General features: G+C 46.6%; 3 protein-coding genes across 3 annotated transcripts; 1 reads left to right on the forward strand and 2 right to left on the reverse strand.

Moving 5' to 3' along the window:
- The first annotated feature begins 35,595 nt into the window (after positions 1 to 35,595).
- Positions 35,596 to 37,812, forward strand: LOC120843178. Its single transcript, XM_040214432.1, has one exon. It carries the CDS (start codon positions 35,769 to 35,771, stop codon positions 37,530 to 37,532), a length of 1,764 nt encoding a protein of 587 aa, XP_040070366.1. The 5' UTR covers positions 35,596 to 35,768; the 3' UTR covers positions 37,533 to 37,812.
- Positions 37,813 to 44,313: 6,501 nt separating this feature from the next.
- LOC8042328 lies at positions 44,314 to 85,949 on the reverse strand. The gene is made up of 9 exons (XM_042290143.1): positions 85,876 to 85,949; positions 81,478 to 81,959; positions 63,982 to 64,399; positions 57,023 to 57,436; positions 55,609 to 56,247; positions 51,864 to 51,996; positions 51,058 to 51,237; positions 47,632 to 48,002; positions 44,314 to 44,566 (listed from the first exon to the last, which is right to left on the reverse strand). The coding sequence occupies exons 2-9, from the start codon at positions 81,785 to 81,787 to the stop codon at positions 44,521 to 44,523; spliced, it is 2,511 nt and encodes an 836-aa protein (XP_042146077.1). The 5' UTR covers positions 81,788 to 81,959; positions 85,876 to 85,949; the 3' UTR covers positions 44,314 to 44,520.
- A 49,070-nt stretch (positions 85,950 to 135,019) lies between these two features.
- On the reverse strand, positions 135,020 to 135,708 carry LOC121836051. The gene is made up of 2 exons (XM_042290691.1): positions 135,404 to 135,708; positions 135,020 to 135,274 (listed from the first exon to the last, which is right to left on the reverse strand). The coding sequence occupies exons 1-2, from the start codon at positions 135,629 to 135,631 to the stop codon at positions 135,095 to 135,097; spliced, it is 408 nt and encodes a 135-aa protein (XP_042146625.1). The 5' UTR covers positions 135,632 to 135,708; the 3' UTR covers positions 135,020 to 135,094.
- Between the last annotated feature and the right edge of the window lie 8,471 nt (positions 135,709 to 144,179).

The following is a 144,179-nucleotide window of genomic DNA, read 5'->3' on the forward strand; positions in this document are numbered from 1 at the left end:
ATTAGCAGTTACCTAATATCCAACCATAAACATTAAAAAAAAATTTGAGTAGTGCTCTTAAAAAAAAGTTACTTAGAAGTCCGTATTCACAAGTGCGAGCGCATCTTTTTGTCCCAATACGGGGGAATGCAGATCGTTAGAGAAGTCCTCTGAGGCCTTTTGCTTTCGGCTCCAAAATTTTACAGATGCCACCCTAGTCAGGCGGCGTGTATAGAATACTTTATCTTGAACATCACGCGGCTACCGCCTCTATCTTCGTCGGGGTCCTGGAGCCTCTAAGGATTATGCCTTTGGATGCGACCGACACGCAAACCCTGATTGTCGGGAGAACAGGCGTTTCGAGGTTAGAGTTTACGTCGCAAGCCCCCCTCTGTCTCTCCAAGCTCCCCTCCTCGTCCTTCTAACACAACCGTGCCACTAATCCGCGGGCACTAAAAGAGACGCCGCTGCTGCGTGGCACTCAGATTACGCGCGAGGCGGAGAGCGATTGTTTAAGTATGGATCGACGGGAAGATTGGGGACCCAAAGGAAGCCGAATCTTCGCACGTCGTCTAACTGATAATAGCCTTCTCGGTCCCTTTCTGGCTCTTGAATTCCTAAGCCACGGCGGAAAGCTGGTACTCATTCTAACTCCGTGCTGTCTGAGCTGGATGAACTTAAAACTGCTCCTGCTTTCAGAAAGCCAGAAGTGTTCGTTACTGCCATGGCTAATACATTATTCAGTTCAGACCGGAAAGTGTGCGCCGACAATTCAAGGAGACACAAGAGAAGAGTGTTTTACGGACGCCATTTTCGTCAAGTCTCGGAGCTAAACCTAAGTTTTCTTAAGCAAGTTCTACCGGCTGAGGACGCCCAGCGCGTAAGCCCTGGAGATGTTCTGTGCAATAACTGCTACACAATGTTCTTGGGTCAGATTGAAGAACATAAGCAAGGACAGGAAATGTCATCAAGCTCATCGTCATCATCCCTGAAACCAGCGGACAGATCATTCGTTGACGAGGAAGCCCTGGTCCAAGGAGTGTCTGAAGCACTTGATGCTGCCGAAGTAAGTGTGACACCACTTAAACTCCCTTCTAGCGTGACCCCACGAAGTCGTACCGGCTATGTTAAGCGAAAAAAATCCGAGATAACCGCGGACTTCAAAAGGAAAATTGGTCGTAAACTAAGTGACGTGTACGGAGAACCTACGGGCACAGACAAAGATCCATGCTCCTCGTGCTCCGACTGGGTCAGCAATTTACGAGCAGCCTACGTCAAGAGCGCGTCGCAGCTAGAACGCTACCGCCTCTTAACTCTCTTTCCATCTAACCTCAAAAAGAAAGATATCCTGAAAGCGATTCCTGAAGTGACGAAGCATGCTTTGGACCAATCAAGAAAGCTGAAAAAAAAATGGGGGTCTGGGCGTCACCTGACCCATACCAAGGACATGCTCTCAACGAAAACGATGTCGCTCTTGCGTTGACTTCCTACACATCAGATGCAAAAGACTGCTCAAGACAAAGCCCGAACAAGAAGGATGTCGTGAGGCTTTTTATTGATGGTCAGGAAGTCTTCGTCACGAAGCGATTTATGACGAGATCTATTAGGGAAACCTACAAAGAGTTCAAGGCGGCCAACCCCGAGTCAAAAATGGGCCTTACAAAATTTTATTCTCTTCGGCCCAAGTGGGTTAAGAAACACCCTGTACATGAAGAGTGTGTGTGTGTGTGCTGCGCCAACTTCATACTCTGTCTGACATCTCTGTCAAATGCGGCGGGGAAGACCTTTGAAGACGTCCAGAAAATTTTTCTTTGTGAAAATTCTTCCCAAAACTGCTTCTTGCTGAGGTGTGAAGCCTGTTCGAACCGGAAGGACATATCCCTCGAGATGCTAGGGATGAGCGCTGAAGATGAACTGGAGTTGGCACTGTGGGAATCTGGTGGCGAGTTGGTGAAAAAACATTTGGAGGCCACTGCTTTTCTTAACGAACTCAACAAGTGGACGAAGAAATACATACCCCACTATTATATTCGGCGCGCACAACAGAGAGCAATATGGCTTGAAAAAGCAAATGTGAAGCCACGTGTCGTAGTCCTCCACTTTGATTTCGCCGAAAACTGGAGTATTGTGCTCCAACGTGCAGTGCAGGGATACCACTGGAAAACCAAGATGGTGACAATCTTCACCTGCGTTGCGACGACCACGAAGGGAACACTAAGTTTCGGCGTCGTGAGTGACGATACCTGTCATGATTCTGCACACGCGCTCTTTGCGCTTACAATGATTGAAGACAGGCTCGAGGAACTCGTGCCCGTTTTTTTTGGAGCTGATCTATGTTTCGGACGGCGCTCCAAGCCATTTCAAAAACCGGCACCAATTACACGAATTTCAGAAGTTTGTCGTCAGCAGGTGGATATACTCGGCGTCAGGGCATGGCAAAAGCGCGTGCGATGGAGTGGGTGGTGTGCTGAAGCATCATGCGTCACTGCATAACCTGAAAACAACTGAGCTGAGCTCCATAACTAACGCGCGTACGTTCGTTGAAGCTTTCGGCCAGAAAATCAAGGGGATAACGCTTCTCTTCATCGACCAAGAGGAGCTGTCCCGTTATCGGGAGCTTAAAAGGAAGGAGTGGGAGAAGGTAACCCCATCGAAAGGCATCCAATCTTCTCATGTGTGGAGCAAAGCAATGGGGGAAGGGGGAGGTGATGTGGTCCTAGAAAGGGTTTACCAAACCCCAGAATAGACAGAGCTAAATGGTGGGACCGTGAAAAGGCCGGACCGTTTCAACAGTGCGTTCATCCTTGTCCCCCTGTGAGTGCGCGCTGTGTGATCAAACGACGCGCCATAGACTTTGACACTGAACTGACTGCAATTTGGACAAAGCGAAAACTGGCTCAGAATCGCATCAACCTATTGTCTCGAAATGTGCTACGTCGAAAGATGACTATCCCTATCCCAGGTGTTTATCACTGTTTTTGTGTGAGCAGCGCCGTGTATAGTATTGAAAAGGTACTGCGTCGTCTATCCGTAAACCAGACAGAATTTGGCGGTGTTCAATTCGTTTTAAAGTTTATATTTGTATTAACTTTGAGTGTATTTTATGTTAATTAGGAGTATATGAGACATTTGGTCAACACATTTTGATATATTTTATGCAATGAACATGTTTAGGCTACAACATGAAATATTACTTCCCTTCTCTGGTTACGTGTCGCATCTTGAGTTTAAAATTCCGAACTTTATATGTAATTGTCATATTTTCTTATGTCAAACAGATATGCAGTGCATATACATATGTGCGATTTAGTATCTGACGCTTAGGTAGTACGGTCTATTTTGTGCACATACGGGCTCTTTCGTAAAATAACGAGCATTTCGTGGCGTGTAAGGACGAGCATTTCGTGGCGTGTAAGTCTTCAAATGCGTTAGTCATGTGTTTAGGTTTCATTTCTATTTGCAGTGATTCATGCCAGGTTACTTAGACGTTTCCCTCGTGACTTAAGTTTGTCCGTGAGTTTAGATGTTACGTACTTCTCCGTCAATACATAAGGCGAAGCTCACACACCTTTCAAATCACCCCAGTGCCAATTAAATAAATGTTGTAAGGATAAATATTGTTACTTCACTTGCTTTTACGCTCAGATATTGTGGTAAGTACTAACATTAAATAGAAAACTTTACATTGGCCAAAATTCTGCTCAGCAAAGCGCCTGCGCGAAGTCCCGTTCAAAACGCTCATAGCACGAGATTCGAGTCTTAATAGCGGCCATACAAACAATATATTACAATTTCTGTTGGTAGTTCCTGATAGACTACTATATTAACTAACTGTGAATAAAAAATGAAAAAAATAAAAAGTGGGGTTTTTTAGAAAATCGACTCCAAACTTGCTAGTTTTTCGAAATATTCGTTTTTCAGGCACATGTAGCGCAATATATACTTGTGGCAAAATAGTGAAATTATACTCAAAATAAAGAGTATAATTGGCGCTTCACGGTGATGTAAAAATCATAAAAATATGTTGATTAGGTCACACAGCACAGCTTGCTGAACTTCGTCAAATATCGTCACAGAGAGGCGGTTTGACAAATAAAAAAAAATCATTAAGAATGTTATGACCTGGACGCTTAATTAGCATGAAAAAGCCTATGTCTAGAATGTTCCCAAAAAGTTATATTGATGTAGCGTAAAAAGTAGGGAAAAGGGATGGAGTGAAATATGGCACCTCCGATAGGCTGGAAAAACATCAATTTCCACCTTGACCGCTTCAACGGTCCATAACTTGAGAACAAAAAATCCGACGAAATAACCGTTTGCGTCTTCTTTTATTATAGGAATTGCCCCAAAACATATATTTTTTTCGTCAAAATTAAAAATTCGACCCTAAATCCGTGCCTGAGTTGAGATGAAATCACCCATATATATATAGCGGGAATAGTGGCGGGAGGCCGAAGGCGTGGGTATATAACAGAAGAAAAACCCTTAGTGAAAACAGCAACAACGGACGATTTATTCTTCGACGTTCCGGCCGGAGTCCGGCCTTCGTCTTCCTGACGAAGACCGGAGTCGAAGAATAAATCGTCCGTTGTTACTGTTTTCACTAAGGGTTTTTCTTCTCAGTTATATATATATATATATATATATATATATATATATATATATATATATATATATATATATATATATGGGTGGTTTCATCTCAAATCGTGCAGGCAAAAAGGGTCGAATTTTTAATTTCGATGAAAAAAATATATATTATGGCGCCGTTTCTAAAACCGCAGTCGACACAAACCGCAAGTTTGTCGGATTTTTTGTTCTCGACTTATGAATTTTTAAAGAGGCCGCGGCGAAAAGCAGTGTTTTTCACACCCGTCGTGGGTCGGATGTTTCGCTTGATCTCCCGCCATGGATTTTTAGTCCACATTATATTATCTTTTTTGAAGCACTCTGTGGACACATTTAAAAGGCTCCAATACCATGAAATAATTTTAGGCCTTTTGCTTTTTTTCTGTAAAAATGTCAAAAACGCCTCCTCGGTCAATTGTTGACGAAATTTGACAATTAATTACTTGCGATCTACTTGGGTTGCACCGATATTTTTTATGTCCACGGAGAGCCCAAAACACGCTCTTTATATTTATTATAAAATGCCTTGGCTGTATAAAATATCCTTTGCGGTACGTTTACGTTAATATTATGCAAAAACCAAAAAGTACCATTTTTGAAATTGATTTTCTCAAGAAACCCATTTTTTATTTTTTTATATTTTGTTCAAATGTAGATATGATAGTTGTCTACACGAAAATCAAGCCTAGAAAATGTATATTTTGTTTGCATGTTTTATATGTAGGCCTCAATATCGGAAAAAGACGTATTTGTTTTGCAAGACCTAAGTCAGACGTAGCGACCCATGCGTCTTTGTGAATTGTGAAAAAGTTTTCTTGAATTTTTTTCTGCATTTTGTAATCAATTATAAACGGATTTTGTGGTATTGAATATTTATGTATGTTTTGATAAGAGCGGGAACCATGAGATACATATCTAACCAAATCAGCAGGCCTAGTAGACTTTCAATAACCAAAAGGCACAGACGTTGTAATGTTTCGATTTATAAACCTTTCAAAGTAAACGAGCACGACTAGTTATTAGCTGTCATATTACTAAGACAAAGAAAGTCACCGCATCGCTGATATATTATATACAAATCTTTACGAAACCAAACACTGGGGCTTGTTCACCGCACATCGCACAGGTCACCAGGGAATGTCCTTTCACTTCCGTAATACACAAAAGTGGTGACACAGAAACGGTCCGAAACACACAGAGAGTGTGTCATGGAGAGGGGTAGGAAATAAAAATAAATAAATAGGAATTAAATTGCCCAACTCCGATCTTAACGAAAATTGCGTAAAAAAAAAAGTATTTAGGTTCGAGCGGTGGCAAGGCGATAGGTCCACGCCTGGTGGAGAGTCAGACAAAGAAGTCGACGGCACGTAAAGGTAAAACAAAAAAAAATCAATAATTTAATAAAGACGGGAAAACTCAGCCGCACATGGCAAGAACAAAAACCAACTCCCCCGGGCATTCCCTAAACGAGACGCAACCAAATGCGTGCGAACACGCTCTCTATATCACCGCCAGGCCGCAACGCCATGACGAAGTAAACCCAACAACTGAACAGTGCTAATAAACAGTTAGTAAGAAAACATTGAAAAAAAAAAACGTTCAGAAAATATTGCACCCGAGAAACAAAGTTCAGCGGGGCGAAGAAACACACACGAGTCGGTCCCACGACATTGAAGTCTGGCAGGATGACGGCGTTCAGATGATGCTCGAATCTGTTTCTCCCTCTATAACGCACATCCACGACGGCTGTGCGGAACAGTGGCTGTACGAAAGAAAGTGAAGAATAGATTCGAGCAGGCGATGTGCGAGAAGGTGACCGAGACTATGCTTCAAGCTTCATATCGGGAGAGGAGCTTTCGAGGTAGTTTCTGCAGTTACTCAAACTTTCTCTTTCCACTTCCCTTTTTCAAAAGAACACGTCAGCCGGAGCTAACGTTTCATCTCGGGAGAAGCCCACTCTTCACAAACGGTTATAGTTGACAAGGAGGCTGACTTCGACCCAACTAGACTCCGGGCACAATACAAACACAAATATATTTACCAACACGCTCGTTTTAATGTCAGTCTCCGGGCTTTGCTGTTTCCAAAGGAGATAACCCTTTATAAGGACAGAACGAGCGGGCTGGTGGGGATAATTAAACTTAAACACTCCCTTCTCGTTTTCTTCCTCAAGTTTAATAGATAACCCTTCGGTGCTATCGGATCTCCCCGGAGAGAGAGAGAGAGCACGGCCGTTTCAAGGTAAGGATAGGGCGCTCGAAGCTAGGGCAAACAGGCGGTATCGTTTCACGCATGCACGGATGGCTGGTTTCAAATTTCCCCACATCCCTAACGAAACCGGCCCATCTTCGTGTGTGCGTCTGCGGGATTTCTGTCCCGCGCCGCCGGTTTTAGCGCGCACGCGGCGTTGTTTTGGCTGGCAGAACAGTTGTTAACCGTCGACATTGTAAGGCCGTGGTGTCCTCATCCTTTCAGGCAACGATTCCTTTGCTTTCCCTTGTGCAATACTCTGACAGAATCCTCCTGGGTGGCTCTCACTGTTCGCCGCGTCAAGGACACAATCGTACCATTTCACTTCTCGTGACACAGGGTCAGGGGCGGATCCAGACCTCCATTTTGGGGGGGGCGGTTCCTCGGCGTAAAACGGGGGGGGGGGGGGGGGGGGGGGGGGAAGGGGAGTGCTTATATTTTTTGTGGAGTCATCGTTTTTACTAAACTCTGATAACATAATATAGATCTTGAGAGCTTTTGTATCGGTTTACCTGTAGGGGATGAACTCTTTGAACTTTCTGTGGCTATGCACACCAAGGCACACGCTCCCGTACTTTTGACTGCATAGCCTCAGAAAGCTGGGCATCTGGCCAACGCAATGTCTCTGCTCGTGCGGAAAATCACGTGCAATTGCAAGCTTACCAAAGCTATATTCACGTGCACGCCATACGTGCCTGCTCGTATGGGGCACCAGTCAGGACGCTACACTGTAGCGTCCTCACTGTAAATTTGACCGTAAAATTTACGGTCAAATACCAGGCAGCTGATGCTGCCAAACTTGGACAGTAAAAATAACGGTGCACTGTAAATCTGGTTTACGATAAATTTAAACGGGGACCGTAGAAATCTACAATCGGCCTTCAGATTTGCGGTAAAAAAAAATTTACAGCGCGCCGTTATTTTTACGGTGCAATTTAAACGACGAGAAAGGTGGTAGTATTCAGGTTCATAACATCATTGTATAGTGATGTTATGAACTCAATGATGTTATGAACCTCGACTGAACCAAGCACGTTTTGAAGGCTTTCAGCAAGTTGGCCGAACATGCATTGTTTGTACAAGAAATGCCGACGTTGAAATTCATAAATGGTTTTTTGAACTGTTGATACCGGCATAAGAAGCGTTCCGTTGAACTTCAGGTACAAAAAACAAATCAAGGTCGTATTTTACGGCCTTCCTTTTTTCTCCTGCAGACAGAGACATTAACACGTCGTAGTTATCATTAGGGGATTGCATCACGTTAACAGCACCGTCTTCATTAGAATCCGCACTAGTCGACCGAGTCGAAGAGTCCTCAACCTGAAGCGGGCCTGCAGGCGATGCGCCGTCGCCCAAGAAACCCGTCACTCGTAAATGCGCCCAGTTCAAATGTGCCGTGATCGAACTATGATTTCACACCTTCTGACAGTTGGAGCACGAACACGAAAACAAAATGCTGTCGGTGATGTGGCCTTTTAGATGTTTTAGCAAAGCCTCCCTTGTGTGGCACTCCTCTAGGCATGGTGGCAAAGTGCACTGAAAGCTTTCCAAACTCCTCGAAACAAACCAAACTTCCCTTAGGCGTACCAATGCCTATGTCTTCTCAATATATGACACCTGAGAGCATCATACGTAACAAACTGGCGACAGCATCCTTCGTCCACACACTGAAGAATTCGAGAGCTGAAAACGTGCTCATCGAATTGCACAACCATCAGGCGTGCTTGAACAGAAACTACAAATTCTGCAAGTAAACATCTTTTAGAGTGTTGTATTTATGCCACCATTACACTATCCTTGCCAATCAAGCAGCAGATTGATAGTGAAATACCTGCCTCGAGTATCCAGTTGCCTTCCGCTCCAAATTTTCAGGTGCACAAAAATCCGGGAATGCCACAAACGAACGAGGACAAAATGGCGCGGAGACGGGTGGGAAGGCGGGAAAATGAACTGAACGTCAGCTTTTTCCACTTCTTTCCGCGTTGTCCCAACCAACGTTCCTTTCTTTTGTTTATGCTTCTAGCTAGTCGCATTGTTGCTCTACTGTTTGCTCTTAGTTCTCTTTTTTTTCCTTTTTCAGTTAAGGCAGTTACGCTCTGCGTTTTCGCGGCTGGCGCGGACAAAGAAAGGAGGTGAAGGGGCGAGAGGAGACTCTCTGGGTTCCCGCAGCTTCCGAAAGGTCAAGCGTGGAGCGCGTCTTTTCTTTCTGTTTTCTTGCTCCATGAAGTTTCGCGTTTCCCTCTCGGTTTTTTTTGCTCGTTTTCAGATAATTCCTCTTCACGGCGTACTTGTAGTTTTTATTAGCGTATAGCGCCGTAAATTTGACGGTTACTTTTTACAGTGTATGCTTTCGAAGCTAAGCGCTTGTGAGCCCGAGCATGCTGGGCGCCGATAAAAGCTGCGCACAATGCCTGGTTACTACTACTGATATGTCAAAAAACACCTCGACCGCACGAACACTCGTGTGGGGGATGCTCCAAAACTAATAGATTGCGTTTGTCCAAAGCGAAGTAGGGTAAGATGGGCCAAATGAGACGCGGGGCAAAATGCGACAGTTGGAGTGAAGGCATCCAACGAAAGTTTTTGTTTAGTGCCAGCTATCACCTAGACACAAGTCTCAAGCTTCACTGAGACGTGCCTTAGCCTGTTCACTTTGCGTGAGCCATAAATGACTGCCTTTGGCAAGTCCTTTCCGGAGAAAAAGAAATGCCGATTTGAGATTGCCGAGTTCACCGCCCGTCAAAGAGGTGCATAATTCCGCGCGAGATTTCGCTTCGAGAAGTACGCCCCGGTTGGCACAGACTTTCTACCAAGGTATAATTTAATTTCATTCCAAAGTTTTATTTGCTTCATGCAGACCAAATTTGAGTGTTCAGCGTGCTTTTTTTTACGGAAATAATTATTCGCGTAACGGGATACGCGCGAGACAAAACGCGACAATGTGGCATTGTATGACGCGTGTGTCAATAATGTACCAGTTTCCTGGTTGTTCCTGAGTCATATTTTCCTCTCGGTGTCTAGGAGGATCAAAACGTACAAAAGAAAGACAACAGGGGCTTCATGGCGCATAAGTAACACTACGAATGCTCTTGAAAGTGAAGCAACAGCGTCACTCCCTTCGCGTTGCCGCCACACTTTTTGGCGTACCAAGGGATGTGCTTCAAAAGCGAGCAAAAAGACAAAAAATATAGAAAAACAATGGCTCCACAAAAAAAAAAAAAAAATGGCGAGGCGTTTGGGGGGGGCGATCGCCCCCACCGCCCCCCCCTTGGATCCGCCACTGCACAGGGTGCGCTGCTCGCTTTACTGTCACGGGCCGTCCCATCTAACACAACGAGCGCGAAAGGTCGTGGTCATCTGCTGGCTCCGAAAGGGCGGGACGTTCATGCAGGCCAATGAGGGCCCCGAATCAATAAGACGTCTGCCGACTCCTACACGTTAAAAATATACGACACCTGCTGGTCTGTTAAGAAGTGTTGCTTTCTCTTTTTGGAACTCCTCCGATGTAGCTTGCCGCCTATAATAAAATTGAAATAATCAATAAATATATCAGGGTGCAAATACTGTATTTCATTTTTATGTGGGAACGTTGAAAAAAAGAAAAAAAACTATTTCCAAGCTTGTGAAGACGCGCAATTCGCAAGTGCATTTCGAGCCGTAAAAACACGTTTTTGTACGACATTGATGCTTAAATGTAGAACATACAAACAAAATATACACTTTCTAGGCTTGATTTTCGTGTATAAAACTTTCATATCTACATCTGAACAAAAAATAAAAAAATAAAAAATTGGTTTTTTGAGAAAATCAATTTCAAATATGGTACTTTTTGGTTTTTTCATAATATTAACGTAAACGTACCACAAAGGATATTTTATACAGCCAAGACATTTTATAATAAATATAAAGAGCGTGTTTTGGGCACTCCGTGGACATAAAAAATATCGGTGCAACCCAAGTAGATCGTGAGTAATTAATTGTCAAAGTTTGTCAACAATTGACCGAGGAGGTGTTTTTGACATTTTTACAGAAAAAAAGAAAAAGGCCTAAAATTATTTCATGGTATTGGAGCCTTTTAAATGTATCCACAGAGTGTTTAAAAAAGATAATATAATGCGGACTGAAAATCCATGGTGGGAGATCAAGCGAAACATCCGACCCACGACGGGTGTGAAAAACACTGCTTTTCGCCGCGGCCTCTTTAAAAATTCATAAGTCGAGAACAAAAAATCCGACGAACTTGCGGTTTGTGTCGACTGCGGTTTTAGAAACGGCGCCATAACATATATTTTTTTCATCGAAATTAAAATTTCGACCCTTGTTGCCTGCACGATTTGAGATGAAATCACCCATATATAATATATATATATATTATATATGGGTGATTTCATCTCAACTCAGGCACGGATTTAGGATAGAATTTTTAATTTTGACGAAAAAAAATATATGCTTTCGGGCAATTCCTATAATAAGCGTAGATGCAAACGAAAATTTCGTCGGATTTTTTGTTTTCAAGTTATGGACCGTTAAAGCGGCCAAGGTGGAAACAGACGTTTTTCCAGCTTATCGGAGGTACTCCATCCTTTTTCCCTACTTTTTACGCTACATCAATATAACTTTTGGGAACACTCTAGACATAGGCTTTTTCATGCTAATTAAGCGTCTAGGTCATAACATTCTTAATGATTTTTTTTTTATTTGTCAAACCGCCTTTCTGCGACGATATTTGACGAAGTTCAGCAAACTGTGCTGTGTGACCTAATCAACCTATTTTTATGATCTTGAGATCACCGTAAAGCTCCAATTAAGCTCTCTCTTTTGAGTATAATTTTAATATTTTGATAAGTATATAACGCGCTACATATTTTTCTGAAAAAACCCACTTTTTATTTCTTTCAACTTTTATTCACAGTTATATAATATAGTACTCTGTCAGAAACTACCAACAGAAATTGTAATATATTGTTTGCATGGGCGCTATTAAGACTCGAATCTCGTGCTATGAGCGTTTTGAACGGGACTTCGCACAGGCGCTCTGTTGAGCAGAATTTTGGCCTATGTAAGGTTTTCTATTTATCGTTAGCAGTTACCTTAATATTCATCTATAAACATTAATCAAATTTGGAGTAGTGTACTTCAAAAATTTACTTCGAAGTCCGTATCCACAAGTGCGGACACCAGCGCTTACTTCCTCCTAATACGGGGGAATGCAGATCGTTAAAGAATTCCTCTAAGGCCTTTTGCTTTCGGCTTTGAGTTTGAAATACCGAACTTGACATGTAATTGTCATATTTTCTTATGTCAAAGAGATATGCAGTGCATAAACATATGTAATACTTAGTATCTGACGCTTAGGAAGTACGGTTTATTTTGTGCGCGTACGGACTCTTCCGTAAAATAACAAGCATTTAGTAGCGTGGCTTCAAACTTGTTGGTCATGTGTTTAGATTTCATTTCTATTTTCAGTAATGCCGGGTTACTTAGGCTTTTTTCTCTTGACTTAAGTTTGTCCGGGAGTCTAGATGTTAGTATCTTCTCCGTCAATACCTAGAGCGAAGCTCACACACCTTGCAAATCACGTCAGTGCCAAGTAAATAAATATTGTTGCTTCACTAGCTTTTACGCTCACATATTGAGGTAAGTACTAACATTATGAAAACCTTACATAGGCGAAAATTCTGCTCAGCTGAGCGTGTATGCGAAGTCCCATTCAGAACTCTCACAACACGAGATTCGAGTCCTAATAGCGGCCATACAAACAATATATTACAATTCCTGTAGGTAGGTCCTCACAGATTACTATATATACTAACTGAAATAAAAAATGATATAAATAAAAGGTGGGATTTGTTTTTTAGAATATCGACTTCAAACTTGCAAGTCTTTCTTTAGGAAAACTTGCAAGTTTCAAGTAGATTTTCTAAAAAAAAACTTTTATTTCTTTCATTTTTTATTGGCAATTAGGTAATATAGTAGTCTGCCAGGACCTACCAACAGAAATTGTAATATATTGTTTGTATAAATTTAGCGAAGAAACTGAATTGGCCTGTAGGTCTGTGACGTCCAATAATTCAACACTGCGCATTTAGGTGCTCCGCTAAATTTAGCGGTAAACCTGACGTCCCCTCAACACCAATTCAGCTTCCCCGCTAAATTTAGCGGATAATTGAACTGGCGTTGAGGTCACGTAACGTTATATTTCAAGCTAAATCTGGCAGAGAGAATTTGTTCATATGTGACGTGACAGGAAGTCATGTGACGTCATTTTCCCCGCTAAATTTAACGGGGAAACTGAATTGGGGTCAGATTACGTGTCATCAATTTCCAAGCTAAACTTAGCGGGGAAACTCTGGGAGGAGGGGAGGGTATGGAGGAGGGGAGAGGAGGAGGAGTAGAGAAGGAGAGAGTTCTCCCTACACTCGCCTCCTCCTCCTCCTTATATAAATAATAATTAAATAAATAATTAATTTATATATTAATATATATACGTATAATTTATATTATGTGCACAGGAGTACAAGGTCTATATATGAACATATAGATATTTCTTCCTCAAATTCATTAGCACGGTATATCGCAAAATAAAATACCTCAAGAGCTGCGATCTAATTCCGTATTACAGAGACTTGTCAACGTCCTTCAAATTTTGTAATCGGTATAGTTTTTTTTTATTATATATGATTTTTAGCAATGTTTACTTCGTTAGTAGGAGTAGCTCTGCTCTAGGCCCCGCCCGGTGCTACCAAGACTAACCACCAATGAGAAACAAAACTCGGTTCTCATTGTTTTGAGGGTTGATTGACCTGTGAAAGGTTGGTAGAAAAAATGGTCTTTGCGTGCCGTAATAGTCTTTTGTACGACAATCTATTTTTTTTTTCATGTTTGAGAAACAAATAGTCTGGGAGCATCATATTTTCAAAAATATCCCGAGATTACGTTTCCGCTTTGGTTTCAAACGATAAGAAACAGTGAGGTAGCACCAAAGCAGCTGTTGGCGCCAAATCAGTTCTCCGTATTGTCCGATTGCGTCTCTTGGTTTTGGTGATCGTTGATGGCGTGTCCTTCCACAGTGTCATGTCGCCTCCAAAAGCTTCCTACCTCCGTGATTACAAAAATGCCTGCGGCGTCTCTTCAACTGTTCTAGTTTGCAGCAGACAACTGTCGCAAGTACGCACATTCGGGAGCGCTGTTGGCACTTTGCAGGTGCCGGTTCGTAGCGGGCAGTTTCGGGACTGGCCTAATCCTAGTGTTCCACTTTAACTATGTTGGCTGATCTGGCTTGATTTGTTCCTTTGCACGAAATGATTCCGAATAGCGATATTGCTTTCCTTAAACTGTACACTGTACATAGTCAAATTAGCTTCGCCCCAGACCACTACTTCGCTTAAATTGGCAGTTATTGGCTGCACTGTCATTGCACAATTAGTAACAATACGAGTCTGTAGCAATATAAGTTCCTCCGCAACACTGTGGTGCACTAAGTAATGTTGTAATTCAAGAAAACGACGATGATAAAGACAAACAAAAAGTTATAGACGTTTACATTTCACTGTAATGCCGAATTAGAGCACAGCTCTTGAGGAGGAGGAGGGGAGGGTACGGAGAGGAGGGTTTGCCCCTCCTCTATCCTCCTCCTCTTCCCCTCCTCTCTTCCTCCTCCTCCTCCCCTCCCTCTGTCCCTCCTCCCTCGTGACATCACTCATGATCCTAGTGACCCTCATGACGCCTCTCGTGAAGGCCTCGTGAAGGCCACTGTGAAGGAAGGCCACCTTTGTCGTGACCAGCACGAGTGACCTCCGCGACGTCACTTGCGACCTTTGTGGCGTTACTCGTGGCCTTCGTAACATCCCTCGTGACTCTAGTGACCCTCGTGACGTCAGTATGGGAAACGTCCCATAATGCAACGCGCGCTTCCGCCGACGGCGACAGCGACGGTGTCGCCGCTCAAGCCGGAAACGGGCGCCTAAGAGCTGTGCTCTAAAATGCCTGAATGTGCCAGGCTTTACAAGCCCAAACCACATGGCTCTGAGCAGAAGTTGGTGATGCCTCTTATCATAACAGCACCCTCAAATAAAATGTCAGTGGACATTAGTTTTCTCTAAAGAAAAGTGAAAACAGTCACTTCATTGGGTGAGAAGCGAAAAGTATACACCAGAGCTGGTTCGGAAACATCAAAATCTAAACCCCGAGTCAAGAGAGGGTTTAAATTATGATCATGATGTTATTATGTGAATTATGTTTGGAACTGGTAACATACTTGAGAGTGTCTTGAAGGTTGATCTGATAAGAAATTCCTCATGTTAAATTTGCTTGCTACTCGGGCGCAGCTGAATTTTAATGAAGAAGAGGCTCATAAAAAGGTTGTACAACAATGTCGATGTTTTTCACTTTCCTCGGGTTTACTGATAATAGTGGGACCCAAGTTAACTCTTATTCAACGCCACTGACGAAGAAGCTTTTTGGTTGAGATAAGATTGATTGAACTGCGTAGGTTTATTATAGCATAGCAATACAGGTATGTGTGAGTCGTGCCGTGTCTGGTCGCGATCCCGTGGAGAGAGGGTCCGCGCGCGGAAACGGCGGGCAGAGCTCAGGGTCACCCGGCGGCGGTGGCGATGATTATGATCTCCCGACACCTCCCCCACTTTGGAAGAACAACACTCACACTTCCCCAAAGCGGTCAGAAGGACGACTCATACGTCCACTCCTTGTGACGGTAGGTGCAACGACCGGTTGCAGGTGTCCTCTTGTGCGCCGTGTAGTGCCGGGCGTCGTCTGCACCACATAGGAACGGGGTTGAGGCGCTGGCCCTAAAATGTAGCCCTGAGACGCTGCTCCCGTCAGAGTTCAGACCGCAGTTCCAGGTGGAAGGGTGTCGAGCTCACATATTCTGCGGAGCTCGTCATAGTGTTGGCGCATCTTCTCCTTGTATAAGGCATTTGTGGAGTTAAAGTCAGTGGTGTTCCAGCGAGGTTAGAGAGATTCTGGTTTACTGGCACGTTTGTGCACAGTCTACGTCCCATGAATAGCTCCGCTGGCGCGTAAACTTCGATTCCCAGCGTCGCACGCTGGGCCAGCAAAGCCCAGTGGATGTCTGTCGATTTCCCAAGGAGTTGCTTAGCCGTTTGGACTGTCCTCTCGGCCTCCCCGTTGCTTTGTGGGTAGTACGGGCTTGAAACTAATTAGGTCACTCCCCATTCCTTCAGAAACACTGCGAATTCGCGTGAGGCGAATCGCGGTTCGTTCTCTGTTCGGAGACTTTTCGGCGCTCCATTACGTGCCAACATTGAGTCCAGGACGGCGGTGATGTTCCTGGTCGTCGTCCGCCTCAGAGGTCCCATCTCGAAGAACCTTGAATAGCAATCGACAACAATCTAGTAGTTACTGCTTTCGTGGACGAGAAGGTCCATGCCGGCAACTTTCCATGGGTAGTTTGGCAGTGGAGTCGCCAAAAACAGAGGTTTTTATGCTTTATTGATCATTTTCCTGCAGCGCCATTAGGGACTATCGCAGGGGGCGAGTAAAGTTAAAAAAGAAACATTTCTGAATTCGCGGCACACACAATCGCACTGGGCAAGGCATTCCACTCCTTAATTGTTTTAACAAAAAAAAAATAATTTTTGCCCAATTCCGTCCTGATGCGGTATTCTCTAATCGTATGAATGTGGACCTTTCTTTTTGAGATATACTTTGGTGGTAATAAGTAAAATGAACTATTAATACCAATTATATTGTTATAGATATTTTATAAAAACTTCAAGCGCAAATTTCTTTGTCTTAATGCCAATGTAGATCATCCCAGTTCTTTGATCATGTTAGTTACACTCTCAAACGGTCGTACCGCACACAAACGAAACGGGCGGCACAACTCTGAATTCTTTCTAAAGGAACAATGTGGTTTTGTGAGAAGGATCCCAAACGGTGCGGGCGTACTCTAGCACTGGGCGTACATAAGACAGATAGACGAGCTCCTTGATAGCTTTAGTTGATTTTCTTAAATTTTGTTTTAAAAATCCAGGTGCTTCCGGCCCTCATAACAACGTGGTTAATGTGTGCGTTCCAGGTGCAGTCAGCTGACAGAGTGACGCCAAGATATTTAACTGTTTGATTTCTTGCTGCGGTTTCATTATTCAGTCGGGAACATGTTTCAACTATTGTTTTGGTTTTGCGGCTAAAACTAACATGGGCACATTTTTTTAACTTTTAACTCCATCTTCCACTTTTTAAACCATTGCTCTATTCGAGTTAGATCACCCTTCAGCCGCGAGGAACTCCCCTCGTCTGTTATGCATGTATGAACAACACAATCAACTGCAAATAATCGTACCTGTGGAATATTAACAAATATTAGAAACAACAATGAACCCAAAACAGACCCTTGCGGTACACCGTATGTTACCATAACAGTATTTGAAGTTTTACAATTTAAAACAACACGCTGAAGACGTGATGGCAAATATGCTTTTATCCAATTTAGAATAGTGTCAAAATTCAAGCGTTCTAATTTGTATAATTATAGTTTGTGTGACACCGTATCGAAAGCTTTTTTAGAATCTAAAAACACACAATCAATCTGTTCTCTTCCGTCAAACCCGTCATCAAATCATGAGAAAGCTTAGTTAGTTGTGTAGTACATGAGTACGCTTTTCGAAGCCCATGTTGCGAGTCAAAGAAAAAATTAGGAGAGTTTAAATGCGTGATTATGCGAAAATATAAAACATGTTCCAGTAATTTGCAACATATAGATAGATATCAGTGAAATCGGTCTGTAATTCGCAATTTCTTTTTTGGGTCCTTTTTTGTGCACAGGCACCACATGCGCCACTTTCCAGTCGTCTGGCAATAAACCATCATTCAACGATTCGTCATAAATTACAAAAAGGTATGTAGCGATCGCATCTGCACAACGTTCTAAGATTCACGGAGAGATCCCCTCTGGGCCTGCTGCCTTAGCTTCATCCACATGTCTTAGAAGTTCCAACAGGCCTCCTATAGCAAGTTCGAGTGGTGGCATTACACTGAACGTGCCCTGTCATCTATCGTAGTCGATGTTCTCAGGAGGCAAAAAAAAACTGACTGAAAATATTCATTCAAGGCTTTGGCTTTTCGCCATTCATCGGTAATTACTTCGTTATTGACCATCACGTCTCCTATCCCAATCTGATCATTACCACAGCGCCTCATGTACTTCCAGAACTGTTTGTTGTGTGCTTTCATCCCGTCCTCCAGCCGTTGCAGATAATTTTCTTTGGCTTCCTTCATCTTTATTTTATACAATGACGTAAGTTATTTTAGCTTATCTAGATTTCGCACCGGGCTCTTTTTTTTTACCGTGCATGCACACGCATGCGCCTCTTTATCAGCCGAAGTAGGCTACCGGTAATCCATGGTTTTTCTCTCTCTTTTAACTTCGACGAGCCTATGCTTGGAACGTATTTTTCAGTTAAACTGACAATTCTCTGTTTAAAAACTACCCATATGTCATGAACACTCATCTCCTCAGCAAGGCATTCGAAAGAAAGAAAATTTTTCGGAAATTCAGAACTGATCCTTTCATATTCACCTTTTTCGTGTGACAGCACCTTTTTACCCACACTCACTTTTTTGCGCGAAACCCGAAAGTCAAGAGTTGAGACAACAGCAGTGTGGTCACTGATACCGGGTATGACATCAGTTTCTTTAACAGCGGTAGCATAGTTGCAGAGAAACAAGTCAAGTATGTTTTGATTCCGTGGAGGTACAAGAACATGCTGTTTAAGTGCTAAGCTGTCTACCATGCATTTGAGATCAAGATTCGACTGATACATGGTTCCACATGCACAAAGTTTCTCGCCCCATACCATATCCGGTAGATTAAAATCACCTCCAAGCACTACGCAGTCATTCGAAACACGTTCTTGAATAAAAATGAAATTTCGGTTTTAACTGGGTGACTCCAACAGTCCTGCTATCAAGAAAGGGTGTTATCATACCCTCAATGTCTGACACAGATGCGTTAGGATCTAACCTAGATGCAAAATGCGCCTTCATCCGCGGTTGGTGGGGCACCAACCGCGGATGAAGCCAGTACCTTCTCAGACTTTGCAGTCTCCACTGATGTCGGAGAACGTCGTTCCCACACTTGTATGAACCCTTCGGCATTTGGCTCTGCAGCTGCCGGACGAGCATCTCAACGAAATGCGGGAACTTACAAAGTAACGGCGGGCACAACACCATCCGCCGAGCTTATGTTATGCCGGTTATGCTCCAGAGCCGCACCCGCGCCCAGGGTTGAGCGCATAACCTCTACCGTACTCGAGGTAGCCCTTGCAACCGAAGATGCTGATGAACGCTGGCCGCCGCGTAGGACGCTTCAGGCCTTGCAGCCAGAGGCAGCCGCTTAAACACATGATTGTGCAACAAAGTTATTTCTGTGCGTAAAATCTTGTTTTCGTCCTCGACAGTAAGGACGTCCAATTTCGCAGACATGTTGTGCTGCAGGTGAACGAAGCCTGCTAGTGTCGACGGAGCCGACCTTAAAACATCGCTCTCTTCAGTGTCACAAGGATTCGAAACCTTCGTCTGGTTATGCCTGTCATCATCGGTGTCCTGCTTGTCATCCGACGAAGTTCGGCGACGCCTGGTACACCCGATGCATTGGTAAGCACTCTTACCGCTTTTCATAAGCAGATCGTATTCTTCTTGGCCAACGGCAATACATTTGCAATGATATCGTCGATTGCATGAACCTGAACAAGCCAAGAAGTGCTGTTTTCCAGAAAAAACAAACGGAGCACTCACCGCACACGTCTCGAACGATGGGTTTAAGTACTACACAACCTATTTCTGGGAATGGGCCCGTATGACAAGGAATGTCGCAAAATCGTCGTGGCGTATACATTTCTTTGCAGTAGCGTAACAATGCTACAGTCACACCACTATCGATGCCATAAGCTGCGTGAAATACACGAGTGACGCCACCGCCGTGCTGCCTCATCGGACCCCGCCTGCTTCCCTGCTCGCGTTAATAAATTCAGAATTGAGAAGGAGTCGGTTACAAGTAACGGATTACTTCTAATGGGTTATGTTTTCAAGTAATTTTGTTTCCACGTTACCTTTTTGCGGCAGAAATTTGTAATATATAACATAATTCAATACATAATTTACAATATATAATTGTATTTAATTGTATATATAATATAATATGTAATATAATTTGCTTACGAATTTTGGTAACGACCTTCTCTATTACTTGTTACATTTTGAAAATATTAACATAATATAGAAACTGGAGCAATATGAGCAGGCAATGCAGCAGAATAAAAATCGCACACTCAACCGAATAGAAAACATCGTGAAGAAGAGAATGACTGAATAGAAAATACGATTTTTCGTGTAACCGGTCACTAAAATCACTAGAAGAACGTGCAAGCTGGCATAGGCAAATACGCGAAAAACAAAGATCAAGACAACGTCGAGCAGGCGTTGTCTTGTTTATCTTTAACGAAGATTGACGCTGCTACTGAGCATGCGCAGCTCTCCCTTAGTCTGCTAAATTCCAGGGATCGTTTCGGCCTAAGTTACCGTGATTGCGTGTGTGGTTGCAGCTTTCGCTGCCCTGTCACCTTCCAGGTGAACGGAGTGCCAACTCCTGGTAGGTCAACAGACCTACCAGCGAAGAAACCATGTTGTGAAACGCTAATTTCACGAATAAAAAATGCGACAAATTCTCGAATACGACAATTTCAAAATATTCGCCAACGCACAGAGCAAAGATGCCGGCCTGTAATTCTTTACATGATCAGCCTTGCCACCACTGTGAAAAGGCACTATGACAAAAATTTTCAAAACCTCAGGAAAAATAAAGTTTGAGAAAGACAGGTTAGAAATCTGTGTTAATAACGGCGTACGAATTGAGGAGCAACCTTTAAAAGTAAAGTTTAGAATGCCATCAAATTCATTCATAGCTTGGGGTTTAATCTTCTGATTGTAGTTTCAAACACAGTGCTTTGAAAAGATGTTATCGAAAGGTTCTTATAAAAACAGGTACTGTCATAAGCCGTAAGCAATATGACTAAATCGTAGTGCCTGTTTTGAACGCCTTCCAGTTAATCGGTAAATAATTGGAAAATTAAATCCCATAGAAGGTCCACATATTACAGTAAAGAACGAATCAAAGACATGTAAGTCACGAACTTAGATTCAGAAGTACGATGACGCATTTTCCTGCGTAAAGATCATAGCTCACGGGACGCAAAAACTATTATGTTTTCAATATGAACTGACAAGCTTAAATTGGACGCAATTCTAACCCAAATAGAAGAATACTAAGTGGTTATTTCTGAAGTTACAAAGTTGCTAGAATACAAAAGTAGTCATATCTTCAGTGTTACTGATGGTTTCACATATTTCTTGACATTTAAACTAAGTCGCTATTCTTGACACGAGGCAACTACTATATGAAGGCTATTACCTAAACATTTGTCATCGGTACAGCATCGGTCAAACATGATACACTTAAAAACAAAACATGATTGTCAGCGAATGAATCAGATTGTACTGAGCGCTTCTCAACTTGTAGGTCAATAATAGACACAAAAAAAATGCAAAGGAACGAGTACTGAGCTCTGGGGTACTCCTAAAAGAACCGGCAATACTATATAGTTCGGCTTACCAACAGTAACATACTGCTTTGACGATTTGTAAGGTAAGAATCAATTCATCGTGAAAGACAATCATGTTTTAGTAAAGTATCTAATTATAATACATTTGTATATCAGATACCTCATACATCTAAATGTATTATGCAGTAGATAGAACAAACGTGTTGATATGTAAGATACAAAAACTGATGACTAATTTTGTATTTTTTTAATAAACCTTTAAATACTGTAGGGGTGTTTGCACGAACACAGCTGCAATTTTGAGCAATGACCTTTGCAGTGTCTTGGTTGCAAGAGCACGTGCTACTTGTTTGCTAGGCTAAAAAATTATTGTTACGCAAAAGGAGCAAACTTCATTGTCAAGAAAAGAAAAGAGTGAAAGGCGAGGCGAGCGCCCACAAGAAACACGAAGTCGGTTGTTTATGCTGCATGAGTTCATCTCAGGCATAAGACGTCACGAATATATGAATTGTCCTTATGACAATGAGCAAACAGGTGGGTTCCACGCAGATTATTCTGCACGGCAAAACTGCTTAAACTGCAACAAAGATTAGCTAAAAATTTTCAAAAACCTCCCATGCTTTATGCTATGTAAAACTGCAAAGCACAAAACTTCGAAAGCATTACGGAACCTGCCGATTGATATATTTTTGTCATTCTTACGTCGTTTTATGGTATTCTTAGCTATAAAAATGTATATAATAGTATCTTGCAGATCTCGTTCTTTGTGTTGTATTTTTGTTTGTTTCTTAATCTGAGTTCAATAAAATGTACTACCTAGTGTATGTGTAAATCTTCTGTGTAAAATAGTTTCAACGGCACATGTAATCTGCAACATCTGTGGGTCTGCCTCCAGCCGAACCAGGTATAAGAACCTTTGAAGCTTTAGCCGTCTCAATAATGTACCTTGTACAAACATCAATTTAACAAACAAAACTATTTCCTTGAAAAAGCGAATGCGTGCATGCAAGCTGGTTAGGAAACGTAATCTAAACCCCGAAACACGGAGGAAATAAATGTAAGTTGTGGTGATTACATATCCAAACTTAAGCTGAAACCCGAGCTGAAAAGCTGTTATCTTCGAGTTCTGCAAAAACCTGTAATAAGAACACCGAAGTATTTATATGCGCCGAGAAACTGATAAAGAGAAAGAGACGAGAGCGCACGGGGGTTGTCAGAATGCGCATGTGCGTACGCGCAACCCTCTTTACGAGACTTTTGGTAGCCCGAGACGGGCAAATGCTATGGGACTACTGCAATAGAGCAGTTGTACAACACCGCCGTCACATGGTCCCCTTTCCGGTGCTTAGAACACTGCCACAGCGAGTTGCGGACCACTTTGAAAATGAACTCTGGACTATGGGCGAACAGGAGTTCCTCTGAAGGTGGCACTCCCGATTCATTATTTTGAATGCCAATAGACTGTTCTTAAAGAAGAAGAAAATAGATGTTGCTATAGAGAATTCACTGTACTTGAGCACAACATATTTTAAATAAAATAAGTGCAAAGAGTCTGTAGGTGTGGCCTGCGTGCTCCAACACCAAGGTGTGAATATGTAGATATGTAGTTAAAATTTTCATTCTAACAACTGCAATCAAAAAAAAGATCGTGCGCATTCTGAATGTCGCTGTGACGACAACGTCACGTGCGTGGCCCTTTCAGTTACGAAGACTGTCAGACTTCAACTCTAGCGTGCTGAAATGAGATATTTGAATACATCATTACCTAGAAATTGTTATTGGAGGATATCAGTTATGCTCATTACCTCCGCTACGAAAATATTTGTCGCTGGTGGTTGGTCACATGTACTGTCAATCAACGCGATCAAGGTCATTGAACAAATTTCGGCCAATAACGTGCCCTTATTTTTGCCCTATTCTTACCAATTAACGATCGAACTCTACATATACGGCTCTAGTGTCGCTCTACTCGCAGCCCCGGCTAAGGCACCTCTGTGGAGACGGCGTCAGGATTGACACGGACAATCCCGAGGTGCTAGACCCCTGAACACGACCAGACGCTGTCCATTTTCAGAGAAAGAACACAAGCGATCGGGGCATGGCGTTGAACGATGTACCGTCTGTGCTGCAGCCCGACATTTACGTAGAGAACGTCCGGAAATTCAATGGTACACTGGGTTGCCTAGCGCAATCGATATTCTTTGGCAGTCCTGAGACTATGAACGAAGATGCACATGTGTTGTCCATGGAATTTCTCAGGGTCGTTCACGGCATTAGAGACCGCTTTGCCCCTCTATGCTGGCCCGTAAAATACAGCGGAACACTCGGTGTTCCAGTGTTGTCTGCTGTGCGGTTATAGAACGGTGGTCGCAGGCATTAGCTTAAGGTTTACCGAAGAGTTGCTCGCTCTTTGAACTGTTATTGGCGTTTATGTTATTTGAGATCGTCGGGGCAGGCTTCCTTTTGTATTCCTCTAACTGCCAATGACAATGCTTTTCAAACATTGGTTCGACCTTCTCGCTGAGAACGTGGAGTTAAAATCACTCTGATGCGTAAGAGGGGGAGGAGGAGGAGGGGGGGGGGGGGCAGAGTAGAGTAGATATCATTGACATCCAGAATGGAGAGTGCGCTGATACAGTAAGCGTTACGTTTTGCCTGCTGGTTGTATCAGCAGCGGGTCAGGAACATTTCACTTTTTTTTATATAAAAAAGCGGTTTTTGACTTGGTCATGGTGGTGGTCTTCCCCCGGTTACCGGAATCGTACATGCGCAGTTTGGGTTATGTTGAGTTATACTGTTCATTTTCATTCGTTTCTCTTTTCCCTTCATACTGCTGCAGAACGATCTGGTCTATAGACTCATCAGTATGAGAGTTCGTGCGTATAAACTTATTTTATTTCAATAGATTATACAGTTCATAGAATTTACGCAAACGGTTCACGTTAATAAGAGGAAATTCACTTAAAATGCACGATCGCACATCTTACCTAGGGTCAAAGTGTTATTCATGAAGAATATACTAAATCTGCTTTTTCATAAAACAAACACGAATAGTTGGTAAAGCGAACCGTAAAGAACATGTCGATATCCCTCAACAATCATTTCACATCATCAAACTTCTTGTAACCCTTCGCAAACAAGTTGCACTGTACAAATTACAATATACGTAGTTTTTAGTGTTGCCAGTAGAGCGCTTCATGGTAAAAAAATTATTATGACCAAATTTTAAAATGTTACCTTTAGGGGTCGGCTATACCTGTCATACTGGGGCGAGGTTGAGACCCCTGCTCTATATTATCCGCCTTTAGAGCTGTCGTTGTAGCTCTTTTGTGGGGTGTTCTGCTTGCGAACTTCCAGTGCGTCATTTGCTCTTTACAGCATAGGAAGAGGCATTTCACCCCCACAGCAGGTCTTGTAGCAGGGAAAATGGTGGTTTGAAGCAGCCGCTAATGCTTTTATAGCAGATGCCAACATGGGTTGGCACGTCACTTGAAAGTAAAATGATGAATGCATTGCTAAATGAGTTCGCCTTTCATGATGAACCAATCTTTAATAATGACTGAGGGGTCCTCTTTCATATAGAAGCATAATACTCATTACCTTTTCTAATAAGAGTAAACAATAGTTCCAAATAGAGAGCACAACTCTTGGGTTAGAGATAAGGCTCATGACATTGCAGACTCTATTTATAATAGGTATTAAGAAAAAGACAAATGTTTCAGAAGCGAATCACAGCGCGCCACGTGAGTTGAGTTAAAGCTTTCTTTTTTTACGCTTTTATCTTAGTTTATTTAGCCTGTGAATGTCTAAAATTACAGCAAAAACAGGCATAGCCATATAAACGTCCATCAAAAAGTACCCCCGATTAAGTTCTATGAACCCATCAAACTCAAGATGCAAACTACTTTCATATTCTCTGAAAACAGCCAGCCACAAAATTTCACAAAAACCTGAGTTTCTTTGACGCTGCGCTAAATTCTGCCGCGATATCAACGTTTAAAAAATATGGTGGCCTTTCTTACGAGTGCTAAGTGCATGGGCACTGCATTGATTGAGGTATTTATGGACACCTAGGTCCACTTTTTTTTTTATTTATAATCAGTTCATTTTTATTTGTCAGGGGTCGGCCTACAAACAATACAGGAAGTCTACCAGAAATATTTGTTTTTCTTTATTGAACACAGGTACAACATAAAATGATATGATAATACAACACACGTGACCTATGTACTCGTGAGCGAACTAAAGTGCTTTCATTTCTTAGTTGCGTCTAAAAAGTGATCCCAGTCGGGTGCAGTCACTTCACTTCTGAAATACACGAACTGAACCTCGATGACATCACTGACGCTTTTCTGTAGAGATTTTATATTGGAGTCGGCGTATCGATGTTCCATCCGCGTTTTCCAAATGCTAAATAAACCAAGCACTATGAATAGGTCGTACGGGATTATGTCACACTTTTTAACTGGGAGATAGCGAATAGTTCCATGGGTCATTAGAAAGTCTTTTTTTTTTAATGTTCTCTGAAGGATGTCCAAGAAACAACACCGCATTTCAACAATATATGAACACGTGTTCTATTGTCTCAGAGTCTTATAGAATAAAAAATCAGCATCTAAAGGATGAAGATTCCTTTTTTCTTAGAAACGGCTTAACCGGCAGCCTGTCACTATTCAGCTTAAAGAAAAAACACTTAACAGCAGGTGGGACGCACATTCTCTTGACGCGACAAAGAACATTTTGTCCTCAGAATTGACTGTTTAAGGAACGATACAATGGTGCGGGAAAGAGGAGCTCGATCAGATCGCGGCCGAGCTTCTTCGTAACACTTCCAAGGTGATCCATTGAGAAACGGGCTGGTAAAAACAGTACAGCTTCTTCCACCTCCCTCAAGTTCCCCGAAAGGCATGAAGACTCGGTACGTTCACTTGTTACCAACATTGTCGTCAGGAAGTTCGCCTGTCTTGTCTGGATTACTGTGCGTAAAAATGGGTGATTCTGGTCGCGCACTAAGAAGAAGCGCGAAACGACTTTCCTAACAAAGAGACGCGAGAGGCCCCGGAATCCAGACTTGACCCTCCGGAAAAGGTTGTCTCTTCTCATCCTTTCCGACCCCGATTTCCAAGCAAAGGTGGCAAACACACCGTGGAATTTCTTAGTGCTTTAACGAGTACATGCCAGTGCTTGCGAAATATACCAGATTTTTGCTGCGAGGAAAATATTCCATACTGGGGCTCGCACGAATATTGAAATATTTTGACTTGCCCACGTATCTGCCTTAGTTTTAATACTTTAAGCTACTTCCGTCCAGTACGGCGTGCTACTCCTGTAATGTTTCAAGGGCACGCCCAGGCAGTTACAGGAAATGATTTGCCAGCTTATACTTGCAAAACACTGAGGTTTTAAAGTCCGTCTTCTTGCCACAGTCCACAACGTTTTCCCCAGTTTACTACTACTCCCGTGGTGTTACAGAACTCATTTGTGAGCACAACAGTTTTCATTACACTCTCCTCATCACTGCAAAACACGGCAACACCATCGGCATACGCCGACACTTTAACTTTGACCAAACTTAAAGTGTGTCCTTGTATGCTCTTGTTGGCTACAACTGCCAAAAATGCTCGTGGTACACAGAAAACAACAAAGGAGACAAGGGACAACCTTGTCTCATTGATGTCAGCACAATGATACTTTTAGGTACACGATTATTTAGCAAAAGCCTTGTGGTACACCCGTTGTATACCTAGCCACCCCTTGTAAAATAACTTCGCCCATATTCACGTGCGTCAAAATACTCTGCAGTACATCGTGGCAAACTCTGTCGAAGGCTTTTTCAAAATCTAGCTGTATCATTGCCACACGGGTACTCCCACAGTCCCTGCAATACTTCTCACGACATGAATCTTTGCACAGACCGGCCTTTTATACCGCACGTCTGGTGGTCGCCAATGAGAGAGCCTCTGATGCTTTGAAGCCTCCGCGTAAGCATCTTTGTACGAAATTTATAATCAATATTACACAGAGTAATGAGTCTGTAATTCGTGACGCTATGTCTCTTCATTACGTCATCTTACTTTGGTATCAGGATGGTAAGCGCTTCCGCAAAAGAGCGCGGCAGCTGCTTATTTGCATACGCCTCACGAGAAACATGCAAAAATAACGGGCTAATGACATTTTTAAACGTTTGATAGAACTCGACGCAGAGGCCACCAGGCCCCGGCGTTTTTTGTCGTGCTAGTGATTGTATTGCTTATTCTACCTCCCCGTGGGTGATTTTCACTTCCAACCAAGTTTTAACATCATCCTCGAGTTCTGGCAAGTGTAGTAGCAATTCGTTATGTTTAGGAAACCCCATGGGGGTCCGTTTTTCTTCAAAAAGTCTCTCAAAATACTCAATGAACACTTCTTTAATTACTTCTTTATGGCTGCTTGTTTTTTCTTTATATTATATTTCACTGATTACCTTAGAAAAAAACGTACTTATTTTCCTCAGCCAGAGCTCGCTGTGTGCTGCTCCCCGACAAACCCTTTTCAAAGCGTGCGCGTACTGCTACCCCTAATACTTTTCGAGATAGAGCTTGTCTAGGTCCGATTTAATATACAAAATATCTTCGCTGCCCGCACCCGGGTGTTCACATTCTACTCGTCAGAGTGCGTCCTTATCTCGCTGCAGGTGCCTTTCACGTGCTCGATTTCGGAAGGTGATGTTGCATGCCCTTTCAACCGCAGCCAATTTCACGTCTTCCTTAAAGACTTCCCAGGCTTCGCTGATTGCTGCTTCTCTGTCCGACAAGGCAGACAGCATCTCACTGACAGTGGCTACAAACGGTGCATCATTTAGGAGCGATTGGTTAAATTTTCAGAGTCGCAAATTACATCCCGGGGATGGTCTTCCTTTCTTTCCGATCTTGACGCTGAGGAAAAAATGGGTCGCACAAAATTGTCGTGTACGTTTCGCAGACCGTTGATCGAAACATAAATACGGTATAAAGGGGCATGTGGAGATTTTCGATAATAAGTTTGCTTAAGAATTTTCCTTTTTGCGCACAACGCACCGACGTCTTCGAGCCCACACGAATACACGATTTCTTTCAAACGTTCTAACTGTTGCCTCCACGCACTGGCCTCGCACTACTACCCGCTTCTTCACAAAACCAATTAGACTCACCCGTAGGAACAACTCTTATGTCGCACTCCTCATAATTTCGCAGAAGGTAAGAAAACAATTTTCTCTACCTTTCGCGTAATTTGGGGCGTGTATACACATCAAACACCTTTGAGCACACGACAAGGAATAAAACGTCCGAATTCGTCCACAACTTGCCGATTTTCGTATCTTTGACTTTTTAGTAAAAGAAAAAAGCCCCCTGAAAAACCATCGGCGTGACTCACAGCTACTTCGTACCGGCCAAGGTAAGGGTTCAGCGCTCTGGCGACACTAAGATCCTCCTTCATCTTCGTCTCTTGCACCGCTAGAAAATCTGTCTGCTCATCAGTGAAAAGACATTGCAGTTGGTACCACTTCTTTCTCGAGGCACACCCTCGAACATTTAAGGTGGCAAAACTAAGACCATTCCGATTGTGATGCAGGGAGCCCAGTCACGTTAAGATGGTTAGAGCGCTATACACAAAAGGCCCGTACGTCATCGAACCAACTAACAATGAAAACATAACCAGCTTACTTGTTATTCACGTAGCGATAGAACCAAGACGTTTCAGCCCGAGTTAGCTTCAATGCGGATCTTTCGTTTCTGGAACCCCCGGTGGACCTCGAGGGGTCTCGTGGTGTTTGCCCTGCTTGGCTGTCGCCACGTGGAACCTATGGAGCCTCCTCTCGTGAAACCCGCCCGTCTGACTGGGTTCCTGGGTTGGCGTTTCTTCCAGGGGTCGTTAAGCACTGCCGCGCAACGCCTCCATTTCTTGATTGTTGTTCTGAATTTTCTCCCCTCCCTTGTCCTCTGGGCGCGGTTTGCGGCGCGAGTAGTCGTGCCCTTGCACCGTTGCTTGAGGGGGCACATAGCGTGCAGGATCGCTGCCTACTGGCTGGACGTTGGCCCCGCCAGTGGAAGGCTGCGACACGGAGGGAGTTTGGCGAGACGTGCTTGCGGTGGTCCCGGCTTGTCCAGAAGGCTGCAAGCTGGCAGGGCTTTCCCCCGCCGCTTCTTTACCTTCCTCCTGGTCCACGAAGAACTCTCAGGCTTCGTTGACCGTTCCAGCATTAGCCACGTCTGCGTGAGTCTTCTTGCAACCTTCCTCCATGTGCCCGAATCGTCAACGGCTGTCACAGCGAGGCACGCGGCACCCTTTCGGACATGGCCGGTTCTTCGGCACCTGAGGCAGAGCGGGACCCTACTTGGGGCGAGAACCAGCGCCGTGCAGCCCTTTTTTTCGTTATTGGACGCAAAGTACAGCATACAAATACAATCTCAATATTCACAAAAACCGCCCAAACAACTTGTAGGCTAACTAACAGCCGAATTCCTAAACGGGCTTCGACTCGAATTCAAACTCGACTCGAATTCGAACTCGACTTGAAACTGCACCCGAGGCCAGTTTTGCGCTTCATAAACCGACCTCCGCTCTAAACGCTCCTCGGCTCGAGGAAATACTCGAGTCTTTCCCCGAGAAGGTAGCTCCAGCGACCCCCGACGAGCTCCTAGACTTGGGTTTGGACTGTCATGGCAGCGGGACAAGTCGTTCCTGGAATTCGTGCACTTGAAGCAGTGAAGCTCGACGCTCCCGCTCTGGTGCAAAGGGTGAAGCTCGACGCACGAGCATCAGTGCAAAGTGGTGAAGCTTAACGCACCTGCACCGATGCAAAGCAGTGAAGCTCGACGCTCCCGCTCCGATGCAAAGCAGTGAAGCTCGACGCTCCCGCTTTGGTGCGAAGGGTGAAGCTCGACACACGCGCATCGGTGCAAAGCGGTGAAGCTCAATTGACCTGCATCGATGCAGAACGGTGAAGCTCGACGCTCCCGCTCTGATGCAAAGCTGTGAAGCTCGACGCACGCGTATCAATGCAATGCGGTGAAGTTCGAAGCACCTGCACCATCGATGCAAAGCGGTCAAGCTCAACACTCCCGCTCCGATGCAAAGCGGTGACGCTCGACGCTCCCGATCTGGTGCAAAGCGGTGAAGCTAGATGCAAGCGCATCGATGCAAAGCGGTCAAGCTCAACTCACTCGCGTCGATGCAAAGTGGTGAAGCTCAACGCAATTGTACCGATACAAAGCGGTGAGGCTCGACGCTCCCATTTTGATGCAAAGCAGTGAAGCTCGACGCACACGGATCGATCCAAAGCGGTAAGGGTCGACTGCTGCGCATCGATGCAGAGCGCTAAAGCTCGACTCACACGCATCAGTGCAAAACGGTGAAGCTCAACGCACCTGCACCGTCGATGCAAAGCGATGGTCAACAGACCTGCACCGACGCAAAGTGGTGAAGCTCAACGCTGCCGCTCTGGTTCAAAGCGGTGACGCTAGACGCACGCACATCAATGCAAAGCGGTAAGGACCGACTCACGCTCGTCGATGCAAAGCGGTCAAGCTCAACGCACTTGTACCGATGGAAAGCTGTGAAGCTCGACGCTCCCGCTCCAATGCAAAGCGGTGAAGCTCAACGCACGTGCACCGATGCAAAGCGCTCAAGCTCGACGCACGCGCATCAATGCAAACCGGTAACGGTCGCAGCACACGCGCCGATACAAATCGGAGAAGCTCAACGCACCAGCTGTGATGCAAAGCGGTGAAGCTCGACGCACGCCCATCAATGCAAAGCGGTGAAGCTCGACGCACGCGCGTCGCGCGTCGATGCAAAGCGGTGAAGCTCAGTGCACCTGCAGCGATGCAAACTGGTGAATCTCGACACTCCCGCTACTATGCAAAGCGGTAAAGCTCGACGTACGCGCATTGATGCTAAGCGGTAAGGCTAGACTCACGCGGGTCGATGCAAAGCGATGAAGCTCGAAGCACACCTGCCGATACAAAGCGGTGAAGCTCAACACACCTGCACTGATGCAAAGCTGTGAAGCTCGATGCTCCTGCTCCGATGCAAAGCACTGAAGCTAGACGCACGCGCATCAATGCACAGCGGTAAGGCTCGACTCACGCACGTCGATGCAAAGCGGTGAAGCTCAATGCACTTGTGCCGATGCAAAGCTGTGAAGCTCGACGCTCCGGCTTCGATGCAAAGCTGTGAAGCTCGACGCTCCCACTCCAATGCAACGTAGTGAAGCTCAACGCACTTGCACCGATGCAAAGCGCTGAAGCTCGACGCAGGCTCATCAATGCAAATCGGTAAGGCTCGAAGCACACGCGCCGATACAAATCAGAGAAGCTCAACGCACCAGCTGCGATGCAAAGCGCTAAAGCTCGATGCACGCGCATCGATGCGAAGGGGTGAAGCTCGACGCACGCGCGTCGATGCAAAGCAGTGAAGATCAATGTACCTGCACCGTCGATGCAAAGCGGTGAAGCCCGACACTCCCGCTCCTATGCAAAGCGGTGAAGCTCGACGTATGCGCATTGATGCAAAGCGGTAAGGCTACACTTACGCGGGTCGATGCAAAGCGATGAAGCTCGAAGCACACCTGCCGATGCAAAGCACTGAAGCTAGACGCACGCGCATCAATGCACAGCGGTAAGGCTCGACTCACGCACGTCGATGCAAAGCGGTGAAGCTCAATGCACTTGTGCCGATGCAAAGCTGTGAAGCTCGACGCTCCGGCTTCGATGCAAAGCTGTGAAGCTCGACGCTCCCACTCCAATGCAACGTAGTGAAGCTCAACGCACTTGCACCGATGCAAAGCGCTGAAGCTCGACGCAGGCTCATCAATGCAAATCGGTAAGGCTCGAAGCACACGCGCCGATACAAATCGGAGAAGCTCAACGCACCAGTTGCGATGCAAAGCGCTAAAGCTCGATGCACGCGCATCGATGCGAAGGGGTGAAGCTCGACGCACGCGCGTCGATGCAAAGCAGTGAAGATCAATGCACCTGCACCGTCAATGCAAAGCGGTGAAGCCCGACACTCCCGCTCCTATGCAAAGCGGTGAAGCTCGACGTATGCGCATTGATGCAAAGCGGTAAGGCTACAGTTACGCGGGTCGATGCAAAGCGATGAAGCTCGAAGCACACCTGCCGATACAAAGCAGTGAAGCTCAACACACCTGCACCGATGCAAAGCTGTGAAGCTCGACGCTCCCGCTTCGATGCAAAGCGGTGAAGCTCGACACACACGCATCGATGCAAAGCGGTAAGGCTCGACTCACGCGCGTCGATGCAAAGGGGTGTAGCTCAACAGACTTGCACTGATGCAAATCTGTGAAGCTCGACGCTCCCGCTCCAATGCAAAGCAGTGAAACTCAACGCACTTGCACCGATGCAAAGCGCTGAAGCTCGACGCACGCGCATCAATGCAAACCGGTAAGGCTCGAAGCACACGCGCCGATACAAATCAGAGAAGCTCAACGCACCAGCTGCGATGCAAAGCGGTAAAGCTCGACGCACACGCATCGATGCGAAGCGGTGAAGCTCGACTCAAGCGCGTCGATGCAAAGCAGTGAAGCTCAATGCACCTGCACCGTCGATACAAAGCGGTGAAGCCCGACACTCCCACTCCTATGCAAAGCGGTGAAGCTCGACGTACGCGCATTGACGCAAAGCGGTAAGGCTACACTCACGCGGGTCGATGCAAAGCGATGAAGCTCGAAGCACACCTGCCGATACAAAGCGGTGAAGCTCAATACACCTGCACCGATGCAAAGCTGTGAAGCTCGATGCTCCTGCTCCGATGCAAAGCGGTGAAGCTCGACACACACGCATCGATGCAAAGCTGTCAGGCTCGACTCACGCGCGTCGATGCAAAGGGGTGCAGCTCAACAGACTTGCACTGATGCAAAGCTATGAAGCTCGAGGCTCCCGCTCCAATGCAAAGCAGTGAAGCTCAACGCACTTGCGCCGATGCAAAGCGCTGAAGCTCGGCGCACGCGCATCAATGCAAACCGGTAAGGCTCGAAGGACACACGCCGATACAAATCGTAGCTTAACGCACCAGCTGCGATGCAAAGCGGTAAAGCTCGACGCACGCGCATCGATGCGGAGCGGTGAAGCTCGAAGCGACGCGCGTCGATGCAAAGCAGTGAAGCTCAATGCACCTGCACTGTCGATGCAAAGCGGTGAAGCCCGACACTCCCACTTTTATGCAAAGCGGTGAAGCTCGGCGTACGCGCATTCATGCAAAGCGGTAAGGCTGGACTCACGTGGGTCGATGCAAAGTGATGAAGCTCGAAGCACACCTGCCGATACAAAGCGGTGAAGCTCAACACACCTGCACCGATGCAAAGCTATGAAGCTCGATGCTCCTGCTCCGATGCAAAGTGGTGAAGCTAGACGCACGCGCATCAATGCAAAGCGGTAAGGCTCGACTCACGCGCGTCGATGCAAAGCGGTGAAGCTCAACGCACTTGTGCCGATGCAAAGCTGTGAAGCTCGACGCTCCCGCTTTGATGCAAAGCGGTGAAGCTCGACACACACGCAACGATGCAGAGCGGTAAGGCTCGACTCAAGCGCATCGATGCAAAGGGGTGAAGCTCAACAGACTTGCACTGATGCAAAGCTGTGAAGCTCAACGCACTTGCACCGATGCAAAGCGCTGAAGCTCGACGCACGCGCATCAATGCAAACCGGTAAGGCTCGAAGCACACACGCCAATAAAAATCGGAGAAGCTCAACGCACCAGCGGAGATGCAACGCCACCTGGGACACCCTTGACCTCTGTGCCCTCCGTGCTCGAGTGGGGCGTGACCGTGCTATCATCTGCGGGGACTTCAACGCCCACTCCGAAGCATGGGGGGACCGCAAAACGAATTCCCGAGGCAAGCGGCTACAGGAAACGCTAGAGAGAGTGGACCTCCTGAACATCACGGGGGGCTTCCCCACCTACATCGGCCCCGGTGCGGGGGGCAGCGTGATAGATCTGACCCTCGTCACACCGGGCCTGCGACTCTCTGCGCGCCCTCTCCCAGACAGCTGGGGCAGTGACCACCTCCCCATCGTGGTGGGCACCCCCAAGAAGGCCCCAATGAAGGTATGCAAAATCACCGACTGGGACCACTACCGGGCACTGATCGCCGAGGGGGCGGCGGCCGGATTGCCCTTCACCTCCCAGCTTATCGAGGACGCCGTGCGAGCAGCGACGAGGACCGTCCAGGTGCCCAGCACCCGCCCAGACCCCGACCTCCTGTGGCTCAAACTCCGCGCCCGCAGAAGGCAGGCCCAGCGCCGCTCATGGCGAACCAGCCACCCTGAAGACATCCTAGCGTACAAGCGCCTCGACGCGGACTTCAGGCGCCATGGGCGACGACTAGCCAGGAGACAGTGGCGTCTCCTGTGCGCCTCCTTCGGGGCCCCAGGAGGGGGAAAACGTGCGTGGAAAATGGTGCGGACGTTGGGCGGCCTCCCGGTCCCGCGCAGCCCCGTGCTCTGCTTGGCAGCACACCTACATCTGTCCCCGACCGAGATGGCGAATTTCCTGGCGGACTCGCTCTTCACGGCCCCCACCCCCCCTCCCCCGGGCACGCCACCTCCCATGTGGTGGATGTTTGAGGCCCCGACGGCCCCCGCCATGCGGGCCCCCGACGCGGACTTCAAACTGCACGAGCTGCGGCACGCGCTGCAGTCCGCCCCGCGCCGACGCACAGCACCAGGCCCCGATGGGATCACCGCCCAAGCCCTCCGGAACCTGGACGAGGGGACCCTGCCACAACTCCTGGCCTTCTTCAACAACATCTGGCGAACGGCCAGGCTCCCCAGCGAGTGGAGGGAGGCTGTGGCAGTCCCCATCCCCAAGCAAGGCAAGGACCCCAACAACCCAAGCTCATACAGGCCCATCTCTCTGACGTCATGCCTCGGAAAGACAATGGAGAGAATGGTCCTGCGCCGCCTCAACTACCACCTCGAGGCGGCAGGGGCCTTGCCTGAATGCTTCTCGGGGTTCCGGACCAAGCGCTGCACGGCGGACTCCATCGGGGACCTCGTCAGCTCGCTCGAAGAGGCCAAGGCGAGGGGACACTCCGCGGCACTGGTCCTACTCGACATACGCCAGGCCTTTGATGCGCTGCCGCACGCTCCGATCATCGACGCCCTGCGGAGGCTCGGGGTCACCGGGCGGCCGCTGGGATTCGTCCAGGCGTTCCTCGGCGGCCGCACGGTGACCGTCAAGGTGGGCAAGGACAAGAGCTCACCGCGGCACCTCACGCGCGGAGTCCCGCAGGGCAGCGTGATCAGCCCACTCCTCTTCTCGGCCGGGATGTCATCTGTCCCGGCGGCAGCCCGTACGGGGGGCACGGCGCGATACCCCGTCAACGTCGCTGTCTACGCGGACGACGTCGCGTTGTGGGTGACCGGACAGGGCGGCCGAGAAAGATGGAGGGCTGTGGCCGAGCTTCAAAGGGCGCTGGACAACGTCATCTATCATCTCAGGCAGCTCGGACTCACTGTGTCGGGCGGAAAAACTCGGGCGCTCATCTACGCCCCGCGTCCGGCCTCATTCCGACCGACACTGCTCATCGAGGGGCAACCGATCATCCACGAGCAGACGGTCACATACCTGGGCCTTGTCCTGGACAGGAGGCTGACGTGGGGGGCGGCGGTGGCGAGCGTAGTCCAAAGAATGCGGCGCCGCATGAACACCCTGCGGTCGCTCGCCGGCAGCACTTGGGGGGCATCCCAGAACATGATGCTCCAACTACATCAGGGACTGGTGCTGTCGGTGGCGCTCTACGCGCTGCCGCTGCTCAGCCTCAACACCTCACAGGCAGCAAACCTCGAGACAGTCCACCGGATCGCACTTAGGATCTGCCTCGGCATATCCAGGTCGGCGGCGTCCATCCCGACGTACACGGAAGCTGGAGCCAACACCGTCAGCAACCATCTCCAAAAGCGCGCACTTGGGCACCTCATCCGCATTTCCACCTGCGAGTCCGCGGCACCGCTGCTGGCACGCATCGCGGAGAGGCCCGAGTCGCGCTTGGGGCAGCTTCTGTGCGTTTTGGGGAACGTCGCAGGCCCTGCACCGGCGATCACTCCCCTCCCACCATTGCACTCCGACCCCCATCCACTGACTGTCCACCTCCGAGTCGACGGGATGGGCCCTCGACGGAGGACGGCCGACGTCGTGGCCAAACAGCTGACGGAGGACCACATCGAGCGGCACCACCCCGGCTGGGCAAGGGTGTACACCGACGGCTCCGTGCGGCCCAGCGACGGCTCGTCGACGGCGGCTGTCTTTGTGGAGAGGGCAGACCTGGGCGTGGGCGAACGGTTCGCCTTCCACGCCACCAGCACCACCACGGAGCTGGCGGCGATCCTTCTGGCGCTGCGCCTGATCCACTACAAGAGCCGACGCCCGGACAGCTGGCTGCTGCTCTCCGACTCCCAGGCGGCCCTGTCTCAGCTGTACGGGCTCGAGGGGGCATGCCCCCTCGCTCGGGAGATCGCTGGTGAGGCTCTGCTTCTCGGCGGCCTCGGCCACCGCTTGGCGTTCCAGTGGGTCCCGAGCCACTGCGGGATTCCTGGCAACGAGCGCGCGGACGCCCTGGCGGACCGGGTCCATGACGCCGCCGAGTTCCGGACGTCGGACGTGGGCCCCTTCGCCGACGCCAAGCTTCTTATCGCACGGGAGGCCGCCGCAAACCACCCGGACGAGCGGTACGCGGCCGGGGACCGACCGGCGAAGCCCCCTCGGGGCACGGGCCGTCCAGCCGCCGCAGTCGTCCACAGGATCCGGACGGGGTGCGCCCTGACGCCGGCACGGATGCATCTCCTGCGCAACGAGGCCGACCCGGAATGCCCGACCTGCGGAGAATGGTCGGATCTCGACCACCTCCTCCTGACCTGCCCGGCACACGCTGACGCCCGGGCGGCCTTGACAACATCCCTCGCCGCACTGGGGCTGCCCTGCAACACCACAGAACAAATACTGAGACCCAGGGGCGACCGGCGCGGCAAAGACCGCGCGCTCAGGGCCCTACTGACCTTTCTGGAAGAAACCGGGCTCCTGTGGTCCCTCTGAACTTCCTCCGGGCGCCCGCCGACTGCGGAGCGGGGCCCTGACGGCTGTGCTCAGTCGTGCCCTGGACGCTCGCTTTGGCGCGCACCTGCCGCGTGCTCGACGAACGCGCCCGGACTCCGGTGCGGGTGGACTAGAGTGGGACCTCCCACCACACGACGTGGTCGCCCCGGACGATTGCTTGATCGCCGGACACCGCGCCGTGCCAGCCTCCAGCGCTGGACCCCCAACTCCCCCCGCCCCCCCATCCCCGGCCACCCGGTATTCGATGCAACTAAATTAATCCCCCTCGCGCGTACTCCGACATGCCCGCCCCCCCCTCCCCTTCTACAAATCTATTTCTATCTCCCCCCTCCACCCCCAACCTTTCTCCCCACACCCCCCTCCCCCCGAGAGCCAGTGACCAAGCGCCCGGTGCGCAACCACTATTGGCCCTCTCCTCCCCCCCCCCCCACCATCTTTCACAACGCTTAGAAGAAGAAAGCGGTAAAGCTCGACTCACGCGCATCGATGCGAAGCGGTGAAGCTCGACGCAGCGCGTCGATGAAAAGCAGTGAAGCTCAATGCACTAGCACCGTCGATGCAAAGCGGTGAAGCCTGACACTTCTGCTCTGGTGCAAAACGGTGAAACTCGACGCAACCGCATCGATGCAAAGCGGTGCAGCTCGATTCAGGCGCGTCGATGGAAAGCGGTAAAGGTCAGTGCACCTGCAGCGATGCAAACTAGTGAAGCTCGACACTCCCGCTCCGATGCAAAGTGGTGAAGCTTGACGCTCCTGCTTCGATGCAAAGCGGTACAGCTCAACGCACGCGCATCGATGCAGAGTGGTAACGCTCGACTCATCTACGTCGGTGCAAAGGGGTGAAACTTTATGCACCTGCACCAATGCAAAGCGGTGAAGCTTGATGCTCCCACTCTGGTGCAAAGCAGTGAAGCTCAACGCACGCGCATCAATGCACAGCAGTAAGGCTCAACTCACGCGTGTCGATGCAAGGCGGTGAACCTCAACGCACCTGCACCGATGGAAAGCAGTGAAGCTCGACTCACGCGCATCGATGCGAAGCGGTGAAGCTCGACGCAGCGCGGCGATGCAAAGCAGTGAAGCTCAATGCACCTGCACCGTTGATGCAAAGCGGTGAAGCTAGACACTCCTGCTCTGGTGCAAAGGGGTGAAACTCGACGCAAGCGCATCGATGCAAAGCGGTGCAGCTCGATTCAGGCGCGTCGATGGAAAGCGGTAAAGGTCAGTGCACCTGCAGCGATGCAAACTGGTGAAGCTCGACACTTCCACTCCGATGGAAAGTGGTGAAACTTGACTCTCCTGCCTCGATGCAAAGCGGTACAGCTCAACGCACGCGCATCGATACAAAGCGGTAACGCTCAACTCATCTACGTCGGTGCAAAGCGGTGAAACTCTATGCACCTGCACCCATGCAAAGAGGTGAAGCTTGACGCTTCCAATCTGGTGCAAAGCAGTGAAGCTCAACGCACGCGCATCAATGCACAGCAGTACGGCTCAACTCACGCGCGCCGATGCAAGGCGGTGAAGCTCAACGCACCTGAACCAATGTAAAGCTGTGAAGCTCGAGGCTCATGTTCCGATGCAAAGCGGCGTAGCTCGACGCACGCACATCGATGCAAAGCGATAAGGCTCGAAGCACACGCGCCTATACAAATTGGAGAAGCTTAATGCACCTGCACCGATGCAAAGCAGTGAAGCTCGACGCTCCCACTCTGGTGCAAAGGGTGAAGCTCGACGCAAGTGCATCAGTGCAAAGTGGTGAAGCTCAACCCACCTGCACTGATGCAAAGCAGTGAAGCTCGACGCTCCCGCTGCGATGCAAATCGGTGAAGCTCGACGCTCCCGTTCTGGTGCAAAGCAGTGAAGGTTGATGCACGCACATCGATGCAAAGTGGTAAGGCTCGACTCACGTGCGTCGATGCAAAGTGGTGAAGCTCGGAGCACACCTGCCGATACAAAGCGGTGAAACTCAACACATCTGCACTGATGCAAACCTGTGAAGCTCGAGGCTCCTGCTCCGATGCAGAGCGGTGTAGCTCGATGCACGCACATCGATGCAAAGCGATAAGGCTCGAAGCACACGCGCCGATTCAAATCGGAGAAGCTGAACGCACCTGCACCGATGCAGAGCAGTGAAGCTCGACTCTCCCACTGTGGTGCAAAATGTGAAGCTCGACGCATGCACATCAATGCAAAGTGGTGAAGCTCAACGCACCTGCACTGATGCAAAGCAGCGAAGCTCGACGCTCCCGCTCCGATGCAAAGCGGTGAAGCTCGACGCTCCCGTTATGGTGCAAAGCGGTGAAGCTTGATGCACGCGCGTCGATGCAAAGTGGTAAGGCTCGACTCGCGCGCGTCGATGCAAAGCGGTGAAGCTTGAAGCACACATGCCGATACAAAGGGGTGAAGCTCAATTGACCTGCATCGATGCAAAGCGGTGAAGCTCGACGCTCCCGCTCTGATGCAAAGCCGTGAAGTTCGACGCACGCGTGTCAATGCAATGCGGCGAAGCTTGAAGCACACCCGCCGATACAAAGCGGTGAAGCTCAACACACCTGCACCGATACAAAGCTGTGAAGCTCGATGCTCCAGCTCCGATGCAAAGCGGTGAAGCTCGAGGCACGTGCATCGATGCAAAGCGGTAAGACTCGAAGCACATGCACCAATACGAATCGAAGCTCAACGCACCTGCACCGATGCAGAGCAGTGAAGCTCGACACTCCCACTCTGGTGCAGAGGGTGAAGCTCGACGAATGCACACCAGTGCAAAGTGGTGAAGCTCAACGCACCTGCACCGATGCAAAGCAGTGAAGCTCGACGCTCCCGCTCCGATGCAAAGCGGTGAAGCTCGACGCTCCCGTTCTGGTGCAAAGCGGTGAAGCTTAATGCACGCGCATCGATGCAAAGTGGTAAGGCTCGACTCGCGCGCGTCGATGCAAAGCGGTGAAGCTTGAAGCACACATGCCGATACAAAGCGGTGAAGCTCAATTGACCTGCATCGATGCAAAGCGGTGAAGCTCGAAGCCCCCGCTCTGATGCAAAGCCGTGAAGCTTGACGCACGCGTGTCAATGCAATGCGGCGAAGCTCGAAGCACACCTGCCGATACAAAGCGGTGAAGCTCAACACAACTGCACCGATACAAAGCTGTGAAGCTCGACATTCCCGCTCCGATGCAAAGCGGTGAAGCTCGAGGCACGCGCATCGATGCAAAGCGGTAAGGCTCGAAGCACATGCACCGATACAAATCATAGAAGCTCAACGCACCTGCACCGATACAAATCGTAGAAGCTCAACGCACCTGCACCGATACAAAGTGGTGAAGCTCGACGCTTCCGCTCTTGTGCAGAGCGGTGAAGCTCGACGCACGCGCATCGATGCAAAGCGGTAAGGGCCCGCACACCCTTGCAACCGAGTAAGACCGAGGTTGACCAGACCGGTTTTTAAGCCTCTTGCGATGTCTTAGGACCAGCCCCGCTGCAGCGCATCCGGTCCTAAGACGTCGCAAGATGCTTCAAACCAGTCTGGTCTCTCTCGGTCGAACTCGGTCGCATATATGTGAACGGCACTTTAGGCTCGGCTCACGCTCGTCCATGCAAACGGTGAAGTTCAACGCACCTGCACAGATGCAAAGCGGTGAAGCTCGACGCTCCCGCTCTGGTGCAAAGCGGCGAAGCTCGACACACGCGCATCGATGCAAAGCGGTAAGGCTTGGCTCACGCGCATCCATGCAAAGTAGTAAAGCTGGACGCTCCCGCTCCGTTGCAAAGCGGCGAAGCTCGACGCTTCCGCTCTATTGCAAAGTGGTGAAGCTTAACGCACGCGCATCGATGCAAAGTGGTAAGGCTGGACTCCCGCACGTCGATGCAAAGCGGTGAAGCTCGAAGCACACCCGACGATACAAAGCGGCTAAGCTAGGCGCACGCGCGGGCGTCAATGTAAAGTGGTAAGTGTGTCGATGCAAAGCAGTGGCGCTCGATTCATCCGCGCCTATACACGTTTGCAAGTCCGGTCTCAGGGCGCCGCCATCTTCCTCGGTGGGGTGCGCTCTCGGGAGCGGCCATAATCCGATTACGACGCCTTAGCAAGGCTTCGTAATCGGATTATGACTGGTCCAAGCGCACCCCAGACAGGCAAGATGGCAGCGCCCTGAAGCCGGACTTGCAAACGTGTATACACGTTTGCAAGTCCGATTTCACGACACCGCCATCTTGCTCAGTTGGGGTGTGCTTGGGTGCGGCCACAATCCGATTACGACGCCTTAACAAGGCTTCGTAATCAGATTATGACGCGTTCAGGCGCACCCCAACCGAGCAAAATAGAGCGCCCTGAAACCGGACTTGCGAACGTGTATACCTTTCCAAAAAACGCTCCTAAGTCACTGCCAGGTTGCCTTTGCGGATGCGGCTGGTGCAACCCTCGCGGGGAAACGGAACGAATGGTTCCGGAATAAATTTTCCCGGAACAAATGGTCTCGGAACTAATGGTCCCGTGTACAAACTAGAAAAAAAATGGTCCAGATAATATCGACAATGTGGCTTCTGCATTTTCGGAGAAACCCGATGAAATCCAATAACACTCTGAATTTCGAGGCTGCCGGTTGCACAAACTCAACCGCTTTTTTATTTTTCTGGAAAGCACAGAAATGTTTTGCGCTATGGAAACCTAATGTACCTATAAAAACATCGAGCTCTGCTCGTTATGTGTGCTACCACCACGCGTCATTACAAGATGGAAGTAATTCGTTTTATGGCTTCAACACTATACCCAGGGGGGGAGGCACTCACTTCATCGAATGACGTTTAAGCGGACGGCCGGGTTTCACCGAATGTCTTTAGCGAATAGTCGGCCGCCACGTGTACGGGTGGGCGTCGACTGTGACTGTCATTTGAGATCTCCCTCAAATAAATTATTTTCAGGTAATGCTGTTTCGTGTGGTACATACAATATATTCAAATGTTAACACTTGTTAAATTGTATGTCTGTGTCCTGTCCATCAGTGAACACATTATTCGTGAGGGTGAAAAATGCATGCTTTTCGGCTGTCTTCTTGTAAATTATTTTCGACAGCTAAGCGCTGTCGTTTCAAACAGCCAATCGGGCAACGCCATCCGTACTTATCGTAAAAGAAAAACTAACATTCCAGTCGCACTCTATCTCGCGCACGTACCCAACAAAATTAGTTTCTTGCTTTCTTGTTTTTTTTTCAATTGTGGTACAATGCTTCCTCAATGTCCTCAGGAAGATACATACGCCATGAAACAGAAAATACAGTGGGAAAAGACGAGAATTTAGCCGCCAGCAGTGTTTGAAATTGCGCCTATCGAAATCACAACCCTCTCGGTTAGGGTTAGCAGGGACGCCGGTGAGTCTAGCCTCAAACCCAGTGGCTGGGCTCAAAAATGGTTTGTTGCCCCTGGGGTAGTGTTTCTTAGAAAGGTGTATACGAAGCGGTGCAACTCAATGCACGCGGACCAGTCAGATGCGCTTTTGTTTTCACTCTTACGTGTATCAGCACTGCTTGTGGTGACAATTTACAAGGGCAGGCAGCTTCAAAGTTTTCAAGCCAGTATGTACTCAAAGGACCGTGGAACCATTGGGATTTATTTTATAAATTAGAATGACATTTTGGCACGTGTGGCAGACCATGTTTATGATGCAATCTGGAGCAAACAGCGCAGCACCTTTATCGCAATCATTCTATCCACCGAGACCTTCCAGAGGAATAAAATTTTGCAGTTAAGGTACCACTGGCGCTTCTTATGTGCGGTTCGGTACCTTCCCTTAGTATTATCTTTGGTAGATTATATTTGCCTCAAAATCAGGTGCCGTAACTCCACAGGCACTGTCCATTTTGCTGTTTCCTAGCATTTGACAACTTTCGGTTCAACATAACATTTTGCTGCACACCAGCGCCGTAGTCTTGCAAACAGGATGGCATGGTATGCATATTACATTGTTTACAGTAGAGTAAGTTGGAACAGTAATAGCCAATAATTTATAATACACTGAATAAGCAAACAAGTTTTCTAAATCCCTGAAACTCCAATAGAAAGGCTAGATCTAAGGGGCAGAAAAAGAGGGAAATGACCTCAATGAAAAGCAAAAGCTCCAGGCACCAACAGACTTCTTTAAGATTAGCCTCTGCGCATACGTACACCATTTCCCCTGCCATTGCTTCAGTCTGTCACCATTTTCGGAAGGCATGACCAACACACTACCTATCTCTGCATGTATCGAGTCAATTTTTATAATCCTTCTTTGAACATCGGCGGTATGGGGCACAAAAACTGATAAAAACCAATACAATGGAACGATAGTTTTTTTGAGGGGTGGAGACATATTTTGCTGCCCTTCATTTATAGTTCGAGAGATAATCCACCAGACAACGCTCATTACTCGAAAAAGGTTTATTGGCAACCCCACAACACTAATTTATGTTTGTGTGCTGGCAGTCAAGTAGCACTTGTATGAAAATAAATGAACCAAAGTATGAGGGATAATAAATGAGAGGAATAGAAGAGTGATGTGGGGAAAGAATGATCAGAAATTATCCAAAGTTTTATGAGGTGGGGGTACTTCTTCCATCACTTTTTTATTGCATGATGGCAGCTCAGCTCTGCTTTAGGCTTCCATGACAGATGGTTTGGGTACATTCTTTAACCTTGCAGATTTTCTTCACTCCATGCATGCTGCACAGTGCATGGAGCATGCCAGTAAACTTGCGTCACTCCAAAATGACAAACAAGAAAATGCAGACGAAAAAGGGGCAAGAAAAACTATATTTTCATATACACTCTGGGTACAAAAGGAACACAAAAGGCACAATGTGATCAATTATGAAAATATACAACTTTACACAAGTCAAGTCTGAGACATTGTGAAGTGTTACACACGCACATGTTTGACAGGGACTAGATTTTGAGACTCCTATGTTGCTTTTCTGTGATGCCTTGGTTGCTTCTTGCATTTAGGTCATGCTATCCAGGTTACAGCAGGACTTGGAAACTTGACCACTGCAACAAAACACAAAAAAGGAATTCACTTAAAATTCCTGTCAAGAGTTCGCACATGATGGTAAGAACCCCTGTTACAAAACAGAAAAAAATTAAACTTGTTGCGCACAGGTAAGTGCCATTCATAGATGGTGTCAAATCAAAGAAAATCGGGGAATTCTCAGTCAAGTGAGCATCTTATCTGAAGACCCACTGCACGACACCTGGATGACGGAATGTGAACAACATCACTTGACCAATTTGTTGCACCACTGCCACCAGGCTCGCGCCCAGGAAAACAAAATGTGGTCATGCGCTGCAGTTAAGACTGCAATCGTGCACATAAGTGCCTTCATTGGAAGATTCATCTGTGTTTTTACGCAAACTTCTGTAACTGGCCACCTCCTTAAAAGGATAGTGCAACAATTTTAATGTTAAAAGAAATGGCAGTCATATTTTTTATATCCAAGCACAAGTGACCAAAAATGCGTCACCTTGCCCCGATAAACTGCTATTTCACTGCATAATAGCAAACAAAAAAATTAATTATTTGCCGATCTGTAGCAGTTACAAGAACTATGGTGACAGCGTCTCTGGAGGATATGCCTAAGTCAACAAACAAAACCCTGTCCCCTTCCGCTACTACACTCGCTGTCAGCCTCACGGCAAACCGTCCTTTGTGCCGATCGCTCGCCACGACCTTTCACAATGCTAATCATTTAGAAATCGACAATCACCAAGGAAGCGGCTGGGGTCTTTGAAGGGGCCTCAGCCACTTCAGTAACTACATGATCCCCCCGAGTATATCACTCGAAAGGCGACCTGAAGAGTTAAGAGGCACTTTGACCTTTGATTTCTTTCATTTTTTAAAATAAAAACCAGCGCTTGAAAAAAAAAATGGTTTTCTGTTCTTCACTCCATAGGTGACACAGATTAATTTTTGCAGTTAATTTGCCAAAGTCCAAGCATCGTTGCACTGCCCTGATAAAAACATATACAAAGGAAAAAATGTTTTTAAACAGCCTGGATGGAAAAAGGATCTCATAAAATTAATTTACTACAAAAAAAAAACATTTTTAGAGCTATACTTATGGCGTGAAAACTTAAATCGCCTTTTGCGTTGCGCTGTGGCACCATCTCACGGGTACAATGATAAACAATATGGTTAGCCTCCAAGTGCAGATGGCGCACGCGCAGTCGGATCTTGCAAAAGCTGAATAGCTGACGCCCACGAGAGCCCACGGAAAAGTGGCTACCAGCAGTCACATGACTCACCAATATGGTCACGTTGTGCTTGCACTCTTTCGGGGCCTTCTATGGGCTATAAAAGTTACTTATTAATCTTCGTTTTTTCATTACACTTAAAACAGATTAATAATGTATTCACTTGCACTTTTTCCCCAAAAAATTTACACATATTTGGGGGGGGGGCGTTCATTACGCAGGGTAAACTTTTTGCATTTACACACTTCGTGCAATGTCCTATTAGGTGCCAATATGACACGGCAAGGTACTGTGGCACGTCTCCACTGATGGAGGAGTACCCACGCCTGATCGGGGGTGCGCCACAGTAACCATGCCTTATAAATTGCAAACCTTTTTAGGTCACTTTCAGCATGCCTTTTGCCAAAGTAAAAGCGCCCTACGAAGCTGACTCGGCACGGAGAGCAACGCGAACGTTCGTAGGCCCAATCACTCAAGATTTCACTGTCCAAAAGCAGACTATGAACGACGGCGTGTTTGTTGACAACAATACATCCAATAGGCAAAGGATGTCTAGGGCTGGGCAATTCCTTGACCCAAGCTTAGTCAAGTGTGCGCGCTGTTCAGTTTCACGGTTGATCACTTCCACAATTACGCCACTATGCACTTGCAGCCATTACGAGAGCGGCTTGGCTTAGCTTGACTTGGCCAGACCGCTTGGCAGCAAAACAAAATTGGCTTGGTGGCTAGCCAAAATGGTACAAAATGCAAGACTTGCAGAGCCGAAAATTGGAGGAGCGTTCATTACGCGAGGAAAAAAGAAAGTCCAAATATTGGTCCCTGTTGTGCGGGATGCGTTCATTATGCGAGTAAATATGGCAAGTAACTTTTAGAGCCCTATGAGGCTCTCTAAAGAGTGCAAGCACCACCCGAGACAATAGTGGTCAGTCACGTGACTGCTAATAGCTACTTTTCCTGGGCTCCCACAGGCATCAACTACAAATTCGTTCCGCGCCATAAATATAGCTCCAAAAAAATTTTGCGTCATACATTTATCTCTTCACATCCTTTTTCCATCCTGACTGTTAAAAAAAAACATTTTCCTTTGCATAAGTCTTACAAGAGAGTCTTCCTTACAAGCAAACTGCTATATTTATACTCTCATTCCACCATCACTTGCTCCATTTCTATTAGCTGAGTGAGCTTTATCTCGTTTTACATAAAACTAGCACGAAGTTTCTCCTTTCATGCAGCATTCTCAAATTCAGCCCCACAAAATCTTGAGCTTGGCCTTATCTAAGTTTCACATAAATTAGTAACTATTGGACCCTCACGGCAATATCTTCACATTTTAAACCGGAATTTTTCTCAATTTGCATGTGCTGGAATTAAAATTGCATGTCAAACATTTTGTTCGTCCATATGACAAGCAGCTAGATATCTGTAACAGCAGGGTGAAGCTCGTTTCCTATATTTTGAAATTAGTTGACTGCATCAGACCAACTCTCCCTCATGGAACACTAATCTAGGGATAACACTCCCCGAGAAATCACTTGATTGCAGCAGACTAATACTGCCTCACGATATAACAACCTAGGGACAGCACTTGCTATATGATGTAACAGCAGGGACGTTTCCTCAAAGAAAGGCACTCTCTGCTGGGACACCCAAGCACACGAAATATAAGAAATATCATATGCAAAGGCCAATCACAGGTTCTTGTTGTGCTGGGCTCCCCGTAAATCTGTGATTTGCTCTCTGTTTGCGTGACTGTGCTCTGAAGTATAGATGCACTTATATTTTGAAATACAGCCTCATGGGAAATATACTGGACTTGTGCGTCAGAACGAGAGAGAGAGAAAGAGAGAGCAGAGGCAACTCACATCTTCTGTGTGCCATTGTTCCTCCTCGCCACACGCAGCACCACCTCTCCCTGCTTGACCTTCTTGAAGGCCGCAATGGCCTCTGCGTGCGACAGCCCCTCGAAGGGCTCCCCGTTGAGCATGATAAGCTCGTCCCCCTCACGCAGATGCCCAGACTCGGCGGCCTGTCCCCCCGGGAAGATGCTCTTGACGTAGATGCCCAGGGCGCCTTTGGGGGAGTCCCTGCCGCCAACCACGCTGAAGCCCAGCGCCTTGCGGCCGGGGCCCTTCACAAACGTCACCACCTCAAAGTCCGTCTGGGCCGAACTGCGGTGCGGGCGCCGCGGCAGCGTGCACAGCACCCCGCTACTGTACTGCTGGTGGTGTGACTGCTGCAAGGAGAAGTTGACGGAGGTGAGCGACGAAAGAATAAAAAAAACGTCCAGCTGGTACACACAGAAATGAACACTTCACTCTCGGAATTCTTTTTAAACAGAATGTGTTTGGAACAAGGGTTGCGTTTAAAAAAAAATGTCACAAAAAACTGAAAAGCAAGAAAAGGCTGGTTCAGACGCCTGCGCTTCGAGTATGACCGGCTGAGTTATGACTGCTTAAGACAAGGTGCTACAATCCGTTACCATGGCAACGCTCGCTGTAAGCAGTCGTACTCAAAGTGCAAATGTGTGAGCCAGCCTTTACATGCAATTCCCTGCTAGCATAACGTAGCACAAATCCCGAGCTCAAAAAGGCTCGTAAATAGGGTTCCGTGTAAGGTTCATTTAAGACAACAGGTCATTGTACTTCTGGGTCACAACAAAAGCCACTCTCTTGGTTTCCACTTGGGGTCATACTTCTTGTGTTTTAGAGGAAAGAGGTTGTGTTTTTGTATCAGTGCAAGCTATGAAACAGAGATTGCATAAAATTGGAAAGAGGGGCAGTTGAAACTTCTCCATTACCGTATTTTCCAATGAATAAGTCGTTTTTTTTTTTTTTTAACAGTTTTCTTGGAGTGTTTTATACAACAATGTGACTTGTATGCTTTCTTTTTTTTAATTGAAGATGGGACGCCTTTTTTTTTTATGTGCTGCACGCCATCTTTTGTAGAACACCGTAACTATATAGCCATAGGTGGTGTTGCCCCCTCCAAGAGGCACTGCTCTCACCGCCCTTTTCTACACTTTTCGTAACTGACTCGAGAAGCGAGAAATTTAATGGTTTCCCAGAAGCGGCTCAATGTGGATAGGCAAGACCGTGAGGGTAAAGTTTTTACAGCATGTGATCGACGTTGCCTAATTCAGCTATGGTTTTGTATCGTTTTGCTTCAGTCCAGTAACACTGAAAGTTAAGCGGGCTAGAATACACGCATTGCAGAATATTTTCTCGCGTCTTTCTTAGTTTCCGTTTGATGAGCAGTTTTCTTTTTCTGCCATGACCCAGGAGTGTTGCTACGTGTAAAAGGAAGGATTGTGCCTAGCCGATCTTATAGAGGTACCGAAACAAGTATGTCAAGATTTATCTATCTGCCTGCACATCGATCCTCGCGTCGTCTCCGGGACTTAGGCTAGGCCTAGTGGTTCAAAGCTTGGTTCACGAGTGTCTGGCTCACTAAACTTTCATTCGCTCAGCGTGTGTTCACTTAAATAAAGCCAACTCGTCTGTTCACTCAAATAAAGCCAACTAACTTCTTATTCTGTGCTTTTTACGTCCTTTTGCTGCAAAACATGCAATTGTCCCTGCCAAACAGCGCCATGCTATGTGCATTTCTCGCGAGTCAAAACGTGAAGTTGTGCGTCAAACGGTACTTGCGATCTAGCCGATTGCTTGAAACTCCGATTTCACGATACCAATGCAAGTAAACAAAAATCTCATTGCATGAACCGTGCAAAGAGCTCCGACCTATACAAAGGTGCGACTTATCCCAACTTCTCCACGAAAACTGCTCAATATACGAATGTGCGACTTATACAAGGCTACGACTTATAGTCCGGAAAATAAGGCACACCCTTTACGACTCCAGGTTGATGGAATAGGATGAGATGAATACGAGTTTCCCAGCGACTAACTCCAGGGCTTTACTGATTCTAAGGTATTGACGTTTCTCGAAGCAACACCTGTGTGCAATTTTTGTCGTGCAACTAATTAGTACTGCCAATAACAATGGCACCAATGCCAATCCTAGCTGAATAAATATTAATTGATACAAGCGCAGTGATGTGATTGCTGCACATCTGTGCCAAACTGAACCAAAGTGCCTGCCCTGCTACATCCATTATACCAAAATGTGAGGAATTTGTGCCAACACTCAAATAGTACAAGTATAATAGCTCAGGCCTCACGGCCCGGCTGGACCGTTAAAACATGCTTATGACAGTTTTAAAAACTTTTGAATGTTGTCTCAAGTAACATACTATTCGATCGCATTTTGTATAAAAGACTAACAGTACTCGGAAGTTTGGCAATAGTTTTCTTTTTCTTCGTCTTTTCTGCTGGAGGGTAAGTTAGTCTCGTCGAGTGTGCTTCTCACCATGCACTGGTGTACTGCAGAGAAGCAGAAACCGTAGAGTAGGCGTCGCAATTTTGTGTGTCTTGCTTCGCCGCAGTGCACTAGCATGCTAAGAGGAAAGGGCTCCTCCAGAGCGAGACGCTACACAATTCCGGAATACAATTTTGGCTTGTATATATGATAGCCTATGACATCCTTGCGGTACATTTTTTCAGTGTGCAATTTAGCAAGGATACTTCGGTATTGCAGGAACATTTATATGAACTCTTTTGTATGTTTGTTTATTTATGCCAACTCATTTTCTTAGCTATCACTTTTATACAGATGACGGTAAATTAGAACTAAATTGACACGAGCAGTCGACGGAAGCTTGGGAAGAAACTTATTGAGTGCGGCGGGATTGTTCTGAAGTTTCGTTCATTTGACGTTTCTGTCATGAAGTTCTAAAAATAAAATGTAATTGATGTTTGTAATCAAATAACAAGTGCATTGTTTTTTATCTGAATTATAAATTATACCACGGTGTACAAATACACTGAGAATTGCACCCTCGTTATGAGTAACTGGTTTTGGTCTCTTTGATGGTATTCAGTAAGTCAATTGATATGTGCATCCTGCTTTCATGCTCTTTCTTTTATATCCTCCTTCCTTTTCTCAGTGTCTTAGTGATGCAAGCTCGTGTGTGGCTAACAATATATCCAACTCGCTAGCGTGCAAACAAGGAAGCCTGTAGCTCTGCTAATCACTGTAGAAAACATGTTCCATGTTCGTTCAGATTTTTTTTTGTTGTTAAGCTTACAAGCAATAGTAGATCTCAAAGTATGCATGCACTGCTTTGATACTGCTTTCCAAAATGCTATAAATTTAAATAACAGAGTTTGCAATAAGTACACTTGCGATCAATGCGACAGAGCCTCGAAGACAAGATGCATCGGAGGTCATACCTGGCCATCTCTATCGGCATCTTCAGGGACCTCAGGGATACAGTTGTAATTTGCGGCAGCTCCAGGGTGCGAGATGCTGGCTCTCCGCTCGGCAGGAACCCTGTGCACCTCTGGCTTGCGGGCGATGGGAGTCTGCTCCTCCGTAGGTGGCAGGAACACTTCCTCACTGCCCTGCTGCTCCTACAAGTGATACACAGCACATGTATAAGCCACCGCTCAGTCTCTTTGCGCAAAGTAAACTTGGCACATCCAGAAAAATCAAATAGACCAATTATCCCAATTCATTGTTTGCACACTGTTTACAGCAAAACCGGGAAGAGCAGAGGTGCAAGGTGAAGCGACCAATTGCTCAATTATGCATCAAACCTGTTATAAATCTGATCTACCTTTGTCCATCGTCCACGCCTATATCAGGATTACAATGAAAGACCTCCGCCAGAAAGCCTGTATACTAAACATCACCTAGCATGACAGTGTTGCAAAGCCTCACAAGGCAACGCTGCCAAACCAACACAGGGCATCTGGACAATCCCTGCTAAGTACTGGAAGCTTATTGGGACCATCTACAGACCTCTTTATGTGCTAGTAAGATCTCAGAAGCACTGTCTTTTTTATACTAAGCCACCGTCAAACTGCAGGCAGTTTGGCCCCAATTTGTACCTGCCAAATAAGAATGGATATACTAGCATTTTGTTTCGGGGAGTCGAGGCAGCCGTCTCACAAACCATGAGCATGCCTTGAGAAATGGATGCCAAATGTATAACCACCCAGGGTTTTTTAAACCGATTGGGGATGCTGAAACTTACCAATCTGGCCACTAAGAGGTAGACGATTTGGTCAGGTGTGCGAAGGAGACGGCGAGCTTCCTCAATCTCCACTCCTTGCACCTGGTGACCGTTAATGACGAGCAGTTCATCACCTCTCCGCAACTGGCCACTCCTGGGTGAACAAGGGGAAGCCAAGAGGTCAAGAAACGACTTACTACCACTACAATTGGTTTTGTTTCAAATAATTTTGTTGCAAAATCATGCGCATGAACACCAGTGTAGGGAAGCACTATAAGTAGGTTCGGTAAACTTTTACTTTACTTGAAGTACATTCTACGAGTAGTCTCTTTTTCTGGTACTTTCCGAAGAAAGTACAACTCCAGTCTTTAAAGTCCATTCTCTAAATTTGGTAGATTGCATTTACATTAAAAAAAATTATGCTTTGTCAACTCTGAAGAAATGCTGGGAGGGATATTCTACTCTCATTAGAAACGCAAGCAGAAAACGCATCGTTCCATTTGTACTGAGGGCGGCCTTCCCGCAGCCATCTCAAACTCTCGCTACTTTTAGCTCGGTCAGCAGAGCAAAAAGGATAAAAGTATTTTGTAGAGTCACGCGCTCGCATCCTTGGCTTTCCCACGCTTACCATGTGCTCGAGTCCTTAGCTTTCTCCATACCATACACAACTTCTGAGGTTGCATACAAAAAATAACCAACTTCTAACAAAAAATACCGTATCGCCATGTGAAAACACTCCATCGTCTTTCGAGACGTCATCTGGTCATTTCTCCGACTGGTACGCCTGGGGCATGCATACCAGTTTAAAAAGAAAAACACTGTATACAGGAATGAAAGCACATCATAATGGGATTAAATTCAAAAGTATTTGCACTTTACTTTGAAAGTAGTGTATTTATAGTACTTTAATCAAGAACATTGCACCCGGTGTACTTATCTTCAAGTGCATATCCTCTCATTTACTTCCAACTTTTCCTTTTTCAGTACTTGTTAAATGTGCTTCACTACCCAACACTGATAAGCATAGCATACAAAGAATGTAGTTGATTAATGTTAGAAAGGGCTTTTCGGCAGCTCTAGACTATCCAGTGGCTAAATCATTGGTCACGTCTACAGCAATGATAGGCCTCTTATACCATATTCTATTACTTCTCCTTCTATTTGCCATTGTCGATCTTGTTTTATACCTGTACCAGACTAAAAAGATATGCAAAGAATTCACGGAACTTATTTGTCAGCGCTTGTGAATAGCAAAATACTAAATATATTGACATTATAGATACTCAGCGATTCTGAGATGTTTTTGTTGCTAGTCACCTCTGTTGCAGAGCTTAAAGGGACACTGACAGGGTATTTATGTTCGTCGAGGTTTTTGGTTGTCATGACATATGAGAGCCCAACTACCCAAAATAGAATTTGCAGCTCGAAATTCGGTTTCTTTCCACCCGAAAACCGCCGATCGAGAACTCGCCAGTTTGAGTCATGCTCACTCTCTTTTCCGTGGTCACAGGCCGTTTTCTAAGGTTTAGACACAACCACCAAATTTAATCTAAGTCGTGGGTCATTGAAGGCACACAGTCAATATTAAAAATATAAAAAAATATGAAACCCATTTTTTGTAGCTTCCAAAAAGCTGCAAATACGTTGACTGAATAAAAAAAGGCTGCATAGACAACCGGAAGCATTCTGTGCGTTCACTGCATAATTCTCAAAATGGTGTCGTTTCGCGTATCGTGGGACTAGCGGATGGCAGCGAACAACGGGTGTGGGACCTCTACTTCAGAACTGTCGTTCACGGTACCGGCGATTTTGGACCGATCAAAAGAATTGATATTCATCCCGTACGACACGCCCGACCAACAAGCCGACTGCACGAAGACGTCGCCGAGCCGTCGTCCCTTCTCGTGGCTGAAGACATCGCTCGCTCAAACATCAAACACGAAGTGCGGTGCATACTTCGAGTTGAATACGCACGCGTAGTTTCTTTACTAGGTGCAAATGTGGCCAATGCGTGGTGCTGCCCGACTTCAAGCCGGGAGTGCATGTAGTGGAGGGAAATCGGCAGCAAACGCTCCGAGATACAGTTGACCAGCTAAATTACTACGAACAAAAGAGTTGTTCAGTAACTCGGTGGAAAGATGTCCGCTTCACACGCAGCGGGCACAGGTTCAATCCCTAATGTGGGCGTACCATTTTTTCTTTTTCTATTTTTGTTTTTTGTTAAGCATTTTGCAATGTTTACATTTCTTTTTTTACAGTTACCACTGAAAAAAATTGTTCTGGACGATACGCTGCTGAACTAAATGGTACGGGATTCGATTTTTGACACCTGCGAACTCAATGTAGTCAATTTAAACAAAATACTAGGAGCATATGAATCGGGTAGCGTCCGCTTTCCGAGGTTCCCGCAATTGTTCTACAGGAATTGCAGCCAGCCATTGATCCCGACCCGTTGATCTTTCGGAAACTTGTGCACTCTGCCGGACAATGCCACTTTCAGATGCAGAACATGTGAGGCAGCTCTTCACGCAACTTCTTGGGAGTATTCCTTTCGCAGCCGATCAGGGGAATTCACCATGGGCACTCACTACTAATCACCAACACTTAAATGTACAAAACAACTCATCTTGAAGTACAGAACAGCGAGCGGAACAAACATAACTGCAAAGGAATCGCACCACAAACAGGTCCCGCAACATATTTCTACTGCTGCGTGCGAAATTGCTGGTGGAGTGTAGCCACGTGACTTTTGCCACTCGCTCTCCCCTCTCCGCTTTGTGCGGTGAGGGTGTTTCGGCTTCGGTTTTGAGCAGTTGCATTTTTTGGCTTTATTAAAAAAATATGTGACTCTGTAGCAAAATATTAATTTAGTAGTATTTCAACACCATAATAAATTGCCTGGCAAAAAACGGAAAAACAATTTTGGGGGGTGTCAGTGTCCCTTTAAAGGTTAAAGTTATGATGATGTACCTTTCATATTTGCCTCTCACTGCTGAAAAAAGTTTCACCGCATAGAGATTACCTTTGTTTTATACAAGAACCTGCACAAACAAAAACCAAAAAAACATGTGGCAGAAAAAATTTTACAAAACTTTCGGAGCTAATATTGCGCAATTATCATCCTCTTCCCTAAGTACAATAACTGAGCAACAAAGGTCTATGTAAATCATTGCAACTTAAATCCACATCTTGTCCTCGAATTGAGATTACTTAGATTTTATATCGGAGTCCAAGTCAAAATGTTAAATCATTGCCAACATGTAACTGAAACATCTCAACTGAAACCCCACATATCCAAACCTGAACACAATATGCTGAACACAGAAACCATAGCACACAACATCCCACATGCTCCATTTCACCTTGCAGTGCACTGCAACAAACCCTGTGAGACGTCCAAGCCAACGCAGCGCTCTAAGCATGCCACGCAACTTCACACTCTGCGTGTCGCTCCAACCAACCGTAAATTCAAGCTAGGAATTTTTTCCAGTGGCTCCCAGTGTCTGCCGCAATACATCAGAAGGTGAAACAAAGTATAATACTTTTCCCTTTACCCGTGTTCCGAAACAAGGGATAAACAAAAAGAGGAAGGCATCACAAGAGAGGCCAAACAGGAAGAAGCGGCAGTTGTGATTAGAATGAAAACACCTCCCAGTAGCATGGGAGAAACAAAACAATATTTTCCCCCGTACCGGAAGTTCCACGACTCAAGACAGCAATGCACATGCTGAAAAAGTCTATAGATCAATGCTGCCACCAGCCTCACCTCGCGGCTGGACCATCTTCCTCCAGATCTGCCACGACGTACCCGAGCACGCCTCGATCGGGGCTGTACTTCCCCTTGATGTAGACTCCCAGCTCCCCTCTGGCATCTTTGGCCAACTGCACGCTGAGCACCCGAGACCCCACGGGGGCCCTCTGCTCCGCAGCCACCCGCTGTCCCTCCAGCTGCGCCTCAAGCCACACACGACGACGCACATCAATGGCACTCGCGGCCCTCGCGCCCATCTCCATTTCGTCTCCCGAGAGTATGTCGAGGCACTGGACGCTCGACCACGAGGACGCGCTCTTGAGCCGGGGCTCGTCCCCGTCTTCGGCCGAGCGTCCGAGCAGCGGCGACTCGAAGAGGCTGCTGCGGTTGCGCGGCTCAGAGCCCTTCTTCCACCGATTCCGCAAGAGCTTGCGGTCCAGGGTCCATGCACGGAACTGTTCCAGCTTGGAGGTGGGGTTAGAGCTCCGGCGCTCCGGGCGAGGCGACGCTGACGCGGAGGACTCGGCATCCTTGGCAGAGGAGGAACTGCTCGTGCTGTCACGGCGGAGCACCGAGAAGAGGGACTGCGTCTTGCAGCGCAGGCTCTTGGAGTCGTAGGATGGCGTGGAAGAGTGGCTCTTGTTGGACTCGGACCTGGGATTGTTGAAGAAAGTGAGCTTGTGGCGAGGACAAATAAAACTGGTTGACTTTTTTCCGGCCACCTTTACTTTCTTTGGAATGCGTGACGCGAACACTTCTTGGCCTATGGCACATTCTTGCGATTGCCCCCGTCTGTGTGCTCATATGCAAGCAAAGGGCACAGGAACACACGGTATCTATTATAGCCCCTCATCATAGGCTTCTCTTTTTTATATAAAAAGTAATTATACATTGGTAATGGACTCAAAATCTCTCCAATATTGTTACATATGAAAATTGCAGAAAAAAGTGGGAGTACCGAAGTACCTTACCACCCATTTCATGTAATTATTGTTTCAAAGCTATATGTGGCAAAAGGTATATGTCAAAGTCATTGCATTGCCAATATTAACTGAACGACAGCAGAAAATATTAAAGAGAAATGTGCATAGTGCCCCCCTCCCAAATTACTTCCTTCTATCAGGAGCTCCTCATATCGTAACCCTATTAAAGGCCTCATAAAAAGGGGTGAATTTGTTTCTGCCCATATGCAGGAGTTCCTAAAGTTATCCTTAAAGAGCTTTTACTCTAGTCTGGTCAGACTATTCAATTCACCAAAAACTTGCCTCATTGAAAAGTCGAACGAGTGAAACACAACTGCTGTCCTTAGCCTACAACGCAATAATGAAATTGACGTAGGCCGCCCGTCACGCAGACAGGTCGAAACGTCCCGACTCCCCATCTATAAATACAATCACGATCACGAGAGCGGATCCACCCCGACCCTCACCTGACGTGGCTGTTGTCGGACCTGCCACCTTCTGAGCTCCTGGACAAATGTGGCGTTGCCGTCGCCGCCTGGAGCGAGATGCGCTGGAGAATCGCGGCCGCCAGACGCTGCACGTTGGAGCCCTCGGGGGCCGAGCTGCGCAGCGGCCGGGGTGGTACGGCGGGGGCCGGCGGGGGACACGGGGGTGGCGGCAGCGCCCCTACGATCTCCTCGGCGGGGCTGTCGTCGCCCCCGTTCTTGGTGCCGTCGCTCTCGTAGCCGGACTCATCCGAGCGGTGCTGCGTCGAGCTGGCCAGGCTGGCCGTGTCGGCACCGGCCTGCCGCGCCAGCTCGGCCTCCAGCACGGAGCCCAGTCCCGCCGAAGAACCGGGGGGCTTGGGCACCTCTGCCTCCAGGCGCTCCAGGTCCTCGGAACTGGAGGAAGAAGGACGCCGCCGTTGGAGAGCCAAGAAAAACCGACTGTTCATAAAACTCGCGGGAGGACTCCTCACACTACGTCATACCTTACGGTGGACTGGGGGGTGCTACGATCCGTCCTGGGCAATCGAGCGTCGTGAATGTATCGATTGACTATACGCACCATGCGTCGCTGCACCTCTCCCAAATGTCATGTGACCCTCACGCAGCACTTTGATGGCTCGTATCGGTTCGTCATTACGTGAAGCGGTGCATGGTTTCGTAGTGGATAGAAAAATATTGATGATGTGTGTCGACAGTGCCTCAATTTAATCACTCATCGAAATGTGGTAACCTCTTGCTCTGCCGTAATAAGCAGTTTGGCTCATGCCGTCGGCCTCTTTGGATCATTAATGTGCATCGCGCAGTAGTATGATGAATGCCTGCCGGCATGGTCATCTAGATTGAGACGTACAGGGGTCATACCGAGTTAAATATACCTGGTGGGCTAGTTAATGACACGCCATAAAAATCAAAAAGTGCAAAGGAAAAGACAAGGCAAGGATGAAAGCAAAAAGGACAAAGACAAGGACAAAAGCACTTTTCTGGTCTTGTTCTACCTCTTGTGCTTGGCCTTTGTGCTTTCGATTTTTACGTCATACTGAGGACCGATTCCTGGGTTCTCAAGTGTGTTGTGAACCAAATCCAAAACAACTGAACGTCCCCCTTCCTGCTAAAGAGCTTTCCTGGTTTTATCGTGCTTTGGCATATGTCAGTATGCTTTACAGAGATAAAATTTGGAAACATGTCCTGCGCATTACTTGGGGGCGTGCCAAACAAAATGACTATTTGCCATTTTCCAACAGCAAAATGGCTTTGCCAAACAAAAGTGCCATTTGTGATGCATGTAGGTCATCATTACGTCTCATCAAGTGTATGCACCAAAGAAACGTTTGCTGCTGTATGCACACCCTCTGTGCCTCGCGTATGGGCTGCAGGAAGAGTACATTGGGCAGATCTAGTATTCATTCTTCTGAATGCACAGCACATGTCATTATTCTTTTTTTTTTTCTTTTTTTTAGGTTTTGAGACATTTATTGACAGAAATTATGGCAGTAAAGTCCCAATCATGTTGCATGTAAAATATGCTATTTTAAAAGTAGCCCCGATGAAAGACTGAATTATTTTACAAGGCGATTTGTTGATGGTCATAAATAATTACACAACAAGGAAATAGAGAGGATGTTTAGTGATCTACGCTGTCCCAAGAACAAAATGACCCAACTTTTAATTTTTTTACTGTTTTTTTTAACAGTTAGATAGTTTTTATCCAACTGTTCTTCCTCTTGTCCCTGTTTTTTAGGCATTCAGTTCAGATAGAAAACCAACTAGCTTAACTGAATATTTTTTTGCTGTAGTTGTTTATTTTTCACGCCTTTTTTAAGTTTAAGAGCAAACTAATGATACTGACAGAAAACAAAACTTAGCACTTGTGACATCGATGTTTTCATTTTCAGCTCGTAAGCGTATCCTGGAGCTCTTTTTGTACATTACTTTGATGGATTTGAAAACACACACACCGAGTAATCGCCCACCCTTACAAATACCGCAACGTAGACTCCGCGAACATTCATCCTATACGAATGACGCGGCCGCAGACCTTACAGCTGGAGGACGTCCATGATAAAGGAAAACAAAGGAGGGAAAGACACTTCTCTTTGTTTACGCATTTTCTCCCCGATTTCCGCGACTTCAAAGTCGTAGTACATGCGTGCGAAAGAAAAAACGATGGAGATATCAGCATAAAACATTCTATTGCTGCCAGAAAAAGTACGTTGGGACAAAAAAAGAAGTCGGAAAGATGACACAAGCATAGGGATCGCGAGGTCAGCGAACGCCCCATATCGTGAAATTTAACTGCGGAGTGTAAGGTCAAGGTCCGTCTCCACCGAAGTAAGGTCACCGCAAACCTGCTCCTTCTCCCGGAACATCGCGACCGCGGTTGGTAGGGTTGTGAAATGTTTTAAGACAAAGCCAACGGGTAAATGAAGATTTGCTGGAACGCCGCACACAGACGTTTGTGCAGTCCACGCCACGCAGCAACGCCGCCTTAACCCGCGTTGAGAGCACGTCGCGCACGGATGCACGTGCACCAAACAAGAAAGTTACGAAAGAGCCTGCTCCTTGCGAGTGACAACGCGCCCGACTTGGCCCGACGCCCAAGCATTTTCCAACGCGATCGCCGGCTTTCCCGCACCACTCCTCGTCACTTCTTTCGTCCGCGCGCTCACTCACTCATTGCCTCGTTTGTTCTATTTTCTTATTCACTTTTTTCTTTGACGAAGAGAACACAGTGGTGTTTGAAACGGAACAAACGTTCGCGCTGTATGCTGACGGCTGTGTTCATCGCGCGTACCCAAGCGACCGACTATACGGAGTAAAACGTCCTTTCATGCTTGATACGAACAGAAAAATTCGCGTTTTTATCAGCTGTTTCTAAACTTTCTATACTTACCCACCGAAACATAGCCCACCTCACTTTGCTAGGTTCCCCAGGATCGTGTCCGGTAACAAACTCTTGTCAACACAAACTCCACAAACCTCTGGACAGTTAACGCCATTTATAAGCGACGGCGGCAAGCACACAACCAGTCTGGTTGCGGCCGTCGCTCGTAGATGGCGGCAACCTTTCCATCTATCTCTAGAGTTCCTGTATAGACCTTTTCCGCTTACTCTCGCCCCTGACCGTCAAGTAAGCATATCCGGTATGGGCGACGAAAAAATATCAGAACGTTTCAACCTGCAAATAGTAAAACAATAAAGGGGAGGCAAAACGAGAATGTGTGACGGTTACGTTTATGTCCTAAATGCCTTCTACTGGCGTGGCGACGGCAAAACAATGTTTTCGCCCCACTGGAAGTGACGACAATTCAAGATGGCGGCGCCCTTGCGAAAAAGGACTATAGACGAACACGCGACCCTGATGTCACGCAGCTGCGGTGGCGCTGTCGACGGCACTGCGCATGCGCGGACGCTTCACTTCACGCGAATTCGATTTCTGCGCACGCGCAGTGCCCACACCTGGTGTGGGCAAACGCGGGCTTGTTTGTAAACAGCGTGCCGGTCTATAGGCTCCCTACGGGAGCCAGAGTTGCGAGATTGATTCCACGTGCCGCGTGCCGCCCTCCCCGCTATTCGCCGAGATCCGATGTGAGGAGCCGTATCAAGTGTCGTGCAGTAAAGTAGACGTTGCACGCGCCCCAGCGTACGTTCCCCGGCTTTTGAGCGCGGCGCTGTTATTCGCCGAATTAAGTCACGTGAGGAGCTGTATCCACATGCCATGCATGAACGCGCAACTCTGGCTCCCGTGGGGAGCCTATAGAAGGATGTATAGTTGGGCAAGTTGGTGGGAATTCATCGTAGGAAAAGCGCGCAAAATAGACGAGGACGAAGAAGACACGCACGTGCCGAGCGCAGCGCTCGTCACGTGCGTTTCTTCGGCCTCGTCTGTTTTGCGAGCTGTTTCCTACGCTCTTATCAGTTTCAGTTTAGGCTCAGGATGGGCTGTGCGCGTGCCCTTTTGGGGAAAGAAGACTGGGTGCGGAAAGAGCGGCGACGTACGCAGCAGCGCGAATGGGTCTGCAAGTGCCAGCGACCTGAAGCCGCTGTCGCCTCGATTTCCACTACATCCATCGCTTCAGACTCCCTTGCGAAAGAAGAGCGCATCGCTTGCCTGAAAAGCCGCCGCCGAGAACAGAACCAGCGATGTAAACGGCGCCGGCGGGCTACGAGGGCCAAGCGCAAGCGCGAGGCCCGGCAACGACAGCACTCCACGCCGGCTGAACAGTTCCCGGGTGCGACGGCGAGGTTCCGGAGGGAGTTCGTGGAGAACCCGTTTGGCGTCACGTGCGCCGTGTGCGACCGACTCTGGTTCGCTGGAGACCTATCCACCATCGGCGGCGTGTCGGACGAGAAGAATCGGGAAACGGGCGCGTGCGCGTTGCGGCAGTGTATCGAGTCGGCGGACGTCTACAAAGAACCGGAGTGCAGAAGGCGCCCAGATTCCCCGCTCAAAAGGCGCGGTGCCTCGGTTCACGAACGTGAACGGCTACAAGTACCCATCCGTAGCGGAGCACCTACCAAGGTTGAACGTGGTGGAGGAACGACGAGTGGCGCCTCGACTGCCGTTCATGAGCCTTCGGCGGTTGACGTGGTATAACAAAGACAACCGGGCAGGGCCGTAACCAGGGGGGGGGGGGGGGGGGGGGGGGGGGGGGGGGGGGGGGGGGGTAGGGGGCTCTGACCCCCCCCCCCCCCCCCCCCCCCCCCCGAAATTTTTTTTCTGGGTACGGCCCTGGTCGATGCACTGGCAGCCAGCCGATTTTAATCTCCACCTCTGCGCACGCGCAGTGGCGCCGGTCTGCTACCGGGTAGAAAACCAGGAACGGTTCTCCGGTTTGCTGTAACTCTCCATTATATGCCACCGATGCACACGATTCATAGGTGAAAAAAAGACAATAGACACTTTCAAAATGGCCGCCGTTGTCCCCCGAAACCCCCCCCCCCCCCCCCCCCCCCCGAAATTTTTTTCTGGGTACGGCCCTGCAACCGGGGACAATGCAGCTTCACATAACCAATTACCAATCACACCTTAATCCTTAGATTTATAAATACTTCATTTCCACCGCAGTACCGCTTCGCTGGTTTTCCTTCTTGACGAGATTGGAAAGGCTGAAAGTTTTTAATTTCAGGCGGTAAATGCTGGGCGATGACTCGGGATATTACCTGTGTGTGTGTGTGTGTGTGTGTGTGTGTGTGTGTGTGTGTGTGTGTGTGTGTGTGTTTGTGTTTGTGTGCGTGCGTGCGCGTGTGTGTGTGCGTGCGTCTGCGTGTGTGTGCGTGCGCCTGCGTGCGTGCGTGCGTCTGCGTGCGTGCGTGTGCGTGCGTGCGTGCGTGCGTGCGTGCGTGCGTGCGTGTGTGCGTGCGTGCGTGTGTGCGTGCGTGTGTGTGTGTGTGTGTGTGCGTGTGTGTGTGCGTGCGTGCGTGCGTGCGTGCGTGCGTGCGTGCGTGCGTGCGTGCGTATTACTGTTCTTGTAAACGTTTGTAAACCCACCGCCTGCTAAAATGCCTCACGGCAATGCAGGATTCTTTGCAAAGAAATTTTTAAAAAAGCAGCCCTATAATGACCCACACTAAAACATAATGCGAATCATGTTCCCTTAGCCAAGCACTTCCAACATTCCTTGAGGTTAAAGTCTATCAGGTTTTGATGATGCTCTATTCTCCACAAACATGAATGAGTTGCTGGAAGATAACCATTGGAGCCAAATCACAGAGCGATAGGGTCGATAGAATAGTACCGGAAGCTTTATAACGACGAAGTGTTTCCCAACAGCTGCATTCTCCCAAGTTCAAGGTCAGACACTGACTCAGTTACAGCAGGAAGTTCCTTATCAAAAGCTCATTAGAGCAGAAAACAGTTTCACGGGTTCCGGCATTTTGAAATTCTCTATCTCTTTTCTATTCCCTGCGTACATTTGTAGTTCCACAGAAACATAAAGGCCCGTTCACACGCTTGCGTTTGACTACGACCCACTGAGACAAGACCGGTTTTTAAGCCTCCTGTAACAGCTACGCAGCTGGTCGTAAGCTGTCACAAGAGGCTTAAAAACCAGCCTTGCCTCAGTAGGTAGTAGCCAAACGCAAGTGTGTGAACGGGCCTTTAGAGAGAACCTTATGCAATATTTCCAAAAAGAAAAATTTTCATTCAAATTGAATGGTACAGAGGCTGCTTCCAGTATTACATCACAATTTTCAAGAATTATATTTTATCAAAAACTCGCCGGCCACTGAAGTAGGGTAAAATTATAGCAAAGTAAAATGTCAACGTCTACTAAACAAATTTTTTGTTCGTATTTAATAAGGGAAATGTTAATGAGCCCTTAAAAACAAGCAAGGCAGTTCTTGCCGAGATTTTTAATTACAACTGATCTACCAGGGCCCAACTCTGCTTAGAACAACTATTTGCAGCTTGAACTCTGGCTTATTACTGCGCGAGACCCGCCGCTCGAAATCGGGTGTCCAAACAACTGCTGTTTCCTATGGTGTCAAGATGCACGCACTAGTCCTAAAGCTTTGTTGTTTTTTCCTCAGCAAATATGTTATCCTCAGTGGAAAAAAATAACAAACAAATTGGGTATTGTATTGAGATTATAATAAATTTTTGCTCGAGCAAGGAAAAACAATTAGTTCCTTGAGGTGCCAGGGTCCTTCCCAGTCGCCTTTGGCCTGCCATTGCATAATAAACAAATATTTTCATAAAAGAAAAAGTTACTGCACTCCCATAAGGAATGGGTGAAATCTGAAACTCACAAAACAAGTTTAAAAAATAAGAAGCAGATTAAAGCTAGCAAGGGTTTTTAGTGAGCAGTGCTCTGTCAATTCCTCAGAAAAAAATAACCCCAGCACCAACGAGACTTTCACAAAAGCAGACCATCAAACCTTCCACTCCTGCAGCACCATCACCTTGGCCCCGGCACGCCCGACGAAGAATGCAGACTCACCCGTTGGCGGTAGCCCTGCAGCAGTCGGAACAGCAGTCTCCAGAAGGCGTAGACACCACGTCCTCTGTGCAAGAATCCCTTTCCAGGGCTGCATCGATGAGAAGGGCTGAGGTAGACCTACTCCTGTACATTCCTCGAAGGCGTGACACGGAGGGCGCCATTTTTCTGTCATCGTCACCGTCCTCTTCCAAGGGTGCATCCTGAAGGCACTCCACACTGCGAGAAGTTTCCCTGCACAGAGTGTCAGGCACAGATATCCTCGGCGGGACCACGGGCACTGTGAAGGCGGTAAGGCGCTGAGAGGGCCAGTCCAGGCTCGGACGACCTTCGTCAATGGAGCATGGCACTGTCACTTGGGGCAGTGAGTACTTGTGCGGTCCCACGCAAGTCTTGCGTCCCACCCGCGAGAATGGGAAACCTATAAAAAAGGCAACGTGGGATAACTTAGTTGCCGAAAGTGGAACTCACATTCAACTAGTTGACTGTAGCAATAAGAACATTTCTACTGATTCTCGACATGACCAACCAATTCGAGGAGGTGAGCCTGACTCCTCTACTGGATGCCAATGATGTTTCCCATCAATCGGCTTTCATAAAGTACTCATTTTAGCTGATATTAAGTTAGGCTGCTTAAAGGGACCCTGCAAGGTCTTTTTTTGTGGTTTTTAATTTGCACCGAACCTGAGCGCACTGAACGTAGTAACTTAATTTAACTTTCCTTTCTCAAATTTCGCTTTATTTTAAAATTTATAGGCAAATTAAAATTACAAGAACAAGCAAAAATAACATGCTTCATGACGTCCTTGGTTGCTTGAGTGGCCGTGAACTAGAGGAGGGGTGGTGAGCTCAGCGAGCGGCCACGGCTGTCGCAGTCCGTGTCGATAGCTCGAGAGGGCGCCACTAAAGCATGTTCTGGCTAGGCTGTATGAAGCGTTAACACAGAGGTTCGGGCGAGTTGGTTGCTCATGAAGCGGGCAGCCAGGGCGGCCCGCATTGCATTTACTGCGCGAGTAAACACTAATTCGGCATGACACTTCATCGGCCACAAACGACAGCAAACACGGGGTAAAGATCAGTTCAGAAAGGGAGCCACTTCGCGCTGCCACACCGCCAAAAGGTTAAACCGCCAAGCCAAACTTGCTCGCCGAAGGCCTTGGGAACGCTCGGAACCAGTCGGATCCTCCAGTGGATACGACCGCAGCGCCGCCGCGTACATCCGGGACCTTTCTACGCTCACCGCTCGTTGGCGCCTGATCCGACAACACCTTCCTAGTACGCGCCGCCTTTTCCACTGCTTAGTGGCGGATTATGTCGACGGGTCATTTCTTGTTTCCGTACTTTCTTAGCTGCATTTTTTTTTTTTCTGATCTAAAATAGTGAACAAAAACTACTTTTATAAATGATCGAAACGCTTCGCGCCACTTATATTTTGTATTTCGAATAAAAAGAAGCTTTTAGCGGCTCTGACCGGTAGTAAGGCCAGGACCAAAGATGTCACATATCGCGCGCTTTCGGCACCGCGGGTCGCCCCTGTAGGTGGGCGAGGTTTCCGCGTTGTCCGGTTAAAATATGATGCACTGATATTTAGTTACTCTCTCCGTGCCCACTGGCTTGCCCGAACGCTGAGGGGACGTGGAAACCGAAAAAGGCAGACGCTTAAATGTGATTGCAGAGCCCCTTTAAGTGTTGCTGCCCTTTGCAAGGCAATACTACAAAGGTTTGACTGTCCTCTAAGCCTCCATTGTACAGCATGCTTTTTGACGTCTTTCTCCGCGTTTGGAAAGGGGGGCAAAGTTGGGAGGTCGATGTCACGAAAACATGCACACGGAAGTGACGTCACACAGATATCGCCGCGCTCCCTGACGGCGCGTCCGGTGCCGAAAAGCGCGCTAACCGCGCAGAGCACATCCTTTCTTATCTGATGACTTGCTCGCTTCAACGCGACGCGCTCCTGTCTGATCGAAACGGCGACAGAGGCCGCTACGGCAGCCGTGATTCCACAACCTTCGCTCGCTTGCCGAGCTCGCGTGCTCTGCGGCAAGGGCAGCTCAGGCAACTCTCTCGCGCGACTCGGCGAAGTGTTAGAAACAATCGCACGCTATTCCGCATATGCGCCTCGGAGACGGCGGGGCGGGGGCCTGCACGTTGGTCTCTACCGTACTCCGAGCCACGGACATTCTCTTGCGCACCCGACAAAGTCGTGCGGCAGGAGCCCGTGGACGTTTCTTCAGCTGCGGCCGTGGTTCCACGGCAGCAGCTGAAGGTGCCCACCTATGCACTCACCAGACATGTACGCAACGCGTTACAAGTGAAGGAAACACTTCTACCTAGTTACTATTTTCGGTAACGAGTAACGTATTCAGTTACTTTTTTTAGAAAAGGAACGAGTAACGTATTTAGTTCCTTTTAAGGCCAAGTAACGAGTAACGGTATCTCGTTACTTTTGAGGAGTAACGTGTACGACACCGCTTAAACGGCCTTGTTTTTATTCAAACCTAAGTATGTGTCTACCGGGAGAACAGTGGCAACCCGAAAAACAACTAGACAGTATGCCAGTACAGCAACGTATATCGCTGAACACGTCAGTCGAACAGTTCGACTGACGTGTCCAGTGATAAACGTTGCTGTACTGAGCTCTACAGCTGGGAATGTCCTTCACCCAGCGAACACAATAAAGTTTGTTGGTTGAACCTTTTCGAACCGGGTAGGGACCGAATGTAAACCCGGAGGTTGCGAAGGGGGAAGACGTAGCTGATGAAAACGTCGAGAGGCAGCTACTGCCAAAAGTGCAAAGATTGCTAAAAAGAAAACAATAAACCACCAAACAAAAACATTGTGTATTTGGTCGTTGAAGTAACGTGAAAAGTAACTCGTTACTTTTGAGGTAACTCACGCCTTCCTTTTGAAAATCGGTAACGAGTAACGTATTTGGCCACTTTTTGGACGAGTAACGGTATTTAGTTACTTTTTGGGGGTAACGTGTACATGTCTGACACTAACCAATTTTGTTTATATATAAAGAAAATATAGTTGCAACTTTTTTTTTTTTTTTAGAAAAATAGTTAACCCTAAACCGGAGGAGCAGCCCATGCATTATGACCTCCTAATACACGATAGTCCTAGGGAATGAATTCCTCGCAGTGTCTCAAAGTCAACGGAATTTCCTTTTTCTTGCACTTCAGTGAGCATAAAACTCACGTATCCATGGCTATCTTCAAAACTATAACGTCAATGCAAGTGACCATACACGTGACCATGAAAAAAAGCCAGACTTTGAGCAGTAAATACTGCTTTGGAATACCTGGGCCTCGTAGATTTCAGTTTCAGTAGATATCTTGGCAATTATAAATACCTAGAGTGTCTCAATGTCACATGAAGGCACCCTATAATTACCTTGTCAGTTTCCATAAACTGTCTGCCCTATAACAAAGTACGATTTTGTTTATGTGGAACATTAGTTAAAAATACGGATGGGACTGCAGCTTGAAACACAGCCTTGTCTAGTGCTGTATCATATCATGGCTCCCCCTTAACTATGAATAAATGATTTGTATTGTTATTACTGATACAAAACCTGTTCCCAATGAGCTCAAGTGCGGCCCACCTGGTATAAAAGTTGTAGGAGAGAAAAATAGCAAATAAACCCTTGGGCGATGGTGCGGCCCTGGAAAAAGTGGCTATCCAATTATTTTACGAATCGTCTGTGCACAGTCATTTCACGTGAAGAGATCGTTTGTTTTTTGCTTGTTCTTCTCCCGAGTCATTTCTAATACTTTGACATGTACAGTCTTTCTTAACGTCAGCACTGCACGAATATGCGTGGACTTCAGCAGAAGGTCCTCCCCCCTCTTTCCACCTAAGCAGAGCGAACGCTAAAGAGGAGGTCACCCCCTCTCCAGCGTTCGCTCTGCTAAAATAGATCAGTCGGCGGACTCCGCGAAATTTGGGTTCTCACAAGTCTAGAGCCCGTGATGAAACCAAATGAAACACGCCAGTCAGCACCGCCACCCGCCCGCCTCTCTCTTTCCCTCTTCCCTCCCTTTCACAAGTAAAGCTTCCGTAGCCTTTTGCCACCTTTGTTTGCACGCGCACGTGGAAAATGACGCCAAAATGACGAATCATCGAAGTAAGGACGCATCCCCACTGCGACATACTCCAGCCAGGCGCATTAATATATATATAACACCGTTCCCGGAAAACTGATGATTCATCGGTCGCGCACCGACGAACGCGGCAACAATAATACCGATCCTCCCACGCAACGCCGACGGACATCGAACCGTTCAAACAAATAGCAGCGAGAGAACAAAAGCCAGTTGCACACCCGCGCCCCCCAAACGAAGGGATGTGCACAGAACCACAAGAACAATGGCCGGAGAACGGTTGCGTCACCGTCCCGACCAACGCGAGACGTGGGCACACTACCGATGGTCAGACCACCTACCCCTACTACCCGGTAATACTTCCTCCTAGTTTCTCCAAGCGGCCTAGATATATGGAAAACGCGTACTCGTCGAGGTACTCGGAATGGCACAGCGAGTCGGGAGAAGCTGACAGAGCGGTAAAAGCTACGTGCTCGTTGGAACAGTCCTTCCTTTTTCGCCACGTGGTCACCCTTCCGCCCCTAGCCACGCGCAGAGAGCGGGCTCAGGTGAGGCAAAGGGAAGCAGTTGATTGGTCCGGCGAGCTCCTAGCTCCCACCGCACTGTCAGCTTGGGGGCAGAGCACACAGACACAGGAAGTGAGCGGCGTCGGTTGCTGTGGGAGCGGAACAGCGGAAACTTGCCTGCCTGCTTGCCCATAGCTGCGATTTCCTTTCGTTTCGACGGACGCGAGGTTGAATCAGAGAGTGTACACGTGTGACGACATTTGAACACGCGGGAAAGTAATTCGGGGCTCCTCATCACAATTACAGTACTTTCCAACTCTTCCGGGATTAGTCGGATTTCGCTGGTTGGAAAAGGTGCGCTGTACACATCCTTTTCATTTTTTTTTTTTTTTATGTTGTGAACAGATTTGTTGAAGCTTCATATTTCGAAAGCCTGTTGTTTGCTTATTGTCTTTAATTTACGATTTAACGTACTGGACGTTTGAGAACAGTGAACAAAACGACAAGGAACTCGCCTTGCTCGGGGTGTGCGAAAGGATTCTTCGACTTGAGAAATTCCTTTCCTTGACAAGACAGTTTTTCAAACAAGGCTGATTTCGTTGCTTGCCCTTATTTTACACTTTCTTTTATCTTTTTGAAGATCTAGGTAGTGAATTATAAAAAGGTCCCGATACTTCGAAACATATGTTACGTTGGTACAGAAGCCTATAGCTCTCGCAATGGCCACCACTCCCAGTTTGAAAGAACCAGAGCTTAAAACGTGAACAGCCGAAGAACGATGCTTCACATCTTGGGAGTATAGAAACTTAAAAGCATATGCCTAGGCTACAGCCGGCAGGAAATGTTCAAATCTCAGCACGTGCACCTGATTTCTGAAATATATTCGTCTAATTGCGGGTCCATCGTGAACGATCTCTCGAAATGAATGTAAAAAACCAGGCATTGGTCGTCCATCGTGTTTTTGGCCTACACAAGAACACACGACGCAAGCAGGGCATCCGTGAGCCTCAACGCCCAGATTAGAACCGGACGAAAAGTGGAGTGTGTCACCAAGCCCTTGTGAGGAGATCCTTGGGGAGAGACCCGACCACTCAACATCGCGTACACACCCAACTGGTGGAATGGCTCCCCTCCGAGCACAAGACAAGATAAGACGGGCCCCTCGGAGTGAGATACCCGCAGGGGCCCCTCGAAGCGTTCTGCCGTGGCGACGAGGCTCCGCGATAGCGCGTCGGCGGCCGAGGCCGGTCTGGCCCCTCCGTGAGAGGGGACCTTGCCCTCCAATGAGGGACAGCGAGCCGGTCAGTCCGTCTAAAAATCAATCTAGCCCTGATGGACGAACAGCCCCCGCTTGAGACGAGTTGAAGATAAACCGCGCTCAGACTTTTCTCAGTGCAGGTTCGTCAAGTACGTGGTAGTCACCGACCGTCATAGATGAGACCGCGAAAGTTTAGCGCAGGCTCGAAGCAAACAGCATAATTATCGTCTGCCAAGAACAGCCCGCTGTTAGCACGTGCTCAGCAACGACGGACACAGCTATTGCGTTCAGCAGACTTGTACGTAATCCGTTACAAGTAACGAAATTACTTGCAATCCCTTACATTTATCAGTAATTTCGTAACGGAATAATTACGCAGTTTAAGAAGTAATTTTACAGTAATTACCTCACTTTTTTTACGCAAAAGAGTGATTGTAATGCGATACATCAGTGTTCCTCAACCACTGATGTTTTGCAGACTCATGTGGATCGGCAGAGATGATGGAGGACCCCGTTCGTGGTGAGAAGGAAAAATTGTTGGTTAATTATAAAAGTGACATAATAAATAGATATGACTAAAGGCTAGTGTAAAGTAGACTTCTCTTATTGAAATACACACAAAAAGAAAATTACCCGAAAATTGGAACGTTTATTCTCAATCTAATAAAAGACAACTTTTATTGCCGGGAGGCAGGGTTTCGCGGACCCCTAGGATGCCTTCGGGGACTGCGATACGTATTTGCTTTCGAACACGGAGGAAAATGAAAACTTTAAGTATTGACCAAAAAATATATATTACCTTTTTTTAAGGGTATGTTCTAACGGAATCGCACTGTCACCTACGTTTACAAAACGCAAGGCCTGACATTCTTCAGGTGCTCAAAGTCTTCCATCGCGTCAAATAAAACATTTTTTTTTTTAGGTGATGTTAGCATATCGTATGTAACTCGTCTGCTTGCTCGCCCACAACAAAGAGGGGAGCGCATTGATACAAACGACCGGAATTTCCGTGGAAAACAATAACACGCAAACTTAGTTAAAAAAAAAAAAACGGGCGTTATGCACGTGAGCTGGTGCAGCGAATCTGCGCCCGCCTTTTCTTTTTGTTCCTTCATTATTTCTTTGCTTTCTTCTCGGCGAGAAAGAGAGAGAGAGAGAGATTCTTTATTTGTATGAACTTCAGGTACGAAGATAATCGACACTGAGGGCAAAAAGAGCTCACAGCGTGTTTGTGTTTGGTTTCTTACCAGTAAGATTGAAGGTAACACTAAGGATTAACTTTTGAGGTAACGGTCACTTACTTGTACAGAAGTATAATCGAACCTGTAATTAGTTACAATTTAGCCATGAGTAATTCTAAATGCAATTCCTTTTTTTTTTTTTACGTGTATAAGTCTGGCGTTTAGTTCTGAACTATGCGCCGAGCCATTTCTTTCGATGCGAGTTAACCCTTAAGTACGTGGCGCGTCATCACTAGCGGTCATAGACGAGTCTGTCGATGTTCCGTTTTGGCCCAAAGCAAGCTATACTCTTGGACTTATCGTCTGCCAAGAACAGCTCACTGTCAGCATTCGATCAGCAGGGACGGACATAGCAATGGTGTCCAGTTCGAAACATATACATCGAGCCATTTCATTCGTAAGGAGCACATATGCCTGTTGTGCACGATTGGTACGAAACAAATGAATTTTGACTTAAGTTTAATCAAGCACTTGAAACAACGATCGACACTCATCCTCTGAGCCACACCCAACTTCGACCGTTATCTGACCACTCCCGTCCCATCACGAGGTAGATGAACGTTCAGGAGCTCGGTACTTCAACCGGATGCGAAGCCCCTTCATTATTTGTCTGGATTCGTTTATTTTATATTCTTTCAAGGTCATAAGAAATTGCATGGGGGACTAGGACACAGAGTATCTGTCAACCAAAACAGCATCAAGGTCAATGAATAGGAAAAGACGTGGTGGGGGACGGGGAATGTTGAAAAGGGACGAAATGAGAACACTGTGAAGGTATTTCGGCTGCGCTCAATGGCTACGGAGGTCGCGTAAATGCATCCGAACTTCAGGGTCGTTTCGGTCGTTTTGGTGCCAATTTGCCTGACGCTTCGCTGAGAGGAGCTCAAGAAGACAACTCTCGCGAGGAAACACGTTATCGACTTCTAGGAAATGCATTAGACGGTCGCGCCTCGATTAGAACTGTTAACGAGGAACTATCGAGGCACTCGAGATAATCCATCCGAATGGGAAAGCTGCCTTGCCTAACAGCAGCCCAATCTATCACTTGACCACTGTCCTCTTCTAGAAGAGACCACAAAGTGCGACCGGACTGAAGTTCTTTGATAGTCGATACGTACGTTTAGAAGTAACAAAACCTAAGACTGAGGCGATCCGGTACATCTAGGCTTCTCCAATGATATATTAGGACGCGACAGAGCAATCCTCGAAACTCAACGAGTCATATGTAACACGTAAACGCCCCCCCCCCCCTCCCCGCCGACAACAAACTCGTCCAAGAAATGACAAACTGCACTGTCTAAATAAAAAAATGAATGAACCTTGGAAACAAAGATGATATTATACTTATGGTTTGACGCGAAAACCAAGACTGACGCGAAAGTTACAAACTAGAAAACATCCAAAAAAAAATGGAAATGAATGATAGTAATTACTTCTGCCAGACAAACGGAATCCGCCGTGGAGTAGGCTTTTGAACCGCGATGGCCTTCACCCGCTACATATTTTGACTCCTTGAACCTAGTGACCTATATATTGGATATCTTAATTCATATGGGATCTCTGAACTCATATCGGATCTCCCTACCTACAAGGCGTCCAAGAAAAAGATCCAAAACTCCTTTTCACCGCAAGAAGAAACAAAAAAAAAAAACGCTTTGTTAAACGCTCATTTTCCGTCCCAATGTAGCGCCAACAGACAGAACCAGATGCCAAAGTTTCGGAACCAACCGTTCTCATTCAAAAGTTACCAGCGATTTTCCGTAATTTTCAGTGGGAAAATGGGGTCCGTTTTCGGTGACTGTAGCGCCATTGAGTTCGCGTATTCGAGAGCATTTTCCCATTGAAACTTTTAAAAAAATCGCGCAACTTTCGACGTAAGGCGACAATGTTTTTTACTCTGTAAATGAGAAATTTAGCCAGAGCAGTAAGTACCACTACCAGCCTGGGGTCTTTAACGTCCATTGCACGCAAAATGATACACTATTGCACGCCGGTACGAGCCTCCCGACGAGACAAGCATATGGCCAGAGGTCTCATTAGTATTGAAAACGCTTGCACCCCTTCCAATTCTTTCCCCCAACCAGTTCGAAACAGGCAGGGGTGTCGATTGAACCCCGGGTCCCTTTGATCTGCAGAGCGAGCGAACTTTCGCCCCACGTGCCGCGATCTGCGGTGCGCTAACCCTGGCCTCAGAAGGCACGGCGGATGTTCGCACCGATGAGGTTCCATTGAATACTGACAGAAGGTATACAGCGCTGGCATGCGTCGACAAGGGACAGGGTCTGGGAGGCAGGAGGTTCGACGTGCTGCACGCCCTCCGAAAGGTCCCGGCTATGTTCATTTTCACCTTCCAATGGACCGTAGTGGAGGCTACCCAGGCAATCCAACGCGTTCAGCATATCACGTGACTCCGTGCCCCCCCCCCCCCCCCCCCCCCCCCCGCGCTTCTCTCTCGCTGCGCTCCTCCGACAGGATGTCTGGTACCGTTCGCCGCGGTCCACCATAGGGCGAAACGCGAGCGAGGGGCGCCAAAACGGTCGCGGCAAGCAGGCCGAACTCGCTCACGGTCGCTGGCCACGCAACCCAGTTCGAGAAAGCGTGACTACGCGGATCATCCTCCGCCGCCGCCGTCATGGAGAAAGAAAACTGGTGCACCGGGTCTTCGGGACGAGACAGAAGACATAAAAAAAAGATATATATATATACATCCACCTCTCTTCTTTCCTCGTCTTTTTAGAAAGACCTCAAGCGCTCCACTTCTTTTCATCACTGGATAGTTTCTCAGGCGCACGCACTTCAGCTTTGTTCCGCGGGCCTCCAACAACATAGATCTCTCGTCTCTGGTCTCGTTTGGAGCCGAGGATTCGTGATTCGGTAAACGAGTGGAGGACTATGAAGGAAATAGAAGATAAGAAGATAACAAAAAAAAAAGGAGGGGGGGGGGGGGGGGGGGGGGGGCGGGGGGGGGGGGGGGAGCGAATCCATATATACGAGGAGGCTCGCGTGGCGTTCCGTCGTTACCAATCGAAAAAGGAGAAAAATAAAAATAAAAAATAGCTCAGAAACTAGGGTGTCTATAACGGTTAGCTGCAGTTGCCGTTGGCGTAAGACGCAGTAGACACTGCCTCTCGCTGCATACAAACTCTTTTTTTCTTTGAGCCACGTGGGTGCTGTGTATCTGGTATGCGAGACGAAGAAATAATAAAACGTGTCAACCTGGAATAGGCCAGAAAATATCGACGTGGAGAGATCGAAACGATGTTTTACCGCACACCAAGCAGTGACGAAATTCAAGATGGCTGCGCCCTTGTGCCTTCTGCGCGCGTCCATCTTTGTCTACTGCCCTGTGGAACGCGTTGTTAGCATGCGCAGTATAGCTCAATGCTGCGGGATATCGGATCGGATGCATGCATTCGTCCACAGCCCGGTGACGCGGCATTTTTCGCCCCTGGCTGATAATCCCTGCAAATGTGCGTATCACGTGCTTTGCAGCCAGGGTGGAGAAGGATCCTGTTTATATTCGAATGAATCGAATTTATTTTTCTTACATCGGTGTTATCTTATTTTGTTCCGATTAATTTAAATCATTGCAGCTCGAAAAAGGTGATTTTGACGAGGTGTATTTTAAACATGACGGATTTAATTGGTCAATCCATCCGATTGCTGATAACAACGTGGAAGAAATAATTACTGTAAAGAGGCGGATACAACAGTTTATTGATGTAAACCCGCCATGCTCCAACCCCGGAAACTTGTCCTCGATCTATATAAATAAATAAATATGAGGACAAAAACAGCTCGATTTTTTCTTACTCAGCTAAAATGCTCCTTTTTCCTTTATTTTTCTTTTATTCGTATTTTGAGTTGCTTTAATGGTGTATACCATTTCTAGTTTTCGCCTCTTTCACACTCTAATTTACTTTACCTGCCTGACGAACGGAGTGGACGGTAGAAACAAACTTGTGTTCAGACCGATATAAAAATATTTTTCCCCTCATGATCGTTCGATTTGAATATAAACGAATGCACGTAGAAAGGAAGCATGGGGCAATAAATAAATTAATCAATAAAAATATTTTCTTCCTTCATTATAGCAAAAAGCTTGTTTGATTTAAATTATCATTTATATCATGATTTAAATCATCTTGAGTTTTATTCTCCCACCCGAGAACACATACACAAAAAAAAAAGTGTCGACAGCTACAGAAATTACAAGGAAGAATAATAATAGTTACTTACGAACGACGAGCCGAACAAAATTTAATATCGCGTTGCGACCAGACATGTACACGTTACCTCCAAAAACGAAATACAGTTACGATCGCTACTCGCTCAAAAAGTAAGTGAATACGTGACCCGTTTTTGATTCTCAAAAGCAACGCGTTGCTTCACCTCAAAAGTAACGAGTTATTTTTCTCATTACTTCGATGACCAAATACACAACTGATTTTCTTTTATTGTTTTCTTTTCACTGGTCGTCGCTTTTAAGCAGTAGCTGCCTCTCGAATTTTCCATCGCTTACGATTCCCCTCTTCCTTAGGAATACACCTATGGCGACACCGATGAGTTGTTCTACCGACGCGCTCTAAGGAACGGCAGTGCTGTGTTTCAGAAAGAGCTAGTGAATTTTGGATTCCCCTCGCTATTTTGTCCTCTCTGCTTCTATATTTCGAAGTTGACAATGGCTTCTGTGCCTTCCCGCGTTGGCAACCTCCGGGTTTGCATCCGGTCTCCGCACGATTCCAGAAGGTTCAACCAACGACCCTTATTGTGTTTGCTGGGTGAAGGACATTCCTAGCTCTAGGGTTTGACTGACGTGTTCAGCGATAAACGCTGCTATACCGTCATACTGTTTAGTTGTTTATTTCGGGTCGCCCACCTGCCTTTGTCGCAATAGACGCGTACTTGGGTTAGAATTCAAACGAGGCTGTTTAAAGGGCGTTGTACAAAATACTACACAAAAGTAACGGAATACCGTCACTCGTTATTTGGCCTAAAAGGTACCTTCCTTCCTTTTCTAGAAAAGTAAGCACATGCGTCACTGGTTAACGAAAAAAAGAAACTAGGTGCAAGTGACTCGTTAGACAACCCAGCTGAGGGTGTGCGCCAGCAAAGCACGAGACGGCACGAGCTCTCTTGAACTGGGGCCTGCCTCCCGTGGACCACAGTTATGGCGGCGTCGCACATGCGTCGAACGTTTTGCGAGATCGGTCTCTTCCTACGACACGCTCCTGGCAGCCGACGCTACCTGTGTCTCGAGTCTCCAACACGCGACGATTTCTATCTCCCTATTACGTGCAATTCTAGGAAACGCCACCGTCGCCTGTCACGCAAAATGTTGCGTGACGGTATTTTGCATCGGCCATCCCTACCCGTACTGGGAATCAGGACAAAATCCGGTACGTCCAATCCTAGGTATCATTCGCGTCGGAACGAGGACCTCACCGACAAGACACACAACCAAGATGTATTCAAAGTTTGAAACGACAAGAGACGCCACTAACAAGTATTCAAAGCAATCATCTCACTCTATCTCATCTCTCTCTCTCTCTCTCCCCAGCGTAGAGGAAAGAAGAAAAAACTGAAAAAGGAAATAACCATCGCCACCGCCAAAGCAGCCCCCCACTGGAACCCAGAGTTGGAAGCAGGAGACACTCGTCCCGTTCCGGAGGCACGCCTTTTCATGACAACAAAGCACCTCCGACACTCTGACGTCAAGGTGCGGGGACGAGAGTCTCCCACGGAAGGAAGATATCACCACGGGCGACGCCAAGATCCCCACCCTCCAACGAGGGCGTACAAACAGAAAAGAGACGAGAAGAAAACACAAACACGGAGGAGCTCGAGGAACTGAAACTGGAGAGAAGCAGAGAGAAAGACGGGGGAGGCACCGAGAAGCATGCCTCGGTCTGCAGCGTGGAAGGGAGCAAAGGACGCGTAGTGCGGCCGTACGGACGAGCCAGAGACCGACCTTGTCCAAGGACGCCGAGTGGGAGAGCAACTTGGCCTCTGCCCCTCGCCCAAAGCAAAGATGGCGACCCTCTCCACGCCAGCAGAAGCCGCTCGGTGTTTGCTAGGAGCAGACGACCCTCCTCGTTCGCCCGTCCGACTTCCCCATATTTCCTACTCTACGGCTCTACGTCGGTTCTCCTCACCATGAAAATAAAAAAAAATTACGTTCGTTCAAGTGCTTATTGTACACCTACGGGCCTCAAATATATATATATATATATTTAAAAAAAAAGACCGGATTATATGTTTTTGTTAAAGCAGTAGAAAAATGAAACACAATCAGCTCAATGACCGGATAGAGGAAGGTATAAAGTTATATGGTCCGTGAGGGTATTTGCACTCAACATGAGCACCATCACGTTGCGCGACAAACATCAAAACCGTAGTCCATTTCTTGCCACACACAAGTGAACTGGTCGTCCCGTCTTATTGAAATCAAAGCTTCGAAAATTCGATATTTCAGAACTTGAATAGCATTATGCATAGGTCGGTGGACTTTTCGAGACTAACAACCTCCCACTATCTAGTGATGTGCGGAACGTGTTTCTGTCCTTTACAAATTGTTCCAAAAATAAAAATATATTAATCTTCTATTTATGTACTAGATCTTACGCCGTGCCACTGTTTGGAGGGCTTCGATTTCAGTCGGTTCGGCGCGCCCACTCAATCACACGCACAAAGTACTTTCCTCATATGCGACGTTTCCGTCGCCACGGCTCTTCGGAGTTTGAAAATAAATGCGAAGCGGAGCCGTCTCGCTTTCACCTGCGCTGTTCACACATTTCCCGTCCCATCTTCCTCACACGGCCGCTATTGCGTACGCGGGTTGGGATGTCGGACGACGCGAGGTTTCCAGAGGCGACTGGCGCACGTTCAAATCGAACGCGGGCCAAAGACCGGGCAGTTATTTTTTGTCAGAAAAGAAAATATATTCCCGCTACAGCTTTAATGAGAAATTCAATGAATGCTGGAAGCGCTCCAACAATTTTATGATCCGGCTCTCCAGCGCTCAAAACAGCAAAACCCATGACGTCAAAACTTTGATTTCCTCACGTCAATAACAACCGAGGAAGAGTTACACTGCACGGCGTCGCTTCTTTGAGCATTTTTTAGAGATAGCTATTTATGCCTCGAGTATCGTGGCACTTAGTAACCCATAAACGAGCTCCGCTCTTCGCCAATGCCGTCGTTTAAGGCGGCAAAAAAAAAAAAAAAAGAAACACGGCAAAGAACTGGCCGTTAGCTATGATTCTATCATAGCGACGATTCGGCTGGGCGAGGTTTTCTTCCCCGCCAATTTACGAGCTCGTCGACTCGCCACAGACAGAGAGCCTCAACAACGACTGAAAGGAAAAGTGAGCACGACGGGCAGAGAAAGGAGATATCCACGCCCGATAACCAGCTCCGAAGAAGAGGGGGTCCCCTTGTCGGCTCGGGACCCCTACGGCCGTACATTTGTTCCCTACTCCAAAGATGGCGGAGATAGCGGGCCAGACGAAAAACCACCGCCGACTCTCTCATTTGTTCCGACTCGCCTTTACAAACGCCACAATAGCCCGTCCGGCAGCTTTACATAACCATCGCAGACGCATTCTTTCCGAACGGATAATCAGCGCGGTCCCTAGCGCGTGATCGCCGCCGCCGCCGCCGCCGTCAGGGAAGGCAGGCCACAGCCGCTGCGGACGTTGCGTTGCGGTATGCAGAAAATCCTGTCCCCCTATCGGAGCCGACGATCCGAGAGAGGTGGGGTTTGTTTTGTGTACGTCTTTTTTTTTTTTTTTTCTTGTGCGGCGTTGCTCCTCACGCGAGCGGTGCGTTCGAGCGGAGCCGGTCAAAAACCGGAACGGAAGAAGAAAGTTGGATGGACAAACACAAAACGAAAGCGGGAGGAAGCGAAATCTTCGAGACGCCCACGCAAAACACTCCATCCGACGAGAGCGCCGCCTGGCACCGCGCGGGGCAGAACGCCAACGCGCCCCTTTTTTACGCGCGCGGAACACCAATCAGCCACACGGAGTCACCGCCCCCGCGGACGGATTAAAAAGGTCGGAGAAAACAGCTAGCCGCGAAGTACCAGACAAAACACGCCAGTCTTTAGAAGGACTAGAAATTTCAGCGCGGAAAAGGACAGTACCATTCTCATTTAATATAATGATCGTAAACACTAATAATCGCAGTCTAAAATTGCGTGTGTCCGAGCATTTGCGGATGATTCTCCCTCCTTCATTCTAAGAGACGGATACTCGGATTTAATTTAACGTTGCTGCGGCAATGTGAATCGGAAGCCTGCAGTTGCATTGCACGGTCACGCTTTAACTGCATTACACAAAAGACATCTTACGCGTTTTTCTTCCTTGCATGACGGCCCTGTCAATACAAGTAGGCTGTAAGGTGTTACCCTCTTCGATGTTCGCAAATGCACCAAGCTGAGCAGACGTTCATTCCCGATACATTCAATCATCGAAACGAAGCCTAGCCTGGTCTAGCTCCCGTTTGCGGAGAAGCAAACGGGACGACGAAACAACAACAGAAATAAGCTAAAAGAAGGAAACACAAAATCCCGGTGGGCAACTTTCTTCATCAGGAACCCCTTTCGGGCTCGTTCCGTTCTCTTGGTTTATTTTTAAACGACCGCAATTCTCGTCACAAAGGATGTAATGTGCAACATCATAATAGGCTCCGTGACAGCCGCAAGCGCACGAACGAGCGCGCGGGCGCGTTGGGAAGCGTTTTGCCCGGCGGTCGCTTAGCGCTCGTTTGCAGCGCCGAGTTTTCGTTGCGAAAAAGAAAAAAAGAGGCAGCCTTCATCCACACAAAAGGAGGCGTGACAAAAGTGAAAGGGGACGACGAAGACGGAGAAGCGTTAAAGACTCGAAGCACCTCGCAGCAGTCGACGGTGAAACGCGACAAGACACAAAAGAAAGATCGTTTAAAAAATAAAAACGCAAAAAATGAGACGCAGCCTCAAACAAGCTTGGCCTATATTGGAGAAACCCCGCGGGACAAATCTAGAATAAACGAGCCGCACGAGGTATATATAAAAAAAAAACAGTTAAGATCTAGGGCTAGGCCCAAGAAAAAGTGTCCCAACGGCAGTTGGAACACTAAAAACAAAAGGGGGGGGGGGGGGGGGGGGGGGGGTGGCACGTAGCGCTTTCGCAAAGCTCAATTTACTGATCCGACCGAAGTAGTAAGAAAAAACGAAACAAAATAAAACGATATAGCAGCAGTCGCCGGACGACAGAGCCGTCAAAAATCCCAACGCTGAGCTGACCAACGAGCCCTCAAGTGTCGTTTTCTTTTCGCTCCCGTGGAGAGAGCTCTAAGGCTCGCCGCCGGCATCCCAGGGCTGAGTGAGGCTCGGACATAATGAATATCCAGGAGCAAGCCCGCCACTTTATCCCTTGCCAGTCGTTCCCCGGGAAGATATTACGGGTATTAGTCAGCGCGGTGCCCTGCACGGGCGATCCGGCGGGATTGCTTGTTTGTTTGAAGCCAGCCAGCCTGACATGGGCTAAACAGCCTCCGCTAACATAAAAGCTAAGCAGACCACAGATAGAAAAAGAAAAAAAAAAGAATTAAAAGAGGGGGGAAGCGAATGAAAGAGACATGAGGGGAGCACCCCTAACGAACAAAGTGGGGGGATCGCCCAAAAAGACACGTCGTCGCAGATGCCGAAACGTCCGCTCCAATGACCCCCAGAGGCAAGGAACGCCAGAGATGGCCCGTTGGGGAATGTCCGTCCATTGAGTCTGGCGAGGCTCGCCTGCTGTATTTCAACTATTTCAACTATAATTCGTTTCGTACCCGTAGTACGGCGTTGCCTACTACAACGCTGCCGAAAACCACTGGCGAAAGCATGGGTGTTCATATTCGGCATTAGATTTTCACGCACTCGCGCGCTAATGAGGCGCTAGATATATAAAGTGACCCGCTCGCACTAGTAGGTTTGCCATCGTGGTATGAAATGGAGGATAACTGGATCGTTTCGTGACAGTTTGGAACGTGTGAATAAAATCTACGTGATCTTCCCTCGATCGCAATCGATCGTAGCGATATATCGTGCAGTGATCGCCGCGCAAACTATCGCGAAAAAGAGAATAGCAAACAAGTGATCACATTTAACCGCCAGTCCGGACAAAAGAAAGAAAGTTTTGGCGCGCAGGCTACGAGCAGAGACGACAAAGCGGTCCCCACATAAAGAAAGTCGGGTGGCCCCCCCTCAACAGCGTGCAGCTGGCGGTACCCTTCAAAACCAAAACATGCCCAAGGCGGAGCAGCGTTCCTCGGCAGGACTTCGATCGCCGCGTGTAAAACGTTCACGGATTAAGCTAGAGCCTACAACAAAACTCAGAAGAGCATCGAGAACCACTTACCCCTCTTGAGCTTCGTTGTCGTCGGACTAGCCGTCGTCATTCCAGCCGAAACGTCGTTGAAACGTCGCACCGGCGCATCCAAGAGTAGCCCAGCGCGAACTTCCGAACTGAGCGCCATAGCGTCTTCACGCGCACTAGTTCCGCCGGCTCTCGCCTGCCGGTGCGGCGGCGGTAGCGGCGGCGCCACCGTCGACGCCTGTCCTTGCGGACCTGGTGGAGCGACCGACGTTACACCGGAGGTTTCCGGCGGTAGCCGCCAGAGGCGCACGAGCTCGGGAGGGTCTGGGGAGCGCCGACGAAAGAACCGCATCCTGCCTGGTTGACTGGGGGGCGGCGTCAACGCTGGCGCTTTGTTTCACCCCGTCGTTGGTTTTTCCTAGCTTTTTCTGGGGGTCGGCAGCCCGGGGTCACGGCCGTGGGTGCACCTGTTCCCGGACGGGTTCTGGGAAGGCCCAGTTCATGTCTGGTGCTTGAGGGGGTTTCTGCAAGCGAAGGAAAACAGTCCTTGAGTTCAACGTGTTGCGGCTTAATTTAATTATTTATTTTTTGGGGGGAGGGGTATTTAGCATAGAAAATTTGAATACACATCAAGCCTTCAATTTGATTCTGAGTCTTAGGAAACTCTAGGAAGGCGGGACATATCCTTTCTGTTTAAAGCAAAAAACGCAAAAAAAAAAGAGAAGAAATATATATATAAACGATGCAGCTGGTCAAGGGAGCAAAAAAAATAGAGAGAAAAGTAGGTTCAAACGATCGAGACCGAAATAAGGGGAAAAGACAGTGTTCGCGGCAAGCACCAAAGAGGGCCCAAATTCAGAAATGGGCCTCAACACTTTTGAAACGTGATTGCTTTTGGGGCGGCTCCTTTTATACTATGACCATCGAGAAACTACGTACAGCAAGTGAAACAACCATATTCGTGCATTATGAATAACTTTAAAAAAAAGGCGCGATTATGTGAATGAAAATTTATTCGAGGACATGTATCTGAGCGTCATCACCACACGACTGAAAACAACTTGCAAGTCTGCAGAACTTTTTCCGACCAACCGCGCTTAGTAACAGATCCATACACTGCGATACAAATTGCAATGGTCTTTGACGAGATATCAAAGGAAATGCAAGAGTTTACGGATATATCGCCTATCTGCTTGTACACGAAAGTGACACATAACTCCAATGTTTGTGGTCGAAACGCCAAAGTGACAAGAACAATATTCGTCTAGATTTCCTCGATGCTCGACCATGTCAATGTTACGATAGTGAGGCTCAGAGTTTGTTTGAGAGCTCTCAAGGGCACATTGACAATCGGCAATATCGAGCATGTCTATACGTAACAAAGCGTTTTTTCTATTTCTATTGAACATGCGAATATCAAACATTGGGCCTTGAAGCCCCCATCAGATAGAGCGTATCAGAGCTAATTTGACCTTATCTATCTACAAACGCAACCACAAACCAAACTAATAATCATGGGTGTACCACCAACCCGGGGGGGGGGAGGGGGGGGGGGGCAAGGGGGGCGCTGCCCCCTTTAGTTCTCAGAGGGGGGGCGGGGGGGGGGCAAGGCATGTGCTTTGCCCCCCCCCCCCCCCCCCCCCCCGAAACAGCCACCACTGGGCAGGGCAAACTCTGGCGGGCGGCGCCCAAGGGATACCAAGGACACCGGTCCCTGGCCCTGGGGAGGGGGTCTGACTTGCCAACCCCCCCCCCCCCCCAACTCAAAAACAAGTTGGTACGCCACTGTTAATAAACCAATACCGTAGAGCATTGAAGCCGCGGTGGTTTCTCCCCAGTCGGATGTCGGCCACGGAATTGTTGCCGTTTTACCCTGTTCCAAATAAACGCGCACATTTACATCAAGGACAGTTGTTGGCGAAATATCTTTGAACCGGGGTAGACAGAATGCGAAGAAGCCTTAGAGATTAATCGCAGTGCCAGTGTAGCGCAGCAACAGCCCAATCGAGCAACATCGGTTGTCGCTGTTCCTTTAACGGGAAGCGCCCGGTTGGTTCCGAACAGGGATGGGCAGTATTTCGAATACAAGTATTTGAAATACGTATTTCAAATACTTTGTGTATTTTGCATTTGTATTTAATTACAAATTGGGTGATGTATTTGACGTGTGTATTTAAATACTAAAACGTGGGTATTTCAAATACAATTGTAATTAAATGCAATTTTGTGGGCGAAAATATATCCCTCAAATTTATTGTCACTGTCCAGAGCAGGAAGAAAACTACGTTCTGCACTGAATGCAGTGTCTCTCAATCAAGCACAAGCGTTTAGTGACTTTGTGATTACGGTGCTAGTCCAGGGCAAGAATAGTGACGAAATTGTGGTGGTGCTTTCCAGCCTAATTTCCATCCATATTTTTGCATAGAACATTCTAAATGCGCGGGTCGTCCAGATTTTCGTAACTGGTGCGAGTTGCAACTATAAAAAATTCTCTAGCTAGTGCTGCGCGTCTTGGTCGTCTCGGTTCCTTTTTGGTCTATACCAAAATGTAATCGACAAAAAAAGCTGCTTGAAGCTCTGTACTTTTTTCACCTATCACGTCCAAGCTGATTACATTTTTTGTGATTATATTTCTATTACGTTACTAGGGCCTCGCACACCAACTCCCGAGAGTGCGATGCAAAATTAAAATGAGATACCCAGAAACCCGTTGCAGCTGCCTTGAAGTTGCTGACGAAAATATTGAGGAATGTATTTGAAAAAGTATTTGGAGGACACCAAATACATTTGGTAGTATTTGTATCTTGTAATTAAATGTTTTTTTCGAAATATAATTAGATTTGTAATTAAATACATTTTGATGAAGTATTTTGTATTTGTATTTCGATACATATTTGCATGTATTTTGCCCATCCCTGGTTCCGAATATTCCTCGCCGAACACATTAGTTCCCGATAAGACATGGGCCGAGTTCACACCATCGCTGACGAAGCCCTGTACGTGGTGTCCAATGAACATACAGAGTATATTCTCCCGAACAACGCCAGATCCGCATAATTGTCGCATTATCTACCACATGGAGCGCTCTTTTGAAAATGGTTTATTGCCATCCCAGTGGAAAGGTGCTTCTCATGGGCTTGAGCTGCATCATCGAGTTTTGTTTATTGTATTTTTTTTCTTACGAGGTGTGGGAAAACGAAGGACTTCCGTTCTTGGCAGACTGTATACAAAAACAATTATAGGCAGGCCCGGTGAACAACGGACGCCGCCGTTGAATGTCCCAAATGACTTGGGGAAACTTTCCTGTTAGATACTTCCTGGTTCGCCAGCGTGGAATAAAGGTTGATCCATTATGAAGTGCGGCCCGCCTGAATAATGAGCACTCTAGCTTCCAAGTGCGTTCCTCTAGGTTTAGTTATTTTGGGCTGCCTCACATTTGTGCGGATTATTCTTGTGCGTGCACTTCCGTTGAAAGTCCTAATTGGGAGGACGATTGTATGGCCCATCGAAAACGCTTGATTGATTAAACGGTTGATTGAGTGAGGCTTAGCGGCGCAATAAAAGGTAGATTTACGGTGCGACAAGTGCAGCATACTATTGCCGAAAGTCTTCTATAATACGGAAGCGATGATTCTTGTTTGATTGCAAACTGTGTTGAACTAAAGATTATAGGGGAGAGGATAAGATCATTGAAAAGCTATTCGAGATGGTCACCAGGTAAAGGCGAAGTCATTAAACTGGTCGGTGAACTGTGCAGAATGTGGAAATTAAAAATTCTTGCAGTGATTATAGCGTTGTGAACGTGAGGCAAATGGTCTTTCCGGTCGTAATTGGTCATATTTGAAACATTTAATCGAACGTGTCGTGACGAGAAAATATAAGCGAGAAAAACTGAAATAACAGAGTAAAGCAATCTGGAAAACTGCTGTCCGTGTCGAAATGATAAAATAATCAATCAGGATTTCCAAGAAGTGACTGGGCGTTTTCTGGCCCCTGCGGAGGCGCAAAAAACAAACTGTGCCTTGAACTCAGTAAATGCGCGACTTAATTTACAAATTGAATGAATGCATTCTGGGGTTAACCGAAAACGGATCATCAACAAGGAAATATTCCGAATTTAGATGAGTGGACCAGCTTGAACTTGGGAGACGAAATGCACCAAGTAGCTCAACTCAAGCCCGTAACTCAGAAGAGTGGGCTGATATGCCACACGATGTGCACCGACCAACAATAAAAATGTTCAACACGTCTACCAGAGAGGCTTTACCGAACTCCCAAGGTGACCCTCTGCCAAGCCTGGTGGCCTGAAATCACTGGTGGCCTGAAATCACCATTTGCGACTTCGTCTATTCAACCATATAAGTTACAATTAATGAAATATATTCATAACCGTGATCCAATGTCGGTAAACATTTATAGCAACTTAAGGCAGTCACTCACATACTCACAGTATTCTGCGAGACAATCTCCTCTCAAGAACACTTGTCAGTGCACCGAGCGCAATATTGCGTCCAGCCCGATGAACCGTTCCCCGCACACTGCATGCAGCAGAGACACTGCGGCAGAAACGCCTCCTTCAAGATATACCAAAGCTGAGTTTAAAAAAAGTAAGCAGTTTTCCTTTCTTTCGTGGGTATCGCATAACAAAGACAGAAACGACAATGTAAGAGAGAAAGAGAGAAAAGAAAAAACCTGCGCGTCTGTATTTCCCCTTCGATAATGATGCGCGCTGAACTGGCAGATACTGTCGGACAGAAGCCGAGGGGGGCGTCGGCTGCCAGACGGAGAGCCTTATCAGCGGAGCACGTCGATCGCGGGTGCATCGGCCGAACCCCAGCGCGGCAACCGATACTGCGTCAGCGGGGGCTTTCAGCGGCGACTAACGCAAGCCGCGAAGACATCGATCCCCCGCAATTGTTTATCGTTTTCGGAATACAAGTGACAACAACACTCCCAAACTGTCCGTGAACTCGTGGAACGAATGCAAAAGCATACACCATATGTACAGTCGGGAGCAAAAGTTTGCGGGGCACGGGAGCGCCAGCCGAAAAGACTGGCTGCGCCTTCTCACGGCGCGTTGCAGCTCTCAAGACTCACGCTTTGCGCATGCGCTTCCTTTCTTGTTCGCAGTCATGCTTTTTTCGCTCGCTTCCGTTCGACGCCCACGAGATAACAGGGACTGGCGCAAGGTGCCGCGAAACGTTATCTGTAGCAGTCGCGAGCTCCGTCACCCATTACGGTGGCTGAGGCCGACGCGCGGAATGATGACTGTCATAGCGGCACCTTGCGCCGGTCCCGGTTATCTCGTGCCCGTCGGGCGGAAGAGACCAAAAAAGACAAGACTTCGAGCACGAAAGGAAGCACATTCTCGAAGCATAATTCTTGAGAGCGGTCGCGCGCCGTCAGAAGGCGCAACCAGTCGTTTCGGCTGACGCTCCCGCGCCCCGCAAACTTTTGCCGCCGACTGTACATACGCGCGGCGCAGTGTCAAGATGTTTACGTTTTTCAACGCAAAAGAAGAGAACAAATACGCGTTTGGTTTTCAAGGTAAACTGCAGTTTAGGTAGCTAAAAGCCGACGATCACATGGTGTCTTATGACAGCGACGTATTTAAAATATGTATTAGAACGACAGGCGGCTGGGGAAAGTTAAACAGCGCTCCTCAACTTAGCGCCGGCACTCGGTAGACCAAATATTGATTCACTGAAATTGTCTACTCTAAACTATATTGGTCACTACAGTAGCTGGGATGTCTTTTTCTGACTGGGTTGATCTAATCGGAGAGTAAAACCTTTACTACGTGGTTTGACCTGTAGGCACAGGAATAGCCCAGAATGTGCCAGGAAGCGGACCATCTCGCGAGGGTGTGAATTTTGAGGAGTATAAGTACATTGAAAGCTTTCCCCGAACAATTGAATTACACTGTTACCGCGTGAAATAGATACCGCGGAACGTAAAAGGGTTGAACAAGAAGAAGCCAGTTAAGGCAATTTTGGGGTAATAAAGAAGAGTTCAAGTTTTATTTTAAAAATTAGAAGTCATATTTCGTAATACGGAAGCCACGGTTCACCAAAAACAAAACGATTAAATAAATAGCTGTCTATCACTACACGAAAAGGGCAGAAAAAAAAAAAAAAAAAAGACTTAAGCAGAAGCCAGTTTGCTCGGCAAAACCTCGAGGTTGATTTTGCTCTCCCGATAATTTCTTTTCAGACAAACAAAAACCGCCTCAAGAAGCACTCCTCACGGGCACTGACTTTTGGAATAAGTAACCATTCTACCCCTGACCAATGGACCCCACGTGAGAGCGTGCATGCGGAACGGACAGTTTGAGAAGAAATATGATTGCAGCGGTTTTTTTTTTTAGCCGGAATTTAAATAGCTGCATTATGACTTATACCTAGGCTCGGAACTGTTTTTCTCTTCATTTCTCACCGATGAAAGATGGTGCGGTTTGCATTTTAGATTATCCGCTCGACGTCACAAGGCGATTAGAAATGGGTACTCGCTACTTACACTGAGCAAATGACGAAGATTCTGCGCATAGCAGCGACTTCGAATAAGTCCGCAATAATGTAGCTTGTCACACCGTGTTTTCGCCGTCGTCAATAATTGCGGTGGATGTAAGATTTACATATTTCGAGCTGGTGTCTTCTTCCACCGCGCATCCATTGAGCCAGAGTTCCTTCCCTTTCTGGTCTCCCTCCGACCCTCTTTGAATGCCAGTGCTCTTCTACATTTGCATGCCACCCAGGCTATGTAGTTAGTACGATTCAATTGATGGCGCCGCACGAAAACTGGGTACTTAATACGACAGCAACACGCACTTTAAAATATATTCTGAGCGATACAAATTAATCTTAAGGGTCACTCCGTGTGTATGTATTCGATTGTTTCTCTAAAACTGATTTCGAAAATGATGATGTGTCATCATCACGTGCGAATAAGACGTACAATTATCTCAGTATATTGATAAATGTGGTATTAATGAAGCGTCTTTCGCGCATGAGAATATTATTTTTTCTTGACATTTTATAAATGATATTTTTTCTCCATTTACTCAACAACTATTTCTACTAAAAGATATTCGATAGAGCAAATTAAAATTGTCTAGCATTAGGGTTTGACTTCTGTTGATTTTCTTCCTTTTATGTGTGTTGTGGTTGTCAGACTCGAGCACAGGACGTATCGCGCATTCGAGTATTATACGTTCGGATACCTGTTTCACCTGGACTCCCGGGTTTTCGGGGCCAAGATTTCAAGCGCATACGAGTGCAACAAAAATTGCCACCTTCACGCCTTTGAAACCTTCTGGTTACGCTCTATAAACTAAACAGCTCGGCTATAATTCTGGCCTTGTTTATATATATATATATATATATATATATATATATATATTCTTAGGACTTTCGAAAACCCGCCATTACCAATATGTCACCGGTTGCGCAAGCATTTTACTTTCCGCCGCTGTTCCGCCACTAGCGTTAAGGAAAACTCTTGAATGTAACAAGAAAGTTGGCGCACTCGCTCTTGAGAAGTGCTGTTATATGTGATGTTTTCTTGCGTTGTTTTCGTGCGTAATGCTCCGGCTTAACAATCGTGCTTGAGTTGCTCGTTTCCGCTTTACCATTTCGTTGCCTTGTTGGCATTTACGCCAATTTGCCAGGTATTTGAGCCGGTATGTACCTTGGTATCACTTGCGCCAGTTCGGTTGTAGCTCCTACGAAAAATTCTAAGGGTGTGTTACGTTTTTATATGGAGAGGAAAGTTTGATTAGACTATTATATAGTAATATATATAAAACCTAAATGCCCGTCTTTGCATTACATAAAGGAAGTGTGTGTGCGTGCGGGGGGGGGGGGGGGGGCGGGGTAATGTAAGGAATTACACAACAAAACGTACTAGCAGAAGAAAACAAAAAGTACAGAAAACATAATATTATCAATCAGCCCAACTCTGAATATCGGTTCTCTTTCCATATAGGGCTCGCATTTCCGGGTAAGGCGCAGGCTTACATCTCTGAGACACCCTCAGAAACTAATTGCGATAGATATATTGTAGAACAGTCATTCGTTCGAGCACAACGAAGAAAAGGCGGAAGTCGTTCGAGGACAGTGTCGCTGACAAAGGAACCCACGTCAAGCCCTCTCGTCTCAATTGTGAGATCTAAGCTCAGATCCAGATGTTGTTAACAGAAATGTAGACGGCTGCTATCACGGTTGCTACCAAGTTCAATGTGCGATATCACTGCAATTCAGGAATTTTAAGCTTGTTGATGAAAGCCCCCCCTGTCGTAAGGTGTGTGCTGAGCCACGGACGCTTGGGGGAAGAGTCAAGGAGTGAGTACTCATCTAGTCCCAATGGCGCAGTCTAATTGGGCGATTTTGCGCTGAATGGAAGTTCGCGGAGGTTAGCTCAGCTTTGAACTGCCAGACGCGTATCCCAACAGAAAAAAAAAAAAAAAAAAAAAAAAAAAAAACTTATATAAGTTTAAATTTATTGGTTTAATCAGTGAGCAGTTGAACGACCTCCGTTGTAAGACGGAAAGCGTGAGCCACTATCACACGAATATTTAAATACTCGTCCCTTGGTTTCTCCGAAATCTCAACATCTGCTAACTCGCGGCTTCAGCCAACTCTATGCGTACTTCTCTAAAACAAAACTAAATAAATAAAAAAAAGAGAAGAAGAGCGGTGGCCTTATTTTAAAGTTATCTATCTGCAGTTCAAATACAAGTGGGCGTAGTTCCGGGTCGCCTGACAGGGGGGGGGGGGGGGGGGGGGTCATCAGGCAGGCTATGACAGCCCAGTTCGGAACGACAACGTATTTTCCTTGATATCACAATTATTTTGTCAAGTTTAACGCACTCCGATTTCCCCATTCATTTCGAAGCATGCAAGTGGCGTATCCTGACCACCTCTAACTTATAGCAAGTATATGACAATCGACCAGAGAGTCTGATACAACTCTCCAATGAAACCACCAGACTGCAGACCAGACTAGACTAACGACTGCAGACTATGGCGTTCAGTGGTTTTGGCCAACGGACAGCTCAACGGCGCTCCCCCACCCCACACCAGGTGGCAATTCGGCTGAAACCAGACGCGCCGTAGGGTAAACGGGGGGCCACGTGTTTAGCTCCGCGGCCCCCTCGCAGCGAGTGAGAGGTTCGCTGGCTGTTCCTCGGACAGGAGGAGTGAGGCGCTTCGGTGATGCTGCCGCCTTTTTTGTTTGTGCTTCAGCCACCACACACAGGCGTGGTCTCCCCGCACCGGTCCTGAATAATGGAGGGCACCAATTCTATTACTCGTTCCCGCTTTTCGGCAGCTTCCTCCTGGTCGCTCGTCCAGTTCGCCGGGGAAAGTGAAACGACGCCATCTTGTTATTGCGAACATACGACGTGGCTATCACAAACGACACGATCGGTGCGCTTCCTGGATGATCCGTTCGACCCAACTTCCCGTTTTTACGACGACGGCCGTTGCATGCACCAACACGCAAGTCCGCGTTTGCCCGCACCAGGTACGGGCACTGCGCAGTTACGTGTAACGTGACAGACTCACGTGGCGTCACATTGACATCTTTGTGTCACGGGACATGTGGCACACGGGACGTCCCGAGGCACCATGACGTTTAGCGGTGCAAATTCTTCCCCCAAACTTAGCGGGAAAATGTATCCCCTAAATTTATTGTAAGATTTTAACCGCTACATTCATCGGGAAAAAAATGTATCCGCTCTATTAATCGAAAAATCCTCGTGTGCACTGTGCAGTGTGATTTTGTGCTGTCTGAACAGCAGTGTGTGCAGGGCTTCGGGTGCCACTGCAGTTCACTTGCGGGACACGTCAAAAAACAGGGAATTGTTTGTTTGTTTGTTTGTTTGTCGTTGCTGTTACTTTTTTTTTTTTTTCTTTTTGCATGTCACAGGTTTTAAACAATCTTGGTATATATCCGGCGTAAAATCGACTTCACGGTTTCGTGGAATGCGCTGTGGGACCCGTGTCCACTGCATCACGTAAGACCGGTCGGACGAGCGAACACACTCGTTCCAAGATATATACGGTAGTAGCAGCAGCAGCAGCAGCACTGTTCGTGCGCGCCGCGCGAGGCTCTTAAGATTATAACCGGGTGGTTAGGAATTCCGACTCGCCGAAGACGTTCCTAATGCTCTCTCCTCAAAGTGGCCCTCGATTTTCTGTAACGCCGTACTCCGTTCAGCCGCACGCTGACAGTGCGGCGGAAGCTACGTTCTCGCTGGACCAATCGTGCCTCGACCTTCTGCAACACTCCCGCCCATATACACCCACACCCAGAGAGCGGGGTCAGGCGGTTAAAGTAAGGCGTTTGATTGGTGCGGAAGCACGTAGCTCAACTCTCACTCTCAGATTAGGCTTTGACGGAGGTTGGTCTGTCCGCCACTTACTTCGGCTGGCGGAAGCAAAGGGCTAATGTCTCGAAATGGCGTCGTAAGAATTTATACGGCCGACAACAGAACGTAGGGCAAGGTACGCGGTTTGATTTTGCCGCCTCGGGGCCTTTCTATATTGGCGGGGCTGTTCTGAGAAAGTGGGGGTCTCGCCCCTTATGATTACCGCTATTTTTCTCCCGTCATCGAGTGAGTCGTGCCGCCGCGGGAAAGTATCGTGTTAATAAATAATAGGAAGTGGAGAGGTCGCGGCAAGTATACAGCCGCGAGTTGTTGAGCCACACGGAGCGTTTCTTACGGAACGTAAAGCAGAAATGTGATACTGGTCATTGGCTATCAATCGTTCGGATTCTGGTCAGACTTCTCTAAAGGCATAAAAAAAGGGGGAAAGGCCTCGAGGAAACTAGTATTCGGTCTCCTTAACCTTCCTCAATCGTATTTATCGACCTATCTATCTAATGGACATTCCAGTTATTGCTAATGCGGCGACTTCACGACTGTGTATAACCGGAGCATCGAACCTGTGCAGAAAGCGTGTCTTCCTGCCAGTGAGCGGGAAGTGCGGCTCGCAACCGAATAGTCGTGGGTTCGAATCCCGCCCAAAATTCATCAATTTTATTCATTTAAGGCAAATTAATTACTTTATAAAGTGAAATCATTTGAGACATGCGCCGACCTTTAACTCGCATAACATGTCATGTTTTCTTAATCAATTTCATTCCACGCGCGACGTCACCTTTCAAGTGAGCGTTGTGGGTTGTTTGAAAATCCCGCGCGAGGTCACGTGCTGTGAAGTCATGACCCTATCGACCAATCAGGATTTTAGCGTCCGCGATTTTCTCATCACGCCACCGACGCCGGCTTTTCTGCTTCACGAGCTCCTTAATGCTGTCGCGTTAAAAGGGGACGACAGGTCAACACCCTTCACCCTAATTAAGTTAGGACGCAACCGACGATACAAGCTGATGGGACAAATCAAACAGCGCCAGCAGCGCAACAACATATCGGTTCGTCCTGTTTTTGTACGTGCTTTGTCATCGATGAACCAATCATGTACATGGAAGACATAGTGACTTGAGCTTTTCACTCTGTTTGATTGGTGCCACCAGCTCGTAGCGTCGGCGCTGGCGGCGCTCGAATGTAAAAAAGCCCTGCAAAGCGTTTTTTTTTTTTTTTTGTGGCCATTTTTGTTTTTTTTTATTTTCATCGTGTACGCTCGAACTAGCGTGTGGAACTCGAGCAACATATTAAAAATATAATAATAAAAAATCTGACGTATTTTGAACCTAATACGTGAACGAAGTTCAAAATTTTGCGCAGATTTTTTATCGTTGATGACGTCAGTGGCCTGAACCAATGCAAAACCGAAACGAAAAGAGCGTGCAACAACCGTGCGTGGCCTTCCTAATTGTTAGAATTACAATCCAGTTACGAAGATGCGAATTCCTCAGTGATTTATGGTTGTTCCAAGTTAAAATTTGAGTGAGAATCACACACTTGAAAGGGTCAGGAGGGGCCACGTGCACCTATTCCGCCAGTCCAACCTTTAGAATTCTATGTCGTCATTATCCGACGCTCTAGACCTGTGTCGTCACCGAACGCTCTTATTTAACACTGATAGGCACGTCCTTCGAAGCAGCATTTGGTTTACTTCGCCCGCTTGCGGTGGCCCCTCAAGGCTGGTTCACAAAGGACCATGTTCTTCCGTTACAACGAAGCTTACGCACGCTGACGTCGAGATAGGACCGCAAGTCATCGGTACATCCGTGGTTCGTACCCCAAGCCACCGGGACATTTGTGCTTCACATTAAGCGTGGCCACCAGTTCAAGGAGGTAGCCTGGCACGCGACTTCCGAGAAAACGAATATTTCGGTGACTTATACTAACTTGGAGAAAGGTAAGAAAACTTTGCTGTGTCAACCAGCCTTTATGCTGAAACTAGCCGTCCCTCAATGTGAAACCTTATCAGGGACATCCATCAAATTGCGTGCACGCGCGGCATTCGCGGAACGAAGGGAACATTCCAACACATATTTTTGCCCGATCCGACAACCAAAACCCCACAACTCGAGGAAACTTGTTTGCGAAGGACATGACGCTGTCTCTCGCTTCCTGCATCCCACCCCCCCTCCTGTGTGTGCTGGTGTTTCGCGTTGACGTCATTCTCCTGTTGACCGGGAAACACGCGATTGTCAGCGCTGCTATTTCTCGGGCGTCCGGGAATTCTTTGTCGGCTGTGTCACGAAGACGATCAGAAATAGGGCGCGGTTACGCATCGGGCATCCGTCACTTTGGAGACAACGCTTCCCCGCAGTGGACATGAAAACAAAGGCTCCGGGGGGAAGGCGGCGTTTACTCAGATAACAGGTCAACTGCGCATCCAAGAATCAGTTATAAAGTCTTGTACGGCGTTCATTACATGCAAGAAAATTACTTGTAATAGATTAATATTTAAAGTTAATTGGCAGTCGTCTGAACACATTTATTAGAAAGTAATCAGAAATGTAATCTGATCACTTTTGGAAGTACTAAAATTTTTGGTAAGCATTACCATTTTTCCCTCTCCTCCCTAATGGCGCCCTTTGTGCAAATTTTCTACCAAGAAATCCTCGAGCAAAAGATCCGGCAGGAAAATCGCGTACCAAAATTGGTGGATTAAGAAGATAGGTAGTTTATGGTCCCCTTTTTAAAAAGTCTGATAACGGCTGAACAAAAGCAAGATCCGGCTGGGTACACCGGGCAACACACGCCATCTTGAAGGGTGCTCCCGGTTTGTTTACGTCGCCACGAGTTTCGTGGTCTGATGAGGAGGTCGTGGGCGAAATACAACAGCCGTTTTTTTTTTCGACGCACTGAGAAATTTTTTCTTTTCTGCTCTGATTAAGAACAAGAGATTGAGTATGCTACCGTTAATGTATTATAAGTGAGAGTGGATTAGCTCCTTGAACGTCCATGGTGTGTTTCGGTGGTGCGCTCGCAGCCACCACGTTGTGGAAGTTAAGGGAGTGTTCGTGGCTACGCGGCTTGAAAGGCTTCTTATTGCATTTTTCTGTTATTCTAGAGTATATTTCCGATCAGTCGCGAGCTTATGTAGCACGCAGTGCAGAGCTGTCGGTGATTCGGTGACCGCGGACCCACCGATCGCTAGTCGCTGCGCTCGCGAGTTCTCTGACTGACGAACTCGCTAGCAGGTTGCAGAGCACGCGAAGAAGGTAGGCTCCATAGAAGCAGTTTTGGGAAAGTAGCGTCCTTTTACGTTTGCTTGGAGGGCGCTAACACATCATCTGCCAGATTCTAACATTCGCACACACACAAGTAAAGTATGCATGCCTCAAAATCTGTTGCACGAAATTAATTTTAGCTTTAATGATGAATAAGTTGTATTCACGGCCGAATAATTTTCCCACGCCTTGTCCAACGCAGTTATTAAGTTGACCAATCCTTGGAAGACAATTGGTACATGAATTAGCTACAAAAACATTGCGATATTTTTCATTTGAATTGTACTATAGCAGTATGAAAGCTGGGAGTATTCAGCTGTTTAAACTTGCCAGACAAGCACGCAAGGCCGTAGTTTTATCTCTCTCCCGCGTCTACGAATGCAACTTCCCACACAAAAAAGGACGTATCCAAAAACCGATAGCCGCACACTTTTCAAGAATAACAATACCCTATCTGTAGTGCATCAGGCTCACTTATCTCCGCGTCAAACGGGCCTGGTCACGTCGAACCGGGCAGTCACCTGTAGTCTGGAGCAGTCTTGGGCAGTAACTAGTTACTAGTAACGCGTTACCGGTAACTAGTTACTTTTTTCGGTAACTTTTAACTGTAACGCGTTACTCTTTAATACTGGTAACTTGTAACTGTAACACTGTTACTTTTTTATTGGGTAACTGTAACTGTTTAGGCCGTTACAGTTACTTTTTACTATAAAATTAAAATTCCTGGCTGACAAAAAAAAAAGAAATTGAACAAACAAAAAAAATTGCCTCGTTTTGCCCACGACGGACCATAGACGAGACGGACGAGCGAGCACGAAACCGGGAGATTAAGGAAGCGGCGCCTGCGGTGGTAGGGGAGGCAAACAATGTGTGTTTCACCGACTTTGGCTCAATCTTCTTCTGTGGGGACCGTCTGCGGGTGTCGGTGGTCATGCGACATGTCTCCGAGTATTCCGTCTGGGCTGTGTCTGCCCTTCCCCCTCTCCCTTCCTCTTTGTCAGATATGTCCGCGCTGTACGTCGCTTTTACACCCAGCCGGTCGCCGCTCCCTCTTCGCTATGAGTTTCCAAGGAAGCCGTCCCCATATTAGGCGGAAAGTCGGCGCTTGTTTAACTTATTCTTTCTCTTCGGAACCGCTCGAGTAAATTGCCTTTCCCGCTGACAGCCCCAAGAAATACTCCAATAGACGTTTTGTTGTGGATTCTCTGCAGTGCTCCAGCTGAAGCGATTACCCGGAAAACACGTGTTCAGCAAAGGACGCGATGTGTTCGCCATCAAGAGAGGGAAGCTCTCCGATGACAATTTTGAAAAACAGTTGATATTAAGTTATAACAAATATTGCAAATAAGTTATAATCGTTAAAATTCTGAAACGACGAATGACACAAAAAAGAAGCACCCTTCGGTTTTAATGTTTTCTAATTTCTCAGCAGTTCATCTTTCTTCTCACTACAGTGTAACAAATAAAATATTTTTTTTTGGTTTATGGTTTCTTGTGTCCAATTTTGGTACTGTAACGAGAAAGTAACGGCGTTACTCTTTCTGCGGTAACTGTAACTGTAACACGTTACTTTTTTAATCCGATAACTGTAACTGTAACAGAGTTACTTTTTCCCCCTAGGTAACTGTAACTGTAACACTGTTACTTTTTACTGGTAACGTGCCCATGACTGGTCTGGAGAAACGGCAGACAAGACGCGTGGGCCTCGCTAACGAGCGAGGCGAGACCAAGGAATTTAGAAGCCGGGGCCCACCCAAAAGGACAGGCACAACACAAAAAGCAAATTCTGGATTCACCGATACGTTTTATCAGAGCATCTGGGGTCCATCAATTCGTCTAACCTAATCATCATCATGATAATCCCCTCTCCCTACAACTCTCACAACCCCCCTCCCTCCTGCCTCAGGCGAACCTTTCTTATCAATAAAGACACGATTGCAATAAATCAATCAGGCAGTCGCCTCCCCCATCGTGGCAGACTTTCAATCTGGACATCCGGGCACAACAAGACCAAAATGTGTTTCTTCACTAATTCGGGCCAACCAACCACTCTCCATCTGAGTTTACACAGCAAAACTCGAACGTATTGTTTTTATAATATCGCAACACCGAAACGTTCGCAGACTGGCACGAGCGACGCGATATCTTTCAAGATGGCGGCGGGGCTATAGCAGATGGCGCTCTTTTATCTAAGGGGTCTACAGGGGGTATACGCACTGGACACCATATTTAGGCTGATGTTTAGAGCGCATGATCAGAACGAGCTCATATTAATAAGCAGCTAAGACCGGCAATCTTGATAATGCGGAGTGCACGTGGCGAAGGAACTGTGTAGTTTCCACGGTAGTTTCGCCGTCACCACGCGCTCAGCAGTACCAGCGCGCGACTGACGTATCCTCGACCCGGTGCATTTTTATATTGCCCGCTGGCACTGGGTATGCAACCGCCGAGGTTATGCACGAAAAGGTTTGGAAACGGACGTCGTGCGGTAGTTAGTTAAGAAAGTTTGTTTTTAGCGCGTTACAATTTCCCCAAATCTACGGTTCTCTGGCTATCACCGCGTCGTCGTCGTATGCACGAACACTTTTAATGAGCAGAAGAACAATCGCGGGAAATCGTGCGACGAGCAGAAGCAGCTGCAGCGAGAGTGTTCCCCGAGGATCCTTTTTTATCTATTCCGAGCGTGAATCGCGAGGGCTGTGTATCAGACTCATCATCACATTTATGTTCACGACTACTTCATTTACGGCAAAAGGACCGATTCAAAACCGGTGCGGGTGTTCCAATTAGGTTTTCGCTGCAAGGTGTGCTATTAGCGGCGAGATGTTTTGGTGGCGCCCTCCTATGGTTCCCCCTTGTGACGTCATTAGCTTGCGAACAACAAGTTCGATGGTGTTTCAGGCTTCCACCATGGTGGAAGCCTGAAATCATTGCACTCTCAAAGCAACACTGCCAACACCGTCGAAATTAAAGTTCTTTTATTCCTCTTATTTCCGTCGATGGTATACCCTTTCCGACGTCATAGTCAGCTTTTGGGCCAATCGTGGAAGGCCGACCACAGCGACGCTTTCGGTCGCGCACGGGGACATGTGGAGGGTATGAAAACGTCTGCGTGCCACCACTCACGATACAGCTATCAAATGCCGAAAGCTTACCTGCATAAACTACATTTACCTGCTCATATATACCTTTGTTTTGGAAGCTCAGTCAAAACACCCTACCGTCTCGTCATCGTTCTTTCGAGGAAGCAAGGTGATGGCCTGTCAGTGGCCTCTCACGACTCATTCGCCAGCTCGATTCAACCGGTCAAGTTCCGGCCAAGTTATTGCAGCCCAACATAGCCAAGTTTAGCCAAGTTCCCCCCATACCCACACTGTTTCTTACCCTGATAGCTGTACTGCCAGAACCAGCCAATATTTCAAGCTTTAAACCGCTAGACGGCGTCGTCGGCGCCGCGATTCTCAAGAGTGTACTCAGTTCACCCTAAAGGGGCACTGAAGTCAATTCTGAGGTCTTCCTTTTGTGGTGACAACTTAATCTAGACGCTCTAAGCATCCCAAGAAACCCAAAATCACAATCGTACGTAGCTTATTTCCCCGGTAAAAGCGTGTTCAAAAACCGGGACACGCCCTTTTTGGGAAGAATTTTCTTCCGAGGGAAGTGGTCGACGAAGCGCGCTTGTTTTCGAGTTGCAAGCGATGGCTTCGCCCGCAGAGAAAAAGAGGAGTCTTATCCGAATGGGTATCTATAAGACTTTCTTCGAAACAAGTTATAATAAAATCATTAGAAATCTGCGCGTATTGTAGGGCTTTCATTGCTCCACACAATGTAATCCGCAAGAAAAAAAGAGTCCACGTCTTTTTCTCTTGCCCTGAGATGAATAGGCGGTTTTGTAATATGGGACTTGGTATATGCAATCGACTACTTTTTTTTTTTTCAAGTAGCGTGTACAAGATTGGCACATGCATATAGAGCAACACACTGTAGTAACACGATGTGTACAAACAAGTCCGCGTTTGCCAACACCAAGTGTGGACACTGCTTGTGCGCGGAAAGCAGATTCGCGTGAGGTGGAGTGTTTGTGTCCCACCGACAGCAGCGCCATCTCGGCGGCGTGATATCAGAGCCGCACGTTGGTGTATATACCGACACTTACCTCTCTTTCTGACCACAGTGCATTTCGCTGCGTCCTGTCGGTATACACCAACAAGCAGCCCTGATGCCAATCTGTTGCAGGTTGCAGTGACCCTGCACGCTATTCGCAGGGCCACCGCAAATAAGCAAGTCTCCACACCTCGTGGGGGTTTTCTTGCAAACAGCACGTTGGACTACTCATATCATAGTCTTACAACATGAGCCTCCTAATAATCCCTAAACACTCATCCACAGTCCTATCCCAAACGAGAGAAGCCAGATTGTATTTGCTGGACGAACAAATCATGATTCTTGTGACATCATTCTTCACGAGCCTTGTTCTTGCTTGAGTCAACGAAACGTGAATGCGACTTCTCTTAACAACCCAAACGGTAAACGTTACATTTCGCACCATACGAGGCAAAACAAACACCGATGCTCAGGGGCCTTTTACGTATGATATTGGACATATCCGTCCATGTTCCTTCAGTCGCTTCTGAGAACGACTCCAGGTCGCTTGATTCGCAGAGCTATCGTGGCAATCAACCACACGAATAATTAGGTCGAATTAGAGGACGATTTTTATAAACATTTGATTTATATCTCGATTTGCTTCCTTCTTGTCACTGTATATACTAACTGATAGCGCAAACGCGTGATCGTACACGACGGTTATATAACGTAGGGAGACTTACTCCTTCCAACTAATTTTGGTTTTCATTTTGGCGTACGCTTAACTTAGCTTTATTAATCTGTGTCCACTGCCCTGGGAATAGTGCCACAAACACGGCCGCTGGTTAATCATGACGCTGTAACTATAAGTAGGCTGGTGTTGAGCTCAGTAAACGTGGCTATACAGACGGCCCTTTGTTGTCGGACGCCCACAAACACAAAACGTATCATTTTGCTAGAACACGCTTGCAGTCATTCCAGATTCAGCTTTCGTATAAGGCAACATGTTTGGTAAACTTTGAGACTTTTCGTATTAGAGCAATGTGTATGGAGCGCATTTGTTTGTTTGGAGGGAGCTAGCTGAAACGAGAGATAAGGGTACTATAGCATTTTTTTATTTTTTTTCATTAAGAACCCATGGAGTAAAGATTAAACCTTCTGAACCAATATGTGTCGACGAGTTTGTCTCTGTCAATACAATTGGTTATCATGATCCAGTTCATCTGTTGACTGTAGAGGGGCAAATGCAGGATCACGGTTGTTCGAGCTAAGTGCTTTAATGGCATCAATTTAGCACAAAACTCCACGCGTCCTCCAAAACGGCGTCATGTTTTCTCAAGCAATGGAAGGACAGCTACATCCCTAAAAGAGGCCGTTTTCTTTTTCCTTGTGGCTTTCAAGGCCGCGAATAGTATACACACACCACCCCCAGAAGCCAACCAAGAAGAAGCCGCGAGGAAATTGGAGAGTCGAGCCTCGCCCACCGTTTCCACCATTTCCTCACACGAGAACGACAGCGCGACACGCCCAGCCCCCCAACAAGCACACGACAAAAACAGAAACCCCCGCGCCAACATCGACAACGAGCCGTGGGTAACAACACGGCCGATGACCTCTTCCTCCCACACCCACCGGCTGGCTCGGCTCCTCGACAACGGGCGCAATACCCGACCGGGTCGAGGCGAAAGAGCATGTGCGCCCCATCCGCCGCCGACAACGACGCTACCAACAACCCACTGCACCAAACGCCGGCAGTTGCGCACTAGAAGAAGACCGTCCTCGCTCTGACACAACAGCCCCCTAGAGTAGTGCGGCAAAAGGATGAGAAGAGGAAGTCCGTAGGAGGATGACATAAAAGACGAAGAGGGAAGCCAACGGAACCAATTGCCGTAAATGCAATCTACGCCGCCCACGACGGGGTCGCACCAGTTTCCTGCTCAGCCGGTGATTTGTATTCCGATCGGTGAAGGGGGGACCCTTCGTTCCCGGGAGTGTTCTCCAACTAGGTTTCACTTCGGGAAGGACCGCAGAAGACGCTACGAGCCATCGAAACCAATCCGCTGCCGTGTGAGTGTCACGTGATCTGCTGAAGGGGGCACAGGGACGCGTGGATTGCGAAGCCAAGTAGTACGTTCACAGATATAAATTGGATCGTGGCGTCCATTACGATCCAGCGTAATTTGAAATGTAGTAGCTACTTCGTTCACCCCTAGGCTGACAGTGAGGTAGGAGCTACGTGCTCGTGGGAACCAGTCATGCACCTATATTTCGTCACGTGATCACACTTCCGCCTCTATCCACGCGCAGAGAGCCCGGTCGGGTGATGAAATGGAGGCCTTTTATTGGTGCGGCGAGCGCGTATGTTTCCGCCACACTGTCAACTTGGGAGTGAACCGCGCTCACTCACCCACTTCCCCACGAAGTCGGCAAAGGCGCGATATGTTGGTTCGTTGCTGGGGGTCGAGGACTCGGAAACTAAAGTACAGAGAGAGACCAGTCCCCGAAGGCATACGTGCACCAAGAAGAAACCGGAAAAGGCAGAGCTCCCGATCCCCTGCCCCAAGTATATATCCTCGAGGTTGTTGTTAGTGCTTTTTATTGGTGTTGCTGTTTTCCTACGCGTCGACGCAGTGACCCCGAATCGGCGACTCGCCTCAACTGCTTTTTCCGGAAACGCTCGCTAGAAGTTATAGGTGCCCATTTACGTCGGGAAGGGAGGAATTGGGGCTTCGTGAATGACAGTCGTCTTTTCTTTTTTTGTATTATTATTGAGTAGACACATGAGGAGAGTCCGCAGCAGGTCTTTGAATTAAGTTTCTCTTTTGTTCACGCTTTTCTTGCGCGCGTTTTTAAAGGTTTCCGAGCGTCTGGGCCATTGTTCGCCGTTGTTGACAGGTGCAGAGAGCATCCATCCTGGTTTCCGTTCCAATTTTAACAATCCCATGGGACTCTCGCCCAAGGAAAGAAGAAAGCTCCGCCAGCCGATGCTCGTCTGCGCTGCTAAGCTATTTCTGGGCTTGCCATTTAAAGCTAACTACGCGACCCTCCCCCAAACTTCCTGTCGGTCTGGGTTTCGAGAATTACGCGACAATGACATAACACGTGCGTCCCCGTCGTCGCATTATGCGTCCGATCGATCGTAATTGCCGGTACGTGTGGGGGCGTGCGGCTGGTTGCGGCGGCGGTGGATAATTCAAAGCTAAATATAGACGCTTAATTTTCGTCGGTGGCAGAGAAAATGAAGGAAGACGCGGCAGCCGAAAGTGTTGAAACACTGCGCCGTTCAGACCCCGGTGTCGTGGGTTAAATCTCCTTTCCCACCTGTTTCTTCCAGTTTATTACCGTGTGTATGACAGGCGTGCACAGGTGTGCACTAGAATCACCGCTGCGCGGCGAAACTGAAATAGCTTGTGTTAGCCCTCGCACACCACTGGACTAATGTTTTCAATACATATCGTAGTCTCAAGTGGACATATTACGAGTAATTCGTTTGAGGGAAGCTCCGGCGAAATTCTGATAGTCACTGATTAGCTTCAAAATTTGGTTAACCACATTAATAGACAAGTGTGGATTCCGAACTCCCATCCCAAATCACAAATCACAGAAAAAAAAATATTTCGCGAAGTTATTGAAGTTTTAAACTTGGTCTAAGGTGCTGAGAAGCTCTCCTGGCGACACTAAAAACATGACGTCAGGTGATGTAATTTGGTTCAAATTTGGGCTGCACAGTTTGTTCCCCGCGGGGTACAACTTACAAGAAGTTTGAGGGTGTGAAACGAACGCTTGTAAACAAAACGAAAAGAAGTGCTCAAAATGTTGTTTCTTCTAAACGGCCTGCTCGACCTGCAAGTTATACAACACGTGATGTCACTCAACTGGAAAGCGCGAGAAAATTTTAAGACGTGGGTCTTGGCATAACCTTCATTTGCCGCTTTCTCGATGTCTCTATATGTAATTTATAAATAATAAATAGCATGCCGGGAAGAGTAAGTCCTGTGAATTCCGCAAATGTATCTAATTTGGGTAACTTAGAAAAAGTATTTTAATGCTTTCCAAATAAAAATTTACACACGAAAAAAAGAAAGAGGGGGGGGGGGGGGATTTGTTTGCCGAGTGGGCTAGCGCATACCTGCTCGGAGCACGTGGAGCGAAAGCTCGCGCTGCAGCACCCAGTGATCCTAGGTTCAATCCCCACCCCTGCCCGTTTCGATCTGGATGAACATCGTACCGGCGTGCGGTCGTGCATCACTACTGCGTGGTGCAAGTTAAAGTCCCCAGGCTAGCGGTTGTACTGCACTGGGCAAAGTGCTCATCTACAGCTGAGAGACAAGTCGCCAGTTGAGGCAGATTAACTTCAGACTGCATAAACAAACACACAAGCACAGCACATACACGAAATTTGACTTAACTAGGAATGATAACGTATTTTATATGCAGTCATATGATTAAAATTTTTAATGCCAGCAAGCGCGAAAAACAAAGCAGAGGAAAAAAATCAAACGAAATACGCATTTTAACAATTTCGGGTTGAATAACAAAAACAAAAAGAGCATTGAAAAGAGCTTACTAAAAAGATCTTTAAAAAATAAAAAATTCAGCGCTGAATTCGCTTGCCCTGGTCTCGTCCAGAAATCTGACGATTACTGAATAGACTTGCTTTATTGGTACACAGATGGGACAATAAACTCCACATGCTTTCGGTCATAATCTCGCGGCAGAACAAAGGATCCTGTTTTGTCTCTCTGTTGTGACAGCAGAGAAAACATTCTTCCTTATATCACGCTCATCCGTCCATGGCTCAAGCAGAGAATAAACAGACGGTGGTGTATACTCGTCGTCTGTTTATAGTTCACAATGTGTCCGTTCGTCTTGTTTGATTTGTTGATACTAGCTGCGATCGTTTCATCAAGAGAATGGAGCTTTAAGATAAGTGATGTATCCTTAATAACGACCCGTTAATATAGACACCCCGCTACATTGTAGACGATCTTTTCGGAGACCGATCAGTCTTCATACAGTTCTGGATAACGCAGTCTGTATTACGAACATCTAGCTTGATATACAACTGTGTGAGTACGTGCATTTTTGAATTATTAGATCTTGAAATGCTTCTTATCGGATTTCAATATATCTTCCGTCCGTCTGTCGGAGGGCCGGAGGGACGGACGTCCGTCCCTCTGATGAAGTCACCGCGAAGAAGGTTTCTAAAAACAGTCAACAAACGCAAAAAAAAAAAAAAAAAAATCAGAACAGTCGTGTAAATCCTTATTGCAACAGGGTCCAACGAAAGCCAGGGTCCGAAAGTTGCTGGCAAACTATATGCTTAGCGTAAAATGTATCAGAGAAAGAATAGAGCTTCAAAGCTATTTGATTGACTGCTCACAATCCCATCTAAACATGAAACATCTGGAGCTTGAGCTAACAAGTGTAGGAAGCGTTGTACGCAAACTTAAAAAAAAGAAAAAAAAAGAGCAGTCTGCACTTTTAATGTAGAACGTACCGCCCTATTACTAACAAACCCTCCGCAAACACCTATAGACGACGTAGAATGCGAAGTTAGCATACAAACTTAAGAAACCCCCCCTGCCCCCCCCCCCCCCCCCCGAATAAAAAAAAAGTAATATAAAAATTGTAACCTACTTTTTGTAATTTAAGGGCCGGAGTAACCAGTTCTTTTACGTCCTGTTTACTCCGCGCGGGTACCACAACAGCTGTCCGCGATTGGACACAAGCTAAACACACGATCACCGTTGGGCGCTTTCTTTAAAATATCGCGTAACAACCCAAGCAAATAGCAACAACCACAACAAAAAAGTAACTAAGAAGGCAAGTAAAAGTTAAATTCGTGTGTAAGGACTCGATAGCTTCCACCGAAAAAGCCGTTTCCTTCGCCCAGGCAGCTCGGCCCACTCTTGCATCAAGAGCAACAGCAGCAATAGAAGCGGCAGCAGCGATTCATGGGCGTCAAAGCGAGACCAGCCGGGTATACTCTACTTCACGATGGACCGCAGCAGACGCTATACAAGCGATATCAACCAGCCGAGCTCTGTGAGGCTACCACGTGACTTCGCGCTCCATCGCACTGTGCCTTTCTAGAAGCCCACGTGACACACACACACGGCGTTGGATTTTCTTCGATGGCTCGCAGCGTATACTATGTAGTCCATCGCTGAGGTAAGATGGGGTATAACTCTGTTCATCCCTAAGCTGAAAGTGCAATGAAAGCTAATATAACGTGCTCGTTGGGTCAGTCACGCGCGTATCCTTAACCATGGTGCTCCCACCAGGGCCACGCACAGGGAGCGGGGTCACACGATGAAAGAGGGGGCTGCTGATTGGACCAGCGAGCGCATAGCTCCCACCGCATTGTCAGCTTAGGGATAAGAAAACGGAGCGTAGAAGGGCGCTCCACCGCGTGACCCGCCGCGAGCAGCCGCGGCGCCACTCTCGCCAGAGCCTACTCGCCCATTAACCCCGACGTCCCATTAGACTTTCCAGGGGCCGTCCACTTCTGCTGACCGAGTCACGACACCTGATCGAAGCACACGGCAGGAGACGATGGACATCGCGACGGTGATTAGCATAGCGCGAGAGAGGTGTGGCTGTCGGGGTCTGCTGTAGCTCACTGTACACATAGTGAAGCTCTCTCCCTCGTTCAATCGCCAGTCTTTCGAAGTGATAACGTCGTATAGGTTGTATTTCGTCAGTGCGAGTTTGTTGTTTGCGTGTACCATCAAGGGAAGTTATCGCCAACCTGTTTCTTCCCGTCTTTGCAATGAAGCTGCAGAGGCACGAGGCGGTGAGGTCCATACAGAGCGACTGAGGAAACATGCCCTTATGGTGATGTGGATGAAGGCGGAGCGTTTTCAATTTATGTAGATTCCTTGTCTACGAGTGTCACGATCAACCGGCTTCGATCACCTCGTTTTCCCATGACATCAAACCATCATAAATTAATTTTTTTTTGTGACGTTCACAAGAAGCATTTTACGATTCTTGGGCAGTCGATACGCGAAGTACTTAAACGCAGCAAACAGAAAAATTCAATAGATGAACTTTCACTTTCTGGTGAAAGTTGTCCGGAATCTGCCTTCTATCGCGTACACTGAGCATGCTTCCTCGTTTATCCCGCACCGCGTAACAGACGCAATTTTCCCACGGCCGACAGACAAAATGGAAGTGCTCCGTGTATTTATGAGTTTAACATACAGCAAAAGCCATGACATGCACGATATACAAATAAAGCCCGTTAAATTCGTAATCGATGTGGTGGTCCCATGTTTGGTATATATAGGGTGTCACAAAAGAAAATTTACACGTTTTTTTTTTTTTTTTTCCGCAAATAAACTAGGCATTGCCGAACGCTCATTCTCCGCCGAAAGGTAGCGCTAGAGATCACAACCAGATGGCAAAGTTTCAGCCAGATCCGACTGATTTTCTGAAAATTTCAATGGGAAAATGGCGGCCGACGGAGGTTTCGAACACATGGAGCTCTATGGCACCAGAAACCGAAAACGGACAAAAATGGGCTCCATTTTCCCGTTTAAATTTTCAGAAAATCACTTATAACTTTTGATTAAGTTATCGGATCGGGCTGAAACTTTGCCATCTGGTTGTGACCTCTAGCTCTACCTTTTGGCGGAGAATGAGCGTTCGGCGATGCCTAGTTTATTTTTGCGGTAAAAAAGACCGTGTAAATTGTCCTTTGTGACATCCTGTATATTTAACTTAACATTGTCGATTGACAAATTTCCAGATTGCATGAAACTCGTGAAAGTTTCGGTTTTGCATAAGGGTGGAGACAAAAATTCAGTTACGAATTATAGACCCATCTCTGTTTTGCCAATACTTATTTTCTAAAGGGTTGGAAAAAAATGATATTACACCGTTAGGTGAATTTTTTATCAAGTATTCAGTGCTAACTGACTTCCAATTCGGATTTTGCAAGGGAAAGTCCACGGAACGCGCTTTGGTATCGCAGAAAGAAATAATATTACATTATATAGAACGTAAACAATTGAAATTAGGAATATTTATTGACTTCAGTAAAGCGTTTGACTGTCTTAACCATTCAACACACCTTGATAAACTTTCGTGTTATAGTATACGTGGCATGCATTGATACTTATTCACTCATATTTAGAACATCATAAGGAATTCGTCTCAGTGAATGATCATGTTTCTTTGCAACTCTTCAAGTTTGGTGTGCTCCAGTGCAGCATACTGTTGTTCAATGTGTATATAAACGATCGAGTCAGTATTTGCAACCAAGCACGTTTTATTATGTACACAGAGGACACGAGTGTAATTCTTTCTGTGTCGAATATGGACGAACTCTCAACCAAGGGAAACTTAGTTTTAGAAAAGTATCTTCCGTGGTCGACAATTAATTCTCTTAAAATACCCACTGTAAAATCTAAAGGAAATGTGTTTAGACCTGTAAATAAGCACGTTACTAGTAACTATGGTCTAAAGATTGGTACCGACCAGATTGAAACACTAAAACAGCACAAAAAGCTAGGTGTCATTTTTTGAGAACGCATACTATCGGATAATCACAAATGTTGGAATAATATGTCACTGTCGCTCTTCGTTGTCTGTAAATATTAAAATGCAAATTTATCGCGCTCTGTTTAGCGTACAAATTAACTATTGTCGTTTGGTTGGGTGTACAACGACTTAATGTATTGTTAACAAACTTAGCGTGCCTTACGACACTCATACCGAACAATTATTTTCGAAATTCAACGTCATGAGAATTGCTAGTGAATACGATTACCGTTTGCTCTGTTCTTATTTATTTTCAACCGAGAGCTTATTTCTTTTGTGTCTAATTTATTCCACCTGACAAAACGTGAATCTCCTATCCATATCTGACGCAGAGAGTTCTGGAATGTATCTCATCCTCGTTTCAATTATGCACTGCACTCAATTGCTCATAACCTGCCTAGATTACTTAAGAAGTTTATTATAGACCGCATTAATCTTCACTCTTTAACAAAAAAAAAAGAAAAAAAAAGAAAGGCGTACGCGCGTGTTTTGTTCGACCAAATTATATTGTCTAGTGTTTTTTTATTACCATGCCCAGTAGGTGCAGGGGCACCAGACCTTGTCAAGCTACCTTGTACCCTTACAAAAATGATCAATATGAGTCTCAATCGAGTTTCTAATGCATTCTTATAGAATACATTAGAAACTCAAATGAAACTCATTGATAACTTTTTTAAGGGAGCTTTTTATCTGGTGCCCTCAGCACAATAGTTGGGAAATAAACACGTTCAAGTTCAAACTACAAAGCACGCGAGGAGCGGAGGTATCGATACTATGTAGGGTTGTGCGAATAGTGGCTCCAAGCGAATCGCGCAGCGTTGATCCGATCTTTAATAGGAAGTTTTAGTAGACTGTTTTCAAAGGCCCGCTACCTCCACGGGCGCGCGCTTCAGAGCAAGCATCGAAATGGCAGCGCGAGGTGTCGCTACCAATAGCGTGGCCTGAAAACACGATCTACTAAAACTCTGTAATATGTCCAAGACAACCGGTTGTCGTAACTTTCGTTTGTACTGTAAAGCGTGTACGAATAACAGAATGCTATTCAATTTGATCCTCTATCCGAACATTCATATATCGGCCATCACTCGTTGCATGTCGTATGCTGCGGGTGATTTGTCACTGACTGCGTATAGCTATGGAAAGGTGTAGCGTGGCTTATAACACCGTTCACGTTCTTTACTTCCTAACATTCCCTTGATTCTGATGGTGCGACGTGTACGACTATAATATTGTCTCCATAGCGGTCGAGATTGGAAAACGAGCCGCATTTTTGAACGTGTCTGTTACGAAAGCAGTATATAATTTTTCTTGGTTTTCCTACTCCTTTATAAACGGCGGGCAAGTATTTCAAAATACATCTTTGGAGCATCTAAGCGCAAGGAAAGGCCCTCCAATCAAAGGGCAGCTCGGAGAACACGCAGAAAACGCGCGGTGACAGGCAGCCAAGCACGTGCGCCTGCCTGATGACGCTGGTCAGTGTGCTCAAATTAATTTATTTGGCGACAAATCCGACGCGGTCAGGGAAGGACCATATCACAGGCGAGGGAGCTGTTGACGTTCGACGAGAAAGGATCATGCTGACTTTAAAAAGTTGCTAAGCATAGCACAATTCTTAATTTTGACGCACTCTCTTATTTTGCTAGAACAGTATGGTGCACGAACAAAGCCGACCGGAACCACGGGGCAACAGCAGCACCAAGGCCGACGGGCCCCGCCACCACCTCCCACGCCATCCCCACTTTTCTTGTTCTTCGTCCGTCCGCGAGAGAGCGAGCGACGGGCTGGAGTTGCAGATACGAACGCGTGGTTCTCTATGTCCTCAAACAACATTAAAAAAAAAAAAAAACGAAACATCTGTTAAAGCCACAATGTTATTACAGAACCCCCCCCCCCCCCCCCCCCGACCCCCTTTTCCGTGTTTATAGTTGTTTTAAAATTTCAGGGACAATATTTTTGAGGACGTTGAGTTTGCAGAGAAAAGGGACATCACTTGCCTAGATAATGTGATTGTTGTTATGAGATGCTTTCTGTGATATTTCGAGACGCTTGAAGACCTACGACGTTGACAGCGCGCAGTCCACTTTTTTTTATTCTCCTCCGTCCCCTTTTCAAAGTGTTTTATTCCTTTTTCCCCCAAGCTTAGTCCTTTATTATCTCCTTCGCTACCTTCCCACTTGGGTAAAGGAGGAAGAAGATCATCTTCCTTACGGGACACCTGGGTTATACGTCGGTCTGTAAACATAGGAAAGGCTCACTCCTCCGGCAGCTGAGGGCCTTTAAGAGCACCGGAGCACCGCTTTGGAAGCCGTCAACGCCATATCTAACCGGAACGATCATCACTTCAGCAAAGCACAGGACATAAGGCTATTTTAGTCTCTTAATGGAAGCCGTCAACGCCGTATCTAACCTACAGAACGATCATCACTTCAACAAAGCACAGGATATAAGGTTATTTTAGTCCTTTAATACATTGTACCCTAACATGCATTTTTGCGTGCATTTTGAAGAAGAAAAATATATTGCATCCTCAATAGGCACCGAGTGTCAGTCCGACGAAACACAGGTGCGTCTAAGCCTATGAATAATCAATCACTGTATGTCGTCGTCCGGTCGCTAGCACACACGAGCAAGACAAGTGTTCCGAATCAACACATGTTTCCGCAGAATGAAAAACAAATATGGGAACCAGACACCCGTGTCAGTGACCCGCCGTCGAAAATATAAAGCTTACCGCGTGCTGAAATATTTTAAGCTTGAGCAGAGCGATAATGGTATTGATTTATTATGGCCTAGGAATCGAAAGGTTTCGTGTTTTTTGTGTGTGTGTGTGTGTAAGAACAGGTTGTTATTGTGAATTTACAGTAGCATTATGACAGTCCGCAGTTCGAAATTAATGCGAACTAAAGTTTATTGAAAAATATATTGCTAGGTCAAACGAAATTCCGAACAGAGTCACATACACACTGCGGTTCAATCGGAAAGTTCCTACGGGAAGCTGTCTTTGAATTAAAAATGAGGCTTTCACACAATCATCTTTCTATCAGAGCGTATCCCGAGAATGAGAAATATGACTTGAGTGACTAATTGGCATTATAAACAATTAAAATACGCACTTACCGATCTATTTATATCCGTACCCTTACTTAATCCAGGTTGGAAACTTGTAGATGAACCCGTCGATCATTAAAAACCGCAGACCACCCATTCATAGCGAATCCAGAAAAACGAGAACTGCAGCAGCGGCTACAAAACTCAATGATAAACTCGGGCATCGCGTCTCGACGCCAAAGCCGGACGAAAACGCCGTGGACTGCGGCCACCGTGACGGCGCAGGCGCACTTGCAACCGCCCCTAGCAGACGATGGCCACCTGCTCTTGCTGACGCCGTCTGCAAAATTTATTTTCATTGTCTTCTTTTCAGGACGTAGCCGCCATTACACGTCCCACCACCTGCTCCCGAAAAGGTACTACTGGCCGCCCTGGGAGCAGCACTCTTCACGGAAGCTTCCGCGCAAGAAAATAAAATATAAATTTACAACAACAGCAAAAAAATGGTTAACTGCTTTTAGGCGTGAGCGATTTATGACGAGTTCGCTTCTTGGAAGTTGTTCACGGGTGAAGCTCAGGTTTAGGTCTCAAATTGGGCTAGAGTGTTTTTTCTAGAAATCCCAGTCACCCCAGGTTTTATCTATTACTATACTCAATAATAATGTGTGCTTCTATATGTCTTTTACGCCTTTTCAAAAAAAGATAAATTCAAACTATTCGAATGGTCCTTAAACTCTTCTTGTGCGTCATTTGGTATGTAACGAGATAAGGCATGATGTCCTCGTAATATTCATATTAGAGTTAACAGTTCAGTAGCAATGTCCTAGTGTTCATGTAGTTACAAAACTTACAAAGAATCTTTAATAAATTTATTTTGTGTCTGTTTTTATTTTCTTCAAGTTTTAAACATGCGAACATGTACGACGGAACACTTCACCGTGCAGTAAACATAGAAATCGTACCTACACACGAAGAAGGCCAGCCAAACACCTTCGTTCTCACTTAAGCTCACAAATTCGCAACTCCAGAAAAGGCAACGCCACCCAGCGGAAACGACGTGAAGGAGAGAAGGGCGGAGCTGCCACCTATCCAAGTGTGCAGCGAAAACTTCCGCGTTCTGGCGGCCAAATTGTGAACCTCAGGTCAGAGGATCAAATGCATGCCATTGAAGTTGCGAATAATTGAAACCCAGAAACCACGTCAGAAAAACGCCTAACTTGGCCCGAGTTTTGTCCTAGGTGCTCCACGTTAGTTAGTGCCAAAGTGCCTTTTACTTTTTTATGCTTTCCTCTGGTTCGCCACATATGCGTCGAAGTGCCAGATATATGAGCCAAATGTGCCGCCAATCGGCCCAAAGTTGCCAGGTGAAAACCAAAAAACCGGAAGTGAAGTCTAATCCTGGCATTTCCTTGGTAACTGGGGTCCACGGAAGTCAGGGGACACCAAGATGACCAGACAGTGAAGCCTAACTTTGACACTTGTTTGGCAATTTACGGACCGAATACCTATGCAGGCTCTGGCTAAAGAATATCAAGTATCGTTGCACCTGGGCTTTTTGCTGCTTTGACAGCCTTGAATTACCAAACAAAAACCAAATTTTGGGCCAAATATTTGAGCTACTTAGGTAAGAGGTGCTTTGTGAGGTTATTCAAATTGCTCCGCATTATTTTACAACCAGACAAGGAGATTGATGCAGCTGTGTGTTCAGCATACAACTCGATGATTTACTGACTTGTTCTTGCTCAAAATGTACGTGCTCTTTTTTTTTCTTCAAAAGTGATTTTTTTTTATATATATCTTGCTCAATTATGCTTGCAAACGCATCATCAACTTGACCGATTTGCGCCGTCCGACGAAGTGCACGTTGTTCCCAATATCCCAACACAAATACGACGCAACCGCGGCGATGCAACCTACGACTCGGCAAGATGCCCGACTCGAGCCGCGTAACTGACACGAGCTCTATGGCGAATTTCATTTCCCCGCGGAGAGTGGACGCTGGTTGCACAGGTACCGTGCGCTCTCTCGAAAGCCACAGCGGCCTAGATGCCGAGCGAATCCATCAGAGGGGCAGACAGGGGTCACCGAAAACGAGGGTTGCTCACAATCACCCATCTGTTTTCGCAGTGCAACCGGAAAATGTCCGCACCAGCAGCGGATGCACTTGCTGAATTGCTTGGAGTTACGCAAGCAACTTTCCACAACCAAATGCCGCGTAGAATCTCTGTTTCATAGATCTCACGACCTCACATAAAGCCAATAAGGAGCTCATGTTGGCTAAGTTGCCATTTCTTATTGTAGCACATGCGTGCTGTCCGGTTAATTCCTACCCAAGTGTATCAGAGTTAAACCACCTTCCCTATTTCATCGCCTCTATTGGAGACGTCTCGTTCTTCAAAACCGCCATAACATAACGTCTTTCTGTACATTGTTAATTCGTTTCGGTCATTTTTTTTCTGGTTAAACATTGTAGATTTTTATTTTTACATAACGCATTGTACTCACCCCCTCCGTAAAGCTCCCTGTGCCCCTTGAGTATCGAAATAAATAAATAAATAAAGTTTTATCCAGGTGGGATCCAAACAGTAACTTAGTGTTCTTTTATATATTTCTGGGATTTACAAAGACAGGGATATACATTTTTCTAATATAATTTGATAAATCGGTGACAAGTGAGAGTCATTAGAAAGCAAGCCAGCTATTGGGCGCGTATTACCTATATTTTATACCCAGTGTTTTCTAGGTAAAGGTTCATGAAGTTGGTAATATTTAGAACACATAATATTGCTTAACTTTTGCCGACATACTTGAAAAAAATGTTTAAAGCAACCAGACGAAAGAGATGACATGTTGGGCGTTCTACATTTCTCAACTTTCACCTGCTTTATATATGATGTTTCGAATAATTGTGTGCATTTTAATGAACTGATTTGTTGAATATAATTGAATCAATATTTTTAAGCTAAATAAGCGCCGTAGTATGGTGCGAAATCGTAAATGAAAAAATCTCCATCAAAGCAACTCGGAGAAATTACATATCATCAAACCTCCAGATAAGATCAAAATATTCCAGCACTAAACAAATTCAAAATTGCTGCAAAACAAAGGGATTTTCCTATGTAGGTTGCTGGCTTATACTCTTACGAAATCATCGTTTTCTTATATTTTATCTTCTTGAAAATATTCCTTCATCTTCTGTTCAATTCAGAGTTGTGTATGGCGTTGCGACAGCCAAATAATGCTGGAGAGCAGAAAAAAAAAGATACTCAGGGGATATTGGAGTACTTTTCTCAAGTATTCAACTGATAGCAGTTAAAAAAAAATATATATATATATACTCTAAACAACGACGAGAAGCGTAAACGTATCTAGATAAAATGGTTGCCATCTTTCGTGTATTCAACACAATTTCTGTCAAAGAAAAATCGACTCTGGCCAGCAAATAAAGTAGCACGAGAAAATAGAAAAGAAATAAAACGCAATTCAACTAATTAAAATTTAAACTTTTTTATCACTACATCAAGATACTTTTTATACATCGCTTCACCTGGAGTCCCGATGCAGACGACGCTGCGAGCAGATGGGACCAAACAGAGAGCTTCAAAAGCGCATCGTCACGGTGTTCGTCGCTTTTGACACTAGGGAGTTTTCGTAGACCGCGTTTCCCCCTCCGTTAAGCCGTCCGCAACGAAGAAGCCGCTACTGCGCCTGCGCTGTAGCGGCAGTAGCGGCTTCTGTAGAGTTCCGGGTGTCGTAGCGTGTTGCGGAGAGTGTTGCGGGACGGTGAAAACGATCTACGAAAACTCCGCATTTTCTGATAAGTTCCGTTAGTTCATAGCGTCGGCTGCGCCTGGACTTCAGCTGAAACAAATTATAAAATCGTTTTCGTCAAAGCCATGGAAACGAAATGGCACCGCGCAAGTTTAGCTGATTTATCGCTTTCCTTAAATTGAGAGTTAACGGAAACAAAAACTACGTTTCTTTGTTGTTGTTTTTTCCTTTTTACTTTAGTCCGATGACTTTATCGTCGTCCTTTCAGCCAGGGATGATCCAACACCCGAGTGTCATTGTTCAGGAACATTTCTCGCGGTCGGTCCGCATCACACAGCCTGAGCTGGCAGCTCGCTTCGCTTCGAGTGCGTTATTACGCCTCCAAAGAACGTATACACGTCGTTAAGTGGAGAGGAAGGTGGAGCGAGGAAGGTAGGGAGAGCGCAGTTTGAAGGAACGCGAACCATCATCCAACCCGTTGTGGACGGAATTCCGGCCTAACGGAAATGTTTACACAGTCCCCATTAGAACAAAAAAAGAAAGGCGAGAGACGGCGGCGAAGAAAGCGAGCCCCGGTGTGTGTGTAGGCCTATAATCAAGGCAGCCCCGTGCAGCGTGCAATTACGCGAGAACCTGCTCGGATGCCTGGTCGGGAGACTGCGCCGCCAGATGACGACCCAGAAAGCGGCAGCCATGCCTACGCAAGCACGAACAGGCCTTCCTGCTTGCTCAGCAGATGACAAGAGGTCTGTCGCCACAGCGTCGGCAGCAACGCTGCATGGCTGGACATGTTTGTCGGCTGACGACTTCATACAGAGCTCGCTACTTTGCTCTCTTGGAACAGCGTTTGCTGGTTAAAAGCCAGTAATATTGCACCCCCCCCCCCCCCAGGGTCCCTTATACGCATTATGTTTAGAACACACTCACGTGGTTAAGTTTCTTTTATATATCACAGGCAGGGAGGTCTTTAGATTGCGCCGCTTCCTGCGCAAGCTTTTTACTTTCGATAGTCCTTCGCTGTCTCACAAGCCTCAAGTGTGCGTGCGCAGTCAAAGCACGCTGGAAGGCAAAGAGCGGGTCCTGGGAGGTGGGCATCCGAAAGAGACGCTGTGCCCTTCTCACCCTATCAGTTACAATGCGTAATGCAAGTTTGTCTGCTTTTTGCACAGGGGTTGCGGAGATGTGGGAGCGCCGAGCTCTTGGCTGATTGAAAAAATAGTGGGTCAACCTCAAGGCATCTAGCATTGTGGTCTACCCACTAATCCCTCCAATCAAAGCCAATCAGAGCTCGGCGTCATTCTGACGTCACCGCAACTGCTGCGCAGGAAGCAGACGATTTGCTATCCGAATAGCTTAGGTTAGAGGTGAAAATGAATACGTATTTGAATGAGGGAGTTGAGAATATGACTTTTTTACATAGTAAAAGAATATCTAAAACAACACAATTGGTGAAATTCCAGATATTCTGATGTCATCAATAGCTACCAATGCGAATAGTTCACGCAGAACGTGAATTTACGAAAAATTTTGGAGGAGAACTACTGCACATATAGTCACCAAACGCTTTGAAAGCTCATCAGTGAAACAACTTGTAGCCATTCGGAGTGAGGTCAATAAACTTGAGTACACCTTAAATAAGCGTTAATAGTGTCTGTGATGTGTCGCTATATAAATGAGACGAAAGTATAAGCGAGATAACAACCGGTGAAGTTGTTCCCACCATGAATATTTTTATTTGATATGGTCCTCCCTTAAATGATTTCTACCATGATTACTTTCCACCACCATAAACGGTGCCGACCATGAATGGTTTCCGCCATGAAGGGTTTCCTCCATGAATGGTTTTCGCCATAAATAGTTTCCGCCATAAATTCTTTTACGATTAAGCAATATTATGACTGCAATTATATGACTTGATCACGTTCTCGGCTTTATAAAAATGAGGGGCTTTCAATTATCGGCGACTTCCGGGGTCTGGTAGACCCCGAACGACTCTCAGATTGACGAGGAAGTGATGTGAATCGGTTTCAAAGAGCCCCTCGGGCATGCCTACACGTTTAGGAGACCGACCTTTGGGCGCCAGCATTTTACGGCTGGTGCATGGAGATGGGTGCAAACAAGGAAGAGGGCGCTGGCAAACCGCAAACGCTAACATTGGTGCTCCATAGAGAAATAACATAAAAAAGAGCGAGAAAAGATACCAGAAAGAGAGGCATAAAACGACGACGTGTGCTCGTGCTCCGTCCCCCGTTTCAGGCGGCCAAAACTCTTTAGGAGATGGCGGACATTTTGGCCTAGGGTATATTAAACTTTTGTAAACTTCAGAGTGTAGATTATAGGGCCATCAAATCTTGGTAAGGAGTGTCCGTGTTCGCCAGACTGCTTCTACGAAGTATGTTACCACCGTCGGGGCCAGGTTAGATTTTGAAGGTTAGTTGCTAGCAAACAAGTACAGGTATTGGCGACGTGCGCGATCTAAAGCGTCGCTGAGGTCGGCCTTCCGCGATTGGCCGAATGCTGACTCTGACGTCAGCAAAGGATTTCTCATCGACGGAAATAAGAGGAATGGAAGAACTTCAATTTCGACGGTGTTGGTAGTGTTGCTATAAGAGCGCAATGATTTCAAGCTTCCACCATGCTCCTTACAAACACCATCGAACTTGTTGTTCGCAAGGTAATGACGTCACGAAAGGTAACCATAGGAGGGCGCCACTAAAACATCTCGCCGCTAATACCGGAGAATTGAAAATTGCAGTCCCTTTTTGGTTAAATTTTTTAAGCGCCTTTATGCAACCTGTCTTCCTCTCCTGACAAGAGTCTACACTCTCAAGAAAAAAGGGTGTCAAAAGGTGTATCGTTACACCCTTTGTCCCATATAATACACCCCCAAACTTCAATTCGACGTACAGCGCCCTACAGTCGAACGGACGGCCCGAAATTTTACGAGGGACTTGATAGCCATGTGGTACAACTTATTAAAATAGCTAATGTACGTTTCACTGAACACGAAAAAAATAATCCGGGTTTTCTTGGCCCTACTGTAAAAACTCGGTGTTTTCTTTATGTGGTCTTCGATACGCACCTTGGTTATTTAAAATGTTGTACCACACGGCTATCAAGCCCCTCGTAAAATTTCGGGTCCTCTGTTCGACTGTAGGGCACTGTACGTCGAATTGAGATTCTGGGGTGTATTAATTGGGGCAAAGGGTGTAAGTATACACCTTTCGACACCCTTTTTTCTTGAGATTCGTTTGCCGTGGTTCGTTTGCCGTGCTCCGGGACACTGTCATATTGAAGACTATAGTCTTCAATATGACAGTGTCCTGGAGCACGGCAAACGAGCCTTCTCACAAACGGCTGAGAACGTCAATGGAAAGGTCGAGCTCCATCGAAACACACGCTGGAAAGGAGTGACACAGATTGGTATGAAAACACATCTGCGTCTCAGTTTTGTATAATTGACACTGATTAAGGTTCAATGAGTTTACAAAAAAAAAAAAAAAAGATCTCTGGAGGAATGATCTCTCGAGGAAACGAAAAATTCGGAAAGGCTTCATAATCATGGTATCCTTGTGCCTTGTGTAGCAGCCATAGACGTACACATTTATCGATGTCTCAAAAGCTCGCTGCGAGGATTAAAATGTACTGTCAGTAAACCCCTTGTAGTCTGAGGCAAAAAAGCCAGTGTCTGTCTCTAAATATTTCATATCATATTTAATGGTGTATGCATATACACCATTAAACAGTATCTGACAGTATCTGAGAAATATAAACAAACATCACACTACGGCGTGTTTAAAGTGTCTCTGCAAGGTAACCATTACGTTTCCTTGCTCACGCCATCAAAAAAAAAAAAAAAGAAGAAGAAGAAAAAAAGAAGAAAACTTTGGTCAAAAGGGCGAAGGGATGAAACAGACCTTTCACTTTCAGAGTTCTTTGAGAACAATGGCGAGCTGTCCGCTGCCTTCGCATGACCTTTTAGATCACGCACTGGCATCTTAACTCCCGACCAGATTGATGACCAACACAGAGGTAGAATGGACCCTTGCACGCACTGCACTCATTCACGGTTGACGTACGTCCCCTATTGAGTCAGGTCTGAAAGGGTTCTTTCAGATACCTGACGTGTCTACAGAAAAAAAAAAAACACACGCGCGTTCTGCGCATACTGCTCAACGTGATCCGTGCTGAAAAAAAAAATCACTTCCTTAAGGAACGGGGGGGGGGGGGGGGGGGGGGGAGGTGGAACCTTTGTTAGTTAACGCTCGCAGGGTTGCTCATGCGAACAAGTCCTTATGTATTCTGGCAAAGCCTCGCGTGAGTGCCAAGAGACCGTTTCAAATGACACGAACGCAGTCGACAGCTAAGCACTCTTTCACAGTGATGTGTGTTACTGGCTGTATGCGCTGTTTTTGTTGGCCGGTCGCCTGACAGTAGAAACACTCACCGAAAAGCATTTAGTTTTGGCAAACCGTTTCGCTAATCGCCGGCAGATGCCGACATTACGCACGATGTGCGCTTTAGAGACGAGTGAAATCGCGTTGTATTTGGTACCGGCAAAACATTCATGCGAGCTGCGAGATTCTATAGCTCGTAATTACAACCGACAGTTGCAATTGAAAACGCATCTGCAAGATTCGTAGCGAAACTGCAGGGTAGACACGGTGTGCTCAAAAGCGTTCTTGTCGCGGTGTTATCTCATCGACATCAATCAATCTGAAAGTGTTCAGCGCTGGCCCTTAAATGCCTCTGAAGGCCGAGCATAAATATGCCTTTGCCTTCACAAGAAGCATCCTCGGGAGGCTAGCAGAAAAACCCCGAGAAAAATCCCAAGAAGGACTTCGCGAAGAACTCCATGAAAGAGTCCCCAAAGAATTCCAAGAAAGGCTTCAAGAAAGACTCCAAGAGCCACATCAATAGACGCTTCAGAGAGGCTCCAAGTGTGGCCCCAAGAGAGGCTCTAAAATAACACTAGAGAAGACCATACAAAAGACTTCAAGGAAGACAAATGTCAATAAAGACGTCAAAGAAGACGACTGGGAAGACGACACGGAAAATGCCAAGGATGACACTTGGAAAAGACAGTCGAAGAAGTGAACTGCATAAACAATCGAGTCGTTAGTTCTATGAACCAAAGCGTATCAAGAACCACACAATGGCAATCATGCTGACATCAAGAGCAGCAGTGGATCATCACCTGCTCCTAAATGGGGAATCAAACATATATAGACGCTTTACACACGCGCCAAATTACAGCCGCCATTGCTGACCTTCTCTTGTCTTACCGAGATGCCGAGCAACTGAAACGGTAGTTGACGATCTTCTACAAAGGCCGATGCTTTAGAAAAGGACACAGTCGAATCTAATATGGCAATAACCTGGCCTGCTATGGTAATGATAAAGTAAAATAAATGAAATAAGAGGAAACAAGAACGGAAGGTCAGTTATGGCGGCGTCCAAGCACAGCTGCTGCAAAGCGTCTATATAGCCTAGGTTGGCGAGTACGGAAAAACACTTAGATAAATATAGACATTGTATAATTTTAAAAAAAAATCCTTTTTTTGGGGGTGCACCGATAGCGCGGCCGTTACAAATCCTTCGATGCTTCCAGTCGGGACGATGCAGTTACAGCGACGCCCCTACAGGAGCCGCACTTCCTTTCCTCGACGCATCGCCAATCTCCTTACAAGTGCGTTCGATTATATCCGGCACTCAGCTGGCGCGTTGAGGCGACGCAGCAGCAGACGCCTTCCGGAAGATGAGCGAAGGCGCCGGCGCGAGCTTCTCGCCCATAGAAGAGACACGTACGCCGCAGGCAGCAGCGCCGATTATCTATTGTTCCGCTTTAGTTTCTTCACGAGGCGGTCGTAAGTTTTCCCACGGTATCACTAGGATGCGCGAACGACCTTAGTTCAGTCGAAACGAGTCGAGCTGGTGCTGGAAATGCGACTACGCCTGGGACGATGGCGCCATGAGAAAGCAGAAGGCACTCGCGTATTACCCGTCTAGTTTCAAGTTATAGCGGAGCGAATGCTCGAAGGTTACGTTGGGACAGCGTTACCAGTAGGCATGTCGCGATCGTGCCGGGGTTCGAGTTCGACAAGGTTCGCCTTTTTCGAAATTCTAACACAGAGTGCAATGGACATATGCTGAAAGTTCGACTAAAGTTCGATTAAAGTTCGAATAAAGTTTGATTAAATTTTGGTTAAAGTTCAACTTTCGTGAGTATACTCAAAAAAGAAAAAAAAGAAAGAGGTGACGCCACTCAATGGAGGAAAAGTTCGACATTTGTCGGGTAATATTGTTCGATTGTTTCACATTAATAAATACATCAAAATATTATATTTTTGTTTTTATATTGTAGGTATAAGCATTGGCGATAATTTCATGAAAATATAAAATAAACTACATTATAGATCCTTTTTTTTTTCCAAAGTTTCAGAATTTTGTCTACAAGTCGGCCAGTATATTTATAGTCGAAGTTTGTCGAATTTTGCTAGAAGGTCGAAAGGTTCGCCGAAACTGTCGAACTTCAAGTTCGATAAAAGTTGGCGATAGTCACCAGCGTTGTAGCAAGAATTTTGCATTTACATCCGATGGAGGTCGGCGGAGGCTCTGCTTGACCGGGCGTAATAAATTGACTTTCCCGCTTGCAAAATAAAGCGTGCGTTCATAGCCAGCGTGTAAGTGGCGCTGCGCGGCGAATGCCGTGAAACACGATTTGCATCGACGCGCTGCGAATTCAACCGTGAAAGGTGATGAGAACGAGGGGCACGTCACAAGCCGCCGTAAACTCCGCTCATAAAATGAATGATGGCACACAATCCAACTGACTCTATAGAATTACTGTCGGCGTGAGCACATGTGGGTTTTACTGGTAAGCAGCCAGAAAAAGGTAGCAATGCTTGATTTTGTTTCCTTCTTTTTTCCTGGAAAGTTTAGACAGGGAGAGAGAGAGGGGGGATCTTTGTTAGCACACCGCAGCTCGAGAATCACGTGGAGCGAAAGCTCGCGCTGCAGAACCCAGGTATCCTGGGTTGAATCCCCACCTCTGCCCGTTTCGATCTGGGTGAGCATCGTGCCGGAGTGCGGTCCTGTATCGCTACTACGTGGTGCACGTTAAAGACCCCAGGCTATAGCGGTTGTGCTGTACTGTCTAAATGTAGGAAAACAACGTAAAACAGTGTCGCCATACCTCAAAAACAAACCAACCTACGAACGTCTAATTCTTTTTTTTTTTAGACAGACTTGCATAGAGCTTTAAAGCATATGTCGCTATTTTGTAGTATGCTCCGACGCTGTTTGGTCGAAACAACTGCAAAGACAAACATGCCTGTAGCAGAGAGTTTTATAATAGTGGGCCCCAACACTTTAGGTCCCCCAAACTGTTTGGAGCGTCGCACTGTGCATGCACATAACTTCTGCGCTTGCGCAGTGTAACCCTCCAAGATGCTCGGGGGGACCAAAGCGCTGGGTTTAAAAGTATCTATACAGTGCAGTCCACTTAAGTCAATAATGAGAAAACCCGAAGATTTAGTCGTTATAACCGATTATCGTAGTATCTGAACTAGAAACTGATCGTTCTAGTCTAGAAACTCTAGAAACTGATCGCTATAAGCGGTGCATCGGTATATGCGGTATCGTTGTAAGTGGATTGCACTATACAGTGCTCAACGCAACGAAAAAGAACAGCGGAGCGCGTCGCTTCGCTAGAGCAACTGTGTATGCTCAGCTTTAGGAGCACCAAGAGATCTCGGTGTTCATATTACTGAACGATCTATCGTGGAAAACCCTCATCCACCAGATACCTGCCAAGGCAAAAAGTACTCTGGGATATCATATGCGAAGCCTTAAACTAGTCACCCCAATAGTAAAACAGAAATCATATGAATCATTAGTACGATCCAAACTTGAATACGCTTAATCTATTTGGTCCCCGCAAAATTACAGAATATATGATTTGGAAAAAGTTCAGAACAGAGCCCTTCGATTATTTTTTTCCGACTATTCCCCATATACCAGCATCACGAGGTTGCTGGAACGAGCAAATATTATAAAATTAACCGTTCGGGGTAAAATATCCCGGCCATTTTTACTGTATAATACTTACCACCGTAACCCAACACTTAAAAATACACTTCTCCTCCCACCAGTTGAATTTTGTTTTCAAAATTAGATAATTCATGTATAATTGAGCCCATCTATGCATCGACCACTTCATATGCCGGTTCATCGATCCTTCTTATGATCTCGGAATGGAAAGGCTTACCAGACTCCACTGTCACTGCCAAAAACGCCGATCATTTCAAAGAGCTTCTAACTACCTGCTTAACATTACACTAACGTTTGATATTTATATGTAATATTTAGACTTCTCATTATCTTGTTTTCCGAGTATTGGTATTGTAAATGAATTGACATCGGTGTTCGACATTGAAGAGTACTAAATATAGTACTACTTATCTTATGTTTTACTGAGTACTCGCATCTGTATTTGTAGTTCTGTTGCCATCTGTATTTTCTAACAAATTCATTTGTTTGTTTTGCGAACACGCATTTTGAATTTTTCCTTCTAGTACTAACCTTTCATGTTTTTTTTGTATCTTGTGTCGCCCATCACTCGTGCCCTGTCAAGGGCCTTCAAGAAACAATAAATAAATAAAATACATTTATAAACACTCACTCCAGCGTATAGGGCTACATTAAACAGTTACTCTACCCTAGAGTAACCATATGGATCTGCCATTTAGTCATTCCAGGAATCTCTGTCGTAACTGTATATTCGTGAGGCCACAGATTCCGAAGCTCTGTTTCGATTTGTTGAGGCAGCCGGTGCTACGCGCTGATGGACCAATCAGAGAGCATCATGGTGTTCGTCGGGTTTCTGTACGTGTTCTATCATCGCTGAACCAATTATAAATAAGAAATACCTAGTGACTTGCGCTTTTGACGCTGTTTAATTGGTTCCATTAGCTCGTAGTGTCGGCAGCGTAAAGTGTCGTGTTTTGGGGGGACGGGGGAATAGATCTGCCTCGCTCTTGTAAAAAGCTAAAAAGCTTAGGCATAGTTTTACCTTACAGCGAGAACGAATGTATTTCTAGCGGAAACACTAAAACAGAAAGAGGAAAAGACGGGGACGAACACGTTCTTTCAACTCACAGCATCGCTTATTTCCATGACTAATAGAAGTATACTTGTACCCACACGCTCGTTACGAATATAACTTATATATTATCTGATTTTATACCACTTATTAAAAAAGTATTTCGCATTGCGTAATCTGAGACGCAGTAGAAGTCGGCACACTCAGCTCCGAGACAGCTATCATTGTCTTCGCAACCGCGCCGCGAGTGCTTATCTTTATGGGCACAAAAGACAAGAAATAAAACAAACGGCCTTTACGGACTGGTAGAAAGGACTCGGAAGACATCAAGTTCCTACTCGGCAGACCGAAAACACACAAACGATGCGGGGAACCATGGCAGTCTCGCCCGCATCGACCGCCAGCGGAGAAAGTTACGGCCTCCGACACATGCAGCGCGGGGGGATGCGCCAGGTATAAAAAGCAAGGAGAAAGGGCTTGTTCTACCTCGCCAAACAAATGACGTATTGTGGTGTCACACGCACACACATACACAAAGAGAAAGAAAGCGAAGGCGAGTGCTTCCTCGCTGCTTCGAGAGGCAGGAAACGAGAGAGGCAGCAGAGACAATCGGCGAGCATCTCTCGTACAGTCGGGCTCTCGAGGGGGCGGGTTTCTTCGGCTTTGCTGGTCCCAGGAGGTCGTGGCTTCTTCTGCGTTCACCCCTAGAGTTACAGAGCGGTGAAAGCTACGTGCTCGCTAGACCAGTCGTACGCGTGTCTTCCGCCACGTGCTCATGCTCTCGCCTCACACCCGTTCGTAGATAGCGGTGTCAGGGGATGTGAGGGAGGTGGCTGATTGGCCCTGTGAGAGAGCTGCTTCCACCGCACTGTCAGGTTGGGCGGGATGTTTCATAACGAGTCCCGGGCTGCCACTGGTTCAATCGGAGAGGAACCATACGGCCTCGGACGACCCCACGCACTAGTTCCAAGAAAACTGAGGGAGAAGAAGCGATGCCGGAAACGAAACACGTGCAGGAGAAAATCGCCCTCCTTGAGGGCCCGTCTCTAGGGTGTCTTAATGGGCTGGAATTCGCTCGGTGAAAATACGCTCACCCGTGCTGCAATTTGCATCCTCTTTGGAGATGGGCTAAGAGATGGACTGCTCGGATGTACTGAATGTCTAGGGGTTGCATGGGTTTCGCTTTGCAATCTCTCTCTCTCCCTTGGAAGCAGAGGGGAGGAATGGTTTACTGAACGGTTGCAGTGACCGCTGGTCTGGTAGCTTTGGTGATGAGCCTCAAAGGATACCGGTCTGAGACGCAGCAGAGCTGGAAATGTGACATCGGCATTTAATTTCCGGAGCTTCGTTATCAAGCAGCTTCGATGTGAGAGAAAACAGAAATAAATTCATATATCAGGGGTGGCCAAGCTGCGGCTCGCGAGCCGCATGCGGCTCTTTGCGTGTTAAAGTGCGGCTCGTGGTTCCCTCCTCTACCCCCTCCCCCCCCCCCCCCCCGCCCACATACACACACACATACACACACCCGTCTCTCTCCGGGTCGCACGAGCACTTCCCCAAAAGAGAAATGGAACACGTTTTAAATCGAAACAGATGGCGGTTTGGTAGTCTTGTGCTACTGCTACCTTACGTACACTTGGACTGCTTTTGACTCAGATAGATTGAAAATAGTTCAACTTTCTTTTATTGCTGTGAAAGGTCCTCCTCCCCATTTTTCTGCTTTTCCTCTTCCATGCGGCTCTTGTAAGTTTTCGTAATTTTTGTTTGCGGCTCTTAGACCGGGTCAGCCTGGCCACCCCTCGCATATACTGTATGGCGAATGATCCTCTATGACGTTAGGCTAGCTTTTATTATATATTTAAGTATTCCTTGAAAGATGCTTCATAAATTATAAAAAAGAAGCATGCGAACACGTTCCGCGTTGGTTAATTCGTTATACCAACCTTTTGGTTGATTTGACCCTTGGTTAAGCGATGATGCATTTCGAAGATTTTCTTTCGAGCCGCCCAGGTTTTCCCACAAAGACCGAAGCATTTATTAATTTGTTTCTTGTAATGAACCATTCGCAAAACTCCCAAAAGACCGCGCGCGTAGCTTGCGACGAACTACGGGAACGTCCTATATGTCTCTTTCTCTTGCTGCGTTTATCACGTGACACCAAACAAGAGGGAGCGAGAGAAATAGGTTTTCGCGATTGCTTGCCTGCTCTGGTGCTCTCGCCTGCTTACGCACTTATCCTCCGCCACTTCCAAGATCGCTTCCGTCATCTATACACCCAGTTCCCAATATTCCCTACGGTGCCGCGGATGAACGAACACACCTTACAAAAGATCTATTCAAAGAATGAACGGCAAAGCTCTTAGAAAGTCGACGGGAGTGATGATTATTATCATTTGATCCCAAGAGCTCAATTACTATGGTGATCCTCTTCGCTCACAATAATCAACATACACCCTACCAAGAAAAGAAAAAAAAAAAAAAAACACTGCTTTAGTTTAGCGACGACGAGAACGAAGATATTGAAAAGTACTTTTGTTATTACTGAATATACACTTTTTTCCTTATTTTCAACTTTATCTCGTGCAACGCTGCAGACTTCTGCTAAGAGGGAGCCGGATTCTCGTATGGGTGAGGGATAGTTGTATGACGGCTTTCCGCCGCAGGTGCGTACCACTGGAGAGAACCAAACAAAAATGGCAACAGTTGAAAGAAGTTCGCCCATGCGCGGCAACACAAACCGCGAAGTCAAACTCGCAAAAAACTAAACACTCATAATTCACACACAAAACAAAGTGCAAGAAAAAACAGTTGCGGTGACAAAAACACTATAATTTGGAGGGGCTGTCCACGGGCGCGGAGTCAGCAGTCGTTTTAGTTATTTTTCCTGCAGTTCGCTAAGAACTCCCGATGGGAATTTGGTATTGAAGGTCTAAGAAGCCTAATATTATAGGCTGTCGCGGCCAGTTGCGGATTTCCAAGAACGGGGATGGTAACGCGGAAGCAGAACTACCGAAGAGCACCTTATAGAGCTAGTGAAGCACACGGTCAACAGCGGTTGAAGGGTACGCAGAGAAGAAATCTGGTCTGGTGGAGATACGTAGCGTGACGGTACAGGGATGGGCTATAGACGTTTGCGCGTACGTACTTTGGACGCCGCGACCTTGCTGTTGGCGTGTGTAGATCGTCTAAAGTTCAAGCCACGGAAGTAGGAAGCTTCTGGAGGTGACATGAAGCCACCAGAGGTGAAACCAGAAGTGTGGAGGGACACAAACCCAACGATGACCTGAACCACAGCTGTTTTGGTCATCATAGGGTCCCGCAAGCTCACGGTTGCCAGACTGGCTTCCAAACAAAACAAATTTTATTCACTGCCATTCCGATAATGACTTCCTGGTGGATACGTCATCTTCGTCTACTAGGCAGTCGAACGCGTTCTGAGTATGCGCAGCAGCTCTCTTCTGTGAAGTATCAGACGCCGACTTTGCGTTCAGAGCCCAGTGCCCCACATTCTTTGTCTGGGTGATAAGTGGTGAAAAGAAGTATAGACCAAACAATGCTTTATCTGGCCGGGAAACATAAAAAAAGCACCTGAAGGGGCTGTCCAAACGAGTTCAGCATATCTCTCATTCACATCTCGCCGTAAATGAATTGAGAGCTCCTTCGTTGTACAGCAGAACCCAATAAACTGGCAAGTCTTGAAACAATGAAATAAAAAAAAAATCGAGTTACCCAAAACTTGTGTCTTGTTACTGATGTTCGGTATAAGTGTCAGCTATAGAACATGAATACAAACACAAAGGATAGAAAGTGTCAAACACACCACTGCCTAAAACTAGGTTATAATTAATCTTCTTCTTTAACCCTAAGTACTTCCTCTTCCTCGTCTTTAACCCCAAGCAATTCCTCTTCCACGTCTTTAACCACAAGTAATGTGTTTACAAAGCTTTCACACACACCACATTATTGTAAATAAGCTAAAAGTCAAAGGTAATCCACTTGCACAATTACCACAGCTCAATGTTCCATGGGAATTAATAGCAAGGACGAGCCATGGATGCTACAGCTTAGAAAAGCGGCAGTTAACCGTTGTCAAACTCGTAATTCAGAGCGTTACTCGGTTTATCAATAATTTTGAGGGGCTAGGAAGAATTACAATTTTTTAGGCCGAAGAAAAATATTTTTTTCTCATAAAGTAAGTTATTCAAAGAAGAAAATCCACAGAAATATGTGAACAGTTAGGCGCAATTGGGAAGACTGGAAATAGAACTCAATAACCAAATTATTAGAGAAGCGAAAATCCTCAAGATTCCAAGGGCCTCCGAATGGAGAATCTTAAAATATGGAGTGAGTAGAATATGTATCAAAACCTGTAAGTCCAACAAGAGTCGAAGATGTAACGAGAGTCCTAGAGGGGGCAAGAGCCGCAGAGGTGAATCGAGTCAAAGGAGCGGCAAAAGTCGAAGAGATTACTAGACTAAGAGGTTGTGAATTTGAGGCGATTGCAAGAAGTGAAGATGTCGCCAGAATCGGAAGTATTACTAGACAAGAAAATTTACGAGAGTTGAAGAGGTTACAGTAGTGACAGAGTCTCGGTGGCTAAAACACTTCACGAGGCTACAAGAGTATTATGATCTACAGGAGTCCTCGAGGCTACAAGAGTTCTCGAAGTTGGAAGAATATTCGAGGCTGTGTGAGTATTCAAAGCTGCAAGGTTATTCAAAACTACAAGACTATTCTAAGCTACAAGAGTCTTTGAAGCTAAGAGAGTATTCGAGGCTACAGAGTCTTCGAGGCAACAAGAGTTTTCGAGGCACCAAGAGTTTTCGAGGCAGCAAGAGTTTTCGAGGCACCAAGAGTTTTCGAGGCACCAAGAGTTTTCGAGTCGACCAAGGGTATTCGAGGCTACAAGAGACTTCAAGGTTACAAGAGCGTTCGATCGTTGCAAGAGCCATCGAGGTTACAAGAGCCTTCGAGGTTGCAAGAGTCTTTAAGGTCGCAAGTCTCTTCGAGGTGAAAAGAATTTTCTAGGCGAAAATTGTCTTCGACGTTACGAGAGCTTTCGAGGTTAGAAGAATCCTCGAGGATACAAAACCTTCAAGGTTACAAGACACAAGAGTCTTCGAGGTTACAAGAATCTTCGGGGTTGCAAGAGTCCTCGGGGTTACAAAAATATTCGAGGGAGTCCCCATCGCTACAGAAGCATGTGAAGCTACGGAATCATTTGATGCTACAGCTGCGGCTACAAGAGTGATCGAGGCTTCAGAAGCCTTTTAGACTGTAGGAGTTTATAGCGCTAGGGGTATTCAAGCCTATATGTGTCTCCGAAGGTAGGAGTCTTTGAGGCTTAACTTGTCCCCGGGGCTACACGAGTTTTCGAGGCTACAGGAGCCTCCGAGGCTCTAGGAGTCTCTAGGGTTACCAAAATCCTGAGCGAGTGCGACGATCTGAAATACAAGAAAGCAAACTACAGACATGATTCAAATGGAAATATAAGCCTCATCATTATCCAACGAGTTCAGATGATCGACCGTAAATTTAGGCCTGCAAATAAAATAACATATACAAAAAAAGGACTTGGGATAGGTTCAAGTCAAGTGATCAACGGCGCACGCAACAAAGGGATCTCCGAAAGCAGCAGTGACATGATCAGAGACACAATTCCCACAGGCAGGTGAACCTAGCACGACCACACACAGAGTTCGCCCAATTTCGATCCCGGAGGATCACGCGAGCGCGCACACGTGTGGAGTAATTGCAAGAGTCCGAATAAAGTAGATACGCAACACTCATAAAACAAGTAAAATATGTTTTCAAACAGCAGGGTATAATTACACGGCACCTCACGCAGGCTTCGAGACCGTCTACGGGGATCCGCCCCTAGCTCGTAAATCAAGTGACGACCCCAAAGGCGGCCCAGATTAAGATACAAGCGCTTAGACTCCTTCGTGTCGAAAGCGAATCTCACGTTGTGCTCTATTTTACGTCTTGCTTTATTTTTAATATTTATTTTTTTACGTTCACGAAAAGACGGCTGATTTGATTTAGTGCACGTGATAAAAATTTGGAAGCAGAATGTAGCAACTCGAAACGAGATAACGACATTAATGAGTGCATATAAATAAAAGCGCAGAGTAATTGATAGCACATAAAAAAAGAAAACATTTTATGTCGTGTTTTTCTGGAAGATAGATAACCTGCGCTACAGCCATTCAGCAGACGACTTCCACGCGAGGCCAGCGACATCGAACTTTGTTTCCGGTGGCAAACAAATCTTCATGAGAATTCCCTCTCAAGAATTTTTCTTTATAAACTTATAAAAAATTTGTGTTGTGGCGAATGGTAACGTTTATTTTATACTTTACAGATTACATAAACACTAAACTAATCTTCGTGTTATTCGCTAGCGGCTCATTCGTTAAACCGCTCCTCAAATTTGCCGCGCTTTCATCAACGCCTCTTACTCAGTTCTGCTCACAGTCTCGGTAGCTTCCTGATATAACGTTGCTGCTCGCGGGAGACCTTTTCCTACGACCTCTCTGCCGACTTTCCCAACGCCAACTCTATCTACACGAGAAGCATATATGCAACGCATAGCTGGCCGTCTGACTTTCCTGCGGGCTTTCTGCTGCCACTGCAGCAGTTAAGAAAGCCGACGGAGAACGACAAATCGACTCGTGATCCTGCAAGGTCGAGCAGAAGCGTATACGTCGAAGCGGTTTCGCACGTACCACTAAACTCCGATATTGCGACAAGCTTCGATTGTCTTTACGTGAGTGCGCTGGCGATGCGGAAGAAGGCCACGCGTGTGGTTCGCAACGTGCCGTTAGCCGACGCGCGGTCAATGCCGATTTTATTCGCTTCCCCGAGACGCATGCGGAGTCCCCTTCGTATGCAACAGCAGCTTATCGTAATCATAAGCCGTCTGTTTAGGAAACGTGTTTACTAATATGCTGACAGGCCGAGGAAAAAACTGCAGGACTACGTAAATGGGGGCTCGCGAAACAATTTGTTGTGGCTCTGATGTTAGTTATCTCGGAACAAAATAAGTGTAATAATATAGACATAAAACAATGTATGAAAACAAAACAAAAACATCAAAAGAGCTTGAGTTCTTCCTAAATCACTGCAGAGCTAGGATACAGGAGTGTACCTATCATAAACCGCTAGAGCCAAATAAGAACTCAGTAACAATACTTTTAGATTTGGGATAAAGCAATGACTAGAGTGCGTAAGCTTGATGTCGATGTTGATATCGTCATTTACAGGTGGACAGCTTCAACCTCCGGAGCGCCAGTGTGAATCGGGTATGCATTCAATCGTGCACTAAACCTAAGTTCGTTTCATGCGTAAATCGGCATATTTTTGCATGATAAAAAAAAAAAAGGAAAGAACAAGTTTGCTGGTCGTGATAATTAAATCTATACCTTCGACAACAATTCAAACCTCCAGTTTTTAGAACAGCCTTTCCCATTATCGTAAAATATATATATATATATATATATATATATATATATATATATTATTGTAAAACTTTATTAAAAAAAAAACACTCAAGTTTAACTTAAGAGACCACACGTTGTTCTTAGCGAAGCCAACACACTTCCGATTCCCTACGTGTTTAGAATCAACATATTAGTTTGCCGGGACTCGTAACAATGGCTTCAAGAAAAAACGGGGTGTGTGCGTGTGTGTGTGTGTGGGGGGGGGGGGGGGGGGAGGCAGTGCCAGCGAAGGACTTGGCCAAAGAGGGATCGACCGATTACGCTCAAGGCCTCCGCGAACACTCGGGCGCCGACCTGTTGACCCACCATATCTTTGTTCGTGTCCACGTATCAACAATACCTGCTGCGAGCTTGTGTATTGTTGCTACACCTTGACACACGGGACGAATATCAAGTTCCAGCTCAAACCTGGGACGAGAACCATCGCAGATGAAAACTGCTTCCCACGGTACGAAAAAAAAAAAAAAATATCACAGCACAAACTGGTTTAAAGCGTGCCCTTCACGTTAGTTGAGTGTGTATCGCGAGCACGTGGCAGATAGAACAAAAACAAAACAAAAAATAAACTTTCTCGGCTTTCGTCGTCAGCGTCCCTCGTTGCGAGCTGTGTAGATACGAAACGTACCTCCCAGGCGCTTTTGGACATACACGGCTAACGCTTTGTAAGCGGATTCGTGATTGCCCATTAGGATTTGTTACAACGAGAGGCCTATATGTCACTCTGAATGGACGAAATAGGTCAGTGGTTTATGATGTGATTCTCAGCGGCTCTCGAGTGACCTCGATCCATGCATGTAGGCGACCATAGAAAAGGGGTCTCGCGAGCTCGTGGGCACTGGAGAGAGGGCCAGCTGTAGGGTCACCAGCGGAAAACAAGCCACCCCCGCCTGCCCCACGCCGGGAGGACATCAGACGGGGAATAATGCGAAACACGCGTTCAACGCTTCATAACCTCATCTCTCCCTAGGGTTCATCAGAAGGTATCTAAAACCCGGTATGCCTTTGAATAGAATGATAGTGAAGTAATTGAGAACGCGCCGCTTTTGTTGGGCCCACCCAGCGAGCTCGCTCTTGAAGTCGCATTTTAAATGAAGAATGGTAAATCTTGAAGGAAGAAACAAACGAACAGAAACTTTTTTCAAAGGACCATCATCGACGATAAACTCTGAGTGATAGAAGAAGGAAGGAACTCAGTTAAACCCATCATCTTTTCATTTGAACGCACCACATTTCCGTCGCACCCCCCCCCCCCCCCTTCCTCCCTCAGCCTGAACTCTTTAAGGGTTTCTTTAAACACCCGAAAAGAAAGCGAAGATTGCAGCTTCGCAGGAGGGGCAAATGACCCGCCACGAGCTTCGTCCACCGAAACGCCTGGATAAAGATGTGGCCCGTATGAATAGGCGTCTGCAGCCTTCCATGGCAGAGACCGCGCTCTCCAAGAGAAGAGAAAGAGTCACCCCCACAACGCGGACGACGATCGCACTAGGGACCCCCCGTCGCGCAGAGCTTAGCTGCCGACTGCGGGACGAACGAGCGCTATATACTATAATGGGGAACGGTGGCGGGTACGGTATTATTCGCGCTCGGGCTGCATGACGCCGTCCTCGGCGTCACCTGAGCCGCGTCCTCGTCGCTCTCCCGCCTTTGTGCCTCTCCGAGATTGCTGAAGGAGGAAACAGAAAAAAGAACTCCTACAAGCGCCTGAGAGGACAAAGCCCGTACGTGCAGTCATTATTCAAGAACAGTCTCTCCAGCTGACGCTCACTATTCCAAACGCGTAAAAAAAGAGGTAGAAATGAAGAAACACATAAAGGCCCGTTCACACTCTTGCGACCGAGTACGACTGAGTTAGACGAGATCTCTTACAACTTCTTAAATGTTTCTAGAATGAGAGAACACACTGACATTGTGGCGCCATCTATGCGGTGACCCTAGAACTGCATTTCACAAAAGCGAAGGCTTTGCGGGATTTCCGAGGTCAAATGTGCGTAATACCCATAGGAAGGCTCGTTTATAACATTGACAAAAGTTTTTCGAGCCAAAAAAGAAAGGATATTGCGCGAGAAATTAAAAAAAAATATGCCGGACCGCCGAGTTTACACTGCTTCCCAATACGCTCCGGGCGCTGGTGTTTTGAAAAAACCCGTGGCGCCATCTGTCCGTCGAAATAAAAACTATTGGTATGTTACCGCGGTTACCGCCCTTCCCGACTGCTTTCGCGTTAGGCTTGCCAGGCGTAAAGTGCAGGCGTACCCGGCTGCTTTCGTTATGTCGTCCGCAACAACGCAGTCGAAAAAGCGCACTTCTGTTTATTGCTGTGTTTACGACTGCCACAACGAATCCCGGAGAAAAGCTCACCGGAGAAAAGCTCACCGGAGAAAAGCTCACCGCAAAACCGGCGGATGCGGAGAAAAGCTCACCGATTTTTTTTTCTTTTTATATGGAGGCTGTTGGATCATGCGTAACATATATCAATTTATTATCATTAAAGTTCGTCAGCTGTGTCAAAAAGAAAATGTCATTTTTTGTATAATTTGGCAAGCTTATTAAGTACATTGCTCCCAAATTAATAATAGCGGGTCAGTGTTTCCTGCGGCTTACTCTCTGGGCAACTAAAGCCGAACTAAAAATTTTATGAACTTGAATAACATGAAAAAGTTCGAAAACTTATGACTCCATAAAACCTAAAAATCAAAACTGTAAACACCGAAAATCCGAAAGTACATGCGCAACAACGCGGTGCCTGAAATTCTCTTTGAAGCTTTTATTAACCTTTGAAAACAGGATAAAACAGTCAGTATAGGATATTGAGGCTTATTTCTTCCAAGGACATGCACGTTTTCTAGCCGTTCGTGCTGGTGTTTCCGTACGTTCACTTTGTGTGATAGTGCCCTTCTAAGGTGAGCCACTCATGACTTTCAGAGCTGCACACTGGCACCGTTGTTACTCGTGACCTATATAAGAAATAGTCTTCTGTAAGGTAGCGAATAGGGCGAGTCGGTAGACGTTACACATGATAAAAACCGCTCAAACAACGACGACGGAGTGAAGACAACAAACACGACAGGACGGAGCTGTTCTCGCAACTAGTTTTCTTAGTGAAATTAACAGAAAGAAAACAGCGTAGCCGACACTGATTGCATCAACAAATACCTAATTAACTATTAGGCACTACAAAATATTTGGAGTTGAAACGGTTCACACACCGCTATTCATATTAGCTCGCAAAGAACAAACCTCTTTATTTGACAGAGCTACCGACGGCGCACCCTCAGTTGTCAATAAATTGTTGTCTTTTTTACCGGTGTACGATGTTCTGATATCATTTTTGGGCATATTTACTAATTTCTGAGGAATTAGTAAATATGCCCAATGACTTTCAAGAATATTACAAGAAAGAGAACATATATATATTTTTTTATTTTTAAATGAAGTGGCGAATGCGAATCGTGTTAAATCGCCATGTTTAACGCAAAATCCGCTAAGTTAAAAAAAAATCGGTGAGCTTTTCTCCGCATTTGCCGGTTTTGCGGTGAGCTTTTCTCCGGTGAGCTTATCTCCGGTGAGCTTTTCTCCGGTGAGCTTTTCTCCGGTGAGCTTTTCTCCGCCGCCCGCCACAACAGCTACGGAAACACAGCTGGGAAGCTCCCAGTGGTAGAGTTTTACCGCTTTCCAGCAAAGCCGTACGAGGCAGAGCGTCGACGGAAATGGGTTGCAGCGGTGCAACGCGCAAAGTAAGGAAACCTTTTTTTTTTTTTTTTTTTTTTTTTGTCGCTTCTCGGTTTTTGTTTGCTCTCCATGATACAAAATTGTTTCTCGCTGGCACAGTTAGACACTGCATTTTTGTGTACAGCGGAGACGGAGACTCCCGGGAACCCGCGAATGGGCAGGCCAGGATTTGCAGCTGCCACTTCGTAGGAAACAAAAAAAGCTCCATCGCTCAGCACCCCGCTTACATCCCCACGATCTTCCCTTCGTCGTACAAGGCGAGATGCAATGTGACGACGGAGACACAACTGCAAAGATATGCAATGTGACGACAGAGACACACTGCTCCATGTTTGCACCACCCACGCACGCCAGCCTTGCAGGTGCAGCTCGCGCCCACGATGAGTCTCGGGTGCGCTGAAAACTGCCGTAGCAAAAAAAAAAAAAAAAAAAAAAAAATGTGTGTTATGCACGGTTGATTTGAGAAATCAAAACAACAACAAATGAGGAGTGGAGGGGGGGTACGCGAAACCGAACCGGGTGGCACGCTCACCTGAAGCCGGACGTTGTAAACAGCAGACTTCATCTGCGCGAGGCATTTCCCTACAACTTCGCTGGGACCTGTGGAATGAAGGACTTCTTCTTTCACGCCAAACACGTGACGGCCCGCATAAAGTTGCTCCCCTAACTTCAGTGACTTTTCTTTGAAATATTCTGCGATCTCGTCAATCCTTCTGAAGCCGCAAAAGAGCACCGTCGGATCGCACGTGCGAGCCGCCATTTTCAGATGGGAACATACCAATCGTTCTTAGGTCGACCACGGGCGGCGCTGGGGAGCGCAAGCGACGGTGGCGCCGGAGTGGCCGCCCGGAGGGTATAGATGGCGCCAGTGTGTTCTCTAGTTTAAGAAGTTTTAAGGAACCCAGGTTTAAGAGGTCGCAAGCAGTCGCAAGAGTGTGAACGGGCCTTAAGGCTCCCTTGCCGTTTCTATAGACCTTTGCAAAAAGAGCGCTCTGGCCGCCGCCATTTTGCGAATCGAGAGCCCCCTATCAGCCAGAAATTTCTGGCACCCGCCTGAGCTGTGGAAACCCGGCCAGCGTGACTCCCCACCTGCATTTTGCATTCGGAGTTCGCCGGCTTGTCTTGAAGTATTTACTTTATTCGCCTGTTTAGAATGCTTACCCTTTGTATGTTATCTTCCACTGTGAGAACCAGATAATACCAGGGCTCGTAGGCTGCTCGGCCTTCGCAGGAAACGAACGAAGAGAGCGACCGTCAAGCAGCCCGTGACCCAGGCAGTTCGACGTTCTTGGAGGATTATTTCCGTTGAGATAATCTCCAAAAAGCCTTCCCGGCTGTGTTCTGGGTCTTCGCGAAAAATAGCTGATAGGGTCGGGTCCGGGGTGTGGGGACAGAATAGACACGTTCGTTCATTTGTTTTGAAGCTGTGCAAAAAAGCTGCTCTCTTCTACATGTTCCCCAAAACGCGCCGGATTCCGTCCGATTGCCGCGAAGTGGCTATCGTCGGCAGTGTATATTGGATATGCTGTGTTATTTGAGACCTTTCTCAAATCCTGTTCGGATAACACGGCACCGTGGGGTACGTACAATATATGTTGTTCGATTAATGAGACTCATTGAATTTCATGTTGTGGGTGGCGGAATATCCATGCAGTTCGGATATCCTGTGTGGTCAAATATTTTGACCTATATAGATTGACACGGTTGAGTGTACGGTGCCGTAAAACGATGAACATAAAATGAAACAACCATTCCAGTTGCATTTGTTCTGTCGCGCACGGACTCACCGAAACAGCTTTCACTTCTTTGTTTTTGTTCCCAAAAATAGAGCACTGCTTTCTTAAATACCTCTATAACTTATGTTCGCCACAGAACAAAAAATAAAAAAGAAAACGCGGCAATTTAGCCTCCACCAGCTTCCGAAATTGCACCTACGCAGGCTGCCACAGCTCATTGACGAGAAACTCCACAGCTCAGCGCAGTCGGGCAACACTGACGTACACTCTCAAAACCGGGGACGCGCGCTGTAAATCGCTTCGTTCGAGACTGCCGCTGGAAAGGTCTATACCTCGTTCATCCCTGAGCTGACAGTGTGGTGGGAGCTACGAGGGCATTGGACATGTCGTACGTCAGTCCCTCTCCACGTGTTCACGTTCTCGTCCATACCCCGGTGCAGAGAGCTCGGCCAGGTGAGGAATGGGAGGGGGTTAATTCGTCCGGCGAGAGCGCACCTTCGACCCACAAAACATACTGGCGCCATCTACGGGAAGTTCTGCTACTCTTTCGGTATGCGTATAGCTATAGCCTAAAGGTTTAGTCCTCTCCCCCTCGCCCCCCTTCCCCCAAATTTTACTGGGGTAGAGGTATATGCTTCAAGGACAGTTTTATTTACACGACAGTCATTTCGCTGTCGATTCGGGTGAGCTTACTAAGTCCACACGAAAGCTTTGGATGTATAGATAACGTGGGCATTCTGTTATTTCGGTTGAAGTACCTTTATTCACAATCCCATCGATAAGCTCATTTTTTTTTTGTTCTTGTAGCAAGACGTTCCTTATCGCGACTGCACACTTACAACAGAATTACCGAACAAAGATGGTCGTAGGTGATAGTATACAAGCGAAGAAACGACGTTAAGGTTTAGATACAATTGTAAATGAGAAGATAGTTGACAGAAAGACAGAAACCCGCTTACCAAATATTATTTTAAAAAAAAAGGCGCCTTAATATGAACTGCTCGAAAGCAGTTCTGTTTTCGCCCAATTTTGATAACTTCCAAGGCTCCCCAACGCCGTCCGTGTTATTTACGTTTTATTATTTTTTTATGTCATAAAAACATGTGCATTGATTGCTCGCATATCGTCGAGCGATCTCTTATTATCAGGTTTTATCTTCAACTGTAATGTTGTACAGTTTTTCCGAGATAACACGCATATTATTCTTTGTCTCATCCTACGATGGACTAAAGGCCAAATCCACAGGCCGGCCGGTCCAATCACGTTCCACGCTAAGCTAAGACATGCTTAACATTTATTAGGGGTGGACGAATAATGCTTCGAATAAAAAAGTTCTGCATCATTTCTAAATCTTTGACTCTGGAAAGAGCATGTATATCAAGCTTTCTTTGCAATGTAAAATTCATAAGTCACTCAGTGCTATTCGATTCGAACCACTGTCCACCCATCCCCATCAGTAGACAGTTTTAGTGGGCCGTACGCAAATAAATTGCGGGTCGGGAGTCGCATGCGCACAACTGCATTGTGGAGAACCAGTCGTCATGCTTCTTGCGCAGGAGTTCCGGTGACGTCAGAAAAACGCCGGGCTCTGATGCTCTGATTAAATTATAGCGAGTAAACCTCTAGGCAGCTTGCCTTTGAGGTCTACCCACTATCCTTCATTCAGAACGGAACAGATCTCGGCGTTCTGGCGTCACCACTACCCCTGCAAAAGAAGCAGACGAACTTGCACCCTGCGTGGAAGAGCTAGCGTATAGCGTACGCTCGCAACGCTGGGGATTTTGCATTGCGGGCTAGCGGGCATTGCGGGACGCTCTCGAGAGATCTCGGGCCCAGCGAGAGCACCAGTTTCAAGATGGCGGTTACCTCGACTGGCGCATTAAGGCCGACGTGGTGTTTGCGAAGTTCAGTGTTACGTGGAATTGCTTTGTGTTCAGCTCTGCAATTCTTTGCGGGGCCTAGCGCGGTCGAATAACATAGCCGTGCAGCTGCAGGAGTACATAATGATAATCTTCACCGCTCGCAATGTGCGTGAACGCTGCAATGTGTTCAACGCTAAGCCTGTTGTAGCAGTTCATCGCCGACGGACGAACGACTCTTCAAGGAACTGCTGAAGTTGTTGCTATGACGGGACATCAGTAGGTTACGGATTTCTTTTCGCAATGTCATTGATAAAAGGTTCCGTTTCCACTTGACGATTGGCGGAAACTTCGTGATGAATTTGGCTACGAACTCGTACTCGTGGCCTCCGGACACCGCAAAAAGCGCGCTTGACCAGGCAGCTGCGGATTGCCTTCATTTGAAATAAAATGATTAGAAAAGTTTTTATTTTTAATATTTCTTTTGAGGAGCATGGTGGCGCTATAAACAGGCGGAATTCTGGGGCTGTGGCAAATTTGATCAAAAAGATCATGCGATATGTTCATTCTGCAACGTAACGCACAATAAAATCGGTCCGAGCAGGTAGTTTTAAGCTTATAGGCTACACAGCTGCGTATTGCGTACGTAAGGGCCACTAACGCTATACTAAAACTGTAGTAATCGGAGACGCGGGCACCGATACGTGCATCAAAGCGAAATACCACGCAATTCCTAAGTGGCTCGTGATTGGATCTGGCGGTTCGTAGCTTTGGCCTTTAGTCCGTCGTAGGGTGAGACAAAGTATAGTGGTATTTTTGTTTATGGCCGTGCGTATGTGTCGTCCATGGGCTTATTTGAGAGAGAGAGCGAGAGAGAGTAAGAAAATAAATGATGCTGCCTAGAATTTAACAACGCGTTAATCCGGTAACAAGTAAACTTTCTTAGAATTGTAATGACAAGGCGTGCAATTAAATGAGATATCTTTTTAACCCGGACTCGCCTAGAAAATGGAATGTCACGTAAAAACATAAGAAGCTGGCGAATAGAAAAAGCAGTGTTTCCCCTCCAAACAATTCTGTTTTGTTTGTCACACATAAAAGCGTTTTTCTTTAATTAGAAATTGAAAGATGTTTACAATCCTCTGAAACACGGAATAGACCCTTTCCGGAATTCAGTCTGGCCACTTTGATCACTATCATCATCATCTAAAAAGTGACATATGTGCCATACTGATGGTGGCCTTCTGTTTACTGGTGAAGGGAGAAGTTGAAGACGCTCCTAAGTAGATGATCCGAGGCATACACATTCTAGACGTTAACGCGACGTGAAGCAGGAATTGAATGCAAGGGCTGCGTAAGCCTTCATTTCTAACTCGGGCGCAGTCACTATGTTTGTACCACACACTCGGCTTGAGAGCCCTTTCGTGTATAGAACTCTATCAGCATTTATGTGGGTCGGCGCATCGTTCTGACTGGTTGCATCCTTTTCGCCATCGACACTGAAAGAGATTGAAAAAGAACTGTACAATAAAGGCCGGTTCTCACATGCAGCGAAGCGCTGATGTAGCGCTCCTCACGTGCCATCAGCTACTTATCGTATGCCATGAGCAACAGTTTTGACGGTGCGATACAAAGCTGGTGAACGCTGTCGTCAGCACGTGCTTAGCGCGAGGTTAGCGCTATGCTTGTAGCGCTCCGCTGCATGTGTGAACGGGCCTTACAGCGCACATTCTCGTTCACCGTTGACTTGCGAAGGTGACGGTGCCCCATAATATACTTCAGACCACAGGTTCATTGGCGCCATTAGTACGGTAAAAGTTAAACTGCCATTTGAGTCACCAGATGGCACTGAATTCCGGAACAGTCTATTAGAGCGCAGCTCTTGAGGAGGAAGAGGGGAAGGCACGGAAAGGAGGGTATGCCTTTCCTCTTCACCCGTACCCTCTCCTCCTCCTCTCCTGCTCCCCTTCCATTTAGTGGGAGATTTTCTCTAAATTTAGCGGGGAAATTTTTTCGCTAAATTTAGCGAGGAATTTTTTTCGCTAAATTTAGCGGGGATTTTTTTCCGCTAAATTTAGCAGGGAATGTTTCTTCGAAATCTAGTGGGAAAAATTTTACGCTAAATTTACCGGACAAATATTTCCGCTAAATATTGCGGTGAATTTTTCCCGCTAAACTTAGCAGGGAAATTTTTTCGCTAAATTGAGCGGCGAATGTTTTCTGCGAAATTAAACGGGAATTTTTTTCCGCTGAATATAATGGAACATTTTTTCGGCTAAATTTAGCGGGAGTTTTTATTTCTGCTGAATTTAGCGGGGATATTTTTTACGTAAATTTAGTGGTGAAATTTTCCCTCTAAATTTATTGGGAACTTTTTTCTCCTAAATTAAGCAGGGGAAATGTTTCGCTAAATCTAGCAGTGAAATTTTTGCCACTAAATCTAGCGGGGAATTTTTCCCGGCGCTTTATTTAGCGGCGAAGTTTTCCGCTACGTTTAGCGGAAAACATCTTCCGCTAAGTAGGTAAATTTCGTTCGCTAAATTTAGCGTGGGAACTTTCCCGCTAAAATCAGCGGGGAATTTTTCGCGCTAAATTTAGCGCTGAATCTTTTCCACTAAATGTAGCGGAAAAATTTTTCCGCATAATTTAGCGGGGAATTTTTTCCGCTGAACTTAGCGGGGAAATTTTCCCGGTAAATTTAGCGGGAGGTATTTTTCCGCTAAATTTAGCGGGGACTTTTTTTCGCTACATTTAGTGGAGAAATTTACCAATAATGCAACACGCGGTGACGTCACGAGTGACGTCACTCATGACCTTCGTGATGTCACCTGTAACGTCAGGTGTAACGTCATTATTGGGAACGTCCCATAATGCAACGCGCAGTTACGCCGACGCCGACGGTGACGCTGCTCAAGCCAGAAACGGGCGCCTAATTGCTGCGCTCTAAACGATAACGAGCACGCTTGTCTATACCCGCATGATTCCGCATCTCTACGTCTTGTCTTTCCTCTTAAAGTGGCACTTAAGATATCTTGAAGCAGACCTGCAACTCAGTGATAATGACGTAAAACGCGTGACATAGTTTGCGCGAACACGATATCTGTATGTTCGAATTTCGGTTAAAGGCTGACGTACAACACGCGCTTTCCACTTTGGCACGCCTCCTCCTTTCCTATATCATCTCCACATTTTAGCTTACTCCAACTTGGCTCCCCTAGCAGGTTGGGAGAGGGAAGCCAGGGGATCCAAGGGGGGGGCGGCCGCCTCCGCCCCTTTCCCCCCTTCTCGGAAGGCAATTTGACATGGGTGGACCCGCCGGTGCACAAGAATGGGAGAATAGTATTCTTACAAATTTTCCGCCGCCCCCCCCCCCCCCCCCACCCCCCCGGGAAAAAAAACACACAAAAAAAAAAACGGTGTTCCGGATCCGCCCCTGAGGGAAGCGCTAAGATGATTATCTTCCCTGCAGACAACTGAGTTCAGTACGTCGTCCTTTAAACTTACAGAAAAACTTCAAATCAAACTAAGTTCGTTCTAAAGATGAATACATTCCATGACACAAGTAGTTTTAATTTTAACGTTCTAACTTCCAGAAGGACATAAAAAAAAATCGATTGCACGTTTGCGCTGACTGAGTCGCGCTGTGTGCATTCAGAAATGTTTTGCGATCATGTAGCACTGATAATTGACGATAAATGCCATTCAAGGGTCAAGGGAGACATATCTCTCCTCGTTATGAACCGTACCAACCCATACGTGTTTGTCATATGTCGTTGACGCAAAAAGAAAGTCTATGTGCGAAAAAAAGAGGGGGGGGGGGGAGGGGAAGGGACGACTTCGCAAAATAGCATTCTCGGCTCTACTTCCCTTCTTTTAACCAACGTAAAACTAGATGAGACGTATCATCTGCGTCTGGATTTTCTGCAAGATGTATGAATGATGACAACACATTTGTGCTACACATACCATGTACCATATGCTTGGGTGCTTCTCTGCATTCCGTTGAAAACTATATAAGACTTAATACCATGCTGCTTCACAGTGGCATCGGTAGTGCATAACGTGTGACGATGTTTCCGATAACGCGTTACCATTTTGGTAGCATGGTAACGTGCTCGGTACATTTACACAGAGTAACAATAAACGCCTTTACTATTTTTGAGTAAAGTCTATCAATCACGAAAACCGGCTACGTTTTGTGGCAGAAGCCTCCACATAAAAAAAAAAAATTAAAAAATAAATAGATAAGGCGATATTTTCTTTGTGACAAGTAATAAATAAATTAGTTTACTGTCCCAAACACTAATTCTACATACTGAAAGGAACAATAAAGATAAAACCTATGCAAAATCCCTTAAGTAAAATATGTGCACCTTTCTTTCGCGAATAAAAATAATATGCGTTACTTTTTATTCGAAAGGAAACGGTAACACGCTACTCTTGTCCCGAGGTGGCGTACAGGCCCTAACGCGTTTCCTTTATTTGGAAGTAACACGGCATAACGCATTTTGTTACTTTTTTTTGGTAATGCCTAGACAACAGCTTGTCCCTAAAAAAGAACGTACAGAATATACATTTTTAGGGGGACACGCTTAAAAAAAAAGTACAATTCAGCTCGAGAATCTATCTCACTTTACTCGGCGACAAGTTCCTTGACCGTTATTTTATTTCTCATTGTCTCGGGGTTAAGATTACGCTGTTTAATACCCAGCACCTGCAAACTTTCGCTCCTTGAAAATTTTTCTTATCCTCAAACTTATCACGGCAAACGCAAAATGCGAAAAAAAAAAGAAAAAAAAACTTTTGATTACTGTTTAGTTTCAGACGCTTCCGATTCGTGTTGGTCCACTATTCGGAATTCGCGGCGGCGAGGCTCAGCCGCGAACGCAAATATGCCAGCGAAGGAGGCCATAGAGACCACCTCGGACTAGTGGCGCCATCTATGAAGCCTGCCGCCAAGCGGTGCCTGCTCTCTGCGCTTTCCGAAGTTTCCGCCCGTCCTTGCAAGGCCGCAAGGCCGCCGGCGCGCTACCGGCTGCGTCTGACGTTGCCATGACGCTCACCTGACGTAGATGCAAAACCTGCATCTTCGCTGGAGCGTGGAAGAACTAAGGTCGACGATAAGTGCCGCTGGATTAATTACTTCGATGTTTGCGAACACTTGTCATTTCGTGAGGTTGCGAAGACGTTCGTATCAAAACACGGCGATGTGTTTTGATACATTTTTGATACGTGTTTTGTTAGAGCAAAATACTTTTTTCTTCGAGTAAATGCTCACGAACGTCCGTCGTCTTTGAGCTTGATCTTACAGAGAGCTGCTTCTAAATTGCCCTGTTCAACTTGTGTAGATAGAAGGACACTGCGTGAACAAATTAAAACAAAATGCTTCCTTTCAGATAGAAATGGAATAAAAATAGATTTGAGCCTCATCGTTCCGGTTTTGAACAAACCAGTAGAGGGCAGAACTTCGAAAACACATTTTTAATTTGGAATTTCATTATATTGTTTTTCATCCCCGTAACAATAGTCGATATTCCGCTGGCGCCTTTGTGTACGCATCGTGTTGATATCGAATATCGTTATCCGAGCTTGGCTTCAAAAATACGCGGCGCACATAAAAAAAAAAAAAAAAAAAGATACGTTTTTTGTGGCTTAGCTGGTTCAGTTTTACATCTTCATTGAGTGACCATTGATTAAGCAAAGGTTTTTTAAC

This window comes from Ixodes scapularis, unplaced genomic scaffold (genome assembly GCF_016920785.2).
Source record: "Ixodes scapularis isolate PalLabHiFi unplaced genomic scaffold, ASM1692078v2 PGA_scaffold1__304_contigs__length_218370807, whole genome shotgun sequence".
NCBI lineage: Eukaryota > Metazoa > Arthropoda > Arachnida > Ixodida > Ixodidae > Ixodes > Ixodes scapularis.

Coding starts and splice junctions, on each gene's coding strand:
- LOC120843178 (XM_040214432.1), top strand. CDS start 35,769: ATGTCATCTGTCCCGGCGGCAGCCCGTACGGGGGGCACGGCGCGATAC.
- LOC121836051 (XM_042290691.1), bottom strand. CDS start 135,631: ATGGCGGCTCGCACGTGCGATCCGACGGTGCTCTTTTGCGGCTTCAGA. Junction 135,275..135,403: donor TTTACAACGTCCGGCTTCAG/GTGAGCGTGCCA, acceptor TTGCTACGGCAG/TTTTCAGCGCACCCGAGACT.
- LOC8042328 (XM_042290143.1), bottom strand. CDS start 81,787: ATGCGGTTCTTTCGTCGGCGCTCCCCAGACCCTCCCGAGCTCGTGCGC. Junction 57,437..63,981: donor TGCAGGGCTACCGCCAACGG/GTGAGTCTGCAT, acceptor TTCTTCCTCCAG/TTCCGAGGACCTGGAGCGCC. Junction 48,003..51,057: donor ATGCCGATAGAGATGGCCAG/GTATGACCTCCG, acceptor TTCTCCTTGCAG/CAGTCACACCACCAGCAGTA.